Source organism: Solanum lycopersicum, chromosome 7, assembly GCF_036512215.1.
Source record: "Solanum lycopersicum chromosome 7, SLM_r2.1".
NCBI lineage: Eukaryota > Viridiplantae > Streptophyta > Magnoliopsida > Solanales > Solanaceae > Solanum > Solanum lycopersicum.
Genome location: NC_090806.1, coordinates 68,848,968 through 68,951,718, shown reverse-complemented (window position 1 = coordinate 68,951,718; position 102,751 = coordinate 68,848,968). Strand labels below are relative to the sequence as shown.

General features: G+C 32.4%; 15 protein-coding genes, 3 long non-coding RNA genes and 1 other non-coding gene across 22 annotated transcripts; 4 read left to right on the top strand and 15 right to left on the bottom strand.

Moving 5' to 3' along the window:
- The first annotated feature begins 5,300 nt into the window (after positions 1 to 5,300).
- Positions 5,301 to 9,579, top strand: LOC101254316 (septum-promoting GTP-binding protein 1). The gene is made up of 6 exons (XM_004244092.5): positions 5,301 to 6,006; positions 6,997 to 7,117; positions 7,265 to 7,361; positions 7,468 to 7,507; positions 8,346 to 8,429; positions 9,224 to 9,579. Exons 1-6 carry the CDS (start codon positions 5,380 to 5,382, stop codon positions 9,386 to 9,388), a joined length of 1,134 nt encoding a protein of 377 aa, XP_004244140.2. The 5' UTR covers positions 5,301 to 5,379; the 3' UTR covers positions 9,389 to 9,579.
- Positions 9,580 to 10,303: 724 nt separating this feature from the next.
- Positions 10,304 to 14,041, top strand: LOC101254921 (tryptophan synthase beta chain 1-like). The gene is made up of 5 exons (XM_004244094.5): positions 10,304 to 10,638; positions 11,642 to 11,998; positions 12,759 to 13,201; positions 13,358 to 13,452; positions 13,597 to 14,041. Exons 1-5 carry the CDS (start codon positions 10,339 to 10,341, stop codon positions 13,770 to 13,772), a joined length of 1,371 nt encoding a protein of 456 aa, XP_004244142.1. The 5' UTR covers positions 10,304 to 10,338; the 3' UTR covers positions 13,773 to 14,041.
- LOC101255219 (glucose-6-phosphate/phosphate translocator 1, chloroplastic) lies at positions 14,004 to 18,598 on the bottom strand. Its single transcript, XM_004244096.5, has 5 exons — positions 17,506 to 18,598; positions 16,402 to 16,627; positions 15,590 to 15,812; positions 14,594 to 14,807; positions 14,004 to 14,341 (listed from the first exon to the last, which is right to left on the bottom strand). The coding sequence occupies exons 1-5, from the start codon at positions 18,019 to 18,021 to the stop codon at positions 14,330 to 14,332; spliced, it is 1,191 nt and encodes a 396-aa protein (XP_004244144.1). The 5' UTR covers positions 18,022 to 18,598; the 3' UTR covers positions 14,004 to 14,329.
- A 2,978-nt stretch (positions 18,599 to 21,576) lies between these two features.
- LOC101255714 (F-box/LRR-repeat protein At4g14103) lies at positions 21,577 to 28,306 on the bottom strand. Its single transcript, XM_004244097.4, has 5 exons — positions 27,932 to 28,306; positions 24,440 to 25,404; positions 24,157 to 24,312; positions 23,769 to 24,074; positions 21,577 to 22,021 (listed from the first exon to the last, which is right to left on the bottom strand). The coding sequence occupies exons 1-4, from the start codon at positions 27,948 to 27,950 to the stop codon at positions 23,790 to 23,792; spliced, it is 1,425 nt and encodes a 474-aa protein (XP_004244145.2). The 5' UTR covers positions 27,951 to 28,306; the 3' UTR covers positions 21,577 to 22,021; positions 23,769 to 23,789.
- A 1,306-nt stretch (positions 28,307 to 29,612) lies between these two features.
- TRNAG-CCC (transfer RNA glycine (anticodon CCC)) lies at positions 29,613 to 29,683 on the bottom strand. The gene has a single exon. It is a non-coding gene; the product is annotated as a tRNA-Gly (tRNA).
- Positions 29,684 to 31,816: 2,133 nt separating this feature from the next.
- On the top strand, positions 31,817 to 39,494 carry LOC101254614 (protein disulfide isomerase-like 5-4). Its single transcript, XM_004244093.5, has 15 exons — positions 31,817 to 32,100; positions 32,193 to 32,283; positions 32,470 to 32,564; positions 32,988 to 33,045; positions 34,064 to 34,248; positions 34,339 to 34,396; positions 35,721 to 35,761; positions 35,902 to 35,976; positions 36,638 to 36,694; positions 37,406 to 37,472; positions 37,714 to 37,860; positions 38,091 to 38,315; positions 38,815 to 38,964; positions 39,056 to 39,133; positions 39,262 to 39,494. Exons 1-15 carry the CDS (start codon positions 32,060 to 32,062, stop codon positions 39,337 to 39,339), a joined length of 1,446 nt encoding a protein of 481 aa, XP_004244141.1. The 5' UTR covers positions 31,817 to 32,059; the 3' UTR covers positions 39,340 to 39,494.
- Positions 39,495 to 41,155: 1,661 nt separating this feature from the next.
- Positions 41,156 to 42,660, bottom strand: LOC101268204 (early nodulin-like protein 9). Its single transcript, XM_026032244.2, has 2 exons — positions 42,293 to 42,660; positions 41,156 to 41,785 (listed from the first exon to the last, which is right to left on the bottom strand). The coding sequence occupies exons 1-2, from the start codon at positions 42,495 to 42,497 to the stop codon at positions 41,334 to 41,336; spliced, it is 657 nt and encodes a 218-aa protein (XP_025888029.2). The 5' UTR covers positions 42,498 to 42,660; the 3' UTR covers positions 41,156 to 41,333.
- A 1,171-nt stretch (positions 42,661 to 43,831) lies between these two features.
- On the top strand, positions 43,832 to 49,543 carry LOC101256308 (rab GTPase-activating protein 22-like). The gene is made up of 11 exons (XM_004244099.5): positions 43,832 to 44,417; positions 45,795 to 45,890; positions 46,103 to 46,206; positions 46,712 to 46,959; positions 47,369 to 47,491; positions 47,834 to 47,922; positions 48,219 to 48,324; positions 48,412 to 48,509; positions 48,579 to 48,839; positions 48,930 to 49,013; positions 49,200 to 49,543. The coding sequence occupies exons 1-11, from the start codon at positions 44,328 to 44,330 to the stop codon at positions 49,218 to 49,220; spliced, it is 1,320 nt and encodes a 439-aa protein (XP_004244147.1). The 5' UTR covers positions 43,832 to 44,327; the 3' UTR covers positions 49,221 to 49,543.
- Positions 49,544 to 52,901: 3,358 nt separating this feature from the next.
- On the bottom strand, positions 52,902 to 55,768 carry LOC104648555 (uncharacterized). The gene is made up of 2 exons (XR_003247532.2): positions 54,486 to 55,768; positions 52,902 to 53,520 (listed from the first exon to the last, which is right to left on the bottom strand). It is a non-coding gene; the product is annotated as an uncharacterized lncRNA (long non-coding RNA).
- LOC101256608 (2S sulfur-rich seed storage protein 1-like) lies at positions 55,768 to 56,556 on the bottom strand. Its single transcript, XM_004244100.3, has 2 exons — positions 56,405 to 56,556; positions 55,768 to 56,035 (listed from the first exon to the last, which is right to left on the bottom strand). The coding sequence occupies exons 1-2, from the start codon at positions 56,554 to 56,556 to the stop codon at positions 55,768 to 55,770; spliced, it is 420 nt and encodes a 139-aa protein (XP_004244148.1).
- Positions 56,557 to 57,544: 988 nt separating this feature from the next.
- On the bottom strand, positions 57,545 to 60,040 carry LOC101256898 (COBRA-like protein 10). The gene is made up of 2 exons (XM_004244101.5): positions 59,289 to 60,040; positions 57,545 to 59,195 (listed from the first exon to the last, which is right to left on the bottom strand). Exons 1-2 carry the CDS (start codon positions 59,851 to 59,853, stop codon positions 57,772 to 57,774), a joined length of 1,989 nt encoding a protein of 662 aa, XP_004244149.1. The 5' UTR covers positions 59,854 to 60,040; the 3' UTR covers positions 57,545 to 57,771.
- A 693-nt stretch (positions 60,041 to 60,733) lies between these two features.
- PME3 (pectinesterase 3) lies at positions 60,734 to 62,878 on the bottom strand. The gene is made up of 3 exons (XM_010326022.4): positions 61,859 to 62,878; positions 61,509 to 61,700; positions 60,734 to 61,419 (listed from the first exon to the last, which is right to left on the bottom strand). Exons 1-3 carry the CDS (start codon positions 62,817 to 62,819, stop codon positions 60,914 to 60,916), a joined length of 1,659 nt encoding a protein of 552 aa, XP_010324324.2. The 5' UTR covers positions 62,820 to 62,878; the 3' UTR covers positions 60,734 to 60,913.
- Positions 62,879 to 63,634: 756 nt separating this feature from the next.
- PME2.1 (pectin esterase) lies at positions 63,635 to 65,967 on the bottom strand. The gene is made up of 3 exons (NM_001247019.1): positions 65,001 to 65,967; positions 64,604 to 64,795; positions 63,635 to 64,515 (listed from the first exon to the last, which is right to left on the bottom strand). Exons 1-3 carry the CDS (start codon positions 65,953 to 65,955, stop codon positions 64,010 to 64,012), a joined length of 1,653 nt encoding a protein of 550 aa, NP_001233948.1. The 5' UTR covers positions 65,956 to 65,967; the 3' UTR covers positions 63,635 to 64,009.
- Positions 65,968 to 73,412: 7,445 nt separating this feature from the next.
- Positions 73,413 to 75,672, bottom strand: PE1 (pectinesterase 1). Its single transcript, NM_001247222.2, has 3 exons — positions 74,703 to 75,672; positions 74,313 to 74,504; positions 73,413 to 74,224 (listed from the first exon to the last, which is right to left on the bottom strand). Exons 1-3 carry the CDS (start codon positions 75,643 to 75,645, stop codon positions 73,719 to 73,721), a joined length of 1,641 nt encoding a protein of 546 aa, NP_001234151.1. The 5' UTR covers positions 75,646 to 75,672; the 3' UTR covers positions 73,413 to 73,718.
- Positions 75,673 to 83,263: 7,591 nt separating this feature from the next.
- Positions 83,264 to 89,102, bottom strand: LOC101257192 (thiamine thiazole synthase, chloroplastic). The gene is made up of 3 exons (XM_004244102.4): positions 84,887 to 89,102; positions 83,837 to 84,397; positions 83,264 to 83,733 (listed from the first exon to the last, which is right to left on the bottom strand). The coding sequence occupies exons 1-3, from the start codon at positions 85,226 to 85,228 to the stop codon at positions 83,572 to 83,574; spliced, it is 1,065 nt and encodes a 354-aa protein (XP_004244150.1). The 5' UTR covers positions 85,229 to 89,102; the 3' UTR covers positions 83,264 to 83,571.
- Positions 89,103 to 89,828: 726 nt separating this feature from the next.
- Positions 89,829 to 93,146, bottom strand: LOC101257488 (protein translation factor SUI1 homolog). Of its 2 annotated transcripts, none has more exons than XM_004244103.5 (5): positions 92,820 to 93,146; positions 91,138 to 91,237; positions 90,680 to 90,885; positions 90,548 to 90,601; positions 89,829 to 90,092 (listed from the first exon to the last, which is right to left on the bottom strand). In XM_004244103.5, the coding sequence occupies exons 2-5, from the start codon at positions 91,172 to 91,174 to the stop codon at positions 90,048 to 90,050; spliced, it is 342 nt and encodes a 113-aa protein (XP_004244151.1). In that variant the 5' UTR covers positions 91,175 to 91,237; positions 92,820 to 93,146; the 3' UTR covers positions 89,829 to 90,047. The 2 variants fall into 2 exon arrangements, with proteins under 2 accessions (XP_004244151.1, XP_004244152.1); XM_004244104.5 differs by having other exon boundaries at positions 91,138 to 91,257; positions 92,820 to 93,007.
- An 876-nt stretch (positions 93,147 to 94,022) lies between these two features.
- On the bottom strand, positions 94,023 to 95,731 carry LOC138337599 (uncharacterized). 2 transcript variants are annotated; one of them, XR_011210908.1, is made up of 4 exons: positions 95,453 to 95,731; positions 95,001 to 95,347; positions 94,423 to 94,883; positions 94,023 to 94,305 (listed from the first exon to the last, which is right to left on the bottom strand). It is a non-coding gene; the product is annotated as an uncharacterized lncRNA (long non-coding RNA). The 2 variants fall into 2 exon arrangements; XR_011210909.1 differs by having other exon boundaries at positions 94,023 to 94,287; positions 95,001 to 95,204.
- Positions 95,732 to 95,822: 91 nt separating this feature from the next.
- Positions 95,823 to 98,185, bottom strand: LOC138337598 (uncharacterized). Of its 2 annotated transcripts, XR_011210907.1 has the most exons (5): positions 97,687 to 98,185; positions 97,484 to 97,601; positions 96,527 to 96,864; positions 96,235 to 96,312; positions 95,823 to 96,033 (listed from the first exon to the last, which is right to left on the bottom strand). It is a non-coding gene; the product is annotated as an uncharacterized lncRNA (long non-coding RNA). The 2 variants fall into 2 exon arrangements; XR_011210906.1 differs by lacking the exon at positions 95,823 to 96,033 and having other exon boundaries at positions 96,207 to 96,312.
- Positions 98,186 to 98,350: 165 nt separating this feature from the next.
- On the bottom strand, positions 98,351 to 100,453 carry LOC101258282 (polyubiquitin). The gene is made up of 2 exons (NM_001366381.1): positions 100,395 to 100,453; positions 98,351 to 99,900 (listed from the first exon to the last, which is right to left on the bottom strand). Exon 2 carries the CDS (start codon positions 99,898 to 99,900, stop codon positions 98,527 to 98,529), a length of 1,374 nt encoding a protein of 457 aa, NP_001353310.1. The 5' UTR covers positions 100,395 to 100,453; the 3' UTR covers positions 98,351 to 98,526.
- Between the last annotated feature and the right edge of the window lie 2,298 nt (positions 100,454 to 102,751).

Genomic DNA, 102,751 nt, shown 5'->3' with positions numbered 1-102,751 from the left:
ACAAGAAAAGAAATAACAAAATAGCAAGAAACAAAACGATCTTTGTAATTGTATATATTAAGAAGTATATAAACTAAATAATAACAACAATTAATAACATATCAATTGTAATCTAACAAATATGATTTGAGCAGGGTAGAATATATACAATCCTTGTCCCAATCTTTTTGAAATAGAAATTGTTTCCGATGGATCCTCTGCATAATATATATATATATATATATATATTAGATGCAAAATTATAAGAAAAATGGTAATAAGAACAAAACAATCTCTCTATCTACATTGGTTATTAAATTTGGCATAATAAAGTTATTAAATGTATGTGTATTTATGTGAGAATAAATTAATAAAATGGTGAAATATGCAATAAAATAAATTTTTGTATAATAATGTACAATATATGCTACTTTTTAAATTCAACTAATGCAATTTAGAGGGAAATGTAGCAAAAATTCTTAACTAAAGAATAAAAACGCGTAAACTTTATTTATTCATACAATTTTGAAATTTGTAAAGATGTACGGTCCAACATAAATATTACGTCATGTTTTTCAATATCTAATATCGGGTAATGCTAAATCGTCATAAATTTTAAAAATTTATAATATCTTTTTTATTTTTAAATTAAACTGAATTTTTTTTCAATTTATTATTAAAAGATAGTAAAGTTAAAAAGGTTGAATGTTTAAAAAGATAAAATAACGTAGTGTGAAATATATTATTTTATTATTTTGCCCAAATTTTCTAGCCAAAAATTTTTTCCCGTATAATATCATAAAATATTATATCTTGGGAAATTCATATTATTTTACTAGAAAATATATAAATTTTCTTAACATAATGTTTTTTTTTCATACCAAACACTCCCTTTGTTATTTCATATTCCCAATTTATACATGACACTTATAAAATTTTGAGGTTGATCAATTTTTAATATGTTTTTAAATACTATAAGTTGTGGCTTTGATATTCACAACGTAGTTTCAAATGTTATATGTTACTTTTATTATCTCAATTTATATGGCACTTGTAAAATATAAAGAGTTAATCAACAATATAAGACCAAATGAATTAGCTATACATCAATTGAAAAAGAATAACTAAAACAAATTCATTAGAAAATAATAATTAATGACTTTCATATTTAAAAAGACAAAAAAATAGATTTTAAATAAATATATATATCATACATTATTAATACTATTTTGAAAAAAAATTAAAAAAATATTAAGGCCCCTCTTTATCGTTTGACTTTAAGCCCTCAATCTTGACGCGTCAATCCTATTTTTATTAATAAAAATTATTAAATATCATATAAAATCATACAATTAATACAAACATATTAATCACGAGATGTGTAATTATCACGGCTTATATATTTGTAGTAGAAGTAGATGTATCAATCAAATTTACAAAACATATCTATTGGGGCTAGCCCCATTGATGAGATTGTGTATATGACCTAAATTTTATTTTTTTGTTTGTTTTGTATACACGTGTTTGTTCTACATTAATTTCATTTATCAACTAATGTTGCCTAATAATTTGACTTTGATTGAAAGACTACAAGAAAAATAAAATATAATATATATATATATAACCTAATTTAAACCATTATTATATATTAGGAGCAATGAAATTGTGTTATTAGATATACATTACCAAAATATCTACCAAGATAAAGAAAACACCAAACGATTTTGTTTGAATACAAGAATTTGTTCTTACACATTTTAGACATATATTTGAGAATTTTTAAGAAGCACTGAGATAAATTTTTTTTAAAATAACACGTAACCATTCATATTTGATTTGAATTTTTGAACACACAATAACTATTCTATCGAGTATTTTATTATTTTCAGATTATCAATATTAATTATCGAGCTACAAAAATAATCTTTCTAATAATACATCGATTTATTGTTGATAAATCATTCTTCTAGGTTTGGTACCACTATGCTTTTAACTTTTTATTCTTCAAAGTTTCAAACATTGCAACTAACACAATGACTTTATTATAATATCTAAAGTTAGGTAATTTAATTTATAAGTCCATTTTGGGAGTTTGAATATGCCTACCCTATTACCCTAAATGAATTAATGAAAGTAGCAAACATGACCAAAAAATAAAAAAAAAAATCTTAACAAATCATTAATTTTTTCATTTTAGGTAAATAAAATAAATAATTAATAATTTAATTAGCTAGAAGGTCGTTTTCAGTTTTAATTTTATCCACATAATTAGTGATATGTGGCATGTTGGATTCTTCATGGTCACGCCTTCTACCTAAATTTTATTCATTATATTATAAAATAATATATGCATGAAATATTTTTCTTTAAATAATTAGAATACTTGTGAACTAAAGTCAATTTTATATTTTAGTTTTTTATATATTTTTATTTAATGATTAATTGAGGAATCTCACGTAATTAATTTGTGCCTTGTTTTATATTCATTACAAAGTTGATAAAGACATTTGACTTCTACATTTGTCTGTTTAATCAGCTAATTAGTGTTGCCTTCTAGAATTTTATAATTACAATACAATAATTCTAAATTTTAAGAGAAAATAGGAAAGTTCATTACAATTTTTTTTTGAAAAGGATTAATTTTTTTTTCTATAACTACATTTTGATTATTTTCGTCGTTAGAAAAAAGACAAGGGCAGAATTAAGTTTATGAATTCAGAATTTCACTTTTCATATCTAATATTCGCTCCGTTCTTGCCCTTAATCTATAACACTCAAATATAGGTATTGATTTTAAATCATAGTTAAAAGTTTGAAAGACAAGTAATTACTTCAATTTATCAAATAATTAGGACACGAGTCCATTTGTCTTGTGTACTCCTTCATCTTTGATCAGAAGTTTAGACTTTAAGTTTTTTGGAGTATGAAGTCGTCTTTGTTAGAAAACACTTTATCCTCAACATAAAACTTTTCGACGTAAATTCAAACTTAGTTAAGCTCCAACATTGACATCAAACACAAGATAGAAAAAAAAAGTTTAAATAAATATATATGAGTAGATGATTTGCTAACAACAATAATATAGATTGAAGAAAATTTTAAATTAAAGAACAAGTTTTAAAGAAGTTCCAATCAAATACCAATATAAGAAAAGCGTGAATTACATGGGAATTTTTCTAGGAATTAGTATTAAAATTTCCATAAAAAATTTCCTGCGAATTTTCATAATAATTTTTTTGAAAAATTCCCATGTAATTCAAACTATTTTTGTAGTGCACATGAATAATCAGAAACATGTTATATGAGATACTGAAATTAATATATTATCGAAAAAAACTAAAAAAGAAGAATAATGCACAAGTACCCCCTTAACCTATGCCCGAAATCTCAGAGACACACTTATACTACACGAAAGTCCTATTATCCTGAAATTATTTTATAAATAATTTTCTATCCCTTTTCGTCTTACGTGATACTATCTTGTGGGCCCAATATGTGTTGACATTTTTTTTCAAACTAGTATCACATAGGCTGAATAGGGGTAGAAAATTATTAATAGGACCTTAGTATAGTATAAGTGTGTATGTGAAATTTCAAGCATAGATCAAGAGGATACTTATTTATTTTTTTTTAAGAAAAAGTAATAGGAATAAATTGAAATGTAAAAAGTATAATATGCTCAATTTGTGAATAACCAAAACTTAAATTTGTTGTCAAAGTATAAAACAAGATTCACACCAGTGAAAGTACTTAAAAAAAGTTATGGACCTGATTAGCTGGGGAAAAAGTAGAGCACAAATTAACTTTATTAATTCTAAATAAAATTCTTTTGTGGAAAAGCACAAAAGTATGAGTCATTCTTATGATATTTTTGCAGCTTTTTATTTATTCTTTTATCAGCATGTTAAATTTTAAAATATCCTATGATCTGTATCCACCAATCAAATCTTGACTCTTTCTCATTAATTTATTCTCTTGAGTTAAATAATTTTATGTTTTCATCTTACGATAGAAAATAATTTGGTAGCTTCCATGAAAGACATGATTTAGCGGTGAATAAAATGATTTAAAAAATTAAATAGGTTAAAATTTAAATTATAAACTTAAATATTATATATAAAAAAATTATTTTTAAATTAAATTTTATTATATATACTATATTAATTTATAAAAAATTAATATATAAATAAAAATTATTTTGCTATCTTCGAACCTTGAGAATTAAGAAGTCAAATTATGTAAAAATTCCTAATCTACCTTACTAGATACATGTTTTCTCCCTCTCTATTTCTAATTTTACTTTTCTTCCTTATTTGTCTAATTATAAATAAAATATTTGCTAATATAATCTTTTTCATATTTGAATTTTGAATGATTCGATAATTTAAATTCTTTTTCTGTTTTATTAGTCTGAATTTATATTAAAAGTGCTTGTTAATATGATAATGTTTTATAATCAAACTTTGAATCCAACTCAACCATTCTATATTCTTCTTTCCACCCCATCTAATCCAATTTATAATCTACATTTCCAAAAATCCAATGGGAGTTCACTAATGAATGATTTCATCTAGGATAGAAATAATTTTATAAGCCTCGATAAAAGTTTTGATCTAACGATGAATGAAATGATTGAAAAATCTGAATAAATTAGGTATCAATTTTTAACAAAGAATATTTTATAAATTAAATAATTTTAGTAAAAAAGCTCATTATTCTTAAAACTCGAAATATAAGACATTTGTCCCTTCAGGACATTCGATAAAATTAGAACGAAAGATAAAACATTCTAAATGTTTTTTATTATGTTTTAAAGGGGTTATTTGGCAGCTAGAGCTAGTTGAATGATAGATGTATTAGTTGAATAAGTATCAATTATATGGCTATAAGTTAATATTTTATATTTGGCATAAAGTCATACATAAATTCTCATATATATAAAAAGACTATAATCCAAACATCATATTAATATTATTATAAATAACTTACCTCTTTATCTAAATAATATAATATATAAATTTATCGAAAAATAATACATAAACAAATTACATCGATATTAATAGAACTATCCTAAAAGAAATTTTTTTAACCTTATCAGATACTTATTTTCTCCCACTCTGTTTCTCGTTTCACTTTTCTTCTTATCTATCCAATTATAAGAAAAAAAGAAATCCATCAATATGATATTTTCATACTCAAATCTCGAGTCGACTCGATTGTTCTGAATTCTTTTTTTGTCCAATTAAATATGAACTCATACTAAAGAGACAGGAAAAAGAAACCGCTAATATGATATTTTTCATACTCAAACCTCGAATCGAACTCAACAATTTTTTATTCTTTTCACTCCCATCCAATCCAATTTCTAAATTTACATTTCCAAAAATACCCTTAACGAAAATGACCATTTTACCCCTACATATAACCTCTATATATTGTAGCAAGTGCCTAACAATTGACCTATATACCCACGTTTACATCAAAAACAGGACGCCGGCCGGCAAATTGGACCGTCTCTTTTTCACATTCCTAAAAAGACACATATACCGGTCAGCACTTTGTCGTCGTCTTCACAAAGTCACAAATTGTTCCAAACAGATAATTCCAACTACAAAAAGACTGTCAAAATGTGGAACCCAGAATCAGTTTTTATGTATTTTCCTCATGGCTCAGAAAACCCATGATTTTTCACCGGAAAAAATGACTAATCTTTGCCGGAAAATAGTTCAAGTCAAGATTAGGTGGAAGATATTTGATAAAGTTTCAATCTTTAGGGAGTTTTTTCGTTTTATTTGGGAAAGGATTATTGTTTGTTCAACTGGACGGAAACCGGTGAGGTACCGGCGTTTGTCTCGAAGAAGTTCATCGTCTCCGGTGGCTATGGAGGAAGTTGAAGGGTATGGGGTAGGTGGTGGGGAAGATGATCCTTTAACTGCAACTTGTAGTGGGTATGATAGTGATTCAGATTTAGTTACTTTAAAGATCAGTATTTTTGGTGATTGTCAGATTGGTAAAACAAGTTTTGTGGTAAGTTTAACATAATTTTCTCTGTTTAGCTTAATATGTTGCTTTGTTACGTTTACGGAATTAAGATTTTGAATTTACGAATTCTGAATTATAGAAAAAATCCCTTGTGGGCTAAGCTCCAGCTCCGCCCCGGTGTGTGGGCCAATTTACGAACATATAGAGTAGATGATGAGCCTAGGTTGGTCCGGCCTTCGAAAAATATTGACATACCTATATTGGATCCTCCAAAAAGCATGTTTTTTTTAAGGATCTCGATAATATTTTTGAAAAATTCAAACAACAAAATGGTTTACTAAGATTTGGAGGACTTTCTTTTTTCTAGTGAAATTTGTGTTCTAATGTGTTTAGTATGAAGGAAAATGCTTTCTATGAAACAATATATTCTTGGAAAACGAGTGTATCTTTTATTTATTTTCTAGTGTTTAGCAAGTAAGAAAAAAAATATTATCCCTAGAGCAACTATATGTTATTTAGCAAAATATACAGGGTGGAAATGTGGTGGGGAGTGGGGATGGCAGGAATTTTGATGATCAGGGGGTAGGGTTGGGAGGTGGCGGGGTTTGGATGATCTAGGGGTGAGGTTGGGAGGTGGCACCCGGGATTTGGATGATCTAGGGGTGGGGTTGGGAGGTGGCATCTGGGGTTTGGATGATCTAGGGTGGGGTTGGGAGGTGGCGCCTGGGATTTGGATGATCTAGGGGTGGGGTTGAGAGGTGGCGGGGTTTGGATGATCAAGGGGTGGGATGGGGTGGGGTGTGGGGGAACACACAAGAAATTATTTTCCTCATTTTTAAGTAATTTGTTTAACCGAACATGGGAAAATTGAAAGTACTTTTCACCAGACCAAACACGCCGATTGGCCATTTTCCACTATTGATCACGAGTTCACACCCTTGATTGTCGAGTTAGAATGTTAAACTTCTTACGCTTAAACAAAGAAACAGTTTTTTTTCAACACCGTTGGTAACTTTTTAAATTTTTGTTTTCCAGATTAAGTATGTAGGTGATGAACAAGAAAAGAGGTGCTTGCAGACGAAGGGATTGAACTTAATGGATAAAACATTAGTTGTACGAGGTGCACGAATTGCATTTAGAATATGGGATGTAGGAGGTAAGTTCATTAATTTTCTTCCTAAATCTGGAAAGCTAATTATGTTTACTTGTTTAGGCCAAATTCGTCACTTTTAAGGTAGTTACTATAGCTTGATTAATGCAACGACTAATTCGGTTCTTGAATTTTTGAACTTTTGGTTTATAGGTGATCATAGCTCATTTGATCAGATTCCAATAGCTTGTAAAGATTCTGTTGCCATTCTCTTTATGTTCGATCTCACTAGCCGGAGTACATTGAACAAGTATGTAACTTGTCAAGAAAAGAAGATCTATTCGTATTTCTTATGTGCATAAAAGTTGAACTCCGTTATTAAAAGCTTTCGTTTTTGTTTTTTTTTGTAATTGCAGTGTGATAAGTTGGTATACTGAAGCAAGAAAATGGAATCAGGTGAGAAACTTCAACTTCTCTTTCACCTTGATGTTGTTTTCTTGAAAAAAGGAGTAAACTTTAAAACCAAGAATCATCTTTACTTATTACTAACAAAGAAAAAAGTTGGATGTGACTTAGCAATTCATTTCACCAAATAAAAGAAAAAGTAGTACAAACAACAAAATAACTATAGTGGTTGAGACTTTATTGATATACTGAAATAAATTGATTAATGACAGTAGTTGGAACTGCTTTCACTCTTTTGAATAAAAAGTAGATATGGCAATAAGTAAAGTAGTACTTTAGTTACTTTTGTTCTTGAAGATGATAACTTTATCTGTTGGTTCATTTAGATTTTAATGATTGAAGCTTAATGATCAGAATACGTTGTTATTAGCAAAACTTGATTAGCTTCAACTTTCAAGAAGAATGAATTGAACAACGATGTTCAAAGGTGCGGTCTAGAGGTCAATGAAGAGGTTGAGAACCATGAGGTCTCGGGTTCAAACACTAGGTGATTTCCTCTCTGTGTCCGAACTTCGGCAAACAGAGTTACCTTGTAGTTGTACCGGAGGGAGGTAGTATGTACCTATGAATTTAGTTGAGGTGTCCCCAAGTTGGTCCGTACACCACGGCTATTAAAAGAAATCAATTGAATAACAAACATGATGATCATCACCACTAGTTCTGATGTTCTTTTTCAATGAAAACTGATTAAATATGTATTTTGGTAAAGATTATGAAGTTGAATACTGTTCTTGATAATGATGGATGGATTAACATTTATAATATATGATCTATAGAATTTAAAACATTGTTAGCGAAGCTAATGAAGTCTGATCCTTGACAATTGCAGACTGCTATTCCAATACTAATTGGGACCAAATTTGATGATTTTGTTCAGCTTCCGCCAGACATTCAATGGTCTGTGGTGACACAGGTACAATTCTGATCAACGTAATTTACTTAAATGGTTCCTTCATTCCTTCTCCTAAATGGCATTTTAAGCCTTTTATCACTAATCAACAACAACTAACATACATAGTGCAGTCCCACTAAGTGGGGTTCGGGAGGGTAGAGTGTATGCAAACTTTAACCTTGGTTCAAAGAACCTCTTATCACTAATCAACAACAACTAACATACACAGTGCAGTCCCACTAAGTGGGGTTCGGGAGGGTAGAGTGTATGCAAACTTTAACCTTGGTTCAAAGAACCTCTTATCACTAATCGTGATCAATTAATATATGTTATCATCTCAGTCGTGGTAAATTCCTAGTCATATCATTAAAGACCATTTTTCGTCATGTTTGTACACGTTTACTTTGTGCAAGTAGGAAAGCGATGTGATCCTAACAAGTTCCTCAAATGTTTATTTCTACATATATTGGGATGGTATTTGCATTATCAACCGAATTTTCCTGCTTTAGTTTCAAACTTCGTTTTCAAAAGAATGTGAAAAATATAATTTGGTTATAAATACTAAAGAAGATGAAAGGAACTAGTCTTTTGGGTTAGTTATTGTCATCTTCCAGTCCCCTACCACAGAGTCCACCCACCCCCCAACAAACCAAAAGCAGTAGGTAAGATATAACGATATTAGAATCATCATTTCAGCTCGAACTATGTATACGTATAACAAGACAACAATTGTTCTGAACATACTGAGTACTGACTCATTCCATTGCATTCCGTCATCTCGTATAATAAGCATGTGGCACATTGGTGTATTGCAGGCAAGGACATATGCAAAGGCAATGAAAGCAACACTTTTTTTCTCAAGTTCAACACATAACATCAATGTGAATAAGATCTTTAAGTTCATAATGGCAAAGCTCTTTAACTTGCCTTGGTCTGTCAAGAGGAATCTTACTATTGGTGAACCAATTATTGACTTCTAGTTCTTCTTACATCATGTTGTATATACAAGGGGGAGTAGTGAATTCATTAACATGTAATATTTGCATTTCCTTTTCACCTTTGTTATTTGAAACGTAGCGGAATCAAGGTTGATGATAAAGTCTCGATGTTTTACCTTTCCATGTCAAAGGGCTCTTGTATTTCGTAGAATATATGAAGAAAAGTTTAGTGAGATTTCAGAATGGTGAACAAACAATTCTTTTCCGGGTCGTTTGGTTCAAAATCAGGTTATCGAGATTATCTTGCCTTCGATATAAGATTAAAAAATTTGATGATTGTTGAATAAACTTTATTCTAATTTAAGTTAAGTTAGATATCCTCATTCAAATATATAACATATTTAACAAAGGGAAAAAAAAAAAGACAATCGGATCACTTTATAACATCGATTCATTATAACTATTTGATTTTTTTCTCGAAATAAATTTTTAGGGAAAATGACAAATATACCTTTGAATTATCGTAAATAATATGTAGATATCCTTTGTCATACTTTTGAGACATTAGTGCCCTTTTCATCTGAAAACTAAAGTAAACATGTCATTTACTCTTACGGAAGACTAAATAGGGACACGGGGTGCAATTTTATCCGTCGATTCAATATTTAATAAATATCGGTGAATGGATAAGATTATGACACGTGTATGTCTGTTAGTATAAAAGATATATATACTCTAGATTTTGGACGAACACCAATGTTCCAAAAGTATAATAGAAGATACCTGCATACCGTTTAACGATTGTTCGAAAGTATATTTATGCTTTCTCACATTTTTTTTATGTTTATATAAAAGAATCAAATCGAATAATCGAACGTCCATCCCGCAGAATCAGCCACGTCATTTTTGTTGGGTCCCACTGACCTTTTATAGAGCTGTCATTAAAAAAACAAAAATTCTAGATTTGCTTAATTTTCACAAATCATCCAAACATGGCCTTCTCCTCACCGAGCAAAATAGCTCCACCGCTACCGAAGCCTCACCGTTTCTCCTCCTTATCTCAATCGCAAATACCCTTCAAATTCATCAAAATTACGTCATTACCCACTAAACCACCTGCCATAGCTTGTGTCCTCACCGGAAAATCAATGGATGCCACCGCCGTTCAACGACCCGATTCGTTTGGTCGGTTTGGAAAGTTCGGCGGTAAGTATGTACCGGAAACTCTAATGCACGCTCTTGATGAGCTGGAAACCGCCTTCAATTCGCTCGCTACAGACCAGGACTTTCAGGTGTTTGATTTACTGCATTCTCCGATTGGTGATTTTGTTTCATTTCAATTATTTGAATAAAATGGATATATGAATTGTGAAGGATATATATATATATATATAGTTTAGCTAAACTACATTGGAGGAACTAGCACGTATATTAAGAAGATTTCTTTGATATTTCATTGTGAAAGCATTTATTATTGTATATCAACTTAAAATTGTTATCGAAACTCGTAAACTTCAAATCCAGAATCCATTTTTGCTAACTTTAGGATTTGAGATTAGTTGATATTGGTGTTTTTTGACGTGCATTCAGCATTCTGTAATAAGAGCGGATCTGATTGATCGGACATTACTGCAGGCTTTACTTTTAGCCTTCGAAATATGTAGAGTGAAATTAATAAAAAAAAAAACTTCTTTTGTTATTCAATCATGAAATGATGAAACTAGTTGACTAGTATCTTATGATATTCGTAGTCTGTGTTTGTTAACAAGCTGAAATAACTGAGTAGGTTAGCTTAAACTGCAAATTCTCTGTGTGCGCGTGCGTGTTTTAAGTAAATGATAGTATCTTCTTTGAGCATAATTTCTTTGGAAACTGCAGGAGCTATAATTTTGTTGGAAATTTAGCTCAATTCAAGTTTTTTTTCCAATATAAAGAGCTGTAGTTATGACTTATGAGCTTTATGCTCGTAATACCCTGCTTGGTCTCTGATTTTTGGTATATCACGTGTAAATATTGCTGTCCGCAACATCAATAAAATTATGTTATCTTATCAAAAATAAATTCTCTTAACAAACTCCTAATCTTAATAATACGAGAAATTATGTTGTCTTTTGAATGAAATGGACTTGAATAGATAGAAAGGGATATAGATGATTCAGAAGCTGGATTGCAAAACTGTTATGGAATTGAGGCATCACTGATGGATTGATTAATTTCAATTGTATGGCATTGTGAAGAATTGTTGACCGCTATAAAACTTTTAACTCTTTTGTACACCATTTATGCTGACTGCAGAAGGAACTAGATGGGATATTAAGAGATTATGTTGGCAGAGAGAGCCCTCTTTATTTTGCTGAGCGACTTACTGAGCATTATAAACGTCCAGATGGTGAAGGGCCAATGATCTACCTGAAGAGAGAAGATTTAAACCACACGGGTGCCCACAAAATCAATAATGCTGTTGCGCAAGCTTTGCTTGCCAAGCGCTTGGGAAAGAAACGCATTATTGCCGAGACAGGGGCTGGTCAGCATGGTGTTGCCACTGCAACTGTTTGTGCTCGGTTTGGTTTGGACTGTGTTATTTATATGGGTGCTCAAGATATGGAGAGGCAAGCATTGAATGTCTTCAGAATGCGACTGCTTGGAGCTGAGGTCTGTATGATACAGTATAAATTGACCACTCTGATCATAGCTTACTTGAGGAGAGATTGAAAATTAATTAAATATCCACTGATTAACTTTATGGTTTCACTAAGATTTCTGCACCTTCTAATAATTGACTGGGTTATCTGCAATAACATCAACTTGTTCAGTAAAATCCTGTGGTTTCTTCTTCCCTACGTTCCACAGATGAATTTCGCTGTAAATGTACTGTGTTTTTCGCATATTCATAAATTCTCAATTGCAGGAATGATTAGTAAGTGTGGTCCATAGGTACAGGAACAAAAGGTTGAGTGCAAAATATTGGTTAATGGGGAGAACAGAATGTGATATGAATAATGATATCCATGAACTTAGGGAGTAGGATAAGATGTATACAGACGGGGAGGGGCAATCTTATTAAAATCCATGAATCAGTCAAATATTTGCAAAGTGAGAAGTTGCCGGGAAATTTTCTTGTTTTGCATTACCTACACTGCCTCTATATTCTTTTTTTTTTTTTTGAAAATATTACCTTGCCTCTATTTTGATCTGAAGACCATTTAGAATTCTATTTAGGGCTTGAGGACCGTGGTTTGCTGAACCATCGCCTTTCTTCTATTATATATGTCCCTTTAAATGGTTAAGCTTCTTCTTTTTCCCCTCTTATTCTTGGGATAAGTTACATAATTTTATGTTATACTTTGTAAGAGATCTTTCTATTGGATTTGAATCACTGTACTTAATTACATCTCCAAAATTAACATTGCAGGTTAGAGCAGTCCACTCTGGAACTGCTACTCTCAAGGATGCTACTTCAGAAGCTATAAGGGATTGGGTTACAAATGTTGAAACAACTCACTACATACTTGGATCTGTTGCAGGACCACACCCTTACCCCATGATGGTTAGGGAGTTCCATGCAGTGATTGGTAAAGAAACAAGGAAGCAATCATTGGAAAAGTGGGGCGGGAAACCAGACGTGCTTGTTGCATGTGTTGGTGGAGGTTCAAATGCTATGGGACTCTTTCATGAGTTTGTTGATGACAAAGATGTGAGGTTGATTGGGGTTGAAGCAGCAGGTTTTGGTCTAGATAGTAGTAAACATGCCGCCACTTTGACAAAGGGTGAGGTAGGAGTACTGCATGGAGCTATGAGTTATCTACTGCAAGACGAAGATGGGCAGATTGTTGAGCCTCATTCTATCAGTGCCGGGTAATAACTTGAACCTTGCTTGTTACTAATGTGCTCATTTTGTGTGCTACTACAAAATCCTATGCATACACTTGACGCTACTGAAATAAAGTGTATTTGGTCAAATCAAATCATTGTATCTCTTAACTGGTTTTGTTCCCCCAATGGATTTATTAGATTGGATTACCCAGGAGTTGGGCCAGAACACAGCTTTTTGAAAGATCTCGGTAGAGCAGAATATTATAGCATCACAGATGAGGAGGCTTTGGAAGGTGATAAATGATTTCTCACTTATTCTTTGTTCTAAACTTTTACATATTATTTTCTAGTTTGTAACTGTCTTTCACTTTTGCTGCATTTTCATGATGCATCTTACAAACCTGTTTGTTGTTTCACGTAATGCCTCATGTTTGCAGCCTTCAAAAGGTTATCTCGGTTAGAGGGTATCATCCCCGCTCTGGAAACATCTCATGCTCTCGCCTACTTAGAGAAGCTGTGTCCAACTCTAGCAAATGGAACTAAGGTCGTGCTCAACTGCAGCGGTAGAGGCGATAAAGATGTTCAGACTGCTATTAAATATTTGAAGGTTTGATGGAAAAGTTCGTAACACTTGTCCCAAAGAGTTATCTGTACTTTAAAGGTAACTTTTCTGTTTTATAGCAGAAACGAATTTTGTAAGTTAAATAAAGATGTCTTGTTAGAGCTGTAGATTCATGAACCCAGAACCCAGTTCTATTGATCGTTAATCGGTCCACAAAATTTCACTTTAATCGGTCCTCTGATCGATCAATGTCAAACATGTATCGCTAATTTAGGCATGCTGTTTATTTGAGCCAAATTCTGGGAGGTTTATTAACCAAATGTGTGTTTAAATGAACTAATTTATACCACTCTCAACCAAGTATTCAGTTTATTAGTACACTTGTTGATGTCTCTACGAATAATAATAACAAAACAGGGAAACCAGCCTTAGTAACTCTATAGGATTTGAGTTAATTTTAACCCATTATTGCTATCTACATACTTCATAAGTTTCATACTCAACCCAAAGTAAGGGTAGACTGAGGATCCTGAGAGACGTCATTCGCAACACCTCAAGGTTCTCTTCAACGTCTTTTATCCCTAACGCGGTATGCAAATCCCCACTCTTCATTGTTTTGCCTGCATAACATTCAAAGAGTTTTAGGTTTATTAGAGACTAGCAATGAAAATGATAAACAAACAAACAAACAAAAAACTCCCAAGCTAGTTGGTAACATATCATTCCAATATTTTCGTGTTTACAATGACAAAAGTTACGGAGAAAACTCCTTCAAGTGGAAAAAGCTAAAGATTTTCGAAGTTTATATATATCAAGGAAAGAACAATCAATTATCAGAACTGATACAAAAAGGCAAAAAATGAAATTATCACCTGTGAGTACAAGAAAGTTCCAAGAATCGCAATGGCAGCTCCAAGAGCGTTGACTGGCTGGACGGGTGTACGGAAGATAATGATGGAAGAGACGATTACTGATATACGTTTCATGGTGTTTCCAATACTAAACGTCAAAGGAGAGATCTCATCCAAAGACATGTACGAAACTTGATTGTAGAGGTGATAAAATACACTCTGGGCCGCCATCCACCTGTTATCAATAAACATTCTTAGTACCAATTTCACTCGCTCACATATCAGTTACTCTTTACACAACTAGTGCGTTAAATTGTTCTACGAGTAGTAAAATTAAGATGAAGCAATGCGCTCACACACAATTCTCACTTCTAGGGCTGGACTTGAAGAGCCCGCATTATCTTTTGTCAAAGGAGGACGGAGCAGGCACATTAAGATAGTACGAGGAAGTAAGGGGCGATCTGAAATAGATTGAGACAAGGGAAAGCTAAGCTAGTGTTAAGTGGTGTACAAATTCTATGAGTACTAAAATTCAGATGAAGTGCTCTTACACCAGAACAACTTACGGGAATCAATAACGATGACAAACGCCTCAATCTCAAGTGTGGCTCTATTTAAGCATGTTACATAATATTGATAAACCTAGTTTTCTCTAGCACTAAAAGTTCTCTACATTTTCAATTTACATATAAATCTCTAAAATGATTAAAGTTACTCTAGTCAAATGTAGTACACTCTTTGTTTCAGTTTAAGTGACAACATTAGTACACTCTTTGTTTCCATGACCACACCTTTCTTAAATAGTTTGATTCATCACCTATTATGACATATAAAAGTTTCCAAATATGTAAATTTTATTTCCAAAAGCTTAAATAATTGAATACTTCAACCCTCGTACGCTCAACCTTGCCACATGAAGCGTAAGGGAGGGGGTATTATTTGACCGGAGCCATTTACGGCAAAGTACTGATGACACAAAATGTAAAAAAACAGATAGGATGGCAGTCATGTGATTACCAGACGATCTGGGGACCGATTTGAGAGACAGCCTTTTCAAATCCTAGAGCCCACATTTGTGGTCCCTCAACAGCAATGGCAAATGGTGTGAGAATCAACAAAGACAGCATAGACAAGCAAGCATAGTAGTTCATCCCACTAACAGACTTCCCCTTCATACCCTTCTTGGAGAATATATTTCTGAAGACAAATGCCACATTCGAGATCATAGCACCCGAGAAACCTAACGTGGACAAACCAACAAAACCAGATAAAATCATCAGCAAACAAATTCATAAGTAAAGTTGTGCTCAACACTCAAGACCAACTTAATTGTCAAAGACATCACTACATGTCAATGCCACTACCCCTGATTAAACAAAAAAAAAACAGATCATCCTAGTAAAAACTCAGATACAATTTCATTCATATGGAAGGTCTCTAAGAAATATCAAGTGATTGAATGCATCACATAACAATCCTTCCATTAACTGAAGAATTACCAAACTCGAGAAGCCCAAATTACCCTCAGAAAGGGTCATTTCCTGGAATTATGTGTTCCATGAACAAGTCAATTGTGATATTTGGTTACCAAAAGATGTTTTATTTTCATGGAAATTTTGAAAAAAGAACATATCATATCGTGTACAGCCTTACAGCTAGGAGTATTATCCTCTTATACTACCAATGATTTGCCATCAAAATTCCATAGAGTTCTGTGTATAGAAGTATAATGACATTTAAAAATGGCTTACCATGCGGCAGGCAAGAGAATCAACACAAATGATGGGGGAACTTTAAGTCTTAACAACTAGTTAAAGTTAACTAATTACCAATCCAGTTGAAGTTCAACTCTGTAAGCGCAGAAAGACCACAACCACCGATGATGGGGATAAGAGATAAGTAAACGGCGGTAGGGAATGACTCTCCCAAGAGGAACCTTGAAACCAAAACACTAAAAGCAGGTTCACCACTCTTGATGATGTGAGTGAATGAAACTGCCACCTTTGACATGCTCACTGTAGCTGCAACATGCCCAATTGTATGTGCAATGGCAACCTAGAAACAAAACAGGAAGAAAACAAAGAGTGATTAAGACTCTGTTCAGCACTAAAAAACAACACTTTTCAGATAATTATAGTTCCAAGCTAGACTGTGCACGTCTACATGCTATTCACACTAGTACATGTATCAAATAACTTTGACCACAAAACTGAAGAAAAGAAATCACTAAACATGAAGGTCTCTTGTCGTTTCCATCCATAAAAATACAAACTTTTTTTAGATAATGATAGTATCCAATCTAGTCTGTGTGCACATCTACGTGCTACCTCACACTAACACATGTATCAAATAACTCTGACCACCGAAACAAAGTAAAAAACAAATCACTTAGCATTGAAGGTCTTACAGTTTTCATCCACAAAAATACAAAACTTTTCTCAGACAATGACAGTATCGAAGCTAGTCTGTGTGCATGTCCACAGAAACGAAGGAGAAACTAAATCACTTAGGATTGAAGGTCTCTTATGGCTTTCATCCACAAAAAAACAAAACTTTGTTTTCATAAAACAATTGTTGTGTACTTCAAAACCAACACCTTTTGTTGTTTTGTGTTCTCTGTCACCAAACCCAGAAAACATTTCTCTCAACATTAAATCCAAACAAAATCAAAATCAAATATAGGTACTATGTTGGTAAATATATCTCAGAACCCCTAAAAACTAAACCCAAGATCTATAGCAGGTAAAAATTTCAATATCACAACCACCATAGACTAGATCCCTGGAGAACCAAACACTACAGAACAGATCACAAGAACCAAAACCAACCTAATTACAAGCATAAAACATCAAAATTATGTCCAGAAACATAAAAAATGCAAAAAGTTGTGATCTTTATTCAATTGGGTATCCTAAAAACTCAATTTTCCTTACCGGTAAGAGAGTTTTCCAGAATTCAAGATCAGTTTTAGGAGCTTCTGCAATTCTAAGAGTCCAAGAAATCAACATAATAAGTGAACCAGCAGCAAGTGACAAAGTTGATGTTAACCAAGGAAATGGAAAAGCATTCAACACTTTCTTATTATAAATATTAAAAATCACATTCAAAAACCACCAAGTAGCAAAATAAACACCGATCTTCATCTTCCTTGCCAACTCCGCTTTCGATTCAGGTCCTTCCATCGGCTCAGCCCGATCCGCTTCATAAGCCTTACACTTAACCAAACCACTATCAGTTTTCTCATTAGATCTCTTCAAACCCCCAAAACTCTCAACAGAAGAAACAAAAACAGGCTTCGACACCGATACACCGGAGCTCCGGCGAGACTTCATCGCCGGTAATGGCGGAAGTAGAGAGATACGGCGTGTAGAAGCCAAAGATTGAGACTTTGACCGAATGAAATCACACCCATTGATTGTAAAAGCTGCTTGCTTCACTGTAGACATCATGGTTCAAAATCCTTTGAGCTGGCAAGCGAAAATTCAGATGGGTTTTGACTAAAAATTAAAACTTTTTTTTATTATAAGATCAAAAACACAAAAAACCCCAAAACCCCAGATCAAGATTTTACAGAAAACTTGAAAAGAAAAGAAAAAAAAAAAGGTTTCTCTTCACGGCTCCGTCTACGTAGAAAGAGCCTGAAAAACCATGTGCACTCTGTGTAAGTGAGAAGGAGATCTACTTGTGTGATATAAACACAGAGAAAAATATTGAAATCTCAGTGTAAAACAAGATCAAACATGTGATGTGATGATCCACAAAACAAGTTTTTTTTTTTTATGTATACAAAAAACAAGAATTTATGGAAGAAAGTGTATGTTGAAATAGCAGAAAAAAACTAGGGTGGCTAATAGAGTTTGATGGAAGGTGGGGTCTTTTTATTTTGGTTCCTCTATTATAACGCCTGCCCTATGATGATATTTCAATTAGAATATCATGCTTTTTTATTATTTTAAAAAAAACCAATATATCACTAAACTATCGTAAATAGTATGAGAATATTCTCCGTTCTGCTTTTGAGATATTAGTGTTTCTGTCGTTCAAACATTAGAATATATATATACTTTTTATGCTAACGGACGTACACATGTCATAATCTTTTTTGCCGGTAGACTGATAGATAAGATTGTGTCACGTGTTCCTATTTAGTCTTTCGTTAGATTGAAGGGCATATATGCTCTGGTTTTTGGATGATAGGGACACCAATGTCCTAAAAATAGGACGGAGGGTATCTGTATACCATTCACGATAGTTCAGGATATATTTATCTTTTCTTCTTTTTTTTTTTTTGTTTAACCTTGCTCTCGATTGTGTATATCTTGATTAATTTTATATATCTCTGTTAATAGTTAACTTAAAACATAATAGATAAATGTACTATTTAACTTAGATTTTTAATTTGTATTTCTGTTTTTCAATTTTGAATATGTACAAATAGATATTTAAATTTGTATAAAATTAAACAAATAAACATATGTGTCCTATGTGTGGCGTCCTTCGTGGCACATATATGGATTATGTTACGTAGGACCTGTGTATTTATTTGTTCGATTTAATACAAATTTAAGTATCTAGTTGTATACATCTAACCTTGAAAGGCATAAATATCGGTTGAGATCTAGTTTATATATTATTTCCTTAACTCTATCAATTAGGGCTTTGATCAAATAAGAAAAGATTCCTACTATACCTCCATTCCAATTACATGCGACGATATTAGACTAAGCATGAAATTTAAAAAATAAATAAAAAGAATTGAAACTTGAAGGTACCACAATCTAAAAATATTTTTTTTTATCTCATAAAATAAAAATAAAATGGTGGTTGGTGCAATCAATTTTTTCATTCAACGGGTGTTGAGTATTGACCATACCAAATTCTAACTTAACATAAGTGACAACATTAGTAGTTAGATTGTGCCCCTTTCATTTTTATCAAAGATTTTTCTTTTCGGTAGTTGATCAAACTTTTAAATTCGATTTATATTGAAAAATATTTTAAAAAGAAAAGTTATTTTCTTTGGCTTCTGAAAAGTAATTGTTATTACTTTTCTCATTAAAATTTGATTAAATATATTTTCTTAAAAAAAATTATTTTTGTTCTTTCAAAAGCTTGTCTAAACGAGCTATAAGTGATTTATTCGACACAAATTCAAATTAATTAGATTAAACATTTCAAAAACCTCACTAAACTAACAGAAGCATGAGTATATTGTTATATATTCAAAGTGAAATCACAGATTTTAGAATCTTTATTTAAGATATAAAAATTGATTTTTTAAAAAATTTTAAAATGTTTTTAAAGAAAGAGTTCTACTAGTAGCCACTTGATGTCATTTATATTTGCTATTCAACTATGGTATAACTCGTGAAAATAAATAAATTCTCCCAACTAAAGTTTAGATAACATTTTAATTTTTTATTTTGCGTCATAAAGTATACCTTAAGAGAGAAGATTAACATATTTTTGTAATAAATAATTGAGCACCTAACATGCTATTGACTTTTAATATGGTATAAATAAATATAAAATCTTCTAATAATTAATTTTTTTAGCAATGTTTAATATGTACGGAAAAGTTAATACCTTAGATATCCCCAACAATTATTTGGTATTTGGGTATTGATTATTTTATTATATGATTGTGATAAAGATAATATTTCATCAAACAACTCATTAATTATTTGTAAGGACTTGGGAAATTGTCCTTCACTTAGAAATGTTTATATTTATAGTGTGTGGCTAATTAGATGATGAGGCATCTAGCTATATTAAGACCGTTAAAATTATTCCTTTTGTCTATAATTATTTGAAAGAAATATTATTGTGTGATTTACGAAAAGAAATATCTTAATACTTAATTTAATTCAATAATTAAATTTATCTTATTTTGTATACATTCTAAGTTGATTGTGCAATGCTCAAGAATAATCTTCAAAAAAAAAAAAAATCTTAGCTCATCCCTTGATGAATAAACGATGACTCACTTTCACTTCAGAACAACTCGAGTAGTCAACCAATTATTATAACTCAATACTCAAGTTTTCTTTAATTTTGTTTTTCCATTTCGTTAAATATTTATATTGTCTTATTGATCAGAAGTTATTCACTTCATAAAGATGTTAACGTAGCTTTCATCACAAATAAGTAAATTTCATCACCACTTCACCAAAAAAAAAGGTACTACACTTTAGATTATGAAGTTTTTGAGACTAATAATCTATTTCAATCATAGGTAATTTTAGACATACAAATTAAATGACGATATCGAATATCCTTCTAAATATATATTTAATACTAGTGCTTTTAAGTGGGCCTCTGACAAAGATGACCCCTCACTGTCAAAACTTACCCACAAGTCTCAATTCTTGAAGAGTAAAGGGCACACCATGTGTTTAGTTGAGTATATTTAGTTAAGAGATTGCATCATTACACATTATTATTATAATTATAATTATTAGTCTAATGTATCAATTAAAATAGTCTTAATTCATTTTATAATGAGCATACACAATAATCAAAAAGCAGTACTGGATTCAGTGCATTGTAATTGCTGTTTGATAAGGACATAAAGAAACATAAATATATTACAATATCAAGTGCTAAAGTTTGACCTACATTATTATTATTTTTATATAAAAAGTTCTCTGAATTGGCATATTCTTGTTAGATTATTTTAAATGCTATGTCATTTAATATCTGAGAATTTTTTGCAGTTGTTCTCTGCCTCTTGTCTGGTTTTTCTCTATGGGGACAAAACAAAGTCTTATAATTGGCTTTTTATTGGAATAAAAAGACATTTTTATCCAAAGGGTATAATAACAACCCTTCACAAAAACATTTACAAGTGAAGATGGAAAAGAAATGCTTTTTAGAGCAATTATTCTTTTTCCATTTCTCTATGCTTCTCCATCTATCGGAAACAGTCTCTTCACTTTACAGAAATAAGCATCGTGTTACACACGAAATAACAGACATTGGAACTTGATCAATGCATATGTAACTTTCTTTCCCAAAAAAAAACCCAAACTTTGTTATAAAATATTTTTTCCCTATCCTTGTTGTTTCATATGACTGAGTCAGCTATCACATATAGTAGATTTACACTGCTTGATTCCTTTTGAATTAAAAACAATCACAAAATCATATACCAAGCATCTATGCCTATCCCCCACAAAATAAATGACAAAAAGGGGCAAAGGGTCCATTTGCTAAGTTTAGCTGTTTACCTGTTTCACTACAGTCAGATTCCACTACTTCAGAAAGACTTGTGACCTAAATGCAAAAAGAAGTTCCAACTGATCTACATGAATCTGGAGAAGTCATTACCAAAATTAACAGATCCATAAAGTACAAGAAGTGTACTGAAGCATGGTGTTGCAACTGTAAAAGGAACCAAAAATTGTAGCGCCGGATCCATATGCTTGCAAAATATCTGCTTGTTGGAGACTGCATTACATACACATACAATAAGAAGGTAATAAGCATTAATGTTAGTATCAGGTCTACATACCAACTTAAAATGCTCTTTAACAGATAATTGCTTGTAAAATGCAATACTGCAGCACTACCAAGTGTCTAAAATTGTCAACCGATTTCATTTTTAAGCGAGCAAAATATTTTTGACACATGAAAGATGAAAAGGAAAATCACACTAATCATGCAGTGCAAGACATTAGTTTGATATTGAATAAGGTTGCTGCATCAAGAAGTGTAAGTGCAACATGAAACTCTTCAAAGTCCAAGTATAATGATATATATCTATAGCTAAATTGACGGCTTCTTGGCTAGCTGAAAGACTGGAAAAAAAAAACAAATTTCGACAGGCTCCAAAAGTCGATTTGCTTATTGCAGTTGCTTGTGCTTTAAACTCCTTGTGATGTTTCCACTCGTAAAGGTCCAAAGAGGTTCTAGTATAACAATTTAGTCACTGCACTGTGCTATTTAGAATAAGAAATATGTACATCCTAACTAGAGAAACCAGATTTCATAAAGTGATTCCCATTTATCAATTTATAATGGTAGTCTAATTTTTCACACAGTCTCATAAGCAGAATATCAGTTAAGTTGCTGAAAGATGGAACAAACGGGTCTGGATATAATTTTCCAGTCAAACCTTAACTATATTAACAAGTTGAGCTTTTGGTGCGACCACATGCGAATCTTTTTCTACCATAGAAAAGAGACATATTTTCATCTGGTGACCACAGACACACAATATATATTTTTTGAAACAGGTAACTTCACAGATACGCAAAATATTATCGTCATTATAAAAGAATGAGACTATTTAAGTATTTTTGATTAATACGTAATGGTAATGATAATAATTAGCAATGCATATTGCAATTACTCTTGCCTCAACTCCTTGAGGAAAGAAGAAATTCTTTGATTTTCCAGTCGTAAAAGTTCAAACCAGTTTTAATTCAAGAAATCCTAACTCCTAACTAAACAAACAGGATATTCAATAAGAGATTGTTCACTCCCATTTATCTATTTATGATGGTTCTCTAATTTGGTACATAGTCTCATCACTCATGTGCAGAAGTCCAGTTAAGTTGCTGAAAGATGGAACTATCGGGTCTGAATATAATTGTCCAGTCAAACCTTAGCTTATTAACACGATGAGCTTTTGGTGCAGGCACGTGCAAATCTTTTTATACCATAAAGAGACATATTTTCATTTGGTGGACATAGATACACAAAAATAGAAATAAATGAGAGATCTTATTTTGACCTGGATAGCGACTAAAATAAGTATAATAAATGAACTTTGAATATGTGTAATATGTGATTTTCAAGCACTAGCTACTAAACTAAAATTTATTCCTGGATAGATGTACTTCTATGTTATTCTGAGACATTCATAACCCTTCCTGTTTTTGTATTCCCAACTTATAAGTAGCTCCTAGCAACTTGAAAGTAACTCATGTATAATCCACGAAGCACTGACCTTCTGGAAATGACGAAAAATTAAGCATTCATCATGCTATTTTAGTAAAACTCAAGTTCATATCTCAAAGGGCAGAATCTAAATTTTTAAACTCATTACTGTATTGGGCAGTCTGATTCAGATACTTAGCTAGTAAATTGAATTATGAACCAAAGCAGAGGAAAAAAGCAGATGCCGCAGTCCTGCATAGAAAGAAAAATGACGAGGAAAACTAACAAGCTTCTTGATGGAAAAGGAACTCACATGTAAAAGCTCTTTTAGGTTTTACATAAACTTGATAGCACAAGACACTGATCCTCCATGCCGACTCCGCAGTTGATCTTCAACTTCCTTTTGCTTCTTTAGATCCCAAAAAGGTCTCTTTGAACAAACTATGTTCAGCTTCTCCAAAACTAATGCAATTTCCAGCAAATTTCTTAAAAAAGAAATCTCTGTATCATTACCATGAAAATTGCTGTATTTCACCGTCTTGAGACTAGACAAGAAACAGGGTGGTACAGATCTCAAGCTCCAGTCATCTTCACAAAGGTGTATGCAGGGGTCAAGTCCCTGAATGGTGTCAAAAATAGAAAAGAACTCAAGTGAATTGAAATTCTTTTATAAACAAGTCCATAATGCCAAAGGTATCTACCTCAGAAAAATGAAGTGATTGCAACTTTGGCAGACATTGGAGCAGTTCCATCAATGGTCCAATGGAATGATTTTCAAGTTCCATACTCAACTCCAAATGTGTCAAGCTATAAAATACTGGAAGTCGATCTTTCTCTATATCTGCGATGAAGAGAGACTTTGCCAAGCAACAAGGTGGGATCACAGAAAAGGAAAAATGAGAAGACATCAGTACTGCATATTTAGACATTCAACATTCTAGACTGTGATGTACTGTAGCTAATTTACGTCTTGTTAGTAATTACCTCAATAGCCCTGCTAGATATTCTCGCAGCACTAATCTTGTGTAGCCCTCTAAAGAGCTCAACAGCACGAAAAGCAATTTGATTTCTCTTCTCATACAGAATCGGGATGTGAATTGATGCATTGGCTGAGGAAGATATACTATACAAACATATCTCATTTGAGAGATAACCACTGTACTTAAAGAAAGTAAGATTTTCTGCATCAATCTTGATTTTGCAGCCATTTAGATCATCAGTGGAGCCAAAGAAAGGCAAATCATCGATTATCAAACTCTTTAATGAAGAGATTGAAATTGCAACTTGCTTCAAGTTCATCCATTCACAATCTAATATAGCCAACTCCTGAAGCATAGGGCAGCTAGATAACAGCCTCTGGGTTGAGCTATCATCTCGAAATGTGACAAGACATAGGTGCAAGATTTTGAGGAAAGGAAAATAAGTACTAGTAGGTAGTTCCAGAACACAATTCATTTCAAGTTTTAGAGAAGTAAGTGTCTTGCAACTGGAAACACATTGAGGCAACATAAAAGGTTCTTCTACAAAAAGACAGAGATCAAGATCTTGAACATTATGCCTAATAACAGTTGAAAGCCATGAACATACATGAGAGGCACTGAAGCAAACACGGCAGGAAAGGCGAAACTTTTTTATGACTGATTTTTCTCGAAGTTGAAGAAATCTGTGAACAAGGTGCATGAAACTAGTGACCTTCATCGGATAACCAAAAACCCTACTTGAGTAGAGAAATGAGTCATCAAAGTCAATGTTTTCAACACAAGTCCAAAGATTCTTCCACCTTGTTGAAAGTATACATGTGCCCACAACATCTCTGGTAGGAAGATATGAAAGAATGTGAAGAAGAATGGAATCAGGTAAATTACTGATCTCATCTTCTCCGCCTTCAGGGTTATGCACTTCCAAAGTAGTATGCCGTTTGAAGCTGTTAATTGTGTGCCACCTACTTCCTGGGCAGGGAAAAAGCAGTTAGTAGGCGGAACTTAGCAGTAAAGAAATAGAAATGGGCAAACACAAAGACAAGTTGAAGCATAAGATCCTCGTTAGTTAACGTGTGGAAATCAAACTAAAGAAACTAGGATCTGTAACACCATCAATGAATTACTAAGCGCAACAATCAAAGTATTTAAAACTTTGTAAAACCATTTAAATCCTAGAAATGATACATATCCATTATCAGCCTAATGCATTAGAAGTCTCACGAATGAATCATGCCCTTCAACTGAAATTGACCCTCTTCCCCAAGACCCCAAACAGAAGGAGGACACAACATGATCGATACGTGATAGACATTAAAATAAACCCATTTGGTCATTGTTCGACTGAGCTTAGGGGTAATTTATTCAATCCAAGATTTCAGTTGAGACAAAGGCCAGCTTAGCTGAGCCGAGAGGCAAGTCAGCCCAAACAATGAGACAAAAGCCAGTTCAACTGAGTTGAGAACAACACCTCTACACCTTCCGTCAGCCTATCAACAAGATAATGATTTTGAGTCTTCACAACATGAAGTTAAGCTTAAATGAGTCTGAATCAATTAGATTAGCATGACTTTGATTATACCTTTAGCTAACTAAACCCAGGGAACTATGTCGTAGAATTAATCAAGGTCCAAGTTACCACGGAAGTTACTGTGTTTGCCAAGTCCAAAGAAACCTAAAATAAAGGATTTAGTAGGAACAAAATAGTTACTTGATACAATAACTATCAATTATCCCCATGATACGTGAACATGATCCACTTATAGAAAACTCAAGGAGCAAGTCTAGAAGAATATGAAAAAGATAGTCAGGGTAGCTTAATTTACTTTTCTAAATCTATAATATCTATAAAATGATCGACAACTTTTACAGTAGGTAATCAGCCATCCAAAAGATCACATCCACAACTTTTATTATCCCTTTTTGTCAATCCAATTTAATGCAATTTATTTTAGCTCAATTCCTGCTTTCATGTTATATCCAGGTTTCACATCTTTTAAAGCTTTCCTGAAAGTTCAAGCCCTTGCACCTTGTTTGGAAGGTTATTGTCCATTGTAATATTGTATTGTTAGCTCAAATACAAGGTTTGTTTTGATTAAGTTTTATCATTCGTGTTGTTAAATCCATCATTAGGTAACGGCAAAATGTCCCATTTACTGCAACGACCGATTTGGTGACATCTTTACTTTTTATTATACATTCTTGTTTCACCTTTATCTTCATTTTTTATAGTAGTTCTACCCAGTTGTCCCATAGTTTTCTTGTAGGTTTGTACTTCAAATTATTCATGTGTGACATTATATAACGACAAAGAACGATACAATCAATCCAATCGTTGTATTCATTAAAACAATAAAACAATAGAGTACGATATATTATGAAACACTACGTAACAAAATCCAAGTAGAGTGTAAATAACATTAATTAGCTTCTAGCCTTCTACGCAAGTGGTGCAAGTTGAACTTGCTAGTATTTACCCTTAAGAGCTCCATTAGAGTCCCACGATGATTCAGGAAATGGGTTGTCTACTTGTTAGTAAAATTATACGGTTGAGTTACACGTAACATTAATTTTCTTTACATGATACTAGAGCTAGACCCATTACTACTCTTATTTTACCTGATGCTGGGCTCCTATGACATGTTATCCATGCTACACCTGTTTGGACTTGAGTATGCGTTGGTGTTAGAGTCAATCCACATTGATTGAGGGAATGAATTTCTTTTTCCTTGAACAATCCTCGCATTATGACTTATGAGCTAACTTTTGGAGTAAGGCCAAATATGTCCATTTCTAGTAAACAGGTAGATGAGCTAACTTTTGGAGTTAGGCCAAATGTCCATTTCTAGTAAACAGGTAGAGACTTTCCCATGTGGATTATCGCAAATTTTGGGAATCATTAATATGTGATTCGACTACACGACACAACTAACTAAGCCTGGTGTCCTAGAAACTTTTCTTTGAATCAGTAGTCATCTTAGCCAACAAAAGATCAGATGTATACCAACAACAACAACATAGCAAGTGTGATACAACAACATAGCAAGTGTGATCGCACAACTAACGGATATATTGTTTCTGAAAGACCCGCACATTGTTTCTGAACAATCCTCGACTCAAGCAGCCCATAACAAAGTCATTCGGAAAGGAAATAATCAAGGTAAAGAAGACATAACAAGTAATATGCAGAACATTAAATAGTAGCTACAGCAACATAATGCAACAACCCTAAGCACTGAAAGCAATCGATAATAACAAAAAACTACGAGAACAGTGATAATACTACTGATAACTATATGTACACAAAGAGAAACCAAAATAAAAAAGTGTCAAAACAAAAAGAGATTTTACACCCAAAAAAAAATCGAATAAAGTGACAATACCAAAAGATAAATATTAACTACGTTTGATACATCAACGACATCAGAAGCCATAACCACAAAACGGAAACCGAAAGAGGTTACGATACACTAAAGAAGATAAGTGAAAAGGAGCTCACTAGAAACGACAGTGACCATTTGAGGAAAGAGAACTCGGAGACCGAAGCTTTTGGTTGCAAAAGTAGACAGTAAATATGGAACCACGGCGACCTGTAACCTTCGTTACCGGCGAAATTTGATCATCGGAGAAGTACTGAACACGACCATCCCAACTCTGTGTCACTGGTGTGTGTAAAATGTGAAGAGTCTTTTCAGTTGCAGAGATGGGAAGCACGTGCTCTCACGTGACCCCCAAATCGTGTATTGCCACGTGGCAAAACCTACTTCCTACATGTGGATGGACCTTATTTGGTATTTTTTGTGAATGAATTTTGAAGAGAGAAAATAGTAAGTATACTTGTCGACGAAATATGAATCGAAAACTGAACCTTGATATATCCAGAACAACACATTTTTGTTACCACGACATAAATTGGCAGCCGCCAATCATTTGATTAGACTGAAGTTTGAAATGGGTGCACTTGACGATATGAATTATTTAAAAAAATAAACGAATTCATTCTATAGGAGATTTTTTACAAAATCAATTTAAAATTATATCTGAACATGTATTTTACTTTAAAGAAAATTGAAATATTGTGAGTAGAAAAAAATTTTACTTGAAAATTAAAGTTGAAAAACTTTCTTTAATAATAACAAATTTAGTGTAGACTTTTTGAGAGTATGATATACATAGAGCTTGCATCTATGTTAAGAATTCGTTTTTTCATAAATTTCAAACTAAAAGAAATATTAATGATGCAATAAAATACAAAAAATAAAATAAAATAGAACAACAAACATGTAATAAACAAGTGAAGCAACAAATACTAATACAACATCGCAGAGAAAGTAACTATATAAATGATAACCTAAATAATACCGCTAAGAGCACGTCAATATTCAATTACATACTATTATAATTTCCGATTTTCATACTTTTGTTTTTAAAATCACATCATTCGTCATCTTGAAACTATGACATGTCATGTATAATCATTACATCTTCGAGTTTCTTTTTGACTTATCTCTATCATTTTTCTAATTGTTGCTATATTTAATATCTCATACCTCTTCACTAGTCAATCTCGCACCTTATTTTGACATGTCTGAAACATCTCAATCTGACTTCACTCGTATGCAAAAACTAATAAAATAAGGACGACATATCATGTATATTCACATCTCCAAGTTACTTGTTATATTTAACCTCTTACACGTCTTTGTCTTCACTAGTCAATCTCACACCTCCTCTTGACATGTCTGAAACATCTTTATCACTTAACCTCTCACCTGTCTAAACTAGTCAATCTCACACATCCTTTTGACATGTCTAAAACAACTTTGATCATTTAAATTCTCACGTGTCTTCACTAGTCAATCTCACACTTCCTCTTAACATGTCTGAAACATCTTGATCTGACTTCACTCATAAACAAAAGCTAATAAAAATAGGACAAATAATATTTGTCATGAAACATCTTTGATCATTTAACCTCTCACGCGTCTTCAATAGTCAATCTCACACTCCCTATTGACATGCCTGAAACATCTTGATCCGACTTCATTCGTATACAAAAACTAAGAAAGAATAAGACAAATATTCGTTCTGCAAGATAAAAACGTCTTTATCCGACTTCACTCGTATACGGAAACTAATAAAAAAAAGGACAAATATTTGTTATGCAAAATAAACAAAGCTGCGCATCCGGGGAATCGAACCCCGGTCAGTACCGTGGGAGGGTACTATGATACCACTACACCAGATGCGCCTTTGTGATCCACTTGAGCCTCTTTACATATACAATAATGTGACACATGTAAAATGGATATACTATTTTGATTAGTTTCAGTAACAATATAAATTAGCGTTTTTTAAGAAACAATTGATATTACACTCATAATAAAATAGTATCTTACACTTTGTTTGGATCATTGTTACCCATTGTTTCATAATGTATTGTATTATATTGTACTCTATTGTATTGTATAGTAGATACAATGTTTGACTAGACTGTGTTGTTTGTTGTTGTTTAACAACATTTAATTGTTTGGTTTGATCGTATCGTACTGTATTTTAATTTATAAATTTACTAAAATATCATAATTATTCTAGTGTAGGAGGTTTGACTAGATTCAAATAATTAAGATAGAAGGTAAAAAAAGTATTTTGAAATATTCTGTAAATATATAATTGAAAAAATAAATTAAGTAACAATAGGAACACACCAAATTGGTTATTCAATAAAATAGGAGTTTTCATTGTTACGTAACAGTAAAATTTAACAATACAATACAATACATCTTAAGTAACAATCAAAACAAACATTGTAGGCATAATAACAATACAATAAAATACAAATGATCCATACATAGAGTTAAAAGGAAGTCACTTTTTTGGGTGGGAAAGGAATAGGGGAATCAATAAAATGAAACTCGAACTTTCACCATTAAAGTGAAGGTGTGGACAATCCTTCAATATGAGCTATATGCCGCATGTACATTAGGAATTATACTGCATAAGAATTTATACTCGATTTTAAAAAGTTATTTTAAAATAATAAATATATTTTTTTAAAATTCTGCTACCTTATAAATCAAAATGTTTTTATTATCATATTATCATCGTATATTAACATCTAATATATGATATAAATTAAATGTTGAAAAAATTAATTTATACGAGAAAATATATTAATCGATTGATAACTTTTAGGAATCATTTGATTGATAAGTCAATGAATAGTATAAAATATGAGATGTTTCTATCATATTTGGTACAATTTCAATTTTGTGAAATGAACAATTATGCACATACCAATTGTCTTATTAATTTTATATTACTATATAATTTAGATTTAGAAAATACGTGGTCACTGTGATGTCTTTGTAAGCATATAATTATGGAATCAACAAAATAGACACTTGAGAAGAACTTCTTAAATAAATAAAAAATAATATTATATTTACAAGCTTTTGTTTCATATTCTTTTCTTTATTTCTTTAAGTGATTAGAGTCGTTACTATTATGTAGTCCTATGAAAAAGTAAGGTCGATATCAATATTTATTTGCAAGATTTTTTAATTTATAAAATATCATAGAGTAATTTTGAAGTGATATAGATAAAAATAATTTCTTTTTGTTAAAGAGGAAAAACATGACATCTTTACCAAATAAGCTTAAACGGTTGACATTTGAATAATAGACTCTAATCTTAGTACTTTTGTAGATTAATAAATTTTCTGGTACAAATTTATTTTTACTATAATCTCTAATGTTATTTTTCGAGGGTCATTCTAAAAAAGAACCTACAGATTCCCGTTAATTTAATAATATTTATTAAATATTTGAAAGCATCTTTAAATTTAGTCTAAATTTTTAGTTTTATTTTTGAATTAATGACAGTTTTAAACAAGCTGAGCTTAAATACATTTCTAAATTTTCGTCATATTTAAGAATGTTTTTAATACTTTTCTTGATTTTCTAGTAAGAGTTTCAGGCTTCTACTAGAGTTTGTAATCACTTGTTATGTCAAGTGATAGTATCAGAGATGTATTTAAGTTTAATTACTCAAGTGGAGGAGTAATTTTAAGACAATCAATAGTGTAAAAACGAAATTAATAATTTGAATCAATTATACTTGTCTCTTAATCCTTATTATACTAATCAAATGCTAGTAAATTAAAAATAATTTCTAGGTAATCACTACAAATATTACTAAAATTAATATAAGTACATCATATTCAACATTGAACATGATAAACATGACCATTAATTAATCTGGTCCCTCTTTATGATTGTGGCCTGTGGGACCCAATTTACTACCCACAAGATTCATAACCCGACCCAACACTTTCCGGGTCCCATCTTGTTCAGATTTTTATAATTTTCGTTTAGATTCAGCAACTCACAAAAATAAAATAAAAATTGCAACATATACAGTGCTGGTACCGCTTGAAACGCCTGCGGGAACTACACACATAAACTCTCCCGCAGATACAGCTGAATCCTCCCAATTCTCGAGACAAATTCCGTTGATATTCAGCATTTCTATCAGTTTTTCTTCGTCGGAGATTTTGCAGATCTGTTAGTTGATTCATACATTAGCAGTATTAGCTTTGCCGTTTTTGTGGAAAGCTCAATAATCATGGTGTCCACGTCTAAGATCAAATCCGTTGACTTTTACAGGTTTCTTCTCGTTTTTTCAATTTTTTTTGCTCGCGTTTGTGTGTTTTTGTTGTTTAGATTGTTGTATAGACTTGTTTTATTGTTTATTGCAGGAAAATACCTCGAGATTTGACTGAGGCATCATTATCTGGTGCTGGATTGTCCATTGTAGCAGCACTTTGCATGATGTTTCTCTTTGGAATGGTTAGAACTCAAAAAATTTCACATTCACTAGTGAATTAAGTTCAATTGTTGAAGCAAAATCTCTACTAGCTTAAGATAGATATGTAATCCTAAATTATGCTGCAGTTACATCGGTATTGTTACATTTGGTTTTGAGTCATGTAATCAGAAGTAATGGTGATTGGTGATTGTGTTTATTACTTGTAGGAACTAAATAACTATTTGACAGTGAGCACTACCACATCTGTTATTGTTGATAAGAGTTCTGATGCGGAATTCTTACGAATTGATTTTAATATGAGGTAAGATTCTGAAACATTTAGGGAAGGATATTCAATTTCCTTTTTTTTTTCTGTAATACCGTCTACTTGATGCATATGCCAAAGAGATATTATCCATCTCTAAGATGGATTCACTTTTGTTTAACATTCTTTCATAAGTGTTTTTTGTTAACCACAAATGATGAGATTATATGTGAAAAGAAGTAAAACTGGGTGATAGCAAGCAGTTGATTACATATTAATGAAGCACTTTGCTGGAATTTTTTTATGTCAGCATTGATACAACTGTTTGGGAGTCTTTCTTGTTTCTGTTCAGATTGTTTCAGATGTCTCATGTTTTCTCATTTGATTTTCAAGTCATGTGTTCCCTTCTATGATGTTGTATTAACCATGCAAGCCATTTCTTTCAGTTTGTCCATAACACTTGCTAAACTTGTGTTGCAGTTTCCCGGCATTGTCTTGTGAATTTGCATCAGTGGATGTGAGTGATGTCTTAGGAACAGTAAGTTTCAACTTGTTTCCTATGGACTCTAGAATGTGGTGGTAAAAAACGCCTAAAATAATTTTCTCTATCTAGAAATTTAGTTAAGAACTTCTTATGAGGCACTTGTTTAGAATACCTATTCAATTTTTGAAAATATTTCCTGTTCAATTATGCTGTGTGTTTCATTTGTTCTTGATCCGTATCTAGTCTATTGTCCTTGGTGACTGAAACAATGTGTTCCTTTCACATTGGCTATTTCTACTTGCATCGTGCTCATAAAAGGAAGGTGGGGGGTTACTGGAGCATGATCACCAATTGAACTTCTGTAGGGGAACATGCAGCTGTTCTCCATTTAGGCATGATCCTAGCTAACGAACTGCCTTAGTAGAATATAACTTTTTTTAGACTTGCCAATAGGCAAGGTGCAACTAGTTCTGTAAAGTGGGTTGTCCCCTCCAGCTGGTGCTTTAAAGTCCATTATTATATATTAACCTTTTATAACTCAGTTTTTAGGATTGAGGTGGTCTTTGGGGCTCTATACTTCTAGGAGCTATTCTCTTGTATTTGTTGTATGCTGCACTTCTTCTTTCTCCTTAATGCTTGGCCCTAGTGGGAGGTGTCGGATGAGTAGTGTACTTTTTTTTTTGATAAATATGAGTAGTGTACTTTTAATTACTCAATACACTTATTTTCCAGAGATAGTTTTGGAATCAATACAATTCTTGTTTGAAAGGCTGTGGATATTCATGAAGAAGAGATTTTCTTAGGGCCCACAGGGGATATGTATCTTATGTTGATATTCCGCAATTAGTGTTCAAAAATATGTTCTCATTACTGGTCAGTTGTGACATTATTGATTATCCTGCTACAAATCGCCTAGTGAACTGACTATTGACAAATGATGCAAAATTGTCCCTATGATTCTAGTTGTGCATATATGTCATAACATCATGCAGTTTGATGTTAAGCCATTAGCTTTTGTTTCTCCCAATTTTTTTTAGTGTTTAACAGATTTGTACATGTTAATTAATCTCAGAATAGGTTGAACATAACCAAAACAGTACGCAAGCATTCCATTGACAAAAACTTGAGACCTACTGGCTCGGAGTTCCATTCAGGCTCAACTGCAACAGAACTCAAACATGATGCGGAAGATGATGAGGAATATGGTGAAGGGTCTGTTTCCTTAAATGGACACAGTTTTGATAGAGTTACTCACCAGTGAGTTATTAGCTATATACTAGTCATCTGTTTTCACTCCATTAATGTTCATCTCTTTATCCTTATACTTATCAACACTCTTTTTTGCAGTTTCCCAATTTTGGTTGTAAATTTCTTCGCTCCTTGGTGCTATTGGAGCAACCGGCTGGTATTTATCTATTCAACCAAACTGCTACATTCCTCACTTCTTGTTTCTGGTGTTAGGCTAAGTTAAACAGAAAGTCTTTAAGATATATATGACTTGCTTTGCTACCAAGAAGTGTGAATTTGTTGTCTGAGGATGGGTTATTGATGTCCTATCTTTCTCATAGTGATCTGGAAACAGGATAATTGAGGGGTTTGTGTATCAATATGCACTTACCAGTGTCCTACTTCTAATAGCTAATAAGAATCGGGGCAAAAAGATAGCGTACTACTTTTAATAGCTAATAAGAATGGAAACCAGATTATATAATTAAATATACAGTAGCTTTACTAGCTATAGTTTAATAAAAGGTCTTAGATCTGGCAGTTATCTATGATAGGAAAGTAGTTAAGCAATGTGTTTATAGCTAAAATGAAGAACTCTAATTTTATGACTCTTTAAGTCCTAATTTCTATCCCCAGAAAGTATGAACAAAGGATTCCTATAGTCCTAAATTAGAAGCAACCTAAAATTCTAAGAGTAACCTCCTCATAATGGGGAATTAAATAAGGGAACCACCAGCGAAGGAAACAAAGTATACAGGCTGGATTCTGCTGAGTCTAATATCTACGACTGAATAAAGAAATGAGAGAGAAAATTTTAGTCTTGGTTACTTACAGTTTTTTTTTCTGTATCTGGTGGACATGTTCAAAGAATGCTCAACAAGAAGTATTTATGCTAATTTAGAAAAGTACTACACTAACAACATACCCAGTGAAAGGACTCCAAGATGCTTTGTAGCTCAGACTCTTCTAAAATGTTGCAGCTTCCATGGCGGATCCTTAAAAAATTTACTACTTTTGGAGGATAGTCGACATTTTGAAGAGTCTGAGCAACATAGCCAAGATGTGAGATATCCTAATAGAATGAACACAGAGCATTTTCTCTCAGCTGAGAGAACTCCAAGATGTGCGATCATCAGAGGAAAAAAGATGAAAAAAGGGAAGCAACTTATGTTTAGATGGGGTTTCAACTCAAATATGTTCTCTTAAGGCTATTGTTTGGTTAACCTCTGCTAACCTTTCCCATGTAGACAGATTAGACACCTTTCTGGATTTTGTCATGTTTTTAATTCTATAAGTTTTTGTGTATTCTGAGCTGAGAAATCCTCTTTTGTTGTAATCTTTGCATCCACTGGATGCTTTTAATGACAATTTACTTCATCAAAAAAAGAAAAAAATATAGTTGACCGATGGATTGATTTTCCATAGAACCCCTGCTCCCTCTAGAATAGCTTATTTTCTTTTTCTTTTTCTTTTTTCTGAAAATAATTTTCCTGTTGTCTCAGAAACCTTCATGGGAGAAAGCAGCCAATATTATAAGAGAGAGGTCCTCTTTGTTGCGTTTATACTTATTACAGCTTCTACTTGAAACAGTATATGCTGAACTCCATCTCATGTCCGAATGGAGTTTCTAGCAATTCCCTGCTGATATGCTGATTCTAGCTTTCATTTTGCAATCATTTTCAGATATGACCGGGAATCGGATGGGCGTATTCTTGTGGCAAAAGTTGATTGCACTGAAGAAGTTGATTTGTGTAGAAGGTATTACTTGTGTGAAAAATTACTGGTTTAGTGGAAGGTTATTGCTGAACCTGTTCGGTAAAACCTTTTTGTCACCAAAAAATTACAATTTTGATTTAATCATCTTTGTTTCTGTGTTCAAGAAAAGATTGCTGAACCTGTTCGGTAAAACCTTTTTGTCACCAAAAAATTACAATTTTGATTTAATCATCTTTGTTTCTGTGTTCAAGAAAAGACGGTTAATCTAATTGTTTCCTCACAATCTAAAAAATGGAGAAGAGCAACTGAGCTTCAAATCCTTGATTACACATGTCTGGTGGATTCTCAAACTATGAGGAGAGGTTCAGTTAGTTTAGGGGATAGTATTAATGTTACCTCAGCTATCACAGACCTAATACTCAATCTACCTCTTCCTTCAATTCAATTTCTCAATTGCTGCAGTGTTGATTGGTTGAACCGTGACAGTGAACTTGCAAAAAAATAGATATATCACCTGACTAAAGGAGGAGATTAGGTTGGACTTTGTACTATATGCTTTAGTAAGGAGTCCTTGTGTGTCCCGCAAGTAGTTTGATGAAAGTGCTTAGAGTTGTCTTGACTAATGTTCTTTTGGTTTATGAGTTTCTTACTATGATTTCATTTTATCCTTATGCCTAATAATCATCTAATAATAAATTTTCAGGAATCACATACAAGGGTATCCCTCCATTCGCATCTTCAGAAAAGGAACTGATGTTAGGTAAGCCATTAACTTATCTTTATCACTTATCAACTTGCACTACTACTAATTAAAATTTAAAATTGTTTAATGTCCTTCATAATTTATTGGTTTGACTATGATCCCAAACCATCTTAAATTCAAAAGAAAAAGAGAAAATCTCCTGTTAGTTCTTATTACGTTGTTAACTGTAGGCTGTTGTTGTGTGACTGGTCACATCAATGCTAAGGTGTTAGATTTTCCAGCATGATTACAGGTGCACTTGTTATTTTTATTTGACCCCTTTCCGAAAGTTTTGAACCTTATCAGCGCAACTTTTGGCCATGTAAAATGTACTGAAATTCCTCTTCTTCACCATTCTATCTTTTGCCTTCTCTTTTAATCTCTACCGGCTTCTACTTTTCATGCTGAAAATTTTGAGCAGCTTGATCACTTTGTTGAAGTTCTTATCTCTACCCCTTGTGAGTTATAAGTGTAGTAACCCTTGTTAAAGTTGCTACAAGCATTCCAATTTCTGAATAATTAGAGCTGTACATTACCCAGTGTTTGGATGGTGGAGGTAAAAACTAAATAGGAAAGTAGATAGGTCAGTGTTTGTTAACTTTACATCATTTCAACTTTGATATTTGGCCCATGTACTTGGAAGTTTAATGAATTCTGTTTTTTTTAAAGCCTAAATCTCATTCGCATGGTTCTTATAATGTATTATTGTTTACTATGCTTGCCATGCAGAGACGATCACGGACACCATGATCACGAGTCATACTATGGGGATCGTGATACAGATAGCTTAGTCAAGGTGAGAACAATTGGGCTTGAATAAGGAAAAGAAGAAAACATTAAAAGAGGAAAACTTAAGGATGGTTAAGATTGAGAAAAAAAACAGAGCTGATCCACTTCATGCTTCCTTTTTGCAATCACAGGGCACAGCTGTTTGTACTGATTTTTCACAATGCAATGTGGCAGTTGTGTTGCATTAGATGTTATTGTATCATTTGTATCATGCCATTGAGATGACTGGTATATTTATTCTTCTGCAGATGATGGAAGATTTGGTTGCACCTATCAAGCTGGATTCTCAAACGATTACTTCAGATAATTCGTCTACCAAGCTGGAAACTGGCTTGAAAAGACCTGCTCCTGTAACTGGAGGATGCAGAATAGAAGGTTTTGTACGTGTTAAGAAGGTAAGCAAGTTATTGATGGCAGCCAGTAAAAATTAAGTGCCCCTGCAACTGCAACTCAAACTTAAAAAACACAAGGATGATGCTGGAGACGATATGAAATATGATATGTTTTAAGTTGTTTGAAATATAAACCTGGGCAGTAAGATTGTTGAAGTGCTCATGCATTGTTGTCTTGCTACTCTTAAATATTTGACAAAGTAATATATCCATTTATGTTATGTACTGTTCAGGTTCCTGGCAACCTTGTCATATCAGCTCGTTCAGCTGCTCATTCATTTGATGCTTCTCAGATGAACATGTCACATGTAATTTCTAGCTTTTCATTTGGTAAGACAATTACTCCGAAGGTTATGAGTGATATCAAAATACTGCTACCACATTTGGGTCGAAGCCATGATAGGTTGAATGGTAACTCATATGTTACTAATCCAAGAGATTCCACAGAAAATGTTACTGTAAGCTCCTACTCACCTACTATATTCTCTCTCTTTTTTTTTTGGGAGAAGTAATTGTTGAATTATGTGACCATCTCATCTCAACATTTGGGTTCCTATTTTGGTGGGTTAATGGTGATTGGTCTCTTTGTTTGGTCTTGGGAAATCCTTGCCTCTTGAGCTTGCTTTTGAGGTTGAGTTAGATCCAATATTCATTTTCTTATGAGTGATATTTTATAAATGATAAAGTAACACTAAGACAGTGCATTAAAATTGCCTAGTGTTCAAAGCACCAATCATTTATAAATTTAAATGTTATAATTTTACATTTTTGCTGCTTTTACAGACTCCGGTCTATAAAATCTTACGGAAGTATAAAGAAATCTCAATTCTCAGTCACTGTTTCATCTGCTCTCCACAAGTTTTTGGGTGCACTTCTATGATATTTTTCAGCTGGTACATTAATAAAGAGTTTCAAGGATGACCAGAAAACCTAGCTCACCTTTTATCTTTATTGCAGATTGAACATTTTCTTCAAGTGGTGAAAACAGAGGTGATGACAAGATCGTACAAATTAGTTGAGGAGTACGAGTACACGGCACATAGTAGTTTGGTTCATAGTCTTCACATACCAGTAGCGAAATTTCATTATGAGCCATCACCAATGCAGGTGTTGCATCAGTACATTTCGTGATTATGTGATATAGCTTAATACATCTTATTTTGGTTTCTTATTCTTATTATTTGTCCTTTGCTATCAGGTCTTGATTACAGAAAATCCCAAGTCCTTTTCACATTTTCTTACCAATGTCTGCGCTATTATTGGTGGTGTTTTCACGGTCAGTCTCTCCTACTTGCCTCTCCTGTTGTTTCACACCGTCATTCCCTGCTAACAACTTTCTCTGGGCTTTCATTTGTGTCATCTTTATTGAAACTTCCCTATATTCGTTCTTTTTGGGTGGCATAGGTTGCCGGCATACTGGACTCGATTCTGCACAACACAATGAGAATGGTGAAAAAAGTTGAGCTAGGAAAGAATTTTTGAGGAGAGTAGTCTGATGATAGAAATTTAGTTTGTGCACTATAATTATACGCTTTAAAATTATACTATATTAGATATTCTCTTCGTTTACAGCAAGTCTTGAAAACATTTTTCTTGCATCAAGAGTTCTGGTGATCTGCACCAAATATATTAGTAAATTTCTCGTGCAGGCGCTTTAATTTGTGGAATATGTTAGCCGCTCTAATTTGTTCCAAAACACTTTTGCTTTTTAAGTGTCAAAGTACATGATCTAACCTATGGGTGTCAAATAGGCGGGTTGGGTTGGGATTAGAAATATTACAATGGGTTAAATAGAAATCAGGTTGAGTTTTGACCCACCCAAGTTTACTTTGGGCTCAAATGAGTAAAAAACGGGTTGGGTCTTGACTCATCAATCTCAATAATTTAACATATTGATATGTAACTCAAAGGTAAAAATCACGACCTACACCAACGTAGGATTTAACTTTACTTTATTAAACTCCAAGTCTCAACACAAGATTACATACCTATGTAACCTAAGGCATTATAAACTCTAATTTTTAGAGGAATTATAAACTCTAATTCTAGTTAAGAAAATATAAACTCTAATACTTAGCTACCCAAGACAACCCCCCAGGTTTAAGTCTTCTACCGTCCGTTAAGTTTCTCAAACTTGTTAGACGAATCCTACGCATATACTCGATTGTAATCCAAACTCTTAATTACAATCTTACAATTTTTTCCTCACAAATTGGCAACACTTCCAAGTAACTCTCAAAACTCACTCAAACCTCTTGATCATGTTTTGATCTTTTCTCTATGTGAGTGCACATTTTTTCTGAAGCGAAACTATCGCCTTATTTATAGATTTGGACTTGAATCCAAAACCTATTCCAACTAAAAATCCCACTTCATGTAGGACTCCTTTTTTGTGTGGAACTCCTAGTTCAACTTGAACTTGTCTTCACCTCATATTCAACTCCTTCTTCAACTAGAATATAGCTTTGTCGCATTAAGGAAACCTCGTCTATGTAGAACTCCTTCTCCTACGTGACTTTGTTGTTAAATAGACAACAAAAAAGCCTGTCTTCTACGCAATTTTCCTTAATTAAATAAGAAAACATTATTGAACGCTAATTCCTTTTTCAACTTGGTTGCAAACTCCTTTATAAAAGGAAACCTTATGTATTGGTTGCCTGTCGGAAAAGCAATATTTCCACAACTTTATATCTTCTAAATCGCGAGGTTGATGTTCTCCTTAACCAAGTGGAATTCCTTTTTCAACTTGGTTGCAAACTCCTTTATAAAAGGAAACCTTATGTACTGGTTGCTTGTCGAAAAAGCAATACTTCCACAACTTTATATCTTCTAAAATCGCGAGGTTTACGTTCTCCTTACCCAAGTGGAATTCGATTTGTAAGGACCACGTCGAACAACCTGTTTCTTTCATCTGTTCCTCTATTTGTCAATTATCAAAATCTTTTTCATTAATAACAACTTATATTACACATTTGTTAGCCCGAGAATTAGATTTCTTTACTTGTGTTCTGCAGTCTCCACACCCCTGCTATGAGGTCGAAAGTTTCTTATAGTTCAATTTGGCTCGTGTACGCAGACCTTACCTGTTTCGTGAAGGTAGAGAATCTGTTTATGAAAGACTCGCAGTGTTACTATCACCTAGTTGAGCAGAGCAGATACAACATTGTCTACTATACTAATCATAGCCTGATTAATATAGACTTTTAGAGTAAAAACATAAATTACCCTTAACAAGGTTCTTACAATGATTCACACAATTTTAAAACATTTCTTTCAGAAGTGAAACAAATCCTCAGTCTATACACAAACATTTAGTTTATTTATTTTTCATCACATATAACCAATACAAATCAATACACCCTTTTACTCTCAGCTACATTCACTGAGAACAAAGTAGGAAAATCATGAAACACAAAACCCAAAAAATGAAAACAATCAAAACAAAACAAATACAAACAAGTCAATCATCTCTTTTATCAGAACCCCAACAGTATGGATGAACCAACAAGAGCTGCAGCAGAGCCAACAAAGCTCATAACGGTCGACGAAGCACCATTCTTCGGAGGAGATGATTCTTGAGAGGGAGCTGGTGTTTGGTTGGTCTCACCTGAGTCAGATGGTGGTGATGGTGCCTCCTCACCAGACGGGGCCGGAGACGGAGGAACTTCGTCTACTGATGGGGATGGAGGAGGAGAAGAAGCTGTTTGGTTGTTGTGACTTCTATCAGCCATGACTACAAGATGCAACTTTTCATTCTTGACACAGTTGTCATGAACACCACTAATGAAGAAGTATGCACCAGAGTGGTTAAACTTAACCACACTCTGTCCATCACTGTACTTCTCAATGGGAGAAGCAGTGTTGCAATTGTCAAAATCTGCCTTGTTTACAAGAAGCACTGAGTCTTTATCAGCAGAGTAGCTAAAAGCTGCCAAGGCCAACAAAAGGTGTATTAGAATTAAGAATCAAACTTGTACATTGTCTAGAGGTGAATCCATGATCTAGAGTTAGTGAATTCTGAACGAATAAGAGAATATAGCCTTAGTAGTTAGTACTATACAAGTTTAATCGAACTCAATATTTTTGATATGAAAGATAGACGTGTATATAAAAAGGAACTTCTAAAAGTATAGTGAGTTTTCATTTGGATCGACTTATTTTAGGTGCTTTTAAATTAAAATAGCTTTTAAGCAGTTTTGAAGTGTTTGAGTAAAGTTAAAAAGTGCTTATAAATACTTTTTTAAAGCTAAAATAATAAAAATAACTCAATCCAAACGGGCCTAACTCATAGAGATCAATTTTGAAAATAGAACGATAATAAAAGGCACTCCTTAAACAAATATGTGATCTTTTCACAGATAGTCGATCAGATTTACTGTTTATTTTATGACTAATGTAAAGGTGAAAATCGAAATGAATATATAATAAAACTTACATAAAGTGTCACCAATTTGGAATCTACTCCTTTCAGCCCATTGATTGTAATTATTAGCATTGGCATCCATAGGGACACTCCAATCTCCAGAGCCTCCAACTTTAAACTCATAACAGTTGGCATTTTGTAACATCAACAAAATATTGAACAAGCCCAAAAAATAAAAAACTTTTGTATTTGATCTTGAACTTGTTATTTGAGCCATTGGGGAAAAAATAAAATAAAATAAAATAATGAAGACAAAGAATAAAATTAAATAAATGTTAGATGAAAATTGAAATAGAAAACTATATGGTTGATGAGAATGGAGAATGAAAATGTGGGATATTTGTAGGTGCAAAATTTAGATGAACTTTACAAGCTGTGGCAGTGAAGCTTTTGTTTCTTTTAGTTATTCTTATTCACCTTTAGATTTCTTAACTACTATGACAAAGCATAAAGCCAAAGAGAGGAACTTGTTGTTTTTGAGTACTTTTTAGTTAACTTATTTTTGGAATTATTCTTTTCTTCAACATTATCAAGAATTTTCATGTCTTGTGTGTTTGGGTTGAGGAATCCTTTTGTTTTTTTCTGTCTCTGTATTCGTATTGAGGTCCCGATTAATCTAGATTCATGCAATATAAAAGGAGAAATACAAGTTTTTTGATATTCAAGATTCAAATTCGAGACTTTCTGATTAAAAGTAAAGGGGTTTTTTCTTTCTTTCTAGTATTCATATTGAGGTTTTGATTAGTCTAAAACTCTAAATTAATACGCGTAAAGTTCCATTTTTTAAAAAACACTCATTAGTAGGGGTTTCAATTCGAATTCGACAATTCTGATTAAAAGTAAAGGGATTTTTTTTATTTTGTCTATTTGTATTGAGGTTTCCGTTAATCTGAATTCATGATGTGTAAAATCCATTTAAAGAAAAACCACTTATTTGCGAGATTTTTATATTCATGATTTAGATTTAAAATTTCTAATTAAATATGATAGAATTTTATTTATTTCAACACAATCTTTAACTATTAATTTAACACAGGTCTCTTTTATCATACATGATAAATTTTTACACAAAAAGTGGAAAAAGAAGGTGGAGTAAATAGGTAAACGGAGTATTTTTGTGATAAAATGTTGTGTTTGGTATTAAGAGTAACATTAAAGGTGAAATAGAGAAAATAATATTTTCACTTTACGAATCATTCTTTTTAATCATACTTAGGAACAATTATTATTATGAAATTCGATTAGAAAAGTTGAAATGCCTATTCATAATTTTGTTCCTTGCAAACAATTGCCTCGAAGCCTTAGTATAAAACTGAATCGACTTGAACTCGACTCTTTAAATCATTTAAATTCGTTTGTATAGTATCAATATACCAAAGTTAAATAACAAATTCTATTTGTACGAACTTACGAATTAAAATTTCATCAAAATTCTATTCAATTAAGCTCGATTAAAAAAATTGACACACTCGAGTTGTATTGTAATAATTACTTTAAAAATTAGTAATTACATATATTAAGCTCAACTATTAATGTGTCAATTTAATAATTGACCCAAAAATCTTAATGATTTATGACCAAAAATATGGTTGACCATTTCTAAACTTACCAAGTCAAATGGAACAAAAAACATCAATATTTCCAACACACGCGCCGCCGTCAGCGCGTGAACAAATGTCCCAATAAACAAATAGCCTTCTGATTTTCCACTGTTTTCTCGCTGGATCCCACGTCTTCCTCGTTAGCTCTGACTGTGAAATTGTCACCACCAGAATACTCAAAACTGTAAAACACCATTCTTACCCAAAAAAAGAAAAAGAAAGTTTAGCTAAGTATTTGGCAATTAGGAAAAAGATCAAATTTTTATGTTGATTATAATGTGTTTCTTGAATTTCTGTCAAATGGGTAGCTAGAAAAACAAGTTTTATGATCTGGGGTTGTCTCATTTTTGTTTTTCTTGTTGAAAATCTGATCTGGGTTCTTGAGCTGCAGCTGTTGGGTTTCCAAGATTGTTTTTTTTTTTGTTTGGTTTGAGGAGTTTTCAAGAATGTGGAGGGACCCTGGAGCTCCTGCTGATTCTTTCTACCAGGTTCGCCCTGAATGTACAAATGTTCCAAAAACAAGATTTAGAATCAAGGTTAGTTTTTTTAGTTTTTGATGCTAGGGGCATTGTATTACATTTGTGTTTTTTTGAATAGATTTTTGGTATGAGCTTGTATGAGAAGTTGGGATTCTAACTTGTTTGGGATTGAGGCGTAGTAGTAGTTGTTGTTGTTGTATGTTAGAAGCTTTTGTAGGACAACTAGTAATGTGCATGAATGAGGTAATCTATTGTGTTATGTTGTGGGATGTATTGAGATGATTGAAAAGATCATGTGTTTTGTTGAGATGGAAGATGTTTATCTGGCAGACCTTAGACTTGGGTTCTAGATGGGGATCATCAACTGCAATTAGCATCAGCCAAATCAAATGATCTATGGCTGCCAATGTCTCTCGTGGTAAAAAGAATGTAGAACCAAATATCTATTGGAAGTAATAAAGACTTCACAGTAGAACATAAATGTTTTGCTTACAGTTTGCTCTTCAGAATTTGATAGTGGCATAAAGCCTTATTGTTTGAAACATTTTTCGGTTTGCATCCCCATTTTAGTAGTTGGGACTGGTACTTGGTCCAAGATTACCTGGTTTTAAGTTGGGGAAAGGGGAATGTTCACCTGAATTTCCTTTTACATGTTTCATAAGCTGTACTTGCAGATTAAACTACTCTTCCCGTTCCAATTTAAGTGTCTTAGTTTGATTTAGTCTTAAATTAAAGATTTGTATAGTCCTTAAAAAAATCATGTGGTTTTGAACTTGTCGTGTAGAATATTGGAATTGAAAAACTTGCTAATATAGAAAGAGACTCTTTTTGGAACAAAACCAAGTGGGAAGTAAGACACTCAAATTGGGATAGAGGGAGTATATGTTTCCTGTTCCATCAATCTGTACAAACAATCTTTTACTCTTAGACTCTTCTCACTCTTTAACCTTGCCAATCAGTGAATTCAATTGGATGACATTTCCGGGTTTTAAACTTATGAGGTTGGCTGCTGTTGTGCAACATATAATGAGTGAATCTGCATGATGATTAGCATATATCATTTGATCCCTATTTGTTCCATAACGCGTGTGGCACATGTGGTGTGAACTAGTTTGCATTATATCTTAAGTCGGAACTGTGGGTATTTAGTGTAGAGTATATGTAAATCTTCAGTTGTGTCACATTAGTTGTCAGTAAGATGGATGAGCATTTCAAAAGGTCCCTCTTTTTTCATGAAAAGAACTGGATTTTTCGTTTATCTGCTTACCATCTCAAATAAGAATTCGAAAAGACTCTCTACATTGTCAATCATATAATGACGTTCAGAAGTAGTTCTCACATTTCTCTTGAATAAGTTGAACTCCTTACTAGATATCCACCATCTCCTGTATTTGTGTTGCCGGATATGTCTTATCTATTGATTTACTTATTCAGGCTGGGAAAACCTTAAGTGCAAGGAAATGGCGTGCTGCATTTACATCAGAAGGTTATCTTGACATTGGCAAAACACTGAGTCGAATTTATCGTGGGGTAAGTTTGACTTATTGATGTCAATGTTTTTGCAGGATTACATGATGTATGATCCTGAAGCTTCTATTCTACAGTTTTATTATACTAGCTGATTTGTTTGAACTCTTTTCAGTTTTGTTTGACTAATTCCATGAATATGCATTACTCATAAATTCCTGAAAAGATGATTAGCATAGAAGTCTAGTAACCATCAAATTTCTATGACATTATAGGGGATTCATCCATCAATTAGAGGTGAAGTTTGGGAATTTTTATTGGGTTGTTATGATCCAAAGAGCACATTTGAAGAACGAGAGCAGATACGACAACGGAGGAGGTAATTTACATTCTTTATTGCTAAGTTGGAAAACATATATAGCACTTATTTTCCCATTTTACATCACTTAATAATTGCAAGTTCATCACTTGATTTCAATAGGTAGCATGGTATTTTATTTATACTGTTGGAGGTGACCTGAAAATCGTTTTCAGCTGAAAACGGCTCCATATAGGATCATCAGGTGACAGTGTTAAAAAACCAGTAGCTCATCAAAATGGTTTAAACTCTGTACTTAGACGTTACCAAATTTGACAAATTCATTACAGTTAGGAGATTGTTATTCATCATAAGAATACACATTGCTACCTCATCACTACTAATGGCAAGTGAAATGTTTGGGAATGAGGCTTAGTTGATCATGGTTCATCGATATAATTTGGCTCAAATTATCTTCACATGTAAAATGAGGATAATTTACCGTTCCTGAGTATAAACTAAACACTGATCCATAAGCAGTTTCCATACCTTATTGTTGACCTGGATTTCTGTTGTGTTCGCTCAGGGTCCAGTATGCTGTACTGAAAGAAGAATGTCACGCAATGTTTCCCATGATTGGAAGTGGTAGTTTTATTACTGCACCTGTAATTACTGAAAATGGTGACCCTATAGTAGATCCTATTACTCTCCAAGAGGCACAAGCAGCAAAAGAATTATATTCAGGTGGTCAACAAAACGGCAATCCTGGATGGGAAAAGGTAAAGGAGCATGACAAAAGAATAATCCAGTGGAAACTCTCATTACACCAGATAGGTTAGTTATCTATATAGATTGCATGTACTTGCTCAAAAATCCAACAACTTGTTGTAATGTTTTCTTTATCTAAAAAGTGTTTACCTAGTACCTATCAACATTTTTCTGTTAGCAAATCAAGTACTCCCTCCATCTCGATTTATGCGACACTCTTTCCTTTTTACTCATTTCCGAAAAGAATGGCATGTTTCCGTTTTTGTAACAACCATTTCAATCTTCCTATTTCAAATGGCAAGTTTCTAAAGTCTTACCCTTTTCTCTTAAACTCCATGCCTAGTCAAACACCTTCGCATAAATTGGGATGGAGGGAGATGTTTATTCCATTCTCTTCAAAATCACTTGTTAGTACTCTTTCTCTTCAGGTTATTTATCTAGTAACTATTCAGTCTGGTTTACGTGTTTATGCTAGGACTCGATGTTGTTCGGACTGACAGGACACTTGTCTTTTATGAGAAACAGGAGAATCTATCCAAGCTTTGGGATATTCTGTCTGTTTATGCTTGGTTTGACAAAGATATCAATTACTGTCAAGGTGGGTTGTCATATTATCTTCTTGATATGAAATTGTGTACATTATAGCTTCTCTTTGATCCGATAACTGACCATTATGGTCTGGCCTTTCCTTGGATATCATGCATAGTGGGAGCTTTGTTCACTGTGCTGCCTTATTTTGATCGATATCGAGTTATCAGTGCATCGAATCAAAAGACTTACCAATTAATCAAAAGAGAAAGGGAAAAACAAAGGAACAAAAGAAACAACATTCCTTCCATTTTCTTTGTCAATGCATTAGAGTCTCCTTATGTTATTTTGTTTCTGCAGTTGTTTATCCTGTTTCTTTATATAATATTAAGCTCTTGACAATGATGAGCAGGAATGAGCGATCTCTGTTCTCCCATGATTATTCTTCTTGATGATGAAGCCGATGCATTTTGGTGCTTTGAACGCCTAATGAGGAGACTGGTATATATTAACATTTCTTTACTCTTACACGAATTATTTCATCGTTCGAATGTTGTAAATCATATTTTTGAAATGCCTTAGCTTCTCATATAATTCGATCAGCCGTAGTTATTGTCAGCACTGTATTGTACTGCATGATTAGGACAAATCCGCCCCCCCTTTCCTTATCAAGAAAGAATGTTGTACTTCAATAGCAATATTTTCGATTTGCAGCTACAATTATTGGTGTTACTATATGGATTATGCTTTTTGCAGTTCTAGTGAACTAATATCAAGTGTTGTGTGAAATTTTAAAGAGAGGAAATTTCAGATGCACCGAGAGGTCTGTCGGAGTAGAAGCTCAGCTGAGTAATCTTGCTTCAGTAACACAAGTTATTGACCCTAAACTTCATCACCACTTAGGTATTTTATGATCTTTTCCCAGTAAACAAACAATTTATCGTCTAATTTTCTTCGTGAAATGAATATGATTTTGATCATTTCTCACAGAGACATTAGGTGGAGGTGATTACCTATTTGCTATCCGTATGCTCATGGTTTTGTTCCGTCGAGAATTCTCTTTTGCTGATTCATTATATCTTTGGGAGGTACGACTTCTCTCCTGAATACTTAGTCTCTAAATGTTGAACTTCTCAGTCATTGCCTTGTTGCAACAGATGATGTGGGCGTTGGAATACGATCCCGACTTGTTTCTTATGTATGAAGACCCTGACTTAGCTGCTGCAAAATCTGAAGGATCTAAAGGAAGAGCAAAATCAACACGCCAGTGTGGGAAATTTGAGAGAGAAAATCTGAAAAATCGAAGCAAAGGTACTGAAGCTCCACTCCCAATTTCCGTTTTCCTAGTAGCCAGTGTCCTCAAGGACAAGAGCACAAAGTTGCTTACAGAAGCTAAAGGACTAGACGACGTTGTTCAGGTTGGTTTCGGAAGTACATAAAATTTAAACATCAATAGTCTTTTCAACGAAGAAAATTCTTTCGAATCAATATATTTGAACTATTAACAGATACTGAATGACATGACTGGAAACCTGGACGCGAAGAAGGCTTGCACTAGTGCAATGAAACTTCACAAGAAATATCTCAAAAAGGTAATGTACATCTAACTCAGGTGCAACACCACAAGTACTACTACTCTCTCCGGTCCTAATAACTCGTTACTCCTGCTAAAATTCGTTACAATAATACTTGTCGTTTTAGAAAATCAAAATGATATCCTTTGCTACTACTCAAATAAGTTGTGAATTTCACTTTCTAATGATGATTGCTTAAAACAGGCAGCCAATGCCAACAGGTAACAAAACACAAAAGCCAAAGAAAGCGCGTTACGCAATTCATAAGCCATGAAGGTAATGTAAAAATGAAGCTTGTGATGGTACTTCCCCTGTTCAACGTTGCAACAGTGTTGCTACAGGGTAAGAATCCTATCGCGATTTTCGATATTTGATTCAGGTATTTTTGGTTATGTTGAGGAAGAGGTACTGTTTTCGAATACATTACTATGGCTTGATTTATTGAAGCCAATGTAACTCCAATTTGGGAGTCCTTTTGTATACCAAGACACAACACATTTTCTTTTCTAGTTTTAAATAAAAAACTAAAATTTTTCATATTTGGAAAACATTTCCTTAGTACCAAACACACCTTTAAGAACGACCATTTATTCAAACATACGCGACAAGAGGAGTTACTCAGATGGTAAACAAGTTTTACACGTGATGGTGTTGTTTACTTACATACGTACTGATTAGAAGTAGCATTCAGTGGGCTCGATGTTGCAGGCGCGGGGGAGGGACCGAGCTCTCTGTGACATGAGCTCGGGCTCCCGCGTCACCATCGTTTTAAGTGCCGAGCAGCGGCAGTGAGTGTCAATGTTCCTCAATTCTTGGCAGCATTGTTGGAGATGTTCCTGTTGATTGCGTATCTCATCGTCGTCTTCCGTCACCATGCTTAGCTCGTTTCTTGAAAGGAGCATCCTGCAATATTCAGTGACGTATGCAGAATTTTTTATATATACTACATTTAGTTAAATGTAACGTCTTATTCGTCACTTATGATGGTTAAATTATTTGATGTGCAATGTCAAATTATAATATAGAAACTACCTAAAACGAATTTAGCAGTATAATCTAAAATAATTAAGGATTTAAAATATTTAGAAGAGGGAAAAGGATCTGATATACTCCTCAACTCAACTTTGTCATTTGGAGCTGATATATCCCTTGTTATAAAAGTGACTCATATATGCCCTTACCGTTATACAAACGACTCATATATATCTCTGTCGTTATAAAATGACTCACATATATCCTTCATTTAACGGAAGTTAAAAAATTAATTTTAATTTTATATTTATTACTTCTATTTTTAAAAAAAAAATTATTTAGGAGTATATATGATTCTTCTATTAATGTACAAGGTATATTTTAATTTTTTTTCATACATAAATTATTTTTTAACTTCTTTTATTATAATTATTTGAATTTCTTATTCTTATTTTGTTTTTTCTTTCATTCCTTAATTTAAAGAATAAAAAATTAAACTATTTTTTTGTGTGTATTGTAATTTAATTTCGTATTCGAAGAAAAATTTTGGTCATCTACAATAAGTTTTACAAGAATATTAGTGATACATAAATAAATTTGATTATCAAAATATAATTATAAATTAGTCATTGAAACAAAAAAAAAGTCAAAAAATATATATTTGACAAGGATTGAATTTACTCATATGGGATTATATTTTTTAGAAAAAAAAATAAAAATTTAGATTAAAATTATTATTTTTTTCATTTCCGTTAGAGGAAAAGGGTATATGTGAGCCATTTGTTTACAAGTAGAGGTATATATGAGCCACTTTCATAACAAGGGGTATATCAGCTCAAAATGACAAAGTTGAGGGATATATCAAACCCTTTTCCCTATATAAAAAAATTAATTTTGACTTTCTAAATATACAGTAATAATTGTGTCACATAAAGTAAAACGCAATAATTTTTTCACCATATGTCCTCGAACGACAGAAATTGTTTATGACTTACTCTTCGTTCATAATTAATTGTCATGTTCTTTTTTTTTTAAAGCTAAACTATAAGAATTTTGATCAACATTTCACGAGTATACTTTCATGATATTGATATGCAAAAAATTGCAATTTATAATATTTTTCGTATAATTTTTTAGTATATAATTTTTTAAAAAAAAATTAAATTAATATAATCTAATTTTAATTTTAAAAACTAATCAAACTGACTTTTAAAAAACACAATATGACAAATAAAAATGAAACAAATAGAGTATTTTATGGCTCAAATTTATAGTTACACACTAACATTGTATTATTTTTCAATTAGTATACTTAGACTGATTATATATATATATATATATATATATATATTATTAATGTAACAATCTTTTTTTAAACCTGCAGTGGTCGAGCCTATGCGTCTGGATCTGCTCTTGGCAGCTCCGTGACCGTTGATTTTCGATATCGTCCTCCGTCACGGACTCCGTGACGGTGAACATGTTGGCAGTTGTAACTGCCAACAAGAAAAACAAAAGAAGAGCAGCAAGTGAAATTTTTCCCATGGCAAAAGAGTGATGTGTTTATTATTTATTTGTGAATTGTGATGATGAATTATTAGTCAATTTTATGTGGGTATAAATAGCAGATTTGGATGGTTTGCATGTCAAGTACGTGTTGAATTGCTAAAAATGCAAATGTGAAATATTTTCATGCTTTTCCACGTTTTCAAATGCATACAAACAATATTACTGATCGAGAAAAACACTTTTAACTTAAATTATTTGGATGTGAAATGAAAAATATTTTTTTATTTGACTAATTAAACTTAGATATACCTTTGATCTGTCGGATGAGATAGCAAGTGGTCTAGAAGCATGCAACTCTAAATAAAAAGTAATTTGATGAGATTATAGAATAATTTAGAAGTGTATTTCACTCATATTGCAGAATTGAATTTGTATTTAAATTTTATTAGTCACACTTTCTCAAATTTTCTATGTATAGGAGCTCATTTCACTCATATTGAAAAATCGAGTATGTAATTTATTAGAGATTATAAATAATTGACTTGATTAGTTTACATGTGATAGTTAATTAAGTTGATATGATAGTTAGTTAGGATATTGAGAAGATTCTAGAAGATGGTTTCCTTGTAAATAAATCACTTATTACATGTATATATATGTACAGAGTAATACAATGTAAAGTGAGTGATTGATATGAAATTCAGATTCATTCTCCTTCTATAATTCAATTCTGATTGTGCAATTAAATTCAGTTTTTATCATAAATTCAGTTAATTAAACAAAGAGATTTTAATTTTAACACAATCAATAATTCAAGCCAAATTTTCAATACTCTCTCATAATAAGAATATAATTCCCTGCAAATTGATACCCCTTAAACATAAGAATTTCACGTTATAGTTTTTTTCGTGGCGTGTTGACAGTTGTGCCTTACTCTGATATCATGTTTATTATACTTGAAAAAAAAAGATTATCTCTTTTTTTTTTAAAAAAATGATTTAATTTAATTAGGCACGGAATTTAATAAAAGAAAGAAGATTTTTTAATCTTGTGGTCCAAAATTAAAGTAATGTCAAATGTATCAAAATGTTATTTAATCTTGTGGTCTTAAACATGCCACGTGGAATACTGAAATTAAAATGTTACAAAAAAAAGGAGGTCAATCTTTTTGAATGGATTAAAAAAAATCATTCTTTTTTAGACGATTTTTGAAACGGAGGGAGTATATTCTTATTCACTTAATTACTAGTATATATTAATTAAAATGTTCACACGCATCAAGACTATATAAAATTAAGGGGGGGAAAAATATACGAACTATCAAAAATAATATGTAGTTATCATCAGTTATACTTTTGGGACATTAGTGCCCTGTCGTTCAAAAATTAGAACATATTACCCTTTATATTAAGGGATATACACGGGTCATAATCTTATACACTGATTCAATATTTATTAAATTTTAAATCGACAGATAAAATTATATCAAGTGTCGATATTTAATCTTCCGTATATCTGCATACCACCATTTATGATGATTCGAGGACATATTTATCCTTTTTCCCTATAATTAATCAACAAGATCATATAGAACCCTAAATTTTGTTCATACAAAACGACTCCAACACTTAAAAAAAACTTCCCATACAATAAAACCACAGACGAAGTTCACAAATTAACTCTGCCTCTTACCAAACATACACACGATAGTGTGTTTTTATTATAGTACTTTTACCGTAATTTTTATACTGATCGAGCTTCTATATTTATTAATTAGAAGCTACAACGAGTGGGTTGAAGGTTACACATATGGGGAACGTAACGAGCTTTTCCGAACAAGCGTGTCGACTCTTCGCATTGGCCGCCGCCGCCACAATCCTGCATCACCATTTTCTTAAGTGCTGGGCATCGACATTGAGTGTCCATGTTCTTCAATTCTTGGCAACATTGTTGAAGATGTTCTTGAGTTTGGTTGATCACATGATCGTCATCTGTCACCATGCTTAGGTTGTCGTTGTAGTATTGGCGACTACTTGAAACGTACATCCTGTAATCATACAGTAGCGTATGCAGAATTTTATGTTAGTGTCACACCGGTGAATGTTTATTATGTCTAGGCGTTACGTTATGAGTCATAGTACTTGTCCTCCATTTTATTTTACTCCTTTTGTTTCTTTTTAGTTTTTATAGTGTTCTTTTTTTTAAAGTTAAATGATATGAATTTTCATTATATTGATATTAAAAAATTAAATTGTTATATTTTTAGTATAGTTTTTGAGTATATAAGATTTTATTTTAAAATATTAAATTAATATAATTTAATTTAATTTTAAAAATTAATCAAATTGAATATCAAAATGACAACTAAAAGAAAGTAATTTATAGTGACACAAGTAGAGTACGGAGCCAAAAGAAAAAAAAGATTAATTAAAAGTTTAAAAAGGACCACATTTAGATGGTCTAACAAATTCTATGTAAATTAGAGGAAAAATGAGCAAATCGTGAAATTCTATTCGTCTTGCAAGACGCGCACGATTGCAAGACGCTATTCAGCGTCTTGCAAGATGCACATAATTCAGCGTCTTGCAAGACGCAAGGGCTTTGCGCCTTTTTTTTTATAAAAAAATTAACTAAAAAGCAAAAAATTTAAACATAAACTTAAAAAAACAAAAAGAAAGGCACTTGCGCCTTGCAAGACGCTGACAGCCATTTTGTAAGGCGCATAGAACTTCATGCCTTTGCTCCTTTTTCTCTAATTTACGCGGTGTTTGTTAGACCGTCTAAATATTTTCTCGATTCTCAACTCAATTTTGTTACCTTTGACTAATTTTCTTGTCCTTTGGGTCCAGACTCCAAAAATATTTGTCACTTATTTTAAAAGTATAAGTTTTAAAAATTATTTTTTTCTTAAATTTTGTGTCTAGTTAAACTAACTTATATAAAATAAAATTAAAAAAATATATAATTTTTTTAAATTAAAACAACTTCTCCTAAATGGAGGTGTCTATTTACCTGCAGTGATTGAGCCTATGACTCTGCATTTGCTCTTGACAGCTTTGTGGATTTTCAATATCGTTCTCCGTCACAGCTACCGTGACGGAAAACCTGTTGGCATTTGCAATGCCAACAAGCACAACAAAAGAGCAGCAACAAGTGAAATCTTCCCCATGACAACAATAATAAGATATGTTTAAATTTATTATTTTTTTTTGCAAGTGCTTGTGATGGTGAAGTAGTCGATTTTAAAGGTCTATTTATAGCTGATTAAATAGTTTGCATGTTAAATACGTGTTGCATCACTGCAAATTATATGTAGATGAAAAAAAAAAAAAAGTTATCATCACAAGATAAAGTATTAAACGTGGCTGCTTTTAGCCTTTTACCTTCCGTGTGTCAATTTTAACATGCAAATGCTGCCGAAAAACTTCTTTGTTTGTGTTAAAGGGACGGGAGTTCGGTCTGTTTATATGAATTTGGACAAAAAAAATTTCATAACTTAGTGTTTTTGGAGTTAAGTTAGGTTCGAAATCCATCTTTACGTGATATCAGAGTTAGTAGGCCTATCCCAATTATATTTGTTTACTCATGTTGGATTTTCATATTACAGTGTCCACACTCCCGTTAACAATTTACCGATGTTGGGCCTCCATATTATGATGTCCACTCTTCGGTTAATGAGAAGTTAGCGATTTTTCGATGTTGGGCCCTCATATTATAATGTTCACGCTTCTGTTACGAGGTCTGAGTGTGTTGGAGAATGTTAAGAAATTATAGTGTCCAAGCTCCTGTTAACAAGGATTTAACGATTTACCGATGTTGAGCTCCAATATTATAGTGTTCACGTTCCAGTTAACGAGGCTTGAATGTGTGGGGGAGTGTTAAGAAATTATAATGTTCACGCTAGAGTTAACGAGGTTTAGGTGTGCGGAGGAGTGTTAAGAAATTATATTATTCGCTTCAATTAACGAGGTCTGAATGTGCGAGCAAATATAATGAAGTTCTACATCAGAAGAGGGATGACAATTTGGTCTTCTTATATAGATTTGGACAATCATCGCCCCTTATAAACTAATTTTTGAGTTGAGTTAGGCCTAAAATCTATTTTTAGCATCAAATTCGCATTGAGAATAATATTAATTAACAAGCATATAAAACAAGTCTCAAGTCTCTTTCATTTCCCATAAGATAAAACCAAATTAACCCTTGCTTAATTCCCATACATACACACGATTGTGTGTTCATTATTATAGTACTTTCAACGTAATTTTTTATACTGATCGAGCTTCTATATCAATTAGAAGCTACATTGAGCGGGTTGAATGTTACACATACGCGGAATATAACGAGCTTTCCCTAACATACGTTGCGCCTCTTCGCCTTGTCTACCGCAATCCTGCATCACCATTTTCTTAAGCGCCGGGCATCGGCATTGAGTGTCCATGTTCCTCAATTCTTGGCAACATTGTTGGAGATGTTCTTGGGTTTGGTTGATCTCATGATCGTCATCTGTTACCATGCTCAACTCGTCGTTAAAGTATTGGTGGCTTCTTGAAATATACATCCTGAAATCAGTAACGTATTTAGAATTTTATGTTAGTACGTAAAAGTTTGACTTGTTGTTATGAATGGACTTTTTAAGAAAAATTGAGTCGATATTACTAAGTTCTATGTTTGTGTGAAGGCATTACTTTGTGTGTTATAATTTTATATTTGTTTTACGTGTCATTGGTCTTTTTTGTAAAACAATATTGTGGTATAAGGATAGTATTTGCTCAATTTCACTTTATTTGACCTGATTTAAAGTATAAGAGTTAAATCGATTAATTTTTAAAATAAATTTAATGTACTCATATTTTAATTTTCTTAAAATAAAAAATTAATTTTTTAAAAAAATACTTTAATTTCTTTATGTATAATTAAGTAATTTTTACCTGCAGTGATTGAGTCTCTGACTCTGAATCTGCTCTTGACAGCTTTGTGGATTGTCGTTCTCCGTCACAGATACTGTAACGGAGAACGTGTTAGCATTTGCGAATGCTAACAAGCACAATAAAAGAGCAGCAACAAGTGAAATATTCCCCATGGCTAATTACTTTTGGTAATTAATTGCAATTTGCAAGTGTTTGTGATGGTGAAATTAGTGGATTTTAAAGTTGTATTTATAGCTGATTGGATGGTTTGCATGTTAAGTACGTGTTGAGTGAAAGGCTAATTAGGTAGATGAAAAAAAATTAATTAATGTTAATCATCAAAAGAGAGTATTTAAACGTGGCAATTTTTTAACATGCAAATGATGCCGAAAAAGCTCTTTGTTTGGATTCGGAATTTATAGGGGTGGAGTTACAATATTAGGTACGCGTTCAGATAAATTTAATAATTTATATTAGTGAATATGTATCAATATTCAATTGCAAACGTATAATAATAATAATAATAATAATAAGTTATATGTTTAATGCAAGTTTAGAAATTTATAATCTACATTCAAATTTGTATCGAAAATAATCTGAATCGAAAAGTTTCATATTAATAAAAATACCTAAAAGTAGTTATTCCACCTTCGTTTAGCAATGGTTTTGCAAATTGATTTTATTTTTATTTTTGTAATATAAATTGGAGACTCAACTGAAAACAAGTTGATATTTCTTACTTGGGCAATATATTAATAAAAATACTGTATTATTGTTTAATAGGATATATATTACTATATACTATTGTTTATTACTAATAATGAAATTAGTGATGGATAAAATTTCATAAGCTAAATAGTAAAAATCTCATGCTAATCCTTTTAGCTACGGATTAGCGATAAATTATAAGAAAATTGAATTAGCTAATGAAGAGATATTTAATTACTAATTAGCTGGGAATTACTGATAAATTTCATAGCTAATTCCGTATTTTTTGAGTAATGGTAGTTAGTATAATCAAACTCTAAAGCCTATCATCCACCTTTTGATTTTCTTTTAAAAATTGAGTCAACACAGATTAACCAAAGTTTTTCATTAATAAACATGAAAAAGATACTTCTCATTTGATCATATAAATTTAAAGAGACGTAAACAAAGACATGATCATACCAACATTTTTTTTTCTTTCTTTCTTCATTTTGCTGTCATAACTTGATTACATTACTCTTCAACTTCAAAGCTCAATGTAATAATGTATATAGAAATGTGACCATACTAAAAATGTGCCACGTAAAATGAGACAGAAGAATAGTAGTTACAAGCTAGTGCACCACAAAGTATAGTAAAGAAAGAGTTTAAGTCATATATCATCAGGTTGAATGATACTATCAGTGTAACCTATCCGTCAAAAGAAAGAAAGTTAAGAGAGCAAGCAAAACTGCTGGAAAAACACCAAATTTGGATTTGAATGCTGCAGTGTTTTTAGGAAACTCTGGTGGAAGCGCGCATTCTTCACCATTAAAGAATATCTTAGAAGGGAATCCATCGCCAGCATCGACGTTGATATGTGGTGTATTCTTCTTCAAAAATGAAATAATTGATTGTTGTTTTCCAGGTACTCTTGGATCCTTATTAGGATTAGTCCCATTAACCTCTCCAACCAAGAATTTCAAACCAGGTAAACCTTGCATAAATATAGTGTTACTCTTTTCTTTAGGTAACCTTGTACCGTTAAACGAGTACACGTTTTCATAGCCATTAGCTACATCTTTCTTCATTTGGATAGCGGAAAACCAGTTTTCAAACGCGTCATTTCCCCAGTTAAAGAGCGTTATACGCGCAGTCCATCCTGTTTTATAGTTACTATCCACATGCCAATTGATGCTCACTCCGCAATTATCAGGACAAGGTAGTTTCTTAGGCATAGGGCCAAGATGTTTGATATTGCTCCAAGCTTTCGCCATTAAGTCCCTATTTTCAAAAGGGACGAGTAGCGCTTCTGGAGGGAGAAGTAGTGGCTTTTTGTTCGCGTCACATTTAGACGTCTCTTCACAGCCACAAGCGCAAGTGTTGCAGGGGATAACGGATGCAGCATAATAAGCCGAAAAAGAAACACAACATTTGGCTGCTTTGGGCTTAGGACGCGTAATGTTACAAGTAATTTGCCAACTAGCAACAGCAGTAGCAATTCCGATTCCTTTAGGATCCGGGAATACTGATGGATCAATTCTGACTGGCGGTCCACATGAATAAGACGGGTTAATTGTGCCCGTGATTTTCCAGTTTTGAGGTGGATTTAACGCGGTTCTGTTTAAATCAGGGGGAAGTTTGAAAACTTCCATCTGGAAAATCGACCTTGCTTCTGTTTCGTTCATTATAGGTGACAAAAGAGTTCCGTTTCTACAACAATAAGGCAACTTCCCAAATTTGTCATCGTTTGCTTTCTCCTTAGGTAAATCGGAAATGATTGGTTTCTTTTGGCAATTTATCACAGGAGTGAAATCGAAATCCTTGTAATATTGTCCTTGTGGTCCGTAAATACATTCAGAAGGATCAATTTTGTGAGTATGCGCGCCTTTAATTGTGTTAATGAACTCGTTCCTCATCCACTCCCACGTTAAGTTCCAATGATCAAGACGACCCAAAGGATTCAGATTGTCGAGTGTGACTTGAGCCTGATACCTATTCGTGAATGCTGATAGAACATCGTAAGTTATGGAAAGATCTCCATAACGACGAGGCATGAACTTGGTAACCACCTTCTTAGGCTTGAATTTAAGATCCCTCTTGCAACAGACATGCATGTAACTTTCTGCAATTAAACATCGAAATACCAAAATTGAATAATACATTCGTTAATTTGATGTAAATACTCGGTGCAGATAAGTATTCACGACATACGTACTATAGCGCTTAGGAGCAGGGCATTTGTATCCTTCATTGACGAGCTTGATTGTTGAAGGCATTGGATTTGTTTTCTCTCTAAGACCAAATTGCGTCCCCTTAATATTGATTTGAGCTGACATCTGAGTAAAATCACCGGCGGTATCAATCGCCGTTTTCAAATCGGATTGTGGATACCCAGCCAATGTTGTACCATTTTTACCCACCCGTACCGGAAATCCATCGCCGTCAATTGCAACTGCACCGTCCGCCGATACTAAAAGCTCGTTATGCTGAAATCCGATGAAAACTTGCCATGATTTCAGCTCAAAAGTTCCGGCATTCAACACCGTTAACATCGACTTGAATGACCATCCCTGTGCGGATACATTCTTCACTAATGGATATATCTTTTCTCGTCCATCGAAATTATAGGTGATGAAGATTCCATCGCAATTCTCTTGCTCCGGTGGCGGTGCTGCTACCGTTTTTTCGTCTCCTCCGTAATCCTGCCCGTTACATGTTTGATAACTGCACGCAACCAAAACTAGTACGACCCAAGAGATATTCCTCCATGGAATTTGCATTCCTTTAATTATGGAGGAATATATCTGGGATTTTGTTTTTAAATGACTTTGTTTGCGATCACATTCACGGGAATGATGAAACCAGAAGAGACCGGTGATCGATGATCACCAGCTAATGCCGTTGTGTGAAATGACACAACGGCGTGGGGTGGTAAGGGGAAAAAATGGACGAAAATAGAGAGAAAGAGAAACAGAGATAATAATAATAAAGAGAAGATTGTAAGACTTTTTCAACATTACTCTCTTCCTCTAATTTTAGCGATTATTGCGGAGAACACATAGAAATGTAATAAAAACTTCTATTAAGTTTCATTGACTATGTTATTTGTTAATCTGACATGGCAATATATATCTTTTGTGTAGTCAAAGTGTCATGTTCGATCACGACTCTCGATCTCTATCCAGTTTATTTGTCTTAGTTAATTTGCACTAGTTGAACAATTAAATATAATTTCATAGGACCATGTTAAATCTACCCTCAAACATAAGGGATCATTTTTGTCATTTATTCAATCAAATTATATACATGGAAAAATTAGAGGATTTTAAAATGATGAATGCACTATTATGTAAATGTGGATCTAATCGGTTTGATATTAATCTTCTAATCATTGAAAACGGTTAAAATTTTAAAATTATAGGCCTAAAATTGAAAAGCTTAATTACTTAAAATGCCAAAAGTGTTACCACTAATCACTTAAAAGAGATGTTAATCGATTTTAGAAAGAAAAATAATACTAGATAGATATTTCTAATTAAGCCCAAAAGGCCCATAGGATTATTAGAAGATCAAAACTACAATCTACCATGCAATTTTTTCACATAAATTATATGTATATTAACTCATGAACCCCACAAACAAAACTGATTGAGCAGTATGGAATAGGCCATGGAAATGTTTGTCATACTAGAGTTGTGTTTTTTTTTCTTTTTTTCATGCTTTAAGCTCCTAATCCTGGCTATGCCTTTACTTGTGTTGTACATTATATATATTACTAGTACTAATTTTGAGCTTTTCAGTAATGTCGTCTACATAAACGAAGAGTAATTTTATAATTCCCTACTCAACTAATCCTTCCACATATGCCACGCTAGTCGAATTCAACCATGATCCGCCCTGAATCAGCTCAGCCACAGTGAACGGCATAGCCTCATTGGGATCAGTAATGACATGATAACCAGGCCACTTGACACGCTTACTAGTACCAGCACCAGGTCCATTGTTCATATATTCACCATAATACAATGTCTTCAATGCAAAATCTCCGCGCCATTCAAACCAACCTGATGGATCAATATGACCATCTAGGTATGATTGCATCACTACCGTTCTTGAATGTTTTTTCCATGGCCTACCAAGATATGTTTTGTATTCATTCATGACTGGTTCAAGGTCCGGACTTGCAATTATGTCACAGAACTGAATTGATGTCCCCGTGGCCTGATTTGGGTCCGTCCTGCCTTGTGCAGTCACCATGTTTTTCTGTCTTTTATTCGGTTTTCTAGCTACGATCTGACATTTCTGGAATACAACTGCTGCATTACCAAATATGAAATCAACAGTACCTGCAGAGACGGATTTAGGATTTTGAACTTTTTAATACTGAGTTCAATGGAAAGCATAGCACATTTGGGGTAATCTGCTTCACGAGTACCTGTCACGTAGGAGTCTCGATAGAATTGCCTTTGAGAATGTGCATATAGGGTGTCTTGATAAGCATCAATACGACAACGATTTATGACAGACATATCAGCTCCAACTCGAAGTGCCACTGCTTGGCCTTTCTCTGGCCCTGCTGTGTTCTGTATACATAAGTCCTGTAGTATAAATCCTTGGCCAACTGCAGCTGCAATATTATGAAAATGCACTAGTATATGTTACACTTGCTCATGATAGCGGAACCAGGATTTTCATTAAGGGTGTTTGAAATATCAAAAGTATACATAACAAAGACGCTAAAGGGTTCAACATCTACTATATATACATAAGTTGTTGAAACCTTACCAAGAGTGGCAGAGCGGAAGGTTGTTGATCCATCGACAACATTAAGGCTACCAGTAATGATGGTAGCATTCATGCCATCACCAACAATCATTAAGTTCATTTTTTTCTTAGTCACCACAACATTCTCTTTATAAATTCCCATCTTTACATAAATTACATAACGCGTCTTATTCTTATCTGGTGCAGCATCAACAGCTTCAGCAAGTGTTTGATAATCCCCCGTTCCATCTTGTGCCACCACTGCATTCGCTATAATGTCCTTACCCGAACTCTCCATCAGCTTCCTATCCCTCGAACTCACCCAATATGGCATTTTTCCTAAACCCTGCCTCAAAACTTCATCATTTGGAGTTGTCACGGATGCAAGCATCGCCAATGCTACCTTAGCTCTCGTGATCAACTCATCAAGAACCGTTCCATTCTTAGTACTTAACGAAGTAAGCTCATCTAAACACGTAACGTGGTTTGTAAGCACACCACTTAGCCAACTTTGCACATTGGCATGCTCCAAACGACTTCTTTTATCAATTGCTGCAATTGAATCAGATACTAAATCAACTGACTGATCAAGAAGCTCAAGACAATCAGTTAAAGCCCCGTGTTGACGAATGTCATTGATCTGATTCTTGATTTTGCGAACCACTGGAATTGCATTGTTCATTTGATGGACATATTTAACTAGAAATTTCTTCAGAACAGTTACTCCATCTGATTCTGTTGTGACAATTTCAGAGACATAACTAAGGCAGAGTTGGGAACCTTGTGCACTTTTACACAGATTAGAATGTTTAATCTCAAATTGATATGGAGCAACAAGAAACACAACTAAGAAGAGAGCAACAAACAAAGTTACAACAAAAGTGAGGATATTGAAGCCGATTATGGGATTTTGTTTGTGTGTTTTTGTTAAGAAAGGTTGTAGAGGAGTAGCCATTCTTTTAGAAGTTTGTAACTCTGTCATGTGTTGGATGTTTTGGAATACTCACTTAAAATATGTGTAATTCATATACGCTGACGTATTTTAGGTGGTTTAACTCTAACGTATATAATAATGAATGCTTGAAAATACTCGCAAAAGTTTTCTTGCCAGTAATATGATAAATTTGACAAAAGAGGGAGAATTGATGTGACTTAACTTACTTAGTCCAAAGTAGGTAGGAGTTAGGATCATCTTGAAATTGTGTTAGTAGAACTTTGAGGTGAGATTATTAGAATCGATTGCATTCTTTCATTCTTAACTGAAGGTCGTAGATTTAAAGTGTTTCTTTCTTTAATAGATTTGAACTCGAACTAATCAAACTAATAAGTATTGAATACCTAATAACTACGAATAATCTCTCTTAGAAAAAAATTATAACTTGAGAATGAAGAGAAGTGGATGTCGAAGTATTCAAGTAAGATGAAGTCTGCTTCAAGTCTCATCATAGAACAATGAAGCATCAAACGAAGTTTCAAAATATACATTTGTGTTTTTGTATTTGTATAAAGTAAGAGAGAGAGACTGACAGAAGAGAATCGAGAGAGAGAGACTGGGAAGGGAGAGATGACTGAAAAAAGGAGAGTTGCGAGCGAGATTCTCGAAAGAGGGAGAGAGAGAGGGGGGAATGCAATTATATCTAGAAGTAAGTTCCTAATCGTAATTAATACAAATTGTAGCCGTGTTAGCTAGTTAACTAGTATATGTTTGTCTAACTGCGTAATTCCCCCAACTAAAAAATCGAAATAAATCAAAAGAAAAAGAAGAATAAACATGAAACTGCCAAAAGGTAACACAATGACTTTCATCTTGCATATTTTTATCATAACCACCACCCCACAACCATAAACATCAGGGAAAACCTAATATTACACATATCCTTTTTCAGAAAACTATAATTACATTAAAGCATCATCAGTTTCAGCTTTATCGCCAACATAAATATATATACGTATATTAACTTATGAACCCCTTAACTGAACTTATTGACGACTTAGTAGTAAGGAATGAGCCATGTAAATGCTTGTCACACTAGAGTTGTGTGTTATGCTTTAGACACTTAATCCCGGCTCTGCCCTGCTCATGTGGCACTTCATATGGATATATTACTACTACTTACTTTGAACTTTTTAAAGATGTCTTGTTACATAAACAAAGAGTAATTTTATATCACTCTAATCATATAATCCATCCACATACGCCACGTCAGTAGACCTCAACCATGATCCGCCCTGAATCAGCTTAGCCACAGTGAATGACATAGCTTCAGCGGGGTCAGTAATGACATGATAGCCAGGCCACTTGACACGCTTACTAGTACCAGCACCAGGTCCATTATTCATAAATTCACCATAATACAATGTCTTTAACGCAAAATCTCCGTGCCACTCAGCCCAACCCGATGGATCAATGAGACCACCCAAGTATGATTCCATCACTACAGTTCTTGAATATTTTTTCCATGGCCTACCAAGATATGTTGGGAATTCTTTCACGACTGGTTTTAGGTCAGGACTTGCTATTATATCACAAAACTGAATTGATGTCCCCGTGGCCTGATTTGGGTCCGTCCTGCCTTGTGCAGTCACCATGTTTTGCTGGTATTTACCCGGTTTTCTAGCTACGAGCTGGCATTTCTGGAATACAACTGCTGCATTACCGAATATGAAATCAATAGTCCCTGCAGAGATGGATTCAAGATTTGAACTTTTTAATACCGAGTTCAATAGAGAGTATAGCACATTTGAGGTAATCTACTTCACAAGTACCTGTCACGTAGGAGTCTCGATAGAATTGCCTTTGAGAATGTGCATAAAGGGTGTCTTGATAAGCATCGATACGACAACGATTTATGACAGACTTATCAGCTCCAACTCGAAGTGCAACAGCTTGGTGTTTAGCTGGTCCTGCTGTGTTCTGTATACATATGTCCTGTAGTATAAATCCTTTGCCAACTGCAGCTGCAATATGATGAAAATTCACGAGTATATACGTACACTTGTTCATTAATCAAATATGAACTACAAATAACACAATCCTTAATCCTAGGTCATGATGGCGGAGCAAGGATTTTCAGTAAGGGGGTTTGAAATATCAAAAGTATATATACGAAGAGGCCAAAGAATTCAACATCTACTATATATACATAAGTTATTTAAAGCCTACCAAGAGTGGCAGAGTGGAAGGTTGTTGATCCATCGACAACATTAAGGCTCCCAGTAATGATGGTAGCATACATGCCATCACCAATAATCATCAAATTCATTTTCCTGCTACTCACCTCAACATTCTCTTTATAAGTTCCCCTCTTTACATAAATTACATAACGCGTCTTACTCTTATCTGGTGCTGCAGCAACAGCTTCAGCAAGTGTTCGATATTTCCCTGTTCCATCTTTTGCCACCACTGCATTCGCTCCAATGTCCTTACCCGAACTCTCCATCAGCTTCCTATCCCTCGAACTCACCCAAGATGGCATTTTTCCTAAACCCGGCCTCAAAACTTCATCATTTGGAGTTGTCACAGACGCAAGCATCGCCAATGCTACCTTAGCTCTCGAGATCAACTCATCAAGATTCGTTCCATTTATCATAGCTTTAGTAAAGGAATCAAGCTCATCCAAGCACGTAACGTGGTTAGTAAGCACACCACTTAGCCAACTTTGCGCATTGGCATGCTCCGAACGACTTCTCTTATCAATTGCTGCAATTGAATCACATACTAAATCAACTGACAGATCAAGAAGCTCAAGACAATCAGTTAAAGCCCCTTGTTCACGAATGTCATTGATCTGATTCTTGATTTTGCGAACCACTGGAATTGCATTGTTCATTTGATGAACAGAGTAAACTAAAAATTTCTTCAGAATACTTAGTCCATCTGAATCAGATGTGACAATTTCATTGGATATTAAATCAGAAACATAACTGAGACAGAGTTGGGAATCTTGTGCAGTTTTACACAGATTAGAATGTTTAATCTCAAATTGATATGGAGCAACAAGAAACACAACTAAGAAGAGAGCAACAAACAAAGTTACAACAAAAGTGAGGATCTTGAAGCTGATTATGGAATTTTGTTTGTGTGTTTTTGTTAACAAAGGTTGTTGAGGAGTAGCCATTTTAGAAGTTCGCAAACTATGTGTTAAAATGTTTTGATACACTTTCACTTACTATAATACTTTGTTTATATAATATGTGTCATTCGTATATGCTGACGTATTTTAGGTGATTTAACTTTAACTTATTATATACACTTAAAAATAACGGTAAAAGTTTTCTCAAAATTTTGAGTTGAAACTCGAAAATGTCAGGTGACAAGATTTATTTATAACATTCATAATTAGAATGTCTAAATTAAAGTTACTGATAAATTTAAGGAATGCCAATGTATTTGGATGCTCGGTGACTAGTAACCTTTCACCATGTACTCACTAATCACAAATATCTTTCTATTATTATGGAAAAATGCATAATTACCCTCTAGACTTCTATCAAAATTTCAGACACATCTTAACTAAACAAATGTCATATTATTTTTTTTAACTTTTTTTTGTAATTTTGTACGACTTTTGTATTACGTGACTTCAAGCAATTGAGGTACGTGGAAGATATTTGGATTTCACGTAAGTCAAAAGGTGAACAAAATTACAAAAAAAAAAAAAATTAGTTCAAAAAAAATAATAAAACCTTAATTTATTTAAAATGTGTCTCTGAAATTTCATTATAATCTAAAAAATACTCATGCATCTTCCCATTCCGTCTTTGATTTTTCACTTATGGAGTGGAAGCAATAATAATATAATATACTGGCAATAATATGATAATTTTTACAAAAGAGGGAGAATTGATGTGACTTTCAACTACTTTGTCCAAAGTAGGTAAGAGCTAGGACCATCTTGAATTGAGTTAGAAACCAAAATAATTCACAAAAATATAAAAGTAATTAAAATAATTCACTATTTTAGTAATAACTAAAATAAGCTCAGTGGAAGAAAAAGTTTCACTGTATCCAATAATTTAAACGTTTTCTGTTAATTTCATAACGTTTATTTTTAATATATAACGAAATTTTTTCTTACACTTTATAAAGTGGAGTTTTTTCTTTCACTTTATAAAGTGAAACTTTTTATTCCACTTTATAAAGTGGAACTTTTTATTACATTTTACAAGAAAAATATTTTTCACGTCTTGAATAAGTTTTTTCAGTGTTGTCATATAAATTATATTGATTTGATATGTCATTAAAACAGAAAAAAATATTTCATTATGTATTTTTATTATTTTATTTTGAAAAATCTATTTAAGGACGTTTATACATAGTCGATAGCACCTACAACATAAAGTCTTCTATATTTGTTCATTTCAATCTAAAAAAAAATATCTTCTACACCTATAGTTAAAGTTTCAATTTATTAGGATGGCGAAATTATACATGACGGAAATACCATTTATTATAATTGTCCTCACAAACACAATGCTAAATATCCAATAAATGTCCGATATCATAAATTTATTTCATCATTTTATAAATGAATGGGTATAAACAATACGATTATAATTTGATTATAGCTGGAAAATACCCTACTTCATTTTTATCACATGGACAAGTAAATTTTGGAGAGTGAATTATATATAATGACGAATCGTTGACCGACTTTTTAAGGGTTCCAAATTACTATATAGATCAAATCAAGTCAACAATACTTGGAATCTATGTTAGGAAGGAGCCTAAGATTAGTCAACAACGTTCTCCTTTATCAGTCGATGTTCATCCCTAATTAGAAAATCATAATAGCATTGATGAATTTCTGATAATTCAATCTACTGATTTTCCTAAAATGACTCATTATCAAAATACTCTTACCGGCAGATATGATTTTGATTTAAACAAAACTATCAATGATAGTGATCGGTAATGCTCAATTATTATATTTCAATTATTGTTTGTTGATTTTGTCAATTATTTATTTATTTATATTATTTATTATTCTTATTATTATATATTTTGTAGCGGTTTACCTCAGCAAGATAGGGATATTGCTCCAAGTTATGGACTAAATAATTATTTTGGTTAGTCCTCACACTTTGAAATGACGGAAAATGTTGGGACATCCTCAAATTTTCATGTCTCGCCTACTTTTGACGCAGATGATTATCGCTATGTCTAACACTTATTTTTTTAAAGTGAATTTTTGATGTAGATGACCATCTTCAAAGTGATTTTTTTTTTGGAAGCCATGAAAAGAAAAATGAGAGAAGGTGAAGGTGAAAATGAAAAGGTAACTTTTCATAAATTGGAAGATTTTCTTCCACTTTATAAAGTGGAATAAAAAGTTCCACTTTATAAAGTGGAAGAAAAAGTTCCGTTATATATTAAAAATAAACATTATGACAGTAATGGAAAACGTTTAGAAAATTGGATATAGTGGAACTTTTTCTTCCACTAAGCTTATTTTAGTTACTTACTAAAATAGTGGCTTATTTTAGTTACTTTTATATTTTTGTTGCTTATTTTGGTTCCCAACTCTCTTGAATTTGTGTTAGTAGAACTTTCATCGAGTGAGATTATTCGAACAGTTAGATTCTTTCACTCTTAATCGAAAAGCCAAATATATTTGAGTTTTGATATTTATAAAAAAAAAACATTAAGTAAGAAATATTTTTTTCTTGAATAAATTTGAACTCGAACTAATCATCTTATATTATTATAAGCATGAAGCTCAAAACTTAAAAGTTGAATTACCATTTTGCCCCTCTAATAAATTAAAACTAATATATATATATATATATAATCTTCTTATTCTCATTTCATAATCTTGACCTTACAAATTTCTAACATAAATGCAAAATAAAACAAAAATGAGTAATTATCAAGAAATTAAAGTAGATTCATGTATCTTTAAAATTAAATTTCATCTCTATCTTTTTTATATTTATTTTAACAAGAATTCATGTGACTTTTCATGTTTCCATAATTTTGTTCTATAAATTTAACTTTTTCAAGAAGAACTTTTATTTACCACTCCTACAATTCTTGTATGTAGGAACTCTAAACATGTGAAATAATGACACAATTTGATGTGAAAGTTGTGAGATTCTCTTATGCAGTTACGAGAATAGATAAGAATTCAATTACTGAAGAATCGGAGCTTGATGTGTTAGTTTTATACTTATTTGTAGTAAGAATTATTATAAGACTTTTTTGTCTCTCTTCATATTGTTGAATTCTTGTTTTACTAGCAAGTTGCTCTAAATTCATATTTGTATTTTGTATGCTCAAATGTTCAGTTTCACTATAGAGACAAACAAAATGAAATGCCTAATTATTTTGCTCATTTATACCTTTTTTTTTTCTTTTCTCCGTACTTATAATTTTTTATATATACATTAATTTTCATCTTTAAGAATAAATGTGATAAAATAGGATGTTTACTCTTTTCAATTCTTTTTATGAAAAAAAAAAGCTGAAACATATAATATTAGATTAATGGTGGATTAAGTTATGTATGACAGAATTAAATTTTATATAAAAATAGTAGTTATTCATAAATATCCTGATTTTTTAAATATAAATGATAAAACTTTTTACATCTTAATTTTAAATATTTATAGTTAACTAATTAGTTTAAAGTGTTTGTGGATAAAAATTTAATACAATACATAAAACACATTCATTAATAAAGTTGAAAGGTTTTGTTTTTCTTCACTCAAAGTTAATCTTACACTATCTAGCATTATTCTACCAATAAAACGGAACTATCAAGAAATTTAATTTAGATAGTTGTTATTTTTCCTTTTAGCTTTGCAAACTTATTTTTTTAATTACAAACAAAGTTTATTTTATTAATTTCTCGTATTATTATCTTGATGCATTCACTTGGAGGTCAGAAAATTGGAGTGTCACAATTAGTAGTAAAACAAAGTAAAAAATCTCAATTAGACATTTTATTATTTAGTAATATTATCTTTTAAGAAATAATACACTCATGGGTTACACACGCAAAGCGCGTGCTCGAAAACTAGTATATATATATAGGCTAGAAAAAGTAATAGTAAATATATCCGACTATTTAAGTGAAGATCCCTATATCTTGTAGTAGCTAAAATAGTTTTTATCAAAATGAAAGAAAATTTTCCTTTAAAAAGTTTGATACTATATTTATTTATGATGCATATGCTCCTAATTCTTTTGTAAAATAAATTAGTAAGTTCCAATATGAAGATACATATAAAGAAACATTACAAAATACAAAAAAAGTTACAATATAATTTTTCAATACCAATCACATGATGCCATGAAGGCATACTACAAGATATCATTTTTATAACTCCTTCCAAATACACAAATAACATAGCATTTTATCTATAGTCTCAAGCAATTATAATTACAGTACATTATAAGAATAAAATCAATTAATGAAAATTTTAAAATCAGTATTCCAAAGAAATCAATTTCCTCCTTTTCATAGCTCATGAATTTCTGCTAGCACTCCTTAAGGACTAAGTAATCTTCATATATCATTCAATGAATGTTGAGTGTTGCATGTAAATTGATATGACAATCATTTAATTCCAACATTTATCAACTCTACATGTTTCTTCATTCCCATTTTCTTTAGTTCATGCAAACGAAAAAATTTAAGGGAAAAGAAAGAAATTTAGAAGGGGTGTTAGATGTTTAACTAAAGAAATAAAACTTGAAGGAAATGAAAATCATTTGTTTCCTTTATATAGTGTTTTTTTATGTTCTTTCAAATTTCTTTTGACATAATACTAATTAACTTACACTTAAATACTTAATGAACTATTCAAGTTCTACTGATGTTTATTAATAAAGATTGGTTACTAAATTAAAAGTGTTAGAATTTGATGAGACAAATTAAGAAAATCAGAAGACAAATTATAGGAATTGAAAGAGTTTGGTAAAGTAATACATGATGTGTTAATTTAAAGCAATTAATCATGTATGACTCTGGACATTAAACAATCACTTTTCCACTTTCAAATCCCGTTCAATTTATGTAACTGAAAAATTAATTAAATGAATTTTATTTAACTTATAGTTAAGGTATGCAGAATAAGATTTTTTATCATAATTAATAATAATAATAATAATAATTCAATTGTGAGAGGTTAATACATATTAAATATTGTAATTATAGGTTGCATAAAAATTTGAAATACAAATATATATTAGAAAAAACTTATTGAGAATTCTAATATTTGACTAATTAAATATTTTATAACATTTTTACTTACAGTAGGGGTAAAATGGTAATCAATTTTGAAGCTAAAAGCTTTTTTCACTTTTAATAATAATAATAACAACAACAACAACAACAACAACAATAATAATAATAGGAATTAATCTAAGAAAATTCAAAAGTTATTATTATTTAATTAAACTAATTATAACATTTTAATTTATAGGAGGGTAAAATCGTAATTCAACTTTTGACTTGAGTTCTTCCCACTTATAATAATACTAGTATCATATTATAAATGGAAAGCTGCAAAGTAAAAAATTGAATTACTATTTTGCCCCTCTACTAAATTAAAACTTTTATAATTTTCATATAATCTTCTTATTCTCATTTCAAAATCTTGAACCTTTCAAATTTCTCACACAAATTTTAAAAAATACAAATAAGTAATTATTCTTTAAAGACAAGAAATTAAAGTAGATTCATGTATCTTTTAAAGTTAAATTTCATCTCTATCTTTTTTATATTTATTTTAATAATATTTGACCTTTCAATTTTTCACGTGTCTTTTCATATTTCTGTAATTTTATTCTATAAATTTAACTTTGCCAAGAAAATTTTTTATTTACTATTCCTATAATTCTTGTGTGTAATTGTATCTTCTTTTTACATTCTTCACTCATATTTTAGAATATAAAATTTCTTTGTTATTATTAGTTGTACATAGTTTAATCTTCTTAATGATATTTATTCTGATTAGTCTTTTCACTTTCGTTAAATACTCTATAAAATGTATCATAAGGTGAGTTTGTCCAATTATTTCATTTGCCTTCTTGGTTAGATTTATACTTCAAAAAGAATCTAATTCAGATAAATCTATTCTAATATAACTAATTCAACTACAAATATTAACAAACACTTTTTATATTATTGTTAAGCTAGCAAGAGATATCATTGTCGTGTCAGTTTCTTCTTCCAATTTTTTCGAGCACTCGAAATATCTAAGAGAATTTTCATATTAAAATTTTGGAATTGTTTAAAAGGTTCTTCTAAGTTGATCAAAATTAAATAGTCGAAATATTTTTCATGTATACTCGGTGTATATTGAGAAACAACAAATATACTAAACATAATAAGGCTTTATAGTTATAGTTTCAATAATTACGCCCCATAGCTATATTGCATTGCAATATTGCTTATTTCGGATATGTTGATAAGAATTGTTAAAAAATGACAAAAATCCACACTAGTGGTTATTGAGATGGTGAAGTCCTTATAAGATTTGGACAATCTTCCTCCCTTTAAGCTAATTTTTGAGGTGTAAGCTGAGCTCAAAATCTAATTTCACATGATATCAAAGTCGGTCAATCTCACTCAATGTTCGGGCCCCAAAATTAAATTGTCTATGCACTAGATGTTAGGCAACGGGTGCAAGGTGACGTAGTTAAAGAATAACAAAAATTTTATACTAATTTGAGCTAGCTTTTAGGATGTGAGTTAGGCCCAAGACCTCATTTCACAATAAGTTAATTATGTATTAATTCTTTGTTATGTGATTATATTTGTATGGCAATAAACTTTAGGCAAAATATATTGATATTTTCTTAAATTTGCTAATATTCAAATTATCATCAACTTTGATCGAATATTTGAACAAAAAATTAGAAAAGATTTATAGCTAGCCACTCAAAAATTAAGAATTTTCACATATAGCTACTCAAAAACAATTTAATTATGCTTCATAACTATAATATGCTAATTACTATTTGTAGCTACATGTTAGAGAAAGGAGAGTGGCGTGCGAGATTGAGAAAGGCAGGAGAGAGATGAGCTAGAGTGGGCGGAAGTGGAGTGAGATAAATTGTATTTGTATACTACTATGTATATGTATCAATGATGTAATTTGTGTTTGTATAAAGCGAGAGAGAAAGAAAAAGAGAGAGAGAGAGAGAGAACTAGGCAGGGAGAGAATTGTATTTGTATAAAAAATACAAGTGTATAGGGCAAAGAGATATATTTTGTATTTGCATATCCGGTCTCTCTCTCACTTAATACAAACACGAACAAAAATTATATATTTGTATAATTTTTGCTTGTATAAAGTAAAAGAGACACTGATAGAAGAGAACCGAGAGAGACTTGCAAGGATATATGACTCAAAAAAAAAAGAGTTGTGAGCGAGATTCTTGAGAGAGGGAGAGAGAGATGGGAATGCAATTATAGCTAGAAGTAAGTTTCGAATTGTAATTAATACAAATTGTAGCCATGTTAGGTAATTAACTACTATAAGTATGATTAATCACGTAATTTTCCAACTATGAAATCAAAATAGATCAAAAAAAAAAAAGAATAAATATGAAACAGCCAAAAGGTAACACAATAGATTTTTATTCAATACCCCTTGCCAATTTAAGCATAAACAGTTCCACAACCATACACATCTGGGAAAAACTAATATTACTCATATCCTTTTTCAGAAAACTATAATTACATTAAAGCATCATCAGTTTCAGCTTCATCACCAATGTAAATGTATATACGTATATAAACTTATGAACCCCTAAACAGAACTTATTGACAACTTAGTAGTAACGAATGAGCCATGTAAATGCTTGTCACACTAGAGTTGTGTGTTATGCTTGCTCTGCCCTGCTCATGTGGCACATCATATATATACTCTAATCATATAATCCATCCACATACGCCACGCCAGTAGACCTCAACCATGATCCGCCCTGAATCAGCTTAGCCACAGTGAACGGCATAGCTTTAGCGGGATCAGTAATGACATGATAACCAGGCCACTTGACACGCTTACTAGTACCAGCACCAGGTCCATTGTTCATAAATTCACCATAATACAATGTCTTCAACGCAAAATCTCCGTCCCACTCAGCCCAACCCGCTGGATTAATGAGACCACCTAAGTATGATTCCATCACTACAGTTCTTGAATATTCTTTCCATGGCCTACCAAGATATGTTGGGAATTCTTTCAGGACTGGTTCTAGGTCCGAACTTGCTATTATGTTACAGAACTGAATTGATGTCCCCGTGGCCTGATTTGGGTCCGTCCTGCCTTGTGCAGTCACCATGTTTTGCTGGTATTTACCCGGTTTTCTAGCTACGAGCTGGCATTTCTGGAATACAACTGCTGCATTACCAAATATGAAATCAACAGTACCTGCAGAGACGGATTCAAGATTTAAACTTTTTAATACCGAGTTCAATAGAGAGTATAGCACATTTGAGGTAATCTACTTCACAAGTACCTGTCACGTAGGAGTCTCGATAGAATTGCCTTTGAGAATGTGCATAAAGGGTGTCTTGATAAGCATCGATACGACAACGATTTATGACAGACATATCAGCTCCAACTCGAAGTGCCACTGCTTGGTCTTTCGCTGGCCCTGCTGTGTTCTGTATACATATGTCCTGTAGTATAAATCCTTGGCCGACTGCAGCTGCAATATGATGAAAATGCACTAGTATATGTTACTCTTGTTCATTAATCAAATATGAAATACAAATAATACCATCCTAGCTCATGATGGCGGAGCCAGAATTTTTAGTAAGGGGGTTTGAAATATCAAAAGTATACATAACGAAGAGGCTAAAGGGTTCAACATCTACTATATATACATAAGTTATTGAAAGCATACCAAGAGTGGCAGAGCGGAAGGTTGTTGATCCATCGACAACATTAAGGCTACCAGTAATGGTCGTAGCATACATTCCATCACCAACAATCATCAAGTTCATTTTATTGCTAGCCACCTCAACATTCTCTTTATAAGTTCCCCTCTTTACATAAATTACATAACGCGTCTTACTCTTATCTGGTGCTGCAGCAACTGCTTCAGCAAGTGTTTGATAATCCCCCGTTCCATCTTGTGCCACCACTGCATTCGCTATAATGTCCTTACCCGAACTCTCCATCAGCTTCCTATCCATCGAACTCACCCAAGATGGCATTTTTCCTAAAACCGTCATGAAAACATCCTCATCCTGAGTTGTCAAAGACGCAAGCATCGCTAATGCTACCTTAGCTCTCGAGATCAACTCTTCAAGATTCGTTCCATTTATCATAGCTTTAGTAAAGGAATCAAGCTCATCCAAGCACGTAACGTGGTTAGTAAGCACACCACTTAGCCAACTTTGCGCATTGGCATGCTCCGAGCGACTTCTTTTATCAATTGCTGCAATTGAATCAGATGCGAAATCAACTGACTGATCAAGAAGCTCAAGACAATCAGTTAAAGCCCCGTGTTGACGAATGTCATTGATCTGATTCTTCATTTTGCGAACCACTGGAATTGCATTGTTCATTTGATGGACATAGTTAACTAAAAATTTCATCAGAATACTATGTCCATCTGATTCTGTTGTGACAATTTCATTGGATATCAAATCAGAGACATAACTGAGACAGAGTTGGGAATCTTGTGCAGTTTTACATAGATTAGAATGTTTAATCTCAACTTGATATGGAGCAACTAAGAAGAGAGCAACAAACAAAGTTATAACAAAACTGAGGATCTTGAAGCTGATTATTGGATTTTGTTTGTGTGTTTTTATTAACAAAGGTTGTTGAGGATTAGCCATTTTAGAAGTTTGCAAACTATGTGTGTTGAGTGTTTTGATACACTTTCACTTACTATAATACTTTGTTTATATAATATGAGGCATGACGTATTTTATGCGGTCAAACTTTAACCTAGATAATAATAGACGCTTGAAAATACTCGTAAAAGTTTTTTTCAAAATTTGAGTTGAAAGTGTATTTTAGGACCACCGACCGCGTTCAAATTTGTAACATATCATAATTTGAATGTCTAAATGAAATTTAAGGGATTTAAATGTATTTAGGCTATGTTTAAAAAGGGGTAATTATTTCATTAATAGAATTGGACTTAGAAATCTTTGATTAAAATTAAATCCAATTCATCTTTATCATATCCCTTGGTGATTTACCCTCCCAGTAAATGGTGGAAGAAATTACCTTAATAGCATCGTATCATATCTATATTTCTATATACTAGTTTCTAAGGACGTGCTTTACACGTGTGTTTCATGTGAATTTTTATAGATACGTTAGAATAACTAAAATCTCATGGAAATATATATATAAATTGTAATGAATAATAAAATGTAACAATCATATATTATTATAAGTGGGAAGCTTCAAAGTAGAAAAGTTGAATTACAATTTTACCCTTATGCTAAATTCAAATGTTATTAAATAAATAATTAAATAGTAAATAGTAGAATTTCTATAATATTTTTATTTAATTGGTATACACATATGAGTAAATTCAATAGAACAAAAATTAAAAATAAGAGTTATTCCTTTGAATAGATACATGTATGTGTTTCATCTTCCAAATTAATTTATATTTTTAATTAATATTTGTCTTTAATTTGTAATAATACTTGACCTTTCAACTTTGTAAGTGAATCTTCATATTCCAAAATTATATTTTTTCCCTATACTATGAAATTTTTTTAATAGTATTTTCATAGAAAGATTTAAACATGATACATTTTTTGTGTGTAGAAGACTAGAGAAGCTTTAATCAAGTAAAGAAAATTTTGAGGATTTCTGTCAAGATTACAAGGCGTAATGTGATTATAGGGATGAATAACACTTCAATTACTATAATAGCGGAGTTTGATGTATTTGTTTTTGTAATTTGCCGAGATTAGAACTATGATAAGACCCCTCCATTTATGTAGTTGAATGTCGTTTTCGTTAACTTCTCTTCCAAAACATTTAACCTTTTTTTATGGTCAAAGGTTGAATGTTTATTACAATAGCTTTTTTTTCAATTTGCATTATCAATAAAAAACAGGGAAATGAATGTCTTAAAAATAGGGAAAGGAATGTCTTCAATTTACATTATCAATTTGCATTTTCGTTGGTAGTCTTATGCTAAACTTGCTTCCATATTTGATTTTTTTTTTGAATTTGTAATTTTATTTTAAGAATGTATTTGATTTTTTAATACTTAGTCATAATGATTTTCCATTACAGATTTAGTATATTTGAATTCTTTTATATATTTTTTTCTTAGATTACAGTTTTATTTGCACTGTACATTTAAATTTTATAAATTGTTTAATAAATTAAATATTAATATTAATATAGTAAATAGTAAATTATCATATTAGTATATATAACTTACCATCAACTTGTAAATGTACGTGACTCTCACTAATTATATTTATTATGTTCATTACTCTCATTTCTCATCGATAATCTCAAATAGATTAATATTTATTTATGACAACTCTTTGTATTTTTCAATGTTATCCAATAATAAATAGTGACATTTCACACAATAATATATAGACTTAAACCAATTTAAAAAAATGAGAAAATCTCTATGCTCTCTTTTCTTGTCTCTTTTTATTTATTTAGTTTAACATTTATGTTTCTTGCTTGTTGTTATTGTACAACATACTTTCTATTGTTGTGTTATTATTATTGATAATTTACTATGGCCTGGTGCTTTGTATACATTAACTTATCATGTTGTATTTTAATATCTTTATTGGAATATTGAATTTGTGTGATAGTTATTTTTACTTTATGCACTTTTAGTCAATTTTATAATTTAAAAAAAGACAAAAAAAACAGAATATTTAAGAAAAAAATACAATATAGACATTATTCTAATAAGATTGATGTATATATAGGTGAAAAAATAAGTATAAAATTAGTACATAACTTTCTGAGTTCTTATCGACTCCTTTCATATCCTATCGAAATTCAAGAGTCTTCATCATCTACTTTTACTATAAAATAAAAATAATAGCCTAATAATCTTATTAGGGGTTTCATGAGATAAAGAAGTTGAATTTATATAAATAAAATAGAAAGAATATCAAAAGATATCTTAAAGTTTTAGTTTAAATATTTGGAGGTTATGAATATTAAAAGATGAGAGTTATGAATATTAAGAGTATAAAAGTTAAATAAGTAATTAGAATATAATAATAAATAAATGAAGAATATGAAAAGAAATTAAAGTTAGCAAACAATGTAGAAAGAACAACTAAAATTCTTATCATGTAATTAAGCATTAATGAATTTAAATTTGTGAAGCTAGAGTCATTCTTTAATAATAATCAAGAGGACATTATCAATGTGCGTCTCCATTTTGTAGATTTGCACCCTTTAAATTATTAAATTTCGTTATTTATCATAAAGGATAATATTTTATCCACATCAATCATATGAATTATTATTCATGAGAGGGGTTAAGGAAAAAGTAATTAGAAGAGGAAAAGTAAAGAAATTTAGGTAAAGATTTTTTCTTTAAAAAATTATATTTATTATATACATATAGATTATAGATGATAAATATTAATAGATTAGATACTTAATTAGGAATTAATCTTTGGAAGTCTAAAAGTCATTAACATTTAATTAAATTTATACAATCAAATATTTATTATAAAATCAAGCTCATAAGAATATAATCATAAAGAGAAGAAGACAAGAGAAGTAGATAGAAGAAGGGGAATTTTCTTCTTATTCAAGTGTATTTAAGTGTCATCTGTATCTATTACAATAGTGAATGAACAACCCTATTTATAGAGTGAGAAATCACTCCAAAGGTCACCATATTAAATATCATAATAAATAGATACATTCTTATCCAAAAAGGTTCATGTAACCTAGTGAATATGAATGGTTGTTCATGTACCAACCTTATGGACTATCCACTCATTCTATGAATTTATAACAATATTTAAATATTTTATAACAATTTAATTTATAGAAGGGGTAAAACCGTAATTCAACTTTCAACTTTTATGTTCATGCTTTTAGTAATATATGATTATATTACCTTAAAAAGTATGAATTTCTAACTTGAATGTTAAATTATTATAACTTACTTAGGTTATGACTTTTTCGATGTGTTGTGACTTTTCGATAAGTTGTGACTTTTTTCAAAGGGTTGTGATTTTTCAATGAGTTATGACTTTTTGAAAGATTTGTAACTTTTTCAATAAGTTGTGACTTTTTCAATAAGTTGTGACTTTTCGAAAGGTTGTGACTTCTAGAAAAGGTCGTGACTTTTCAGATAAGACACAAAAAACATTTGTTCATACTACTCTTTGTTGACTATAAATAAAGGGGTTCCTCTCATTTTTCAACCACATATTTTTAAATCTAGCTTGAAGAAAAAAGTCAATTATCGTTCGACCCACAAGATAGTGTCACGTAGACCGAAAAGGGATAGAAAATTATTAATAAAATAAGTTGAGGGGGAAATATGACCTTAGTATAATATAAGTGTGTCTCTGAGATTTCGGGCATAGGTTAAGGAGGTACTTGTGCATTATCCCTTTATTTAATAGTTAATTTTATGATATAAATATTTTCATTAAGGCAAATATATATTTATTTTTGAGTAGGTATTTGCATTTAAATTAAAGTATTTTAATACGTCACAAATGTATAACCAAGGCAACAAGATTTTCTAACTTCAAAATATATTATTTTAAAATGTTTCAATTTCTTTTTATAAAAAAAAAACTCACAACAAATATAAAAATATGTGAATATATAAAATGTAGATGCTCTCTTCACATGTTCATATGACATCTAAAGAATTTGACGTGGAATACACATGCAAAGCACATCTAGTTACATAACAAGAACAATACAAAGCAAATATTGTCTAATCACATGGTTGAACCTCATCAAATTGAAATATAAATATATATACACATATATTTTCGAAATCAGTAATCACGTGCAACGCACGTGTTAAAAAACTAATTATATGATACGTGAAAAGAACTCAAATCAAAAGTTGAATTACCCTTTATCCTTTATATATTTGTAAAGCAATTATCCATTCTACATTAATAATATCGCAGTAAAAAATACTCATAATTATAAAAAGAATAAAATTATTTTTAAAAACATAGTCAAAAATTAAAAAGATCAATCGATTTCCAACTTAATGGTTTGACCATTGATCTTCATCTACATTAATAATATAGCATAAAAGTACTCATAATTATTTCAGTCAACAAACTCTTCCTTTTCTTTAGGCACAATACTTCTTCATCTCTGTTAACTAATTTCATGCAGAAGTTAAAGAATGAAGAAGAACAAAAAGTTGTTGAAATGGCCAATCATTAGAATTGTTTGAAGTAGAAACAAATTGTCTATATGTTATCTAGCTTATTAAAGAGGAGAATATACAGCGTCATTTTCTTAGAATTATTATTTAAGACGATAAATATTAATAGGATAATGCATCAATATCCTAGATTATAATCGAAATTTCATAGACACATTTTGACTAAATTAAGGTCCTATTATCCCTGAATTTATTTTTTTGTAACTTTATACACTTTTGGTCTTACGTGGCATAGTCTGTGACGACTCCACGCAATTGAGGCACGTGGGCGATATTTAGATTCCACCTATGCTTAAAAAGGTGCATAAAATTACAAAAAAAAATGAATTCAGAGGTAAATAGAACCTTAGTTTAATTAAGATGTGTCTCTGAAATTTTGAACTTTTTTCCGATATTAATTTAATGAAACATAAGGCATATAATTATGAAATTTTTGATATCTTAATTTAAGAAGACGGGTGAAATTTATTTTCCTCCTAAACTTAAGTCATGTAGCTTATCAAAGTGGACATATAATGTTATCTTCTTAAAATTATTATTTAAGACGATAAATATTTATTAAAACATATATATCTAAAAAAGGGAAATCATTATTGAATTTTAGATATGTTATTATTTTAAGAAGACGTGTGAAATTTATTTTCCTCCCAAAATTAAGTCAAGTAACTAATCAAACAAAAATTTTGTTTAGTTTTCAATGTACCAAAATATATTGTGATTGGTTACATAAAAGATCAGTAATTATCACCTTGACAAAGGTAATACTCATAAGGTAAATTTGATTACAAAAAAAATTGCCAATTTTTTCTCCACCTTCGTTATCATCGTTGTGTCAGTTTTCAGTTGTTTAGAGTTAACTATCACTAATTCGAGATATCAAGAAAATTTCATATTTAAATTTTGAGATTATTTAAGATAATTTTTGAGTTGATTGAAATTAAATAGTTAAATGTATACTCAATATATATTGAGAATATTTTAGAAATAACAAACATAATAGACATAATAAGACTTTATAGCTATAGTTTCAATAATTGTATTTCATAGCTATAATTCCATTTGCTAAAGAGGTCGGGTAAGTATATGCATATTATGTACATTTAAGAATTTTTCAGAACTCCGTTATTTTTTCCTTTGCCAATATACGAAAAGGATAATTTATTATGAATTTTTCATAAAATCGTATACAAATAGATAGAGTAAGCATATACAAAATTTGGTTATGTTTCTAATTATTGACATAACTGATTAATGAAATCGAAAAAAAAAAAGAGAGAGAAATTAAATCAAACCAAATTTATTTTGGTTTGGATTGGGTTACACTTCTTCAAAACCAAAAATCAAAAATTCAAACCGAATAGTATAGAAACCGAATGCACACCCCTACTAAAAAATTCTAGACATATTATTACAACATTTTTGTCCACTTTGCATGGAGAGTGTATGCACCCTCCTAAAAAGCGTGAACAAACTAAAAAACGAATATAATTTTATTTTTACATGTATTTTGTTGTAAAATATATTTTCTTGTTTTTCTTATTATTTTAATTTTTTCTCATTATTTTTTCTTTTTCTTTTTTTCCTTCTTCTTCAAAAATTCATTGTCATCTTCATTGAAATTTCTCACTTTCAATGTCACTTTTTACCACAACTTCACCTCCATGTTTTACTATAGAAGTTTAACTCTCTTCAATTTTAAAATAATATCTAATTATTTTATTACATTTGGAACAATTCGATAAACTATTAGATTTCAAGATGATAAATTAATAGGTATTATTTAATTTATTTTATCCAAATTTTAATTAAACTTTTTCTTTTTCTAATTCTTTCAAATAGATAAATTAATTGATGATATCTTCAACTTTGATTTTTCTTAGAAAACACATTATTTTTGTTATCAATAACTCAAAAAAATCTAGTAAATAGTATCGTTTTAAAAAGAAAGAAATTTGATAGAAGAAGAAAAAAATGGAGGTGTCACTTGACGTGGGGGTAGGGTGAGGTTAGGATGGGAGATGAAATAGTATTTAAAATGAAATTAAAATTAAACTAGTAAAGTTAAATAAGTCAAAAAGGTAAGAGAGAAAAATAAAGAAAAACTTAACATGAAATAAATAGTATTTCAAATTTAATTACCATGTGACACGCAATGATTGGGGTGTGATCGTATTTGTATTTAAAATCTGAAATTGATCGAAATGATGTAATAATATATATTTGAAATTATTTAGAGGTTAATAGCACGCCCCAAATTAAAATGTCTTTTTTAAAATATAAAATAATATCAAGAATCACTTTATGTTTTTTCTCTTATTATGTATATTTAAAACTTTCGAGTACTAAGGCTATACCATTATATCCCAATAACAACTCTATTATCATTTTTCATTTCATTCAACATCATTATTCATGATGATAAATTATCTTCGATTTCAATTTCTTAAATATCTTTTCCAGTTCTTCAATGTGCAACTTCTACCAATAAATATTAGAAAAATGATCTAAATAAACATTTTATTTTGATATAATTTCTGCAATTTTTTATTATTTAAAAAAAATCAAATATCTCCTGATACATCACTCTCCTTTTGTTGATACATTCATATCCCCTCTCGAATATATTTCTGTCCTCTCTGATACATTCCTTATCTATGTTCCAGATGTTTGTTGACATATCCGGAAGTCTAGTCATGTATCCAGATGTCTTTCCCCTCTTTGATACATCCATCACATATGTATTCGAATATCTACTAATGCATCGAAAAGTCCGATGATATATCCAAAAGTCTAAAAATGAATCGAAAATTTATAAATTTCAAGGAGTTTTCGTTATTTAAAATAGAATAGAAAAATAATGTAATTAGCTCTTAACCATCGTGATTTAAGTATTTTGAGCTGAAAGTCTCTCAAAAATAGCTTTTCTATCTCCACAAAGTAGTGATAAAGTCTTCGTACTCTTTACCCTCCACAAACTCCATCGAAATCAAATCAACTAAATTTTGCATTTGAAAGTAATTGGATGTAAATCCTCAAAAGGCCATTAGTGCAAAAACATCTTAGCCCAATCACAATGTTCATTCATATGGCTTCTCCAATGAGGCCCAAACCATATCAAGTACAAAGCCCAAAAGGCCTAAAAGATTATTCAAGGAACGACCAAAACTAAAATCTACTTTCTTCCATAAAAGTTTCGAAATAGAAATAAATCAAAATAAAATAGCCAAAGTTAACACAATGACTTTCATCTTGAAGACTCTTATTCATCATCCCCTTACCAATTTATCATCACCACCACAACCATACTCACTTATCTAGGAAAAACTAATATTTCTCATAATCCTTGCTTAGAAAACTATAATTACATTCAAGCATCAGCAATTTCAGCTTCATCAGCTGCAGCCAACATAAGCTCCGGGAGGACGCTTGTTTCTGCAGTTCCATCAAGGGCGTTGGGCAATCCCAACGCTCGTAGGGCGAGGTGAGCTGCCTTCTGTCCTGATATCATCATAGCTCCAAAAGTTGGACCCTGTACAATGTATAACATCTCCAATTAGTTGAATTGTTTGTTGCTTTTCTAACTTCTAATTATGAGTTTATACAATATAGGAGTTCAAGTATTTCATACTAACCATTCGTGGTGCTCCATCAATTTCAGCAACTTCCATTCCTGTGACAATCATACCAGGTACGACCTCTCTGGTAAGTCTAACAATCGCGTCCTCAGCAGCGTTCATGTCCAAAGCTTTCATTCCAGGGACACTGTTGATCATGCCAATGCTCCTGAGCCTCTTAACACCGGTGGCGCCCATGGGGCCGTCGTGGCCACAAGAGCTGACCACAATCTTAGCCTCCATAACATTAGGGTCCATGCAGGATTGTGTGTCGTGGTTCTGGGAAACCAAAGACCAGTTAGTGACAACACCACCGACTCTTCCGTTCTTCACGATAAGGTCCTCTGTTGCAACAGCATTGAAGAGCTTCACATTTGGCCTGGCCAAAAGCTTGCTCATGATGGTTGAGGTGAACAAGGCAGCGTGTTTGATGACCACGTAGTTGTCTTGCTCGTCGTAGTCAATGCCTAGCTCGTTCAAGAAAAGATGTGCTGGCTTACGCACAACCATAGCAGAGAAGAGTTGTCCACCTAGCCAAGCACCTCCACCAGGGCTCACAGATTGCTCAAGAATAGCCACCTATACATATAAAGTAAATTCACATAAACAACAAATTGAAGAACATAGATATTGTAATCTACCAAAATTATAGCTATCAGAACATCAAATGAGTTCATTGTGATCGCGAATGGTGTGTTACGTGTGAATTGCCCCACTCAAATTAATACTAGCAAATTAGGCTAAGGACAAAAGTATCACATGATTTATGAGTAAAAGTAAAGTTGTAAAATACTTTTAACAGGAAACCTGTGTTTTCTTTTGAGCCGATAAAATTCAAAATTCGTGATGTCAAGTCAATCAGTATCACGTGAATTTGCAAGAGAGGGATACAATCGAGGCCAGAACAAGTCACCTGAGCCTTGATTTATCATATATCAAATCTAGATCGAATTCGAATTGCAGATAAAAGTCTAGTATCAACGATAAACCCAATTTTTATTGTATGTTAATTCAAAAACGCTATAAGAACTCGGTATTAATAATTTAAAAAAAAAAAAGAAGTTATACCTGAACATTAGGGTTCTTGCTGAGTTCATAAGCACAAGATAAACCAGCAGATCCAGCACCAACAATGACAACATCAGTATCAGCATAAGTAATCATATCCGTCATATACCTCCGAGTCATTTCGCGAGCAACAATCGATTCCTTAATCGGATTAAAACTGAAACTTCCGAGATCGTAAGGAGGAGAAGCATCAGCAGACATGGAAACAGACATGTTTTGTGGAGTCGATTTAACGATTTTCAATCGAGTTTGTGATGAAATTGGAACGCCATAGAAGGATGATTTGTGTGTGTCAATGAAATTAGTCTTGGAAATAACAGAGGAAGCTAAGGTGGAAGCCATTGATGGAGAAGAATTGAGAACTGGGATTTAGGGCGGAGAAGATTGTGTTTTGAGTTTTGAGTGTGGAAATGGAAGGGGAAGAAGAAGGATATATATAGGGGAGTGACAAGTGTAGAGCTGAGTGATGAGAAAAATATCTGGCAATGTTACAGTGTAAGTAACACTTGTAAAGCATGCACTACTCCGACCTTAAAATTTATAGCGATATTTTATTTAGTTATTAAATTATATTATATTATATATCAATAAAATATCTATTTTACTAAAATTTGACGAAATATTAGTCATAAGTAGACGCTTAACTTTATATTAAATTAAACAAATTGACACGTTCTTTCTACATGATATCTTATCTGTATTATGTCATATATATTATGTGCGTCTACTTGTGAATTTTATATGAATTTAGGTATCTACTCGTGCACATGCAAAGTTGGAAGACATGATTGTTCGTCGAAATAAATTCAAATTTTATTTATCTGTCTTCTATGTGTGTGTTCTCATGTACATATTACGTAAATGAATTATCAAATATATATATATATACTTTGATTATGAGAAAATGTCTGAAATATATTCAAACTTTGATAAAAAATGATATAACGATACAAAATTTTGTATATGATCTTTTACCCTTACACTATTCAATAATTTATTTTGAAGGTTTATATGTGTCTACGTGGACGTAGAAATATTGCATAATTATAAATAGCAATGTGTACATGTGGGCACATATATACGATGAAATAGTGCAGGAGTAAAAGATCCTCTATAATATCTGATATCGCAACAATAATTTCGACCAAAATTAAAATATTTTTCAGACTTTTTTCCCTTGATTATATCATTAATCATGGTTAGCTATAAAATTAACTATAAATTTAAAGCTATGTATTTCACCTGATTTTTAAAAATATATATATAATTTTGAGCCTGTAGTAATATATATGCGATTATAAGAACTTCACTTCAATGATAGTTTAATGTTTTAAACTAATATATTTTTAGAAAGAAATTTAGTATCACACAAAATGTAACAAAAGAATAATTATTGTGTTCATAGTTTTAAAATGTAGATTAACTTATTTTAATAACCACAGTAAGAAAAATGATTAACATTCCTCCAGTAAAAGTTCTAAACCTTTTTTAATGTTCAAAAGTTCAGAAATAATTAAAATCTCCAATTTTGTTAAGAAACAATTTAACTATCTGCAAAATAAATTAAAAGCTCACCATATAAAAAGCAATTTTCTTTTATAAATAATTTTTTCTTTTTAGCAACTACTTAAACTAAGATAGAGGAAATATATATTATTTTTTTATCAAAATCTGTTCCCTTTATTTAGAATGTATGAATTTAAATTTATTATTATATAAAACAAGAGTCACTCATTTAGATATATAAATGGAGGGAAGTAATAATAATAATTGATAGAAACCCAATTAGTGGACACGTAGATAGGCATACAATTTTTTCTTTATTTCGAAAAGGATATTACTATATAGTGATGCATTTTATTTACATCTTGTTATTTTACTGGGTTTTTTTTTGTTTTTTTTTTTTATAATTTTGCATCAAAACTCTCTCTTTGAGCCGAGAGATCATTGAAATCAACCTCTATACCTCTAACGTAAGAATAAAGCATGTACACATTCAAAATTAAAATATGGTGTATAATTAAATATACACTCATAATATATAACATTTCACCTCTGTATACCGCATAACTTTCTGACGAAAGATGTGTAATGAACCACCACCCGTGCATACATATTAACCCCGTAGACCTCAATAGTAAAATTACACTAAATATATTTTTTTTTCTTTTTTAAAAAAAATAAAAACTTTAATTTTGAGAAGGATAGGATTTGAAGGGTCTTAATCAATGATACAGTAAGGCTGGCCCACTTCTTCTGCAAGTGGTTTTGCAATATTGGGCCTTTTGATGTATTAAAGTAGAGGGCCCAGTTTTAATTGGATTATTTATCTTGATTTTTAACAATTTCTTGTCCTAGGAAAACCCAATATATATTAGTATCCTATATATTATTATATATATAAATTCCATATATTATAAATAAATAAAAAATTACTGTCCTAGAATATTAGTAGTTTATAATATTGAAGATCGTATAAAAACAAAGAAGTGTATAACAATTAATTTAAACCATTTTTATCTTATTATATATATACGTCCATGATGATCGATGCTGGTGATCAACCATCCACGATTCTCTTGAGGTATTCAAAAGTTGTCCCGATTAAAAAGAGTTCCAAAACCAAACATGCAAATTGATGCAATATATATGTTTTCATATTATAAGTGGCACGACAGGGGTTAAAAGGATTCATTTGAATCGCATCTTTGGAAAATCACATCATTATATAATAAATATTGAACATTAACTCGGTAAAAAAATTGTCTCTACGATCGATAATTAGTGATGAACAACAAATATTATAACTATTTAATTTGGCTATGGCTTCCTTAATATAATATGTAGGTTATTTCAATTTCCATACAACATTATTGAATATCCTCTCATGCAAGCCGCAAGGACAAGAGTTATGCTAGAATATCAATTACGAGCCCAATAAAATTCTTATTTAAATATCGTACTTATAAAAGACGTATATGTTATAAGCTTATTATTCAAAGATAAAATTTATAAATTTAAAATTTTAATTTCGATTTTGAAAGTGATAGCGTGGATTTGATTTATAGACATGTTGAATGGTCCAAAATTAGCTTCATTATTTTTTTTAGGTGTCATTGTGTTGTCCTTTCTAGTCTTTTCATACTTTTTGAGTTGGCCCTTCTTTGATCATCATTTTGTGAGGTTGTTATAAGTGAAAAAGACACTTGCTATTTTAGAAATAAAAATATCTCCTTCCACCACATTAACAAAATCTATTGGGGGCAAATACTATTTGTTTTTTTCTTTCATAATCAAACACAAATTCATATTGTATGCAATTTCAAGAAAGTTCGAGATTCAGAAGATAGAAATAAGGTTTACGTACACTTCACCTTTTCAGTCCTTACACAAAAATCACATTGAATTCATTATTGTGTCGTAGCTATTTTAAGATTATGTTATCAAAGATCGTTCGATCACTGGTTAAAGCTAGAGTTACACTTGATAATACAATAATTAGTTATAAGTAAATCATTATATTATTAGTATTGGTTACTCGTATATCATCTACATAATTTCAAAAATTGCAAACCCTTTCTAACCATCTACTGAACAAGTACTACTTATATATATAAATTTTTATCTATATAACTCATCTTCAAATCTACCAAACGGTTCTAACAATAATCGAATTCAACTTCAAATATTTATGACGATAATTTTTGCAAATATTTTAAATTTCTATGAACCTGCATACAAACCTCCCCCGATCATAAGTGCCCCTTCAAGGTCTCTAAAAATAAATACATTTGGTGAAAACAGTTGCTTTCTAAAAGTATTTGACTACACAACAATTTTGTGGTGTCAATTTTTTAATCCTGACGCAAGCGTTAAATTTCACCATCATTTTTCTCTTCGATATAAAGATAGTGGTTAGCACTATTATTATTTTTAGAATTAAGAGCCTCACTATTTTTGTTTTTTAGTTCTAGCAATAATCGAACAATTTAAAGTTATGAACAAACCGGTGGTGTACAAAAATATTTGGAGAGTATCTTTAGGAGATAAAAATCTATTTCTATGATGTTGATAGGGAGGGAAAGGAAAATCCACTTGACCAAAGGAACACATAAATAGGAGTGTACACACCCCAAAAAATCGGAATTTAATTATCGATCTAAAAGTTGAACATAAATAATTTAATTTAATATTTAAAAATTGCATCCCAACCCCCCTAACACATAAAATAATAAAAATTGAAAGGAAAAATAGGATAGGAAGTGTCATTGAATATTATCCTTTCCGAGTCAAATCCCCTAGTGAAGTAGAAAAAATGTCCTCATTATTGTTGTAAATACGAAGCCTTCCTTATGGTATCTACAACGGCAAACTTAGCTTATCGATTCCTGACTAGATCGCTTGGTCGAGAACTAGTTATCCCAGAATACTCGCCCTAAAACTAGTTATCTCGAGATATAACTTAGTCACCACATGTGACTTAGTTATCCCATTGAAAAAACTAAGACGCCCAAAAATGGCAAGCACATGCACCTGAAGTTGCTATGATGGCAAGAACGAAGATCTCACAATGGATCTTGAAATCTAGAGATCAAGAATCGCAGCATGCATGCGACGACTAACATAGTAAGAAAGTGAAACAAATCTTAATCAGTAGCTGTACTACTCATCTTCACTTAAATACTGGGCTTCTGTAGTGTATCCAGACGATGATGTGCCTAGTCTGCACTAGACAAAAGAAACAGATCTAACGAAGTTTAAAGATTGGATGACCCCTAACCTACCATTCAGTACTGAAGTCCAACAGTAGAATTCCAAGAACCAGCAAATCGAGAATGATTCCAAACAATATCAACTGGTATTAAAGCACATGAACTAGTACTGCTACACATGCGGCAAATTCTAAAATGATCAGCAACAATCCAAAACGACAAGGTTCACGTCCTTTGAGCACACAGTTATATTATCATTGGTTTGTGAAGTGCTTGAAAATATAACACGATTCATATTCAGACCAAACATAGAGAAGCAAATATAGTGTTTATATCAAACCAGAAGAAATTAAACAGTAGCAAGCTTAGTAGAACTGAGTTTGGATAGCATATCTCTGGCACTGACATAACAAGTACAATATCTGTGCAGCTGAGGCTGATGAGAGCAATCAGAAACCATGAATTTTGATGTGCTCTTTCTTCACGATTCCAGCCTGCTTTCGCGAATCCAAAAAGGAGAAAATTAGCAACAAAGTACATAGTAGATAACAACTGAAAAGATAAAAGTTCCGCAACATATCAAATTATCAATTAAGTAGAGCTACAGAATTAGTAGAGTTGTTAATTTGTCAATGTCTGTCCTATAATCCCCACCCTTGCCAGTGCCCAGTGAATCTTCAACAAAGTAACTCCCAGTACGTAAAGACCCACCATCTAAAAGATTACTGAACCAAAAGAGCTTTTTTATTGTTAATGAGCACAGCTCAGCCTAATACTAACCCACTTCAGTTCAAAAGATACAATTCTGGATTGACAGAAGAAGTTAACGCAAAACGTGTAATAAAAAGATGATTCTTAATACATGACATAATTATAAGCTTTTTTAGCATCTAATTATAACTTAATATTGAACGAGCAAAAAGACATGCTCAATCTGCACCACACTCACCTGGACAAGAAAGGTAGAAACGTTCTTCCTCTGGTCACCCTGAAGTTGAATAACCTTCATAACAACAGAACACATAGATTAGTCATGGAACTCGAATTACAGAGACAGACACTAGAAAGAAAAGTTACAAACCTGGCCTAGTTCAGGATCCTGGACAACAGTACCATTGCAGCAGAATTCTTTCTTGAGATCCTTCAGTATCTTGTTATAGCTGAATTCTTTCTTCAACCCCTGCACAGTTGTCAGGCTTTTCCTACCATTCCTTTGTTGTATACGGATGTGCACGTAATCTTTTGACCCAGCACCAGAGTTATCAGCATTTGCCTCAGCAAAGGGATCTACATAGCATGATAAAGCACCAAGATTATTCAGGCATGGAAGATAAAGAAGATATAACTCATATCCTCTGAATTAACATGTTTTCTACTCAATCCTTTCCCTTTTTTGCATCTAGACTTTTACTATACATTAATAGAACATGAACCCAAACTTTATAACATTAAACTGAAACTGATTTACTGATCTGATTATAAGACGAGAGATACACGAAATTGCACTAAAAGAGGAGATGATTTAAGGAGGCCCCATACCAAAAGCGGTAGGAATTTGGACGTCGAGATCAGACATGAAACTTGGCTGAGAGTAGAAGACAACAGGAGCACACAGATCTCGAAACTTGGATGCTCAGACCTAGGCAGATGAAAAAGCAGCTATTACAAAAAATAATAAACAAGAGTCAAATTCCACGTCTCAAGCAGTGACAACCATCAACATAGACTGTTATCATCTTGCACGCGTACAATAACAAGGGATGATCTAAATATCCTATACAGTAGACAAGCAGTTATATCAGATTATCAATACAAACCAGCATATCCTATCCAAAAAGCAGGAAACTCAAAAGCTAAATAGGAAATAAACTTGAACAGATGAAAGAAGGCTTTAGTAGCAAACAGAGTTGGAAAAGAAAAAACCACAACAAAAGATTGCCTATATATCAGATACAGACAGTTTTTGCAGTACAGCACCAACATAGAAGTCCTGCAGAAAATTCCAATACTTTTTACCAAAACAATACACAAGAGACACATTCAGACAGATATCATTATCATCTCGCATGTCGAATGTACAATAGAAAGAGGCAATCCATTATCATCTTGCATGCCATATGTACAATAGAAAGAGATGACCCACACATGTTTTTAGTATAAAGAGAAGCAGGAGGCAAAAGAACTGGTAAAAGCCCAATTTGTTAGAAGGCATCAAAAAGATGTAAGCAAAAAATTACAGCAAAAAGGAGAGGTCTGCTCCTGTACAAGAATTTACAAAATAACTGAAGTCCCAAAAAAAAAAGATCAACAGTTTCCACAGAGGCCTAAACCAACCATATAAGAAGACTAAACAATTAGATTTAAGAATGTGGTTAGGAACTGAAATCCCATCAAAACATCTATAATTCCTTTCATTCCAGATGCACCAAATACAGAAACTTATTCATCAGAAAAAGAAATCCTTCACAAAAACAGAATTTGAAAAGGTAGTCCTACACACATCTTTATTCCCCCAACAACCATATTAGTCCACTCAACAGATAACTATAATAAGCACAAAAAATAGCAATACAAATTCCAAAGTGATATCAAAATCCTTCAAATATACAACTAGAATTCAACAAGAGAACACAAACCCAAAATAAAATATCACTGAGAATCAGAAATGAAAAACTCTATTACAAAAGTCCTAAATAATTCCAATTCCTCAAGAAATAACAGGAAACAACCCAAAAGCAAAAGGCCCTAAACTTGCATCAGAAAAAGTTCATAGCTCTAGAGAAACTTCTTAAAAAATAATACAATCACAATCAGGCCAAAAAAAAAAAGATAAAACAACCCAATACAAAAGCTTCATAAGACACCAAAAACTCAAAACCTTAATGTTAAATTTCATAAATATATGATCACATAACCAGATCATTCCAGAAGCCTCACAACACCAAGAATAGAACAACCAGAACACATACACAAAACACTAGATCATTCTTCTCATCTATCCAGTAACAAATACCCCTGAAGTTAATCAACCTATGCAAAACCAACACAAAGACCATCATAAATCAACATCTCTATCCCAAAATCCCCAAAATTCCCCCAATTCTTGAAATAAAAATCCGATCTTTATCACATAAATAACTACCAGTCAAACAAAACAAACCTAATACGCCGGATCTACAGATTATCAACCAAAAGAAACAAGTGGGTATTGAAGATATTACCTGATCCGAAGGTTAGGGTTGGTAAAGATTGAAGACGATAGCAATACAGCAGACCCCAAAATCCGGATAAGTCTTTTGAGCAAAGCACAGAAAAGTCGTCAGTACACAGAAGAAGAAGAAAAGAAAAGCAAAATGTAATGTGAAATCAGCTAATAAAGATATGCTTTTGCCACTTTTTTGTTAGGTCGGTCTAAAAAAAGTAACAAAGGGAGATACAATACTCTGTGTGACGGACCAGCGTAGACTCGTGGGACTGTTAAAATTACCTTTTGAGTCCTTGAACTTTTGAGTTAGTCTACTTTTGCCCATAAAAGATAGATTCGTTTCAAAATATAATTTTGTATCATTCGATATATAAAGTCCTTAATTTGAATTACAATTATGAATTTACTGTTGAATTACCGTTTTACAAGTTTCATACCCAACCACTCACAAATAAACAATAACTCTTTTTATATTAAAAAAAACACATATTTAAATATTTGATAAAATGTTGAATAGTTCATCAGCAAGGTTATCATATATTTACGAGAGCGGAGCTAGAACTTCTAAAAGTTCGAGCTTAAAATTAGTCAAATCCATTAGCTTTAGCTTAATAATGCATTTACATTAAAAAATTTATTAAATATATATAAATATTAAATTTAGAACTCAGTTATTAACATTTGAAGTAGCCCGTTCAAAAATTTAGAACCGAAAAAGGTTAAAATCTTGGTGCCGCCCATCTATATATATATAGATAAGCATTCACAACATCTAAAGAGGGATTTGAAGTTACAATTCACAATTCATCAACTTCAAGTACAGCTAATAAAACTAATATCACAACTTGAATGAGTTTTAGGAGGTAGCGATTGCCTTTGATTTATTAGATATATAACCATAACATATGTAAAACAAGATAGGATGCCTGCAAGAGACATACAATTATAGATGAGAATCAACATAGAAAAAATGTGGTGAGAGCAATGTCAGATAGAAAACTAGACTTCAAAGAAAAAGAATGATAAACTATTGATTTTATAACTGGTGTATGTGGTTCTTGAAACTAGTTTTTTCAAGGATATGAAAAGAAGACCAATCCAAAGTTATGCCTTTGACAACTAGTGATGTTAGCAGTGAACCAGTTGTCTCTAAATTGTTTAACAGAGAGATATTATATAGAGCTTAAGTTTCTGCGGTCCAATGTGCCTCGAAAAGAGATGGGGGGACTCGAGTTGTGAACACATACCATGAATAGTTGCTAACAGTATCTTTCCCTAGCTGGATCGAGGACCTCAGCTTCATACTGGGATAAGTACCATCAGAGCTTCATTCTGCTCAAATACCTCGTCAAGATCCAGAAATTTTGATTTACGATCAAGGTTGTCTAAAAGGCAAGCAGTTCTCGTTATCAAATAGCCTTCAAACTGTCACTGGAAGACTAGTGAGTCTGCTTTTCTCTTGTCAGGCTTTCAGTCTGTAAAGTCTGCCTCGACACAATTCACTGTGATTGATTAGAGATTCCTGTAAATCTACATATATCCGAAGTCTGCATAATATCCTACACGGAAAATAGATCAAAGATTTGAATAGTTGAGAGCTTGAGTCTTGAAGATACAACCTGGGAGCTCCACAACGTTACTGAATCAAATCTTAAGATGGCCCTCTCTCGTTTCTCCGAGTCTCTCTCCATTGTCAACAGTTCTCTGCTCACCTGATTGAAAGCAAACCAGAAAACGATTTGACTGAGTTAAAAGGAGGCACCGTTGCCTTGTTTGAGTAACCATAACAGGCGTAAAACAGTCCAGACGAGGCCTTCTGCAAGATATACACAACCATAACAGGAGTAAAACAGTCCAGACGAGGCCTTCTGCAAGAAATACACATTCTGAGAAATTAAAATTAAGGAAAAATACGAAATTGCAGCATAAGAGCGAGAGCAAGTTGTGAAAGGAAAAAAATATGGGAAGAGAATGTGTTGGTTCCACTCCATGAAGTGTATATCTATCCCATCACACTCCTGTATGTCGTTCTTGAAACTCTAGTGTAGAAATATAAGAGCAAAAGGAACAAACCAAAGTCCTACATTGAAAAAATAGCACTGCATAAGCAGTTTAACCAGTCATCTCCAAATGCTGAGACATAATTCTAGCTCAAGTTCCTGCCAAAAAGCTACTGGCATCCATAAAATAGGCTAACCTCAATCTGAAGGAAGAGAGACCGGGAAGACCCGATGGCACCTCAATAGACTGACACACGCCATATGAAAGTTGCTATGTAGTGCTTCACCTAGCTGGATCCAACATCATCTTCTTATTAAGTTAGCTATCAGCCTCGTTCACATCAAATTCCTCTTCATAATTCAGAAATTTTTCTGTGTGATTCCATGCAGATCAAAGTTGTCTGAAACGTATGCAGCATCAACTATCTCAAAGAAAATTATAAGCAGTGGTAATTACAGTATAAAATGGTCCTGTACTTCTTGTTACTAGGCCAGCCAGTAAGTTAATAATGCTTCCCTTGATTGTACATCCAGTCCCTAAAGTCTGCCTTGTGGCAATTGATCACAAATTAAATTCATGCAGTTTTCATGTACTTGACAATGTGAAATATCTTAAGTGAAAAAACAGATCAACGAATTGAAATAGTACCTAGCACGACTACCAGAGGCTGGGATCTCCACAACATTATTGAATCAATAACAAAGCCAGGAATGTAGCAAGCGCGACTACCAGAAGCCCAGTAGAGTTGATACCAAAGAAGGAAATAGATGTACATAGTGTTGTCCTCTTTATTCCAATTGCCTAATCATTGTCAACATACTTCTGCTCTACTCCATGTGGAGAAAAAAGAAGTGGCACCCATACAGGAACGGGTTGAGTTGAGCTCTCAGGTGAAAACAATCTACACAATGTCTTCTGCTAATGCAACTAAAAATGAACTTATAATTCTTGCCAATAAAACACTGATATTCATGAAAAACGTGAACCGCTACTTAAAGTAGAGAGACAGGTAAGATCATAGGGACAACCTCAATACACTATAGGCAATTAAGCACTCCATGATAGATATTAATTAGCATCTCTCTAGTTTGATCCAGCAGTACTAGTACACTCTAATCCGGGCACAAATGTCCATCATCTTCATACTAGGATAACTACATCCGCATCAGACTCTGCTCAAATATATTCAGAACTTCTTCATTTGGTAATTTCCGTTCCATCCATGTTGCCTGAAATGTACCAAAAGAAAATTGGATGAGGTGTTCATAACTACATTGCCTCTTACTTGTCACTAGAAAACCATAAGTTTTTTATGCTTCTCTTGTTGAACTTCTAGTCAGTAGTCTGCCTTGTAACAAATTGATCATAAATTCATCCACTCATCATGTACTGCTGAGTTCACAAAATATTCCAAGTCCAGGAGTTGATACCAAAGAAGAGAACAGAGGTACATAGAGCTATCAATCATTCCAGTTGTCTCATCATTGTCCATGTAGTCTTCTTCTCTCCTAAATGAAAAAAAAAATTAGAGGAATCGTTGAGCAAGTATTAGGACACTATACTGAATAGTGATGTCAGACCGAAAACAAGTCTTGAAAGGAGAAATACGGGAAGAGAACAGTAATCTGGAGTTGGTTTCAGTTCACAGTTTCAGTTCACACAGCATTGTTTCATGGAACATAACTAAGAAGGATAGGGAAAAAGAACGGTCCAACATTCTACCATGAAAAGTAGCACTCCGTTAACAATTAACTTGTCCGTCTCCAACTGTAAGGGAAGACCCTGGTATGCTGCACCTCAACAGATTGATAAACACTACATGAATAATTGAAGAGAACTTTGCTTCCTAGCAAGATCCAGTCCAATCATGAATAACAGTGTGGCATCAACTTCATACTGGGATAACAACCATCAGAGTCATGCTCTGCTAGAATATATTTCTTGTCATGATTCAGAAATTTTGATTTGGTAGTTCTTATGGATCAAGGTTGTCCGAAAAGTAACGGGCATTAACTCCTATATCCCAAGAAAAAATTGTCTGGTTACCGTCTTCTGCTTACCTGATTGAAACCACACACGCACAAAATCATAAGTTGTCTGGCATCGTTTTGCTTGTCCACAACACAGAATCACACAAGTTGTAATGAACAGAAACATGAGAAAATACATGAGGTTTTGATTGGACAGGGCAGATCATGAAGCAACACACAAAACGATGGACAGAAGGGACTGGCACAAGAAGATATCTACAACCAGCAACAGTTCAAAAAATCACTATGGAGACGGCAGCCAAGATGCAGGGTTGATATCTTCTGGATGGTATGCTGGCAAAGGCCAGCTTCCATGAAAGAGTTAAAAAGCTTCTATACATTACCTTGCCTTACTTGATGCAAAGAAGGAGCATATGATGAATTCCGAGTCCACATAAACAATATACTACAACTAGCAAGATTAATACTATGGACTGACGCACACAGAGCAACAACTCGTGTACCCTCTAGACGGAGGCTTTCCTAGTTTGAATAAGCATAAGACTCGCGCACAGTTGAAACCATGACCAATGATATGTTCTGCTACAAAAATGCAATTACTATGAGTAAACGAACATTCAAACATGCAGATGAAACAAGCTAAGTCAGACTGAGAAAACTGATTGAAGGAAAAGACATTAGAATGAACCATCATCTGAACATCAGGATGCACTTCTCACAGCCATGTACATCAATCAAGCACACCTGCATCTTGGAACTTGATGTATAACTGAAGGAGAAAACATTCCAAAAGATAGTAGATATCACTGCAGTTAAACCAGTAAGATCTGTCGTTAGACATTAGACTAGGTAGAGTTTCAAAGTTTGATATTCAGAAAAAATATGTCAAACCAGGGATGCTCCTTCAAACAAAAGTAGTATTTGCATGTCTCTTTCTTGGTTGTCACCCAGTTACATCTAGGACTAATGTTATTAGCTCTCAATTTTTTAGGGATCTGAAGACTTCCTATTTATTATGTCATCCAGAATGTGATGCCGAAGTATGCAATTCTACAACAATTTGACTCGGATAGCTAACATCATTGTAGCGGAAAGATCATTGATACATACAACTGCCTCAGATTCTTGATCCAGCTACAGATATTTTGATTCATCAACTCTTTCTCTTACACCGAAATCATTTGACATGCACAATTGCTGATTTGCTAAAAATAAGTGATCATTGAGAAGTACTATTCATTATGTTTTACTTTGGATTATCTTGTGAGCCTGCCGTGATCCAAAAATTCAAATTTGATCGACAGAGAAGGGATCAAGCTGGAGCTCTCACCCATGAACTCGTATCACGGTTTTTCTTTTGTTCCTTCCCAGGAGTTGCCCTCCGCCACCCATGAAACAAACCGGCAATGGAGCTCTTCTCCATCCACTCGGGTACGAGTTACATAAACGCCATTTGAATCATCAAACATCAGATGGCTCGCATATCAACTAAATTAGTGCAAACTGTAAGTGGTATAGTAAACGGAAGCAAAAACAAAATGCTCAGAACTGCAATCAGAAAAGAAACCACAAACTGCATATTCATAAAGATACCATTATTATTCACAAATGAGAAACAGAATGGAACAAAAAGCGAAAACACATTGATGATCCTTAACGACCATCATACAAACACAACCACCACAATGGGCAACAGACAACGGGCAACAGACGCAACCAGACAACCACAACTTAAAAACCACCACGGAGACGGAGGACAAGGTGCAGGGTGGACTCCTTCTGGATATTGTAGTCAGCAAGGGTGCGGCCATCCTCAAGCTGCTTACCAGCGAAAATCAACCTCTGCTGGTCTGGTGGGATCCCCTCCTTGTCCTGAATCTTAGCTTTCACATTGTCGATGGTGTCAGAACTCTCCACCTCCAAAGTGATGGTCTTCCCGGTCAAGGTCTTCACAAAGATCTGCATTCCTCCCCTCAGCCTAAGCACCAAGTGCAGGGTCGACTCCTTTTGGATGTTATAGTCCGCCAAAGTGCGGCCATCCTCGAGCTGCTTGCCAGCAAAAATCAACCTCTGCTGGTCTGGGGGAATACCCTCCTTGTCTTGGATCTTGGCCTTGACATTGTCAATGGTGTCGGAGCTCTCAACCTCCAGGGTGATGGTTTTCCCGGTAAGGGTCTTCACAAAGATTTGCATACCACCACGTAGACGGAGGACAAGGTGAAGGGTCGACTCCTTCTGGATGTTGTAGTCGGCAAGGGTGCGGCCGTCCTCGAGCTGCTTACCAGCGAAAATCAACCTCTGCTGGTCTGAAGGAATTCCCTCCTTGTCCTGGATCTTAGCCTTAACATTATCAATGGTGTCGGAGCTTTCCACCTCCAAAGTGATGGTCTTTCCGGTGAGGGTCTTAACAAAAATCTGCATACCACCACGGAGACGGAGGACAAGATGGAGGGTAGACTCCTTCTGGATGTTGTAGTCAGCCAGGGTGCGACCATCCTCGAGCTGCTTTCCAGCGAAGATCAACCTCTGCTGGTCTGGGGGGATCCCTTCCTTATCCTGGATCTTAGCCTTCACGTTGTCAATGGTGTCGGAGCTTTCCACCTCCAAAGTGATGGTCTTTCCGGTAAGAGTCTTAACGAAGATCTGCATACCACCACGGAGACGGAGCACCAAATGGAGGGTGGACTCCTTCTGGATGTTGTAGTCAGCTAGGGTGCGGCCATCTTCCAACTGCTTTCCTGCAAAGATCAACCTCTGCTGGTCTGGGGGAATGCCTTCCTTATCCTGGATCTTAGCCTTGACGTTGTCAATGGTGTCTGAGCTTTCGACCTCAAGGGTAATCGTCTTACCCGTGAGAGTCTTCACGAAGATCTGCATACCACCACGTAGACGGAGCACCAAATGGAGGGTGGACTCCTTCTGGATGTTGTAATCAGCTAGAGTACGTCCGTCCTCCAACTGCTTTCCAGCGAAGATAAGCCTTTGCTGATCCGGGGGAATTCCTTCCTTATCCTGGATCTTAGCCTTAACGTTGTCGATTGTATCAGAACTTTCCACCTCTAGGGTGATAGTCTTTCCGGTGAGAGTTTTCACAAAGATCTGCATCTGCAAAATTCATAAAAACAACAATCAGAACAACGAAAAAACTCAAATTATAAGGATTAAAACAACCTAAAACACAAGATAAAAACTCCAATTTTAGGGCTTTTTCATCAAAACAACCGGAGAAACTCAGATCTTAGGCCTTGAGAACCAAAGCGACATCAAAAACACAAAATTCCATGGCTTTTTTAGTCAAATCAACCAGAAAAACTCCTATTTTAGGCCTTCTCATTAAACCGACGAAAAAAACTCGAATATAAACCTTTAAAATCAAATCGACGGAAAAACACTCAAATTAGGGGCTTTCTCATCAAAACAACGAAAGGAACTCCAATTGTAGGCATTCTCCGACAAAACAACATGAAAAAACTCAATTGTTAGGTATTTTCCATCAAAACAACCGAAAAAAACTCAAAATTTAGGGCTTTAACAGCACCTGATTAACTAAACTCAGAATCTAAACAAACAAAAACCAAAAAATAGAGAAAAATTCTAACCTTGAAAGAGAAATTTGAAGGCAATTCAGAGAAATTATAATAGAAATCAGATAGAAGATGAAAAAATGAGCTGCAGAAAGCTTTATTTTATAGATGGTATGGCCGACTCTAGAGGAAACCGCCTCATGGATTAACCAATCATACGAAAACACGTGTAATAATGACGTGTAGTGTACCAAATCAACACGCAAAAGCTACCTTTATTTTTTTTTTATGTGGTTGGGAAAATTAGGAGAATGAGGTTGACACTTACACGCTCCTCTAGAAAAGAAAAATTAAGTCACGTTAAACAAAAAAATATACTAAAAATAACTTAGTTTTATTATTGGTTAAAATTTAAAATATGTCCTCATACAGCGTATTTTGAGTTTATCGTGAACATGACCTTAACCGTAAGAAATTAAATATAACAAAATTAGAGTATAATAATAGTTGATAATTGTACTTAAATCTTCTTTCTTGTATTATATATTGCTCTTTTTCTACGATATTTTAATATAATTATTTAAATTTGATTGAAAATATTAAATATTTTATTTAAATTGCGGGTTTATTAGAAACACTTTATTTTTATATTTATTTTTTATATCTAAGAGGTAAGTATTGAATTCCATTTATGAAATTATATTACTGTTTTATTATATTGAAATTAATTATTTATTTTCTTATGATTAAAAAAAAATCACTCAATTTCATTCTTTTTTACTCAAATTTATTTGAGCATTACAAAAAAAGAATTTATGTCTTCTTAAGACCTTTTTGTTATTGGATAAATTTAGTAATTTCGTTATAAAAATAGTTTATTTCAAATTAATATTTAAGTAAGATTGAATTGTTTTACATTATTAGATATAATTAGTGACGTTGGTATAGTAAAAATAAATAAATTTTTGGATCAGTCAAAATTGATCTCTTTCTTTATAAGAATATTATTATTGTAATTATTATCATATAAAAATAAATCAATGTGAATATTGAATTGTCTTTTCGTGTCTTTGTCATTATCATTATGAGAAAAAAAATCAAGTTGCTTACTATTTCAATTTGTGTATATGTAATTGATGACCGAAATCTTGTCATCCTCATCAACAAAATTAATGTAATTATTGACAAAACTTTTTAAGCTGAAATTATCATGGATAGAAAGTGATATTAAAAAATCATAATTGAGATTTCAAATAATAGTTTATATAAAAATTGAAATAATAGATAATTTTTATTTACATGTTCAAGAATAATAAAATTATTCAATATCTATATTTTAATAAAATATTTGTATAATTTGATATACATGTAAAATCGAATTGGGGTACTTTAGATAAAGTTAAACAATGATTACTCCCTCTCCTTTTTCTCTTTTACATTTTAATTCGAAAATTTTATTTCCTCCTTTTTTCATTATTTAATTATTTATTACTAATCACTTTCCTTTTTTATAAAGCCAAAAAAAAAAAGAGAGGAGTAGTTGGACCAAAATTGTATGATTTTTGTCCTTCCTTTTCAAATAGAAAATATTTTTAATTATAAAGTAGGTCCATAAAAATATCTTAATCAAATAAAATTTAAATTGGGGTAGTTGACAAAAAATAAAAAATAAAAAAAATAGCCAACTAAAGCAAGTGTCAAGTGGATGTATAATAATAAGTGCCCCTAGTTTTAAAGAAGAGATCAATTATGCACCTAAAATATCTACTAAACACAATAATATGAGTGGTAATCGCCAAAAAATATGGTGCACTGGATACGATTATTGAATAGAAAATATTTTTTTAATTGAATTATAAAAATATAAATTTAAAATAATTTTATAGATATTAAATATTAAATAATTTTTTTTATCGAAAATATTTTTTTATTTTTAATATAATTTTTTTTAAAAAAAATGAAAGATTCTTTTTTATTGTAACTTGTTAGTGGTGTCTTTTTATTAAATAAAAGTTTAGAAAAATTCATATCCGTTCAATGTGGGCACGGATTTCAAGGTGGTGTCTTTGTAAGTTGTTGATGATAAAGCAATCGATAACTTTGATATATACAAATTAATACATTTTCTTAATTATTGTTGAACTATTCTTTAGAATAATTAAACATTAACGCAATAATCAAATTCAATATTAAATCAGTCAAAAATATCTTAAACTCATCATATAAAAAATAATTTAAAAAGCAATTAAAGTTTTTTAATCTCGTCACGTAAAATTTTGTATCATCTCATTTATTGTTAAAATTACTATATTACCCCTTTTCTTTAATTTTATTTTCCTACTATATATATATATATTATATATATATATTTATTTCATTTCTTACTTTTTATAATGTAAAGAAAAGATAAATATTTATCTTTTAAAAAAAAG

Coding starts and splice junctions, on each gene's coding strand:
- LOC101258282 (NM_001366381.1), bottom strand. CDS start 99,900: ATGCAGATCTTTGTGAAAACTCTCACCGGAAAGACTATCACCCTAGAG.
- LOC101256308 (XM_004244099.5), top strand. CDS start 44,328: ATGTGGAGGGACCCTGGAGCTCCTGCTGATTCTTTCTACCAGGTTCGC. Junction 47,492..47,833: donor AGATATCAATTACTGTCAAG/GTGGGTTGTCAT, acceptor AATGATGAGCAG/GAATGAGCGATCTCTGTTCT. Junction 48,510..48,578: donor ATTCATTATATCTTTGGGAG/GTACGACTTCTC, acceptor TTGTTGCAACAG/ATGATGTGGGCGTTGGAATA.
- LOC101256898 (XM_004244101.5), bottom strand. CDS start 59,853: ATGCAAATTCCATGGAGGAATATCTCTTGGGTCGTACTAGTTTTGGTT. Junction 59,196..59,288: donor CCCTGCTCCTAAGCGCTATA/GTACGTATGTCG, acceptor GTTTAATTGCAG/AAAGTTACATGCATGTCTGT.
- LOC101256608 (XM_004244100.3), bottom strand. CDS start 56,556: ATGGGGAATATTTCACTTGTTGCTGCTCTTTTATTGTGCTTGTTAGCA. Junction 56,036..56,404: donor CAGAGACTCAATCACTGCAG/GTAAAAATTACT, acceptor TACTGATTTCAG/GATGTATATTTCAAGAAGCC.
- PE1 (NM_001247222.2), bottom strand. CDS start 75,645: ATGGCTAATCCTCAACAACCTTTGTTAATAAAAACACACAAACAAAAT. Junction 74,505..74,702: donor CTTCCGCTCTGCCACTCTTG/GTATGCTTTCAA, acceptor ATCATATTGCAG/CTGCAGTCGGCCAAGGATTT. Junction 74,225..74,312: donor TCGAGACTCCTACGTGACAG/GTACTTGTGAAG, acceptor CCGTCTCTGCAG/GTACTGTTGATTTCATATTT.
- LOC101255219 (XM_004244096.5), bottom strand. CDS start 18,021: ATGATGTCTACAGTGAAGCAAGCAGCTTTTACAATCAATGGGTGTGAT. Junction 15,813..16,401: donor GTTGAACTTCAACTGGATTG/GTAATTAGTTAA, acceptor TGTCCACGTTAG/GTTTCTCGGGTGCTATGATC. Junction 14,808..15,589: donor ATCGGTCCCCAGATCGTCTG/GTAATCACATGA, acceptor TATTGATAACAG/GTGGATGGCGGCCCAGAGTG.
- PME2.1 (NM_001247019.1), bottom strand. CDS start 65,955: ATGGCTACTCCTCAACAACCTTTGTTAACAAAAACACACAAACAAAAT. Junction 64,796..65,000: donor CTTCCACTCTGCCACTCTTG/GTAGGCTTTAAA, acceptor ATCATATTGCAG/CTGCAGTTGGCAAAGGATTT. Junction 64,516..64,603: donor TCGAGACTCCTACGTGACAG/GTACTTGTGAAG, acceptor CCATCTCTGCAG/GGACTATTGATTTCATATTC.
- PME3 (XM_010326022.4), bottom strand. CDS start 62,819: ATGACAGAGTTACAAACTTCTAAAAGAATGGCTACTCCTCTACAACCT. Junction 61,701..61,858: donor CTTCCGCTCTGCCACTCTTG/GTAAGGTTTCAA, acceptor ATAATATTGCAG/CTGCAGTTGGCCAAGGATTT. Junction 61,420..61,508: donor TCGAGACTCCTACGTGACAG/GTACTCGTGAAG, acceptor CCGTCTCTGCAG/GTACTGTTGATTTCATATTT.
- LOC101268204 (XM_026032244.2), bottom strand. CDS start 42,497: ATGGCTCAAATAACAAGTTCAAGATCAAATACAAAAGTTTTTTATTTT. Junction 41,786..42,292: donor CCAAATTGGTGACACTTTAT/GTAAGTTTTATT, acceptor TGGCCTTGGCAG/CTTTTAGCTACTCTGCTGAT.
- LOC101254316 (XM_004244092.5), top strand. CDS start 5,380: ATGACCATTTTACCCCTACATATAACCTCTATATATTGTAGCAAGTGC. Junction 7,118..7,264: donor TAGAATATGGGATGTAGGAG/GTAAGTTCATTA, acceptor TTTGGTTTATAG/GTGATCATAGCTCATTTGAT. Junction 7,362..7,467: donor AGCCGGAGTACATTGAACAA/GTATGTAACTTG, acceptor TTGTAATTGCAG/TGTGATAAGTTGGTATACTG.
- LOC101254921 (XM_004244094.5), top strand. CDS start 10,339: ATGGCCTTCTCCTCACCGAGCAAAATAGCTCCACCGCTACCGAAGCCT. Junction 10,639..11,641: donor CTACAGACCAGGACTTTCAG/GTGTTTGATTTA, acceptor TGCTGACTGCAG/AAGGAACTAGATGGGATATT. Junction 13,453..13,596: donor AGATGAGGAGGCTTTGGAAG/GTGATAAATGAT, acceptor TCATGTTTGCAG/CCTTCAAAAGGTTATCTCGG.
- LOC101257192 (XM_004244102.4), bottom strand. CDS start 85,228: ATGGCTTCCACCTTAGCTTCCTCTGTTATTTCCAAGACTAATTTCATT. Junction 84,398..84,886: donor GCAAGAACCCTAATGTTCAG/GTATAACTTCTT, acceptor TTATATGTATAG/GTGGCTATTCTTGAGCAATC. Junction 83,734..83,836: donor TTGATGGAGCACCACGAATG/GTTAGTATGAAA, acceptor TACATTGTACAG/GGTCCAACTTTTGGAGCTAT.
- LOC101255714 (XM_004244097.4), bottom strand. Junction 24,313..24,439: donor TATCTAGCAGGGCTATTGAG/GTAATTACTAAC, acceptor TGCTTGGCAAAG/TCTCTCTTCATCGCAGATAT. Junction 24,075..24,156: donor AATCACTTCATTTTTCTGAG/GTAGATACCTTT, acceptor GACACCATTCAG/GGACTTGACCCCTGCATACA.
- LOC101257488 (XM_004244103.5), bottom strand. CDS start 91,174: ATGTCTGATCTCGACGTCCAAATTCCTACCGCTTTTG. Junction 90,886..91,137: donor CCAAATTCCTACCGCTTTTG/GTATGGGGCCTC, acceptor CATGCTATGTAG/ATCCCTTTGCTGAGGCAAAT. Junction 90,602..90,679: donor AGGATCCTGAACTAGGCCAG/GTTTGTAACTTT, acceptor GTTGTTATGAAG/GTTATTCAACTTCAGGGTGA.
- LOC101254614 (XM_004244093.5), top strand. CDS start 32,060: ATGGTGTCCACGTCTAAGATCAAATCCGTTGACTTTTACAG. Junction 37,473..37,713: donor ATACAGATAGCTTAGTCAAG/GTGAGAACAATT, acceptor ATTCTTCTGCAG/ATGATGGAAGATTTGGTTGC. Junction 37,861..38,090: donor GTTTTGTACGTGTTAAGAAG/GTAAGCAAGTTA, acceptor TGTACTGTTCAG/GTTCCTGGCAACCTTGTCAT.